The sequence below is a fragment of the Ornithodoros turicata genome, chromosome 6 (assembly GCF_037126465.1).
Source record: "Ornithodoros turicata isolate Travis chromosome 6, ASM3712646v1, whole genome shotgun sequence".
Lineage (NCBI taxonomy): Eukaryota > Metazoa > Arthropoda > Arachnida > Ixodida > Argasidae > Ornithodoros > Ornithodoros turicata.
In genome coordinates this window covers 52,228,216-52,372,394 of record NC_088206.1, presented here as the reverse complement: position 1 = coordinate 52,372,394, position 144,179 = coordinate 52,228,216, and the positions used below count along the sequence as shown (strand labels likewise).

General features: G+C 47.0%; 6 protein-coding genes across 10 annotated transcripts in view; 2 read left to right on the top strand and 4 right to left on the bottom strand.

Annotated features, from left to right (window-relative positions):
- Nucleotides 1–3,258: 3,258 nt before the first annotated feature.
- Nucleotides 3,259–24,512, bottom strand: LOC135398034 (calpain-A-like). Of its 5 annotated transcripts, none has more exons than XM_064629480.1 (18): nt 24,355–24,512; nt 11,442–11,618; nt 11,321–11,390; nt 10,623–10,875; nt 9,107–9,275; nt 8,874–9,031; nt 8,705–8,782; nt 6,981–7,156; nt 6,751–6,920; nt 4,598–4,812; nt 4,479–4,521; nt 4,273–4,423; nt 4,149–4,207; nt 4,009–4,077; nt 3,739–3,817; nt 3,557–3,673; nt 3,429–3,499; nt 3,259–3,371 (listed from the first exon to the last, which is right to left on the bottom strand). In XM_064629480.1, the coding sequence occupies exons 1-18, from the start codon at nt 24,433–24,435 to the stop codon at nt 3,345–3,347; spliced, it is 2,163 nt and encodes a 720-aa protein (XP_064485550.1). In that variant the 5' UTR covers nt 24,436–24,512; the 3' UTR covers nt 3,259–3,344. The 5 variants fall into 5 exon arrangements, with proteins under 5 accessions (XP_064485550.1, XP_064485551.1, XP_064485554.1 ...); XM_064629481.1 differs by having other exon boundaries at nt 4,149–4,204; XM_064629484.1 differs by having other exon boundaries at nt 3,429–3,487; nt 4,149–4,222; nt 24,355–24,510.
- On the top strand, nt 16,918–17,394 carry LOC135397454 (uncharacterized). The gene has a single exon (XM_064629058.1). It carries the CDS (start codon nt 16,918–16,920, stop codon nt 17,392–17,394), a length of 477 nt encoding a protein of 158 aa, XP_064485128.1.
- A 33,330-nt stretch (nt 24,513–57,842) lies between the features above and the next one.
- LOC135398033 (calpain-B-like) lies at nt 57,843–101,932 on the top strand. The gene is made up of 19 exons (XM_064629479.1): nt 57,843–57,860; nt 67,839–68,018; nt 68,128–68,212; nt 70,546–70,801; nt 86,676–86,844; nt 86,927–86,992; nt 87,406–87,506; nt 88,568–88,648; nt 90,361–90,536; nt 91,930–92,096; nt 93,730–93,959; nt 97,073–97,115; nt 97,192–97,318; nt 100,084–100,142; nt 100,256–100,324; nt 101,255–101,330; nt 101,403–101,519; nt 101,616–101,668; nt 101,759–101,932. The coding sequence occupies exons 3-19, from the start codon at nt 68,149–68,151 to the stop codon at nt 101,783–101,785; spliced, it is 1,881 nt and encodes a 626-aa protein (XP_064485549.1). The 5' UTR covers nt 57,843–57,860; nt 67,839–68,018; nt 68,128–68,148; the 3' UTR covers nt 101,786–101,932.
- A 7,868-nt stretch (nt 101,933–109,800) lies between these two features.
- On the bottom strand, nt 109,801–110,586 carry LOC135398626 (uncharacterized). Its single transcript, XM_064630012.1, has one exon. It carries the CDS (start codon nt 110,584–110,586, stop codon nt 109,801–109,803), a length of 786 nt encoding a protein of 261 aa, XP_064486082.1.
- A 148-nt stretch (nt 110,587–110,734) lies between these two features.
- Nucleotides 110,735–111,454, bottom strand: LOC135398625 (uncharacterized). The gene has a single exon (XM_064630011.1). The coding sequence runs from the start codon at nt 111,452–111,454 to the stop codon at nt 110,735–110,737; it is 720 nt and encodes a 239-aa protein (XP_064486081.1).
- Nucleotides 111,455–142,966: 31,512 nt separating this feature from the next.
- LOC135398032 (uncharacterized) overlaps nt 142,967–144,179 on the bottom strand; it is a 4,850-nt gene continuing 3,637 nt past the window's right edge. The window contains exon 1 of the mRNA XM_064629477.1: nt 142,967–144,179. This exon is cut by the window's right edge and continues 3,637 nt beyond it. Within this exon, the coding sequence (XP_064485547.1) occupies nt 143,004–144,179 (1,176 nt within the window). The 3' untranslated portion in view covers nt 142,967–143,003.

Sequence of the window (144,179 nt, the reverse complement as noted above, 5' to 3'; positions counted from 1 at the left end):
AAGGGCGTGCGTTGGACAGAGTGAGCCTGGTGCTCGGACTGACTGTAGATATCAAACTCTTGGCTGTTTGTTTAGTGGTTCGATGTGGTGGTGATGGAAACGCGGGAACCGGAAGAGAATGGGCTTCGTTTGCTAGGCGGTCAGCATACTCATTGTCGGGAATTCTAACGTAGGAAGGAATCTATTGCAGAATTATGTCTTTACTAGCCCGTCTCAGGTTCGAGAGGGCTCTGCGGGTGCAGCGATCAGTGGTCTAAGTCTCTGATCTGGTGCAACGTGCTCGATGAGTCCGTAAGTATAACTGCCTTTGCACAGTCGATGTATTTCAGTGCTGCTGCTGTGTGTAGGATTGCGCATAATTCGGCCGTGGGGAATAATAGGGTGTGAATCGCCCACCCCATCACCATCCAATGTATGTATGTGCATGTGTGCGTGTGTGTATGTATACTATATATGTGTATGTGTATATGTGTGTGTATGTATACTATATATGTGTATGTATGTGTGTGTGTGTGTGCATGTGTGTGCGTGTGTGTGTGTACATGTGTGCGTGTGTATGCGTGCGTGTGTGTGCGTGTGTGCGTGTGTGTGCGTGCGTGTATGCGCGTATGCGTGTGTGCATGCGTGTGTGTATGCGTGTGTGTATGCGTGTGTGTATACGTGTGTGTGTATGCATGTGTGTGTATGCATGTGTGTGTATGCATGTGTGTGCGTGTGTGCGTGTGTGTGTGTGTGTGTGTGTGTGCGTGTGTGTGTGCGCGTGTGTGTGTGCGTGCGTGTGTGTGTGCGTGCGTGTGTGTGTGCGTGTGTGTGTGTGCGTGTGTGTGTGTGTGCGTGTGTGTGTGTGTGCGCGTGTGTGTGTGTGTGTGTGTGCGTGTGTGTGTGTGTGTGTGTGTGTGTGCGTGTGTGCGTTGCTGATGCCTATCTCGGTGGACAACTCTGGGATACTCCCTCCATAGGGGTGGGGTTTGAATCAGTGATGGAGCCGGAGTGATCGCGACTTTTTCGCTCGAGCATTTTGATAGGCTATCGATGTAGCTGAAAACAGATGACGCATTGTAGATTCTGTCAATTATGGGGAGTGCCATTCTTTCTGCGTGCAGACTCAGTGGTATCTCGGCGGCCTCGACGAAGGTAGATTCTATTTCGGAATATTTTGGGAGACCCAGTGCGATTCTGATGCCTGCACGATATCCCGTCGATGTCCCGCGATGTGCACTTTTGCCAGTCAATAAATAATGTTGGTTGTTGCATAATTCTGTTTGGAAATCACGACTGCCTAATTGCACACTATACTATACTGCTATCTATATTACACTATACCGCTCTCGGACTCAACTAAAAGCTTACCTCGTCACATGCATGTCAAGGCTTTCCACTTGTTACGGGAACAACGTAGGCATAGCGTCAGGTTTTAGCCGCCGTCGTTTGGGAGCGAACCCGAGGTGAACCTGCATGATGTCTGTCTACAGATAAGCTTCGTCAGAGAAATGTGAAGAACATATGTGCGGACCACGACGTTCTTTCTCCATAACAGGATATCTGCTGGCGATGGCCGCCTCCCATTTTCGTTTTGCGTCAATGTCCCTCGGTCGGTGAAACGTTAGTTCCGGGTTGGCCGCGGACGAATTCTTGCAGCCTGGAACATAGCATCGCGTTCCTGTACTCGTCAACATGGTACAATGTCTCTCGGGAGAAAGAATCACAGCAAAACACTTGAAATATGGACGTACTTCACGAAGTCGAAGCAGACGGTCGCGGACACAACCCTCGACGGAGAAGCTCGGGGACCGACTGCACTCTGATTCGTCCGTTGTGTCATGGTCTGAACCACGTCACAACGTTGTCCTTGTTGCTGCGACGCTCGCCGCCGTAGAGGCCGCGCGAACTTTAAAATATGATTGTGGAATAACTAAACAATTATAAGGAGAAAAAATTCCCCAAATAGGTTGTCGGAGGACGCGGAACATCATGGTAACAGTTTCATGCCCACCTTCCCGGATCTGACCGTCCCTTTAATGTGCGGTAACCTACCTCATTGCATGTGAGTTGGTATCAGTAATATGAAGATGTGTGATCTTGCTTATTATCACGAGCAGCCAATATTGCGAGGGAGCAGGTGCAGATCCGACGGCAAGATTGCAAGAACGAAGCCGAAGTACTCATCTAAACGGAACGCCTATAGCTCTTGCAACGTCTGTGGTCGCCGGCCACCTGTCAACACCGCGCACCATTGAGCGTTAGCGTACTGGAGCGAGTACTTCGAATATAACATTAAAGTAAGACTGTATTCATAACTAACAGTAACAATTTTCATTATACTTAGCCTAAGGGTCATTGGCAATGCCAATGAGCCGCAAGACAGAAAACATTTATTACAAACTTGTACACAACAGATGTACTAAGTTATTACGCTCTTGAGAGGAACTGTCGGATGCGTTTGAAAACTCGTTCAGAATTTGAAGATGTCAGTTCTGTGGGATGGTGTTAAATATGTCTGGGTACATTTTTTTAATATATTAACCAGAAGTGGTGTATATTCGTGGTTCTATATACAGGGGTAAATAACTTCTCGGTTATCTAGTACACACAATAGTTTTACGTCCTGAACTCGAATAGTGACACGTAATTACTGCAAAACCATTGACCTCCTGAATGGGGGCCCTCCGTGCAGAGACACGGCACAGACAGATAAGTCTTCGCAGGCACGAGAAAACTGGTGAACTGACGAAGGAGTGCAGTTGAGGTCATCGGCGACAATTCCACAAGTTTGCCATCACAGAGTCCTGTGCTGGTCGGGTTTGACTTGTCTACCGAAAATGGCGGTGGAAGCTTCAACGAAGAAAGCGTTCGTGGGGCTTGACTAATTCAATAATGAATGATTCGCCAGGTCTCTAAACCACGAGCGGCGTATTCTCAGATAATGCAAAAAGGGTGGGGGGTCAAAAAGTGATGGCGAGGACTAGACTCAGAAAATCCCAGTGCTTAGGGCCGCTTTACACTATGGGAACGTGCTAGAAAGGAGAAGAAAGTTTCGAAACTGCTTTGATTTCTCCTTTCACTGCCGTTTGCCCACGAGGTGCCTAGGCCTGCGAAAACGAAGCGTGAAGGAGTGCCCCCCCCCCACCCCTCCTTCCTCATGACAGTAACCTCCCTGGATGTAACGCGTTAGGAGCATTGGGATTTCCGGAAATACTATTTTCCGTGAGTTTCATTAGCGTGCAGGAGCAAACTTGTTGAGCGAGACAGAGAAGGAAATTTTTTTCTGGGCTAAAATATGTACTTTATTGTCTAAAATGGCATTGTGTATGGAGAGGTGGTCGCCACCATCTTGATGGCCAGCCTCAGCAGTACATCGTGAACGCCAGCCACTGTCAAGGAAAAAAAGCACGTCAGTTAGAAGCAATCGACACGCTGCTGCTAATCACCTCATCAGTGGTGAACACAGCCTTCCCGATGTTGCAACGATCCTTGGTCTTGAAAATCTCTGAAACGCAAACTGTCGAAGTCAAATCTCGTGGAAACGAATGCACACAATAAACAAAGCGTTTCTCACCAATCATGGCTCGAAGTTTTATGACGCATGCTAGAAAATCATTGAGCGTCATCTGGTGCTTCTTGGTTCCATATCTCAGGACGAGAGATTGCAGTATAGGATTGCTGATCGTGTAACCTGCATTGTAGTAACAGTCAGCGTTTAATCACGTGCGCTTCCATAAATACGTTAGTAAGTTTCACCTGCTGACAAGAGGGCTTCGCGTAGCTCGTACGTGCCAAGGCTTCCAGAGGAGTCTTTGTCGTATTTGTTGAATGCTTGCTGCAAAGATGACAGGGCGGGCCCAATTTGGAAATAGATAATGCAATTAAAATTCTGACCGTAGCAACACGAAAAAATACAACAGCCTTTTCAGTGTGCCTACGCGCAGACTTTCATTTTAGTACCAGGTAGCTTTATCCAGTTAGCCTGCCTCTGTACGCTATTTTACGAGAGAGTACGGCATGACTTACCGTCCAGGTCCTTATTAGTTTCCAGAAAGATGTAAACTCCTTCAGGTCGAGACTGCCAGAACGATTGTGCTGCGAGGGAAGGGTCAAGAAAAACTGAAGATACTCGAATTCGGCAGATGCAGAAGTAGGATAAAGGATACATCTGAAAGAGCCACCATGCTTCGACACAGTTCCAGGGGAAACTCATCGCAGCTGCCTTCTGGAACAGATGCCTCTGCGATAAAGCAGTTTTAGAAAGAAAAAAACTGGATAGGGAAGACTGACCCGTTTTGAACACCGCGGTGAACAGCTGTTGTAACTCGTATGCGTCTACTTGCGAATTTTCACCAGCAACATCAGCTAAGAGCTCATGTAGTCGTCGATAGCTTTCGAAGCTGCAGCCATCAACATACGTTTCCACCTCTTGACGTAGCAACTAATACGAGGCCCAGTAAGTACAGATCCACAAAATTGTTGGAAAATATACTCACGACAACTTCTGACTCCACGAATGCGAACTTTTGGTCGTACTCACTGAGAAACAAAAGCAAGCAAATGGCAGTCTTCGCATACCGCAACTAAATGCGTCTGCGGAACACGACGAACGTACCTGACAGTGGTGTATTTCTCGGTGAAAATTCGCAGGAGAAATTCGGCATGATCGTCGTATTCGTAAGTGGAAGGAACAATGCAGTAGGTTCCAGGCTGAATACTGACGCGTTTAGTTACTTGCCGATAGTTGATAAATTGCGAGTGAGTGATGTAACGGTTCTTTCGAAAGAAAGACATGTCCAATGGCACTGAACAGTCATCCGGATCGTCCATCTGGAACAGAAGCAACCCCATAGGTAAAGGCTTAACACTGAAAGACAACGTCACTTTCGACCAGTATGTGGCGCCAGAACAGCATTGTACGGTTCAGCCTCAAATTATAGACATGGATATCCTCAGGGTTTACGACCCCAGGTCTTCAACCCTATCGAGCTAACTAGGGAGAAGTGAAGACTCAAAAACTGTACGTTGGTCGTGAAATAGCAAGATGGCGTAAAGTTTCACCTACATGCTGAGGGAAAAAAAAGAGCAGAATCTTCTACTCATTTCGGTAAAGCTGCAACTGCAAGGACATTTCTAGTGAAATAACTACTGGGTATAACTACAGAGTAGAAACTCGCCCTCCCAGCTTAAGTAGAAAATTCTATTTTTTTCTTCGAGCGTAGACTAAATAAGGCAAGATCGTTAATCTGCTGCTGGCGGTGGTAATGGTACTGGCGAAAGGGCTCTCCGTTGCCAGCCTCACAGATGTGGGCAACGTCACTGCTGCCGCCCAGGGCAGAGTTCTAAGGGAAGTGTGCCGACATATGTCTGAAAGAGTGGGGGGAAATCCAGGAAAAAAAAAACCCAGATAGCACAGCCGGCACCGGAATTCGAACCCGGGTAACTCCCAGTCACGACGTGACATGGCAACCAGGCTAACCACCGAGCTACGAGAGCCCGTACCTTTAATCTGCGTGATGCGTAGTCGTTGAGTATGCACCAATCACAGCAGTGTCCAAGGAGACGAGCAGTCATGAGTAGTCAAAGTTCCATGTTGGAAATAATGTGCGGCCATTCGGAGAAGTTATCTTCACGTGGAAAAGGGATATTCAGGAACTCGGTCTAAGAGTTGGTCGGACAGACCTAAAAGAGCTTCAAGTGCTGTATCCGCACCTAAATCTTTGGCACAATTAATGCAACAAGTTAAAGGGATAGTTGGCTCCCTAAGCACCGATTCATTTATTTCTTGTAGTTGGTAGTGCATTTCTAACTGTATCGGGCCCGCGCATTGGTTTCCGGCAGCTCTAGCGCCATGATTTATTGTGAGCATCTGAGAGCAACGAGGTCCACGCAAGTAGGCTTTCCCCGCGGAGAATTACGTACGCGCGGCGTCAGTTTGACAACAATGACTTTAAGGCGCTCGTTTCCCTGGCAGATACGAGACTTCCTATTGCCAACCCTGAAGCACCGTCACGAAATGTCACGGGAGCCGATCACAGCTCCGAAGTTGCACGGCCGTCACCCACAGGAAAATACTGACAACTCTGAAAACAGTTTTCGAACGAGGGGATTGACGAGGAGTTCTTTATTAGGAACTAATTGGACAAGTCAAGCACTTCTTTAAAGTTTAGTTAGGGAGAGAACTATCCCTGTAAATTGACATGCTGAGAGTTGCAGATATTCACTGTGCAAATTACATTTACTTTTTGGCAATGTGTCTAGTAGCTGAAGAGCTCGTTGGCTATAAATGTGCATTTTTGAAGAACGAAAGAACCGACAACACGGAGACAGTGTAGTCTGCCCTCGTTTCATTCTCTAGTCCGTAAAGGAATGCCTGCATTATGTTTGATTCACGCTGCAATTTCTCTCCGTTGCGGAGTACACTATACTGATCACGAGTTGTAATGAGATTCTCGTACGACAGGTCTTCTTGACACAGAAAACTGCCCAATATAGCCCCCACTACACGACTCCATTCTTTGTAAGTCTGCTTATCTCCACTCTCGAGTAGTCTTCTCCCGTTGGTCAGCTGCGTAGCCAGAGTTAATTTGCACCGCGAAGAGTTTGGCCGAACCAAACCCATGCCATAGGTATCATTTTCGGTTCACCGTACCTAGTTGCCATGACAACCGTGCCGCGCCGCATCCGTAACGCGTGAAAATGCAACAGTGTGAAACACATTGTTGACTACGTTGATGCTCGAGCTGTTGTACTAAGTTTTGTACCAACCTTATAGATTACGAAGCCCACTTTTGTGTAAATGTTGTTCACGTCTTGGGCTTGATAGCGGCGATTCCTCTGCATCAGGGAGATGAGGACACTGCATTCTTCATGACCAGCATCCGGATGTTTCAGAGCCATCAGGTACTGGGGGTTCGTGCAGAACAAGTCCATGGATTCTGCAAAAGGGGAAGGACTCTTTGTAGTAATTGAAGATGCTAACGTGTAAATCGACTGACTGATGTAGTTTGGGCATCCCCCGGCGGTAGCACCCGGTATCCAAGCTCCTTCGAAAGCGGACACGTCCCATCCTTTCCCAGAGGTGTCAGTTAGGTCCTCGTTTGTTAGAGTATCGGGAGCCACGTAACAGATGTCCAAGAAGTGGAAATGTTCCATAAAATCCTCCTTGCACATCCTTTATAAAAGAAAAAGCATTAAACAATGGTTCAGTGACCACATGGATTAAGTTTTTGTAAGAGATATGCAGATCTTGGTTCCACAAATGGGGGCGGGCTACTCCAGCCTTCTTGTACCGAGTGCAAGTTTGCTTAGGTACGCAGTCTTCCGTGAGGTATGTTAAACACTGTGCCCAGACTTCGGCGCACGTTAAACCCTGAGGTGAGCAAAACAATTCCAGACCTACCACGGACAGCCTTGTCATAGTTATCTCGCGACGTATAGGGCCACGAATTAACACCTCATTTGTAACGCTAAATAGCACAGGCACGGGATCGATTGGGATGCGCGTTCGTCATCCAGCCATCACAAGTCGAAAATTAGGAGATTAGTAGTTCGTTGCTGCGGAGTCACAGTATAGCGATGCGGTCCATTTTGTGCTGACGCCATGTTTCAAAACCTTTTGTCCGCTTCCATGTCCCGGAAAAAGAAAGACCTCCAGATTCTGACCCGATGTCTGACCTGGAGCTGCCACCACTCATTTGTGGAACAAGTTGAGCAATTGATATAAGCCCTGCTGTCATCAAAGTCAGAGCTGGTCTCATTTTCCAGGTTTGAAGTGTGCACGGAATTTGGGTCGATGTGAGGGCCTCAGAGCGCCCATTCATGCAGTGGCTTCATTACGAGACGCCTTGACATAGAAACTACTATTTGATACAGTTCATCCCTTTATCAGAGCTTGAGCCCGCTCAGAAAGACTTCAACATATAAGTTAATTTTCATGTGAGGAAAAGTTTTAAAAAATTCGATTTTGCCCCCACGTTGGAGACGGCGCCACCGCTCCATTGGGGTCCGCGTATAGGACCGGCGAAAATTCAGTGCGGCTACAGATCAAGTCCAAATTTCGATTTCTCTTCTGTGCATAGTTTAAGGGACTATCCACGACAGGCAAGATTTGAGAGGAAAGTTTTTTTTTTATATAGACTCTAAAATTCGGCATTTTTTGGAGGTATGGTGCTACTTAGTGGTATTGATCACGTTTCTGATAGAGCAGAGCAAAAAAATTATATAGCATTTGATAGCCCAATGAATGACAAATTAAATGGCATAAAGCTCAATCTTATCCGTCTTGTAAGCCGTCCCGAAAGTTTGTGAATACGGTGGTTTCTGCCGCTTTGAGTCAACTTTGATATATCTTTCAGACAAAGAAAAACAGACACAGCCAGCGCCGTCAACGCAGGAGCTTCTTGTGTCCGAGGTGATCTAAATCAAGAGCAAAAGATCACTACAATGCGACAAGAAATAGTCACAAATACACAATAGACTCAATTTCCCCTGTCCTATTTCCCGAACCGCGCAGAGCAGAGCATTCGGAAAGCATTTATATCTCCTAACTCAGAGATGGTTTCAACGTCTTTTTTTAGTTCATTCGAGACAAATGTACCGGCTTGTTCGATATGAGATGGAACTAGCTTACGGAAGGCTTATTAGGCAAGGCTGGATCTACAGCTAGTGTAGACTGGATGTACCCATGTATTTAACAGATAATTGTGAAAGTTATCCTCACCAGAATTCTCCATCTGCTTCAAATCTCAATCCCATAGATTCCTTTTCCGATGTAGGAACGCTTTGCCACTCCGGAGATCTGGGATAGATATCCAGAAGACATTTGAACAAGGAGAACTTATGCTTATGTTACAGAAAATTAAGAACACTGTACGGCTTGGAAAACTTACTGGTCACTCCAACGTCCGTTCCACTTGTAGTCGTATCCCCAGGGATTCCGCAACCGTACAAGTTCAATGCCAATTTTGATGACGCGAACAGACGTAATGCTGTATGAATGGCCGGAAATAAGATTGGTGTCCAGCCTTTCTTCCGGCACTTTCGAGTTCTGAAACCAATAGCGCATTGAAACCATTAGTCGAAGGGACAACTAAAATCTGAGCACACCCTCAACCCACCGCACCTTGATGGAAGCACTCATGAGGGATCTTCGCTCGTGCGCCTTTAGCATGAGTGAGAAGAGGTCTTTGGGAGGATCAGCCAAAACGATACGTTCTGAAAGGCCTCCGGTCAGGTCTTCCATGCCCTCCGACGGAATACCGCTGGTAAGGGCCCCGTAGCTGCCGTTAAGTCTGAAACAGTCAGTGGGTTAATGCAAAGGCAGATTACCAGTACTATAGTTAAATTATTGGTCGAGGCGGTAAGAGAAAGTGAGAGGAAGAACGTGCGGAGTTGCTGAAAATGGTTAGGGACAAAACTAGGTGCACCAAGGATGTCGAGTGGGAAGACAGAACTCAAGACTAGGTTGAACGCTCGCCATACTACGAAAAATTTTTGTCGAGACTAACAGCGATCCAGCGCCTGACTATGCACTTACACGGTTCGCGATCCCACGCATTTGAAAGGTTGGTAGTTTTCCCCATTCTGGTGCTTACTACGACATGACCGTACGAGAGTTGAGATACACTCCAATGTTCCCCACGAAGTTACATCCGGTACTAGTCAAGAGCTCGTGCAGTGACTTGAGGCAGCCGTCAACTGATGCAGTGATCGTCATACACTTTTAAAGGGGCAAGGATGTGTCGGACCTGTCGAAATACTTCATTCAACAAATAGCTCATCAAGACTACATTACATGTGGTTGCTAAACGGCATCTGATCACTCTGCAATCCAATTTAGAAATGTGCGTTGAAAAAAAACGCGGAAAGTGGACGAAACCCGGAAGCAACTCCGAAGGCGCAGCTGGTTTGTTGTGCGGTGACGTCGAGGCAAGACGAACCAATTTCCCTAGAATTTGTGCTACTAACGCGGCGAGGCGCTGACCACACATGGTCAGGCACGTCAGCCGATGTGGATGACATCAAGGTCACTCTCTCTGTGATTAGATTTTCAGAAACCCTCGTGCACACTACCGGTTTGATACGCTCACTGTTCTGTATAACGTTGCTCTCCTCAGTGGCATAGCCAGACATCCAAGGTGGGGTGGGGGGGCTCTATACGAAAACCCGCCCCACTCCCCCCCCCCCCCCCCGCTGATCCTAGGTGCGACAACACAATACGTATGCACACCGCAGCATGCGGCTGAAAAAAAAAGAAAATTGATTTGGACACTCACTATACGATTATACTGTGATGTCAGATGAGGTGGTGTCACGAGATTGGAAGGATTTTGAAAAGTTCGTACTTTGCAAACCATTCAAGTGTGCCGCTTAGATAAATGCCATGAACTGTAAGAACTTTTGCGATCGTCACACTGATCCCCCCCCCATATATTTTCTCGGATTTGCACAATTTGCGTGGGTCGGTCAGTGGCAGGTAGGGGGGGCTCGCCCCCCCTCTAGCCTCCCCACCACCCGTGGCTACGCCACTGGCTCTCCTAAGCCTTATTTCAAAACACAAATATCGATAGAGAATGCACTGTTCCCTTAAGTTAGCAGTCGCACCACGCGAGCTGCAAACAGGACATCCGAGTGCGTACTTTGCGTAGGCTTTCTCCAGAAGCGCACTCCAAAACTCGTTCTCATGTCTTGATCGAATGAAGCAGAGTTTGCCGTCCGTTCTGCAGGGCAGTCTGTCGTCCACGACAACGTCAAGCCATCGGTTGTCCTTCCATAAACGGAAATGGAATATGCCAGCGTAGTTCTCTTGGAATGACTGTTCAGGGACGACACGGTTGAAGAGTTCTTTCCTGAGGGTCAGGCAGGCTATGGAAGCCACCATCCAACAGTTACCTGGCAACGAACATTGTTTAAATTTAAACTTGTGCATCCAGAAAGGGAAATAAATATGTAGGTATCGTAGAGGCAACAAGTAGCATATTGAAATTGAAAGACACAGTCATGAAATCGCAGAGAGAGCCAATACCAAGCGCGTGGATAAGTTCGAAGGTCTTGCTTGATCAACACAATTGCAATAATTTAGGCCTGTGCAGTGTGACTAAACTCAACCATCCATTTTAAAGTAATGTAGATGGCTTCGTGGTAGCGGAACGTATTGGGTCAATGCACATTTCAGTTCCAATACATTCCAGGACACAGTCCTTTTCTGTGTTTGCTCATGGAAGCAAGGATAGAGCGAATCTATTAGAATGCTAATCGATGCCGGCGTGTCTGAAATCCGTACAGCAACCGTTATATTTGAATCCTACCATGTGCCGGCTTTGGGGTCTCAACTCACCAAGCTCGCCTTGTAGAACATCGAAGCGAGACGCGCCGTGCACGAAGAACTCTGGCTTCTCACAAATATCCTGCAAACAAATATCTGATGCATTACAACCGTACCTGTGGGCACAACGTACGTTAGGACGTAGCCATTGAACGTTTCTTTGTCCTGTAGAGCCCCAGGCTGACCACCCGTTGCAAGGAAATTCGGGGTCTTCAAAAAGTTTGCCGCTCTTCAGACACTCCCTATGGAGTTCGTGGAAGTCTTGAATTTGCCCAGTCTCGGTCTTGTATCCTGAACCCCGTTCTCCGAGCTGCATGAGACGAGCAAGAATGAAGTATGGGAAAAGGTGAGCGCAGGTAAGCAAATTCGTACTAAGCTGCTACAACAGCGTGTATCACGGTGCACGTACACTAATAATGGTACCGTGATGTTACACGTAAGCTTTGTCTGCGCAGTGTGGCGACATGTTGCACGTGACGCAGGGTAGGACTGCGGATAATTTGGACCACCTCGGGTTCTTTTGATGTGCGCCGGAAATCTTCGACACACAGTGCTGGAAGCAATGTTTACCTCCCCCCCTCCATTGCTACCGCGCTCGGCTGGGATCGAACCCGCGATCTTGAGCTCAGCAAGCCAGCACGGTGCACCTACAGCACAGGCGCAAAACAAGCGTTACTGCAGCCAGGACCATGAATCTGCTGCCTTGGTTGTGAGGAGTTCCCAAACGATTCGGTATTTGACACATCCCATTACGCTCTTTTCTGTATAACAACCGCACGCATTGCGAGGGTAGGGGAAGTTGGGCAGAAGAACGTTCTGCCTGCCTAGACAGATACAGGTCCCGACAAAAGTTTACGGAACACGCGAGCGGTGTTTTTTCTCCTCGGTACGACACCCTAGCGGCAAGCGGAAGCTGGCGAAATCAGGCCAGTTCACTGCTTCAGAGGGGTGGACGACTGCGCGCTTAGCGACACACAGCGGTAGTCTCGGTATGATTACTGTTGTATGTGCCCGCGAAGTGAGTTGGACTTAACTGTAGCGCTCGTCAACAACTCGTGACTCACGTCAGTTGTTTATCAATCAATCATCAATGTCAGCGTCCATTGTTTATCAGCTCGTCACGCGTTGTCCATAATAAAGCAACTGTTTACCAGATACCTTTCTCTTGTCTACGGCTCTAGGACATTTCGGTACAGGACGTTTCGGTACAGGACATTTCGGTACACGGACATTACGGTACACGGACATTACGGTACACGGACATTTCGGTACACGGACATTACGGTACACGGACATTTCGGTACACGGACATTTCGGTACACGGACATTTCGGTACACGGACATTTCGGTGCACGGACATTTCGGTACAAGGACGTTTCGCTAGGGCTGTCCACACGATGTCACGTCGCTTCCGTGGTAGTAATAAACTGATGACATGCTATCGCCTCTTCGGACGTTTCGGTACAAGTCGCCGACAACATTCAGGCGCTTCCGTGGTAGCAATAAATTGATTAGATGCTATCGCCTCTTCGGACGTCTCGGTACAAGTCCCCGGCAACATTCAGACATACTACGCTTGTCAATGTTATTGATCCGTCAGGAACGTATCTGATATTAGATGAACGGATGTTTTTGTACCATTGTTACAGTTCGCGTTTTCTTGGAGGAATCGCTGCATGCTGTGGTCACGGGCTGGCCAAAGTGTGCTGGCTCATGAGGGCAGATAAGTTCAATGACAAAAAGAAAAGGAGAAAGAGAAGGTGGAAATATCAGCCACTACAAACGGCTTGCTGTTACCAAGAAAAGGAAAGAAACGAGAGGGAAATGAAGCGAAAGAGAAAAAATACAAATAAACAGAAAGAAATGCAGCAAGACAGACGAGTTTATTCAATCAATACACCACACTTTTTCTGCCATTACACAGCAATTTACTTTGCGAGAACATTTATCCGCAAAATGTTTTAGTGTGAGAACTCCGAATGGTAAATAATAATTGTACTGTGATGTTACACGTAAGGTAAATAATAATTGTACTGTGATGTTACACGTAAGGTAAGGGATCGATGCTGCGATCAGAGAACTCCGAGACAAAGAAAAATCAGCAGGTAAATATACGTGTAATGTGCCGCCATTCTACCCAGGCAGACAGCTCGTTTACCCAACGTATAGAGCGGACAGTTCATGAACAATGGACATTCAAGTGGACAATCTCATTAATTATCGTCCGCGCTATATCACATGGTTTTAACAAATCAGATTCAAACAAACTTTACTTTCTAGAAATCAACTTCAATAAATCTAGTCTCTAGTTATGTGATATAGGTTACATACAGGTCAGGTTTCTATTCAAATGTTCTAGGTGGACGGTTCTCCTGGAACAGTCCAATAGGTCAGTGCACCTGGGTTATCCCAGAAGGGTGCTTTGAGGGAGGTAGTTCGGACACGGGTTAGAAGGAGAATGTCCTTTTGAGTCACATCGAGAAGAATAAAGGGAGAAGGAAGGATCGAGAACGTGTAGTTTCGATAACCAGCCTTTCACAGTTCACACTCGTATCCCAAGACGTCCTAGGGGCGAAGTTGCCTGCCGCTCACAGAGCGTACGCGTAGCTCTAGCTGGATTCGACGATGGCTCTGTACGTCCGTAGCAACCGCAGCGGAAGAAAGCTGGTATATAACGGCTCGAGTACGACAAGCAGAAAATTTACGGAGACAAGGTATGTATAACCATCCACGAATGCGTTCATCATTATCGGTTTACTTATTGTTGTGCTCTTCGTATGACCACATGGCTTGGTTCTGTTCATCAGTGTGTTATAAATTAATATTTGTTCGGTTATATTTTAGACCTATTGGCAATGTAGCCTGAAAGGCCAGTGCCAAGCAAGGGCCCACACCGTCAACGACGAGGTGGTCCATACTGTGAACGAACATACTCACGGAGCGGACAACCTGAGGTTGGAAGCTGTCTTCGCTTATTCGGCTATGAAGGAGAAAACACGCACCACGGAAGAGCCAAACCAGAGTATCATCAGCGCAATGGCAAATGAGACCACATTTGATGCTCTCCATTACCTGCCCTCGAGGGACACCATGAAACGGACGCTTCGGTATGTCTTCTGATATTCACTGGGACAAAATCCCCGATCACATTGTTTGTGTCATTAAAATAGCGATTCCCTATTCTTGACCTTTTGCGAAAGACGACCAAACCAAATTTCACACCTCTGCAAATATGACTGGGGGATTTGTTTATTACGAAAATATCACTGCATGTACATTCTCTTATGTCTTATAAACCTGAGACCCTTTGCCATACTAGAATCCAACTTTTTTAATTTGGACCCCTACCAATATCCAATATATTTAAAGAAAATGCTTCAGGACTCCGATATTTCGAACACCGTCGAACACATTTTCGAACGCAACCAAGCAGGCGGGGCTAAAGCGGCATTTTACTTCTTTTTCTTCTGTATATCTGTTGCGATGCTATGCATAGTTTTTGTTGGGTCTGCGGTTATCAGCGGACGACTTCAAATTTATGTAAAAAAAAACAGTGAGGTTCGCTTGGCAATTTTCAAGGTTCGATTGCAAAAAAAAAAAGAAGAAGAAGAAGAAGAATAGATTTCCTTCCTTTAAAAACTGTCCAGAGTATCCCTAAATGACGCCAAAAGTTTGGGGCGCGGACAAAAGCTCACCATTTCGTCCACCACTACATACACATTGCTTTTTTGTTTATTACTTTTTCTCACACAGTCCTAGTCCACATGTACAACCAGTAAAGTGGTCGTTTCCTCTAACGCCTGTTGAGTCTACACAATTTTTCCTTGAGGATGGCCACGTATTTTCAAGGCCTAAAGAACGATATAATATTACTGTGGCAAAAAGACACCACATAACTCCACTCAGAGCCCTCCACTCCAGTGACCCAGAACAAAGAAAGCTTCTAGCAGGTCCCTGCTCGGCGAGTTCAGAATTCGGCATCACCATGTCAGGGCACACATTATAGAACCCTGACGGGCCAAGGATTAGTACACACGGGGCAAGATCTCTAAATGGGGACTTCAAAGAAGGGCCTTTGTCCGGGTCAAGTCCAAGGGACTCAGGAAATTTCCACTGAACAAGCAAGATAATGGAAAGACGAGACACAGAGAGTCGAGAGGGAGATCCAAAATATGTAATTGAGTATTGAGTACAAAATACCACAAAATGTATTTTAAATAGAGTACAAATACACAAAACAGAAAGTATTGAGTAGAGTACCAAAATACCGCAAATTGTATTTAAAATACAGTATTTTAAATACAATACTCCAAATACGTACAAGTCTGCCTGTTGCCCATGTCACTATACAGGGTGTTCGAAATTAAGCTTTCACTAGCACTTTATAAATTGGCGAACAAAAGAAAACTGGTGCTACTAAAACTGGTTTTCTGTTCCTTGAGTAAGAAACAGGTGCTACATAATTAGCAGCACTGTTTTTTTACACAAGTAGCGTAAAGTTATCATCCGGTTTCCTGTCATCGCTGTGTTTGCGTAGCGCTCGTGAAAGCTTAATTTTGAACACCCTGTATGATAGAAAGTAAGACTAATAATTCCGCAGCGTAACGCAACATGGTTAATGAAGTGGTGAGCTTTTACGGGTGAGCTTTTGTCCGCGAGCCCAAAAGTTCCCAGAACGTAACTGCCGAAAGTCCCACAATCCTGCGGCGAGTACATCGCCAGTTTTATCACTTTAGGTGAAACACTCTGTATAAGATAATAATAACAATTGGTGACTTTACGTCGCGAGATCCTGTATAAAAGCTACTTCATATATGCATGACGTGCGACTTTATGTATGGCACTTCGAAATGAGAGTGTTGTTTGGTAGCACCATTGCGCCAATTTAGTGCAAGTAAGGTGCGTTCGTATTTTTCGTCACAGAGAAAATGAGCATTATGGCATTATTGCCTACCCCTGTCTCTTCTTTTTTTCTCTTAAGCGCACCGCGTGAATTTGGATCGTGCGCTCCTGTGTACGTGTTCTTATATGTAAGATTGTCATTTCGTGTTTGCAGGAGGAACAGGGCCCGTGAGCAGAGACCACATGTCCTCCCAACAAGCTTAAACGAATTGACAATTCCGGCGGAGTATGCCATGAAAAATGACGGAACTCAGTTCCTGCTTTATGACTCTGGTTTGGGACACACCGAAAGAGTTATAATATTTGGAAGCCCAGCGATGCTGTCTGCACTACGATCCTCGGACTTCTGGCTGGCAGATGGGACTTTCAAAGTTGCCCCACAGCTCTTTTTCCAGTTATACTCCGTCCACTGCAGGGTCAACGGTTCTGTTCTTCCGGCAGTTTATGCACTAATGACACATAAGGCCACGACAGCGTATATCACACTACTGACAGCACTGAAGAACGAGTGCGGGCACGAAAACCAACCGGACGTTGTAGTGCTGGACTTTGAGCAAGCGGCCATCAATGCCTTCCAGCATGTGTTCCCTAACACTGTCGTGCGTGGATGCTTCTTCCACTTATCTCAGTGCATATACAGGAAAGTCCAAAATGTTGGCCTGCAAGAACTGTACGCAGCTGACCCGGACATCAGCCTAAAAGTCAAAATGATTGCTGCTCTAGCTTTGGTGCCGGAGGACGACGTCGCCCTAGCATTCGATGCTCTGGAAGAGAATATTCCGCAAAATCTCCTTCCTGTCCTAGATTACTTCGAGGATAACTTCATCGGCCGAAGGACCGGACAAGGCAGACGAGACCCACGGTTCCCCATAGCGATATGGAACCACCATCAATCGGCTCTGAGCTGCGACCCGAAGACGACTAACAGCCTGGAAGGCTGGCATCGCGGTTTCCAGACGCATGTTCAGTGCTCCCACCCGACTATCTGGAAGTTCCTCGGCGTTCTCCACAAGGAAGACGCAATGAATTTACATCGGTTGGAACTCCTGGTAATGGGCCACCGCGAACGACAGCCACAAAAATACAGAGACTGTGCACAAAGACTGAAGACGCTGGCTGCGAACTACGACCAGACGCAGCTGTTTCGTTATCTGAAAGGAGTTGCCTACAATATCACCGTATAACTTCAACTTTTATTAAATTGTGTTTTGTTTAGCATATCAAAAACCTGCTTGCCATATATGTGGTCCAGTGACTGCTTTGAACAAGTCGCTGTTTCACTGCCTGCAGCACTCGTCTGCAGCATTTTCCTTGCATTGGGCAAAAAAGAAAGCGAAAACAACGTGAGCGGGGCCACTGTAAAAAAATGGGAGATGAATAATTTAAACCTCACGTCCGCGTTGAAGATTTCGAGGAAAGGGTGTGGACATAAACAAAGGATCGCCTGCTGTTCTGAAATTTTATTTTATTTTTGTCATCAAAAGCTTTTGTGAAGAAGTCGACTGATAAATTATGATCAATTAGTTATTCGAATTAGAAAAAAAAAAGTGGGATTTGCACCAGGCCATGCGAAAACCGCATCCAAGTACGGCTCGCGTAGCTTGATCATTAATTCTGTACCGCTTGAAAAAACACACTCTATAGTGGTGTCATCACACAGATGCTGCTCACGATTATATACAAATGCATTATTCATCAGTATCCCAGTATTATTATCAGTAACTGGCAATATTGTTGAGTATATATACAGGGTGTCTTTTTTTGGGCGATACAGATTTTTCATCGAAAATCTACAAGGGCTACAGACATGCTGTTTCCACTTCTATCATCTCTGGGCCGGCGGACGTTCTTGGCCATATAATGCTCAACCGTCAAATCACTAATTACCTAAAAATCGTTAATTAACTTTCTAATTATAAAAGCTACGAGGTTGTCCCAATGAGGACATCGGTTCCTTTCGGTGACCTGATATCGTAGACGTTTTCAGAACAAAAATCCGTTCGGTAGATCGTCCGCAAAAAATTCGTGAAGGAACACCATTTTTTTATGAAAGATGAAAGTCAGCTAGCCTACAGCTAGCTAACCTTTTCATCTTTCATCGTTAATTTCTTAGGCAAATTGAGGCTTTGTATGTATTTGTCCCTTCTATGTTGTTCCAGCCTCAGAACATCAGTTCTTTCATGTTCATGACCATTTTTTTTTCGTTATTTTGTTCATTGCGCATCTTCGGAGACCCGTCTTTCCTTCACCCCCAATGTGAGAGGGGGAAAGAGCACACTGTCGCCTCTGGTGTCCTGGAAAAAGATTAACGGAAAATGCAGCCCAAGATAAGGGCAGTTCCGATAGCGTCGCCCCATACATGTGTTTTTCTTTTGTTTCCGCAAGTTAAAGCTCATCTTCTAGGCATGAGGCGGCACTGTGACGGCATCTTCGAAGCATGAGGCTCCTTCACCATCTCACATTGAGGGTGAAGTAAAAGACGCGTCTCGTAAGGTGCGCAATGAAAGAAATAAAGAAAAAATGGTGTTCCTTCACGAATTTTTTGCGGACGATCTGCCGAACAGATTTTTGTTCTGAAAAAGCTTTTATAATGAAAAAGTTAATTAACGATTTTTACGTATAATTAGTGATTTGACGGTTGAGCAACATATGGCCAAGAACGTCCGCCGGCCGAGAGATGATAGAAGTGAAAACAGCATGTCCCTAGCCCTTATAGTTTTTTAATAAAAAAATTGTATCGCCTGAATAAAGACACCCTGTATATAAAATATTGGCTCCTAAGAGGCGATAGCATCTTATTAATTTATCACTACAACGGAACCGACGTGACAACGTGTGGACAGTACTAGCGAAACGTCCTTGTACCGAAATGTCCGTGCACCGAAATGTCAGTGTAGCGAAATGTCCGTGTACCGAAATGTCCGTGTACCGTAATGTCCGTGTACCGTAATGTCCGTGTACCGAAATGTCCGTGCACCGAAATGTCCGTACCGAAACGTCCTGTACCGAAACGTCCTGTACCGAAACGTCCTGTACCGAAACGTCCTGTACCGAAACGTCCTGTACCGAAATGTCCGCATACCCTTGTCTACATATCATGGCTTTCCAATAAAAGCAATACACCGTAAAGTGTTGCCACTATGATTCATCCTTGTTATCACGATGATAGCGGCGAGCCCCCCGTCTCAACAATCGATGAATCACGTGTTGTTGGCGAGCACAACAGTAAAATACAACTCACTTTGCGGGCACATACAACAGTAGTCATACCGAAACTACCGCTGTGTGTCGCTAAGAGCACAGTCGTCCACCCCACTGATCTCTATGTATAAAGGCTGGATCGCGCATGGGAGAGGGGCTCGTGTGGGAGAGGCACGCATTCGGGCCGCCATGTTGGGAGGCCCTAAAGCGCTTTGTGCGCCCATAGAAAACAATGGGAGGCAACAGAGATTGTGAGTATTTATTGCGCTGCAGGCGTTGATCGTTGTTTGTCGTTATACAATTTTGTAAGGTGCCAGTATACTGATGTATCCTAACAGTGTTTCACAGGTGTCCTGCCGTTCGATTCTTAATTACGTTATGTTTTGCATTCCGAAACTAGACCGTCACTGCAGTGTAGCGCTGGGGATTGTACTACAGCACGTTTCCCAGCCAATATTTCAATAAGAAACGATGTGAGATTAACAACAACCATGTATATGATCTCCCGTGCTGCGTTCTGGATTAAAATTGTTCCACAAAGAACGGTCCCAGAAAGGATATACCCGCATGGTAGAAAAAATCGCCCCGTAGAATCACAGCCGTTGTTTCAGACAGGCGTATGCGTTTAGTGTGATTTATATCAAGCAAGAAAGAGTCTTTTAGTGAACGACAGTGGTGTCTTCGACGTAATGCCTCGCAAATATGAACACCGAAGCATCTTAAACAATTACTTCACGCAATTAGATCACGCTTAGGCCAGTTAATCTAGGTATTGATGTAAACTTAATCAAGTTACTTAGTAAGTGGTAACACCACCTTGAGACACAAGACTTATCTCCTTTTGAAGTACCGCACTTTTTTTTTCTTCCTTCACTTGCTCTGATTATTTGCAGGTGAAATTGAATGTCCTTCACGCGTACTCACATGCTTTTGCTGAATAGAACTGCAGCGTGAACAAAGCTGCGTAGGGACGAGGGCCTGCCATCCACTGCTGACTTTGTCATGCTTGTTATGTGGAGCACGTTGCAAAAAATGCAGCTGCACATCTGAAACTCCAATCATTATCATCATCATCTAAAAGGGAGTGTGGTAGCAGTGCCGTGAAACCAGGCATGATTTCTGAAGATCTTCTGTGACACTTTCCGCAGTTTGCATACTTTTCTGCAGCGTCAGTCTCTCTCATAGGAGTTACTTTGCATTAACAGTGACTGCCATCTTACATTTTAATGTGTGAGGGCTCTCTTGCACTACACATGTACGGTTTCCAAACTGCAACATGACGATTTAGAGCTTGAAACGGGAGCCCTGGTGTACCCTGTCTATGAAATGATACCAACTGAATCATGTCAAACGTGATGTTTAATGGAAGATGGCTTTCTTGGTTGTGCATTCTGCGTGACAAAGATGTAACACGATATGCTTTTGTAAAGAAGATAAGTGATGTTATGCTCTATGAATAAAGAGAATATACATTTTTCAAGTTCAACATTTATTCTGGCATATATCAAGCATCACAATGAATGTGCAGGGAAGTGACAAAACAATACATTTATTGTTTTGTGACCTCCCTGCAATGACAATATATATCTCAGGAATGACAATGTACAGGTACACTATGCAAATTTGTTGCACCCAATTTTCATACATGCTGAATTTAAAATTTTTGTTTTGCTGCCTATGTGTTCAGTATATTACAAACTGCTTAATGCAAACAACACTTTGTTAATTTCAAGCTTTTTGCTCCCATCTAAAATATTCCTACCCTGAAGGAACTGCCACTTCGACACCATAAAATATTCAGTAGGTTTCACTCTGGCAGGCCCTGCCACTGCAAATTTCCTGAATTGAAATCCTTCAAACTGTGTCATAATCTTAAATACGTCAGTATTTCTGCAAGTAGTTGACATGCTGGAGGACACTCCTCCTGCAGCTAAGGCAACTACAGAGAGTTCCAAGAGGCCGAAGGTAAACCTACAGCTGCATGAGTGTGATCAAAAGTAGTGCATTCTCAAGAAATAATTTTCTTCTTATAGCATATATGTGCATGCCTAGTAACTAAAAACAATGATCACAGTTCCACAACGAGTTTTAATTCCTGAGGGTGTATACTGTAGAGGTGGGTTAGATCTACAACAGTTTATACAAGGTATTATATACTATGAATACCTTTAAAAATCTCATGTGACACATATGCTTTTACTTTTTGGAGGTGCTGCGGTGATCGAACTTTGTGGGCACTGCTCAGGTTTTGCACCCATTTCTTGCGTATGTCGAGGCAGCTGTGAAGGACAGAACATTGGTTAGGACGCAACTAGTTAAAAATAAATATGTTGTTTAGTAAGAGCATTGCATAAATGTTGAAAACATCAGTTAAAAACAGGGTTTACAATTCCAATATATTTTAAAAATTTCAACGTTTAAACGCTGTTCTAAAAAGAATTATAGCTTCATCACCAAGACACAATGCTGGGTGAAGGGGCCTAAGGTGTATATAAAACACTCTCAAGTGATGTGTTTCATGATGTGAACATGTAAAGAGAATGTGCAAAATTGAGAGAGGCTCACCACAGTGCGTGCACTGGGGTGGTTCCTCCCCGTAAAGTTGGAACCCGTGAATGAGGAACATGATACTTATCTGTAGGCTCGATCGCATCAGACGATGACACAGACGATCCTCTGGGTAGCCCCCGTGAGGAAACCTGTATTGAGAGACCACACTGCTACAAATAACACGACAAGCTGCAAATTATTATTATCGCAACAAGCTAACAACATAGCTCAGACACAAAGGCGGTATCCAAGTCACACCACAAGGATTCTTCGTCACAAATCAAACCAAGGCACAAAACAATACCAATACATGAAAAAAGGTGACCCTCTTGGTCTTATTACGACGTAATACTGAACTTATACGCGAAGGTGGTTCAAAGAAATGACTGCGCACTTGCTTCCGTAGAGAACACGAGGTACCGTGCTAGCAATGCATGCAGAAAAGCGCTCGAGTGCTCGCACATATTGATGACACCACTATCAGTGTAGCGTAACATGTTCTCTCCAGCATATTATGCAGTCAAACTGTATTTGCCGGCTGGTAAAATGCAAGTGTGTTCGATTGAACCTCGGAAGAGCGATCAAACAACTTGCACCCAGTGCTGGTTTTGGGCAAAAAAACACTTCATAATTGTCAAATAAATGTACAGAATGGACGCCTATTTATTCCTTGATAAAGAATGACTCACCTGTATAAATTTAGGCCCTGTAACCTTGCCAGTACGGTTGGTACGACCGTAATTGCAAGAAGTTGCCATGATCGCTGCGGCGACTGTTTTGGGTACAGTAAGATGGCGGCCGGTTGCCGCACGCTCGCGCTCCCTATCCGCGATCCAGCCTTTTACAATCGAGATCAGTGGTCCACCCCTCTGAGGCAGTGAACTGGCCTGATTTCGCCAGCTTCCGCTTGCCGCTAGGGTGTCGTACCGAGGAGAAAATACACCGCTCGCGTGTTTCGTAAACTTTTGTCGGGACCTGTACATTGCAGTTCTCTAGTTTGTCAACTCCATGATAGGCAAGATTGGGATCTTATAGGAGTAAGCTCACAAATCGATACGCTGTAGCCGGCAAACTTGTAATCGTGACAACATTCTAAGCAAGTCAAATACATATTCCGTAAATTACGGAAGCACAGCCCAACAGTTCTTTGAGGGCAGCCAGCGAGGAGGTCACTGCAGCTGGTTCAACCAATTTCACGAATTCCGTGTACGATAAAGTCGTGATGGCCTCCATATGCGATAAAATGTCTGCCACTGACGTAGTTGTGGAACTCCGGATTACTAGCAAAAACAGTGGTTGCGAAAGATGCAGTCTACACTGTGAACCACAATTTTTTTTCCGCCTTTGCAATCAGGTTTCTTCCCGACGAAAGCACTACTACTAGTAACTATCCTAGCCAGATGAAAAATTGAAGCTTCTAAAATATCGTTCGCCTAGTTTGGGCAATTGACACCACGTGGACAACTATAGAGATCATATGGGTAAACGAGTCCCATCAGGGATAACACGAACTTCCTTTTCTGAAATACCGAACTCCCAAGTATTACTGAGCAGGCCGCGTAGTGCCGAAGCATAGTCAAACAAACAAAAAAGTACTAATACAGTTGTTCTAGTCGAATATTGCAAGGTCATTGATGCGGACACCAAGTTCTCAGGGAAGAACACTGGATAGCTTACCGCATCATCTGCCGATATTTTCGCTTCCTCACTTTATTCTGGCACACTCTACGACTGGAACTCAATTATGTTTCTTTCATCTTACTTAACATTCGATGTTTTTTTTGCGCAATAACATCAGAACTTAATGTTTAAGCACTCAACTTTAAGCGTTATGGAGTAGACTGAACACCCTCTGATTTTTCTTCGGATATAGATTCTATTTCTTAGAAAGGACATAAGTTGACAAGGGACAAGTACGGTTCTCGTAGTTACTCCCACGATACTATACGAAAGACAGACTTACAACGACATGACCACAACCACAAAAACACCGGAACATCATGTCCCGAAAGTTTCGTAATTGACGAACACAGCAGTGTATTCGCAACTTAATAAATTTAGCAAGACTAAGATCGCTGTACTGGCAACGTTTGCGTACAAGAAGCTATTAAAGGTTCCGTCAATCACGCATGATGTTTTTACTACGCAATTACAGTTTACCAGACTACCGAGGCTTGTTTAAAAATCTTGCACCTCTCCAGCAAGTAGGCCGCCCTTCTTCAAACGTCACACTAAATAGCTTTTCGCTGCTTTAGAGCGTCATAACACAAAATATTTCAGTTTTGTCCGTTGCTCGGAGCGTGAACAGCGCAACAAATCAGGATATCCAGAAAAGAAAAAACAAGGCATCGCTGTCAGTTTGTGACCTACGATGCAACACGTATAGCACCTACCTTGTACAACTTCGAGCACGTATCCGAGGTGTCCCAAGGCAAGGGTCTCGACCAGGCAGCGGTGCCCTCGTCAACTCCCATGATGTATGTGCACTTGCTCGATGGAAACCGTAGAAACGGCGAGCAGACGCGTAACAGATATTTAAGGGCGTCAGAACAACGCCACGGAAAAGAGGGAGCGCGTGTTGTCCCCAAATATTTCCATATATGGTAGCATTTTTGGCTCCTACCCTACCCGTGCTCCTGCAAGCGATCCCCGGTATCCTGGGTGCGGTCGAAATGGCGATAACGAATGATAAGCGATATCAATAAACCAGAAGACATATGTTTTATGAATTCTTCTGTTGCTTTATGAAAAGTACGCGTGGGCGAGTGAAAATTGTTGAAGAGCACGTTCAGCTAAAATCAAGGCCACCGTGATAAGTGGCTCGTAAAAGTTTGCAGTCTTTTACGTTCTTACATGTACCAAGGTATATCCAAACAGGTAGCGTAACTCGCATAGGCCCTGCGTCTTCAGAATGACGCCATGATAGAGACTGTCAGCGCCATCCAACCGCTGCGCGGACTACTACGATTGTAAATAAATGATGTTAGAAATGACATCAACGGTATCAATAATAAGCACTGCATAATTAGCCATGGCACGCTTACATTCGCGCACTTCGTTTGCGTTGTATTTCCTTTCCTTTCTCCTGACCGAACCATACTAATCACCCAGGGCAACAATACCAGAGAACAGAGAAAAATATATCATATCAGGCTTAATGACACATATCAATTCGAAATGCATACAGTTATCACACATTTTGAAAACTCTAAACAGAAGGGCATCGTGATGACCACACAGAAATTAGGAAGGTTGACTTAAGGTCCATTTCTCACGTAGAGCTATATGTACACTTAGTGATTAGACTTTTGCATTTCTTCAATAAGTGGCCATAATGAGTCCATTGCAAAAAACAAAAACAAAAAACATGACATTGTTGGTGCACAGCTGATTCCTGCTAGCACTCACGCCATCAGAGGCGGTGGCGCCATGACGAAATCTTTTTTTTTTTTTTGGCGGGGCCAGCAACAGTGGATGCATTGTATTCATCTGTTCACACGTGTTAATCTTGGTCTACAGCTCCGAGATATGAACGTTGCTTCCTGTTTAACCCAAAAGGTGTACGCACTCCGTATTACAATGCGCGAACACACGGCACGGATACAGAGATGCACTGATAAATAAGCCATCCATGACACATGCGTAGGGGAGCAGGATACGGAAACACTCGGATGGTAGATGATTTCCAATATGTGCACGAGTGGGGCAACAGACAGTTTTTCTACATTGAAATTATGAATAACCTATTACTGCACACACACGCCATGACGATGTTGTAAGGTTTATTTATTTATACATTATTATTATTTTTTGCTTGTTTACGATCGTATCTCTGCCATCTCTGCTACCAACACCACTGACCTCTATGTATAAAGGCTGGATAGCGGATGGGTGAGGGTATCGCGGGAAAGGGTACGCCAACCGGCCGCCATATTGCGGTGCTCAAACGAGCCATTACAGCCCATTGGAATGCATGTAAGCTGTGACAAGTGCTGTTTGCTGTTTGTGAGCGCTTCCCTTGCTGCTTCGCTAAAATTTTGCCACGGATCGCTGCAGAAATCCCTCGTGATTGGATTCCTTACGTTTTTGTGTGAAAGCCCGTCAGATACATGTTATTTCCTGTCTATTTTGCACTCGTGTGAGGTCGTGTCGTTCCAATTTTGTACTTTGAACTTCGATTATGTGATTTGCTGGTTTTGTGTGGTGTTGTATTTGTTGTGTTACGTTTCCTTTGTCGTCTGTCAGCGTGTGCAGCGTGCTGCTTCTCGTGTTTCTCCCATTTCCTTTCTCCTCGTGGGTGTGGAATGCCAGGGACCAGTATTCTCAGAATTGACTCTCGGCATTCAGCAATGAAGGCACGTTTGTTTATGTATCCACCTTAATATGCTTGGGTATAAACATTTTGCTTTGCACAGGAAGTTTAGATATGGCTAGTTATGACACGAAATGCCGAACGGCACTAAAGCACTTCTAAAGGACTAGAATGATATCAAGTATGTGGTATAAAGGCTATATGACAGTAAAAACATATCGACTAGAAATATGTGCACTGGGGAGGTAAATGGCGGTAAAGACAGTTCAAAATGACTAGAGGTAGAGTGAATAGGTCATAAAAAGGCTAAGTAGCAAGATCTTGTGGTGAAAGCTCCAACATCAAAGTATCACAAGTCCAGTTGCAACAGCAATTTTGAAGCAGTCAACCAGGTAAGTGGGCAGACTGCATTACTGGTTGCTGAATATGATCAACCTTGACAATTTCTTTCGCAGATGAGGCCTGGCTGTCACCTTCTCTGTATATTCCTTGGCAAGGTGGTACAGTCCGATACTGCTGTAGCACTGGGAAACATCTTTGATCAGACAGATCACATTCTTTTCATTTGAGCTGCATTCAAACATATGTTGTCGCAAATGTAAGCAGGGACAATAAAGAGTAGACATTAGAGGTTGAAAAATTATTTATTGTCTCTAAGTAAAGTAAACATGCTGGAACGCACCAAAGAGACATGTGGCTGGTGTGTTTGTATGTCCCACTAATACGAGTTTGTGTTTCGAATCGGACCCAAGAATTCGGGACCGACAGTTCTGATGCCTTCTACAAACTGAACCTTTATTCCTCTCTCTCGCGCTCCTCCTCTTCGTCCACAGCTGAGCCTAAGAGCCCTCTCCGCCTCCTCTTTCTTCCACATCCTCCCGGGCCACGGGTGGTGCGATATCCCCTTCCAAGCGGTGCAGCAACTGCACGGGACGGTGAAGAATGGTCTTGTTGGCCAGCATGACCGCACAGGCACGAACGACACCGTCGCGTCCGGGAATGGTCTGAGTTACGCGGCCGAGCTTCCAGAGTAGCGGCGGTCCTCTTTCGTGGATGACGACCACGTCTCCGACCCTGAGTTGACTCTCCGGGTCCCGTCTCGCCATATGCGCGGATCTCAGCTGGAAGAGGTATTCCTTGCGCCACCTGCTCCAGAACTGCTGGCGAAGACTATCCTGTGCTTTCAGGTAGTGCTTGAGTCTCCCTGCGTCCAACGGCTGTGCAACTTCGCCCGGTGTTGGTGTGGCAGTCAAGCGCTTCCCTACCAGGAAGTCTGCAGGAGTCAAAGGGTGCAGGGCGGCGTGGTCGGGCTCCACATACGTCAGCGGCCGGCAATTCACTATGCATTCTACTTCGCATAAGGCCGTTGTAAGATCTTCAAATGGCGTCTTCCTAAGCAACGCCTGAGGGAGCCCTTCACGCATCTGACCATCCTTTCCCACCATCCGCCCCACCAGGGTCGAACACCATGCGGACCTTGGTCGTGATGGCCTCCGTTGGTATATCCGCATGGTGGTGCAGGTAGTAGACGTCCCCGGCGGGGTCTGGGCCAGATACTGGTTCGGCATGCCCTTCGACGAAGTATTCGCGCATTGTGGCGTGGTACTGCTTGAGAACATCGGGTGCCGTTCGGAACCGCCGGAGTTGAGCGTTGAGTCTCGTCTCGGCGGTTACCCGATTGTGTGCCTCTGGTGGTAGCCCAGGCGCCTGGATCATGAGGGGAACCTCGTACCGATCTGTCTGCCACTTGATGTTCTCTTGAAACATTTGGAGGTCTGCCGCTCCGGTGGGAGCAGCTACGTCAGAATCCGTGATACTTAATGCATCTAGTCGCCACAGGTTGGTCAGCTCATGCTCGGGCGCGTCGTTCATGCAGCACAAAGGTGACGTGGTGGCGGGATAGTCTGGTAGCGAGGAACGCAGTGGGGCATCACCTTGGACGATCCACGCAAATACCGTTTCGACGGCTGTGATATTGTTGGGAAGGCGCTCTATTCTGCCAGACACAAATCGCCAGTAGTATTCCGCGCCTACCAGCACGTCGACGTTCTGCGATAGACAAGTCGTTGTGACCGGAGAGAGACCACGATCATGTAGCATTTGCAAGATCCGGGCATCCACAGGTGGGCTGAGCGACCTGCAGATCTGTGGGATAGCGATGGCCTCTACTTCCAACGACTGATGTAAGCCATCGATACGCAGGGACACCTTCTGGTATGCGCGATGCGTGGACGGTTGCGTGGAGCCAAACGCAAAGATCGACATGTTTTCGGATGCCAATCCCGGGCATCGAAGCCGCTGAGCGAGTTCCTCGGTGATGAATGTTCTCTGACTTCCGTTGTCGAGAAGAATACGTACGGACGCGGATCCGCCAGGGCCGGCAACCTGAACCACAGCGGTCTGCAGAAATGTGACAGTAGACGAGGTTGACGCGGTGGTGGCTTGGATTTCAGGTGTCTGCGCTGGCGATGATGAAGCCGATCCAACGATCCCGGCGGTGCGCTCTCGCGCTTCGCGTTTCGGTTGTATGTCGCAGAGCACAGTCAGATGTTGTCCGTGGCATCTGGTACACGTGAGACTAGCTGAAGAGCGACACTGACGGGCCAAGTGGTTCCGCTTGGCACAGCGGAAGCATCGACGCGCTGACGTGAGGCTTCTCCGTTTTCCCTCGGGTGTGAGCGGCGTTGGACAAGTCGCCGTGCGGTGATCGCTCGCACGGCAAAGGGCACACGAAGGGAGATCGAACGGCGGTGCAGGTGGAGCTCCATCAGGGCGTGTGGAGTCTGTGCGCACACCAGCTGGCAGCGCTGCGGCCGAAGGAAAGGGGGCTGGCGCTTCGTCTTCCGCGTGGACCGGAGGCGTATGCCGATGCCGGTGAAGAGCGACTTCTTCCCTTGCTTCCACTTGAATGCGTAGGAAATCCATCAGTGCACGAACCTCCGCGGCAGTGGGCGATATGCGAGTAGACTCTGTGGAGGGGGCTGTCCCGCTCTCGCTAGGAGAGACCAATTCCTTCCTTCTCTGCCGAAACTGCACGAAGAGATCGGGTGGAAGGCAGCGAGTAACAACCCTATAGAGCACGACATCATAGCCAGACTGCGGAATCTCCAGTGATTCCAGGGCCCTCGTGTGGCGCGAGACTTCGTCGAACAAGTGACGTAGCTGGGTCACGTCCCCAGAACCTTGCACTGCGCGGAGCGACAACAGCTTATCGATGTGCTCGGATGCAAGGAGATCGGTTCGTCCGAACCGCTCCTTCAGGGCGTCAACAGATATCTGGTAATTAGCTCCACTAAGGCTGATCCCATCAATGGCGCGCTAGGCCTCATCGGTAACGTAACACAGGAGATACTTAAACTTCTCTACTGTAGCTAGCGCACCGTTGTCGTGGATCGTTGCCTGGAAGTGTTCCCAGAACCTGGCCCAGTCTTGCAACTTCCCTCCGAACTTTGGAATTTGCAGCTTCGGCAAGGAAACAGAACGGCTGGTTGATCGCCCAGTGCGGCATACGGCGCAACTGGCGATGTGAGCTCTCCTGCCGTTCGAAGGACCCGCCTCGCGCGCGTGATGGCGGCTTCGAGCTGCTGCTCGCATTCCAGGATGCCTTGGACTTCCTGGTCATACTGATCTTCGCCGGTCAGCGCCAGGATCTGACTGTCTAAGTCTTGCAGCGCAGCCTTCCTCGCCACTAAATACTCGACGCCGACTTCAACATCTTCGAGGGAAACCTCCCCTGTCCGGGGTTCACGTAGTCGATTGACGGTGCGAGTGACTGCTGCTCGGGTCCCGGCTCGTGACCGCTTCAGGCCGTCTAACAGGTCAACGGGCATCGAGAAGGGTCGTCGTTCCCGGGTTTCGGCACCAAAATGGTTCGAATCGGACCCAAGAATTCGTGACCGACAGTTCTGATGCCTTCTACAAACTGAACCTTTATTGCTCTCTCTCGCGCTCCTCCTCTTCGTCCACAGCTGAGCCTAAGAGCCCTCTCCGCCTCCTCTTTCTTCCACAGTTTGTACGTTAGGCAAACTTTTTATGCAATACTTTTCTCTTACATGCTTTTGCCCATGTTAGTACTGTCCTATCCAATATGGAGTGGCTTTTAACTGCATATGAATGCGTAATTCAGGAGTGCTCTCATATATTGGACTAGTTGCAGCTTTAAGGTGCCCTTCATGCAGTACTGATTCCAATCATCAACCATCGCTTGAAACTCTTAACTAGGGAACATGATTCATAGAGGCTAGATTTTCATGCAAATACACACTTTCAACCAGAGTTCGAGGCAACTCGTTACTGTAACTAAGTTCCTTTTTTTGGTAACTTATAACTTAACTCGCTACTTTTGTGCAGTGGTAACTTTCAGAGGAACTCGTTTCTTTTTCAGGTAACTTTGCCAAAGTAACTTAAGCTAAGTTCCAAGTTATTTTTAATTTGCTTGTCACTCACGTCCACCTGTTTTCTTGCTTTCACTCCGGTTCTGCAATGGCATTTTATGTCATAAAACGTGATGTTCAGTCAATGACAGTATTCTGTTCAGGAAGTAAGAACTGCTGCTATTGAAATGAAGCTGAACCATTGTGTGCCCACAGCGAATAAGATGCAAAGTGTTCGCATTGTTGGACATAAACGAAAACTCAACGCAGGCAACTCAGGGTCGAACTCAACTGCTTACACGCGCTGTGCCTGTGTAGTGCTATTTTGTGTCCGAAGCAACTTGGTAGTAACTCGTTCTTTTTTTTAAGTAACTCCGTAACTGCGAGTTACGTTTCAGGCTCAATAACTTCGTTATTAACTTAGTTACATTTTTCACACGGTAACTTGGTAAGGAGTTCCTTTTGACGGGTAACTTCTCGATCTATGCATTCAACTCCGCATGCTTTTTGTACACTGCATAAAGTGAGATGCTTTTGCCCCAGTGAATTTGTTGCATGTTTTAAATGCATGCAAGTGAATTTCTAGAGGAGCATATTTTGAGCAAGATTAATAAATTTTTCATGCATGTGTGTTCAACCAGCTTTTAGTGCATATAAATCTGGCCTCTACATATAACGTATGCACTATTACTTTCTGCAGGTGTTCTGGGAAGTCGAACTTGTTGGGCACAGCGTCAGGTCTCAGTCGAACGATTTGCCCCGTTCTGTCGAAGCACCTGTCTTTAAAATGTTTGCTGCAGACCAGTGATGTCCTCGACGGCGTCCAGTCCTTTCGCCTGACATTCACCACACACTTTTTTTAAATGTTGTTTGCGGCTGTGAGGGAACCTGCATTGAACAATTTATGCCATTAATTACAGCAGGGATGACAAGACTGATCCAAGCAAGCAATCGTCGATACCGTGACCAACGAACTGAGCCGTAGGTCCCACACCTGACAAGCGCACTTCAACGCCTGCTTCCTGCCGAGACCATACCCGTGAACTGCAGGAAGTCTGGACCATCACAATAACTCTATCCAAATAAAGTACTGCTTAAAGTTTAACGTTTAGATCTTGAGATACGAGTCACAAAGCGTCGCGCACATGCTTCAACAGCAACATTTTGTCGCCCCGGTCGTGGACTAATAAATCATATTTATTTGTAAAACTAAGTCACTTACTTGTGAAATATCGTCCCCGGTGCCTTGCCAGTACGGGCAGCACACCAATAACCACAGCAGGCGGGCAAGACACCACAAAAATGTTACGCAAAGGCGCATGCAGAATATGCAGCTGAGTCGCGGACGGCAATGTTTTGAGCTTCGCAAGATGGCGGCCGGTGACCGTACCGGTTGCACCCTCAATCCGCTATCCAGTCTATTACTATAGAGATCAGTGACGGTTTTTCGAAGCTTCGAACTTCTTCCCTGAAGGCATGGCCGGCTTCCGTCAAGGCAGGTCGGCGATAGACAACGTCATCGACATTGTCTCTAGTGTACAACAAGCGCGATCGGAAGAGAAGCTCACAGCAGCGGTCTTCCTCGACGTCAAAAGAGCATATGACAACGTGGTGCACAGCACTGTCATTGCGACGCTCCAAGAGGCTGGTATTGGGGGCCGCCCACTCGCATGGATTCGGGACTTCCTCGTTGATCGCACCTTGTTTGTGCGCACCTCTGAAAGGGAGACCGCACACTAGAGAGTTCTGCGAGGTGTCCCGCAAGGGAGTGTGTTGAGCCCACTGCTGTTCAACGTCATCATGGCCACTTTACCTGCTCAATTAAGTGAACATGTCAACATCACAATATACGCCGACGACCTCTGCATCTGGGCCTCCTCCACCCGTCGGGATGTAATCCAGCGTCGCTTGCAAGGTGCTTTAGACACTATCGTGCCTTACCTCTCCGACAGTGGTCTTTCTATCTCACCTAGCAAGACTGTTGCCATGGCATTCACCCGCCGATCCTTCCGCAAATTCCCCCTCCGCGTTGACGGCCAACAGCTCGCCTTCGTACGTCATCACAAATACCTGGGCATAACCATTGACAGGGAGCTGACTTGGTCCAAGCACGTCAAGGCCCTGTCTACCGCGGCAACTACCATCGCGAACGTCCTCCGCCGCATCTCTGGTTCGTCCTGGGGCCCATAATTCCCTGACCTTCGCCAGGTGCATAGCTCACTCGTCTTAGGTCTCCTGCGTTACAGCTTACCGGTATTGCACGGTCTAAGTTCAACAACACAGCGCGTACTTTTGAACATCCAGGCGCGAAGCCTTCGAGTGTGCCTTGGTGTCCCCAAAACGACCGACACCTTCCTGGTCTTGGCTGAGGCGAAGGAGACGCCAGCCCACGTCCTACGCTACATGGAGACCCTGCGCTCTTGTGCGCGGTACCGCACACGACATGCTGCCCACTACCTACGGGACATTCACCTACTGTATGAAAGCTCAGCTTTCGGGGCTGCTGTTTGCAGACTGGCACAGTCTCTTCCGCCCCCTCCGTTGCGCCTGCTATACGCTCCACCTTTGTGGACCCTCGAGCTGCCTCCGACGGACCTGCATATTCCCGACATGTCCCGCAAAAACGACACTCCTGTCCTCGCTGCGCGCCAGTTTGCTCTTGAACATTTGAACTCGGTCCACGGTCAGCGTAAAGCAATTTTCACAGATGGCTTGGTTGTGTACGGCGCGTCGTCTGCAGCTTTCTACATACCTCACAGCGACACTACGCAGACTTTCAAGCTGCCGCATGAAACTTCATCCACCGAAGCGGAACTGACAGCCATCTATGAAGCGCTCAACGCCATATCCGGTTCACAGGCCGACTCGTGGTCCATCTTCACGGACAGCAAGTCAGCATTGGAGACCTTGGCGTCGTACCGGTGCAGTGCTATTTGCGATCTCCGCACGCTTGTAATCGCCAGATACAACGAGCTCCTGGCTTCCGGCCACAGCGTACGGCTCCAGTGGGTACCCAGTCACGTCGGGTTGCCCGGAAATACCCGTGCCGACATTGCTGCGAAACGTGCCCATACCACGGCTGCCTTGAGTCTCAGCATCCCGCTTTCAATATCTGCCTGCCTGCTCCAAATACGTCGCTTGAGCTCTCGCTGTGTTCAAGATTTCATAGAACGTGCCATCTCGCCCAATACATTTCTGCACTCCATCGACCCAAAAATGCAATACGTTCCTCCCCCAAACATCACGAGGAGGGAGGCGTCCGTTACCCACCGTCTGCGGTTAAGGCCGAATCACCCAACCCGCTCATGTCATCTCCTCGCGATGGATGGCGCCACGCACTGTTGAGTCACGTGATATTTCTGGACCAAAATCGGAAATGACGAATGCACGGGCGTTTGCGTGTCTATGGTTGCGTTCGTTTATTCCACTCGAACAACTCGAGAGCCGAGAGAGTAGACTCTTGGGGGGCGAAAATGCCGGGGCGCGGCTCTCGCGACGTCGCCCACGTGACACTAACTCCCGTTCTAAAATTCGAGGATTCAACACTAGAGGTGCTCAAGAGTCGACTCGCAGCGACTCTCCTTTCGAGGTGGGTCGCTAGAGTCGATGACGTATGATGGCTCTCATACGTCACGACTCCGACTCGCGGGTCGCGCGAGTTTAATAAACGAACACACCCTATACGTTGTCTGACTTTGGGTACTGACGGCACGAGGAGCCCGCTGGCTGCTTCTTCTTCTTTTCAGGGTGTAGAGAAGAAAGAGATCAATAGTAAACACCTTGTAAAGGAAATTGTGTACACGAAAAGACATATATTACTCTTTGGAATGTGCGCCATTTATCTGTTTATATCAGAAAATCGCTTTGGAAGAATGATTCAGAGAGTTTGCATTCTACATGTTGACGAAACCCACACGGTCTTTTTCTTCCGTCGTTACGACACAATGGCTGTACTAGCTTATCATGACCTGTACTATGGTGAACTATAGTTCACCATACCTGTCCTTCCGACGAGTTATTTTTCTTTCGTTCGAACATATTAATTGCGCGCCCGCGGCAGCCATGATGGCTTTTAAGGAACCCTACCCACTGCTTCGAAATGTGTGGCGTAATGCACTTGTGTATGATGCCGAAAATAAAAGCTGTCGAAATATAAGTGTATTCATCGTAACCTGTTGTAATGTTTCTTTCCTCAAATTAAAGGGCGAGCGACTACACCTGATTATTCTCTTTATCAAATTGCGGAGATGACACGTTCGCGAGTCCCACTGTTTACTGCGCATGATTTCTCACCACGCTACAATGTCTAAGCGTTCCTCTTGCCCACCACCACCGATAACTGAAGCGGATTGCAGTAAAGAGCGCCCCATTTTCTCTTTTTTTCATTTCTGATTAGTCGGCATCAGACGAGGCCAAGGCAGCCAAGGCTTCTAACGATCAACTAAGTAGCCAACACTTTCTAGCATTTTCTTTCTTCTGTTTTGTGAACTGTTTCGAAATTATCTGCGCACACACATACACAATACCTGTCATGCTCCGGCAACCAAAATGATCATTAAAAAAAGAAAAAAAAACACAGCTTAGTGGCGGATTGCCTATAAAATGTCACACAGTTATCATTGTCTACTGCCATGCAAGAAATATTGCAAAGAAATTGTTCTCGACACGCTGACTTGGACGTGGATCAGCTAAAACACATGTTACATCCAAGCCAAGCAGAGTCAAGGCTGTCACTCTTGCAGCGCATTCTTCAAATAATGAAATCCTGCTTCGTACATTCCGTAGTTCGGTATGCCATCACCTTACAACCTGCGACGGAGTAGTAAGGACAAACGTGGACAACAGCTACAGCAGGTCCTGAAGGACACTCATTTCCACAGCATCTTCTCTCAATTTCATATGCCTTGTTACACGGGGATCGATTATTTCTGGCATCAGGTAATGTAGCTAGAACTTTTTGAGCTGGGGCAACAGGCATTCCCACAACGATGGGTCTTTTTTTATTGTAAGTACCTGCGTGTCCGTGGGTGACCAGATCCCAAGCTTACAATAACTTCTCTTAGTTATATTTAATTGCGCTTGAATCTGATAAAAGTATTTATGTGATCGCGGCAGGTACAGTGAACCTTCTTTGGAAACTTTGACGCCAATGGCATGTCTCTTAGCAGTTTCCACGATGGACGGGTAGTTTTGAGCACTTGCAGGGCATTTGATCTCAAGGATGCCATCGTCATCAATAAGGCGATCGGGGCTCGTGGCCACGTACGGCGTGTCAGGATTCACAAAAAGACCACAGCGCACACAGGCTGGATTTCTGGCTTGGAATACCGAAGCTGCCTCATTCTCGTGGTCCATACCGTATTGGCAATCCCTGCTCTGGAATGACCTGGGACACAATATCTGCTTCACAATTGACGAGTAGTTGAAAGTCGCTCGATGCGGCCGACATATGCTGTAAATCGAGGTGGAAGGTATCCTCTGCTTTCTTTCTGCACGCCAAAGTGAGCACTGACTTTGTTCCAGCGTAGATTCCTGGAGGGTGTTCGCTTCGTGGGCTGTAAGTTTTATTTTGTCAGCTAGCTCTTTAGCTTTCTGCAGAAAGATGGTGTTCTCGAGGTCCGGCTTTTGTGAATCTGGCTCATAGTCCTTGTCGCCGGCGACGCTTGCAAATTTTAGCATCCTGCAGGGATTGTCACGACGCACCGCTTTTCTGCATGCCTTGCGTTCGTCTCGTCTCTTTCTTCTATTATCTTGATCAACGAAGACGTCGGCCTCTTCCCGGATGACTTCTGCAGGTAGAATGCGTGCCACTTTGCGCCTCTCATGTTGTATGCGATGGCTGCAAGGCGACACCTATTTCCATACCCCCTGCCTTTCGCAAAGTCCACACGCTGTCCGCCTACTGTACGAGCAACCATGCTCATGTATGTCTCAGCCTCATTGCTTGTTGCGTCCAGAAGGAGCATGTCACTCCTGTCAGCGAGTATATCAATGGCCTTTTGAATTTCAACCATCATGCCGGATCGTATTAGAAGCCTGCCCTTTTCGGTCCGTCGTTCGTGTTCAACCGCATCACCTCTCTTGACGGGACAATGCTCAGAGGGACAGAGGGACGCTGTGGATGCCGAAAACATGATACGGGCCGTTTTTCAGTTGGTGACGTAGCTTCCGTATCGCTTCAGGCGTCACAGCGTGGGTGTTTTGGGCGTGTCGTCTAACCGTGGACCTCGCGAGACCCTTTAGGATTCGGATATTCGCTGACGACAAAATCTTCCTGGCTTCCCTTCCACCTGGTGATGTGAATGCTTTGGTGCCTTTTGCAGCGATGTACAGTCTTTTAGTGTAATTTTTCACCAGGTGATTCACGCATTCAACTTTCTTTACCAATCGACCGTATGAAACTTGTGTTTGAACAGCAACGAAAACGCTGCTATCTCCATCGCCAATTAGTGTCGTATATCTGATTCCGTACATTCGTTCACTTTCTTGGAAACCCTGGACGATAATGTCGCGCTCAATTGAGGTCGAAGATGAAGCCCAGTTGCGTGCACAGGTGTGTGGAAAAGGATCTTTCCCTTCAGCCTCCGCACGTCGATAAAGAGTGCACTACTTGTTCCTGACGCCAATGTACAGTATCTTTCGTGAATATTTGCCGACGATAACCGCGACACCGCTGTTTGCATTGTAGCTGTGCCCAAAAGACCTCTTACTCCATCCTCCGTCCACTATGACCGGAATCTGCCAAAAGCCGTCAGGATCAGGACATTCTTTACGTCGCTTCGCCAATTCGATTTCCTCTTGAGCGGCAGCCTTCATAGAGTCCAACGTTGCAGCGTGCAAACTCTCGCCAATTTTGTCCTCGCACTTCTGATACAATTTGTAAGAAAGGAAGGGAAGGCCAACTGACGCTGTAAGTTCTCGGGCTTGCGTGAACCCAATTCCGACCGCGAGACATCCTCGAACAATATTAGCATTGATGCTGTTTTTCGAATCCAGTGGAGGTTGTGTGCGCACAAAATGGCTAAAGGTGCAGAGAGGTGATTTGGTGCAGCGATATTCCAATGTGACACTCAGCCCCACTCTAACTTCTTTGTATAGAACCGGAGCTGGCCACAAAACATGCATTCTTGTGAATGAGTAACAGCAGCTTTTCCGTATTCCTCAATCACTTGTTGAAAGTTGATGACTAGGGTGGCTCGTTCACCGTCTGCGGTTTCTGACACCATCGACTGGCTTGTGTTGACAGGGGTTTCTGGAAAGTCGCACGCAGAGGTTGCGGACAACGATGCCGGTTGTCGTCGTTTCCCGATCTGCCGTGAACACTCGGCGCGGATGCTGGTAGTTCCAGATCACTTCTCTGCGACTGCTGCCGGTTATCACTGCCTGCGTCGTTGTTATCGCAGACGTGATGTGGCATGAAAGTACATTCCTGTGGCTTTCCCGTGTTTGGACGTTTTGGGGTAGACACCCATTGTGCTTCAGTGTCCATCACGTCCGCATCAAATGCACAGGACTGATCCCTAGAGGTGAAATTACAAACAAAGACCTGTAAGCGTATGTGAGAGTAGGTGACGCTCACGCGTTTCCTCTAATAAAGTAAGGAATAGTATACCCAACGTGGGTCAGCAACAACGCGCTGCAAGCGCAAATGCTGCATTTGGTCATTACTCACTTTCCAAGCTAAAAAGGAAAAAGGAAGTGAACCTTTATTTTATTTTATATTTATTTATTTTTTTATTTTTTTTGCGGTGCATCTCGTGCTTTACTTACGAACAAGTTTTGCACTCCTTTGAGGATGTTTCCACTTTAGGGATTGGACAGCTATAAATTATGTCATGCGACGCCTACCTGTCAGAGTTTTCCGCCAATGATGTGGCAACAAGCCGCATCCTCTTACGAGCTGTGCCAATGCTCCTTGCTCTTTTCGTTCGCTTCCGTGCCTTTGATGGACGTTTTCTTGACCTAGTCATTTGTGGATAGGCGGATCGTACGCAACTGGGGAACTTTGGGGAACTGGAAAACTTGCTAGCACCAACAACGGCAACTTTTTTATTTAGTTGAGACACTATACGATCCCTAATACGTTTCGTGAGCCAAAGGTTCAACTAACTCTTTCAGTCACGATCCCTTGAGTGACATAGAGGATATGTTTGCAAAGAAAAACAAAGTCGGAATTTGTAATGTAGTTTGGTTATCGGACAGTTAGCCCTGCACGCGCTTGCTCGCGCACCTTCTCCCGTCCCCTCTCTCAGCTAGGTGCGAAAGCCGAGGTCCCTCTCCCAAAGCGGAAGCTGGATGTGGTGGCAGCACAGTGCAGCCCCGGCGAGCAGACGACAAACAGCCAAATTTATGTCCACTTTACCGCGGAAACTTGAGTGCCTTGACACGAAACTTCAATTGAATGGTGATCAGAATCAACATTTGCACTGCTGGACACCATTCTGAAAAGGAAAATTTTCTTCACCGACGTTATACCGACCGTTTTCATGCTAGTCCCATAGGGCTCAATGTATTTGTTTCCAAGGAAGCAAAAAAATGTATAAATTCAACCGTGTGCAGAAGATGAATTAAAAAGGTGTCAATACCTACATGGTCTCTTCCATTATTTTGTGCCCGGACTTTGGCTACCTAAGAGCCGTGGTTTGCGAGATGAAGTGGCCACCGTGATACCCATAGAGATTACATTGGGGTGATTCCGCCTCCAACTGAGCACGCTTGGCACCCCTACATGTGCAGCCTGCTCTACCGAGGGCAACACTTCCCACCTACTCGTACACGAGATAAAACAACATGCTTCGAAATTTATTAAGAGTAATATTATTACGAAACTATTTTGCATCCTGAATTGCAAACTTGAATTATTGCAAATTTGCATGGAATTGCATCCTTAATTTCGTTGATGACTCAAAGAAACTATGGGACAAGATACATATCTTGCTTCGAATATGGGTAATTCCATTTTAAATCGACCAAGGTCCGCCGATGACATTTTTTGATTTCAATGAGAAAATATATGTTGGAAAGGACCTCAAGTGAGGACGAAAGCAGGTTCCCGGAGCTTCTTACAATCAACCAGTCCACAGATGGATACGGGGTAAGGTGGCGCCGTCTTCGCGACGTGATTTTTTCCGCGACTTTGCAGCCTTACTGATGCTACTTCATTCGCGTCACAGCCCTCACCGCTATCACACGTAAAGTATGGGAACTCTAGTATACCTGCACGATGCGAAAACGATGTCACTTTAAACGGACGCTGAAGAAAAAATGCTAAAGTCAACACATATGACAAAAATTGCACATTTTTCAGTGCTCATAGCTCCTCGACGGCAGGTCAGATTCCCGTAAATGAAGTGCGGTTTTAATTTGCAATGTTTCCTTTATCGTTCAATATATAGAAAACCATTCTAACCCGCTTTGTTGCCGAAAGAGATGTCAGTAAAGTAAGGTGAGAGCAGAAAATTGGCCATGTTTGGTATGGCATACCCCAGCCGCTGCAATACTTATTCCAATAATTTTGCAGTTACTTAAAGGCCAGTGTGTCCCCTAAATCCAGCTGTAAAAATATGTTGCGCCAATTTAAAAGGGTGAACGCAGCGAATTATTTTCTGTGCCCATGTCTCGCCGTTGCGACCTTGCACCCCGACTCCACTTTCGAGTGGCACGGCATCGCGCGTTTCCCATTTCACAATGCCTTCGGTCTCCCTGATGTTGCACTGATTCCCGCCGCTGGCACTTATTTGTGAATTGTCCACGTCGGCATTCTTATTTGCGTGCAAACCTTTCATATGCCGTTGCGAGACCAACAGATGACGTCTGTCTATTATGCCGAAGATACTGAGAGTGGAGTACTGACTGGCGATATGTAGCTGGGTATAGCAACAACATTTGAAACAGTTTTGTCGATACTGCACAGTATGTGCGCTAAAACAAATATGTACTGGGAAGTGCTATACCAAGTGGCTCATTGCTTACAGCAGTTATTACAGCTCTTTATTACAGCCGCAAGAAGAAGTAACAAAAAGCTGTCATTGGCTTAACTTACATTACATTAACTTACGTTAAGCATTAACTTACATTACATAGGTAGCATATGCATCCCCTGAGCCCTGACATTATTTGGTCAATTACACAGGATTTGGTCAATAAGAGGAAGGTTGCACCACGCCAGACCAGGCGAACCCTTGTCGGTAGAATGCGCCCCTCATTATTTTTTATTAATATATGTCACAAACAGATGTCACGATAATTTCCATCGGAGAAAGGCATGGTACCTATGCAATGTGGCCTGACAGTTTTTGTTACTTCTTTGTGCGGCTGCAATGAAGACGGCACCTCCAGCAATCAGTCACTGGTAGCGCTTCCCAGTTCAAAATTTAATTTTAAAAAAATAACACCTTGTGCGGTAATGACAAAAGTTGCTGCTATACTCAGCTACCTCAGTTAGTACTCCACTCTCAGTCGCTGCGGCATAATAGACAGACGGCATTGATGTTGGTCTCGCAACGGCATATAAAAGGGTTGCTCGTAATTAAGAATGCCGACGTGAGCATGTCCACAAACAAGTGCCAGCAGCGGGAATCAATGCAACATCAGGAAGACCGAAGGCAAGTGCAATTTGAAACGCGACGGCGTGCCACTCGAAAGTGGTGTCTGAGTGCAAGGCCCCAACGGCGAAACCTGGGCACAGAGAAAAATTCCCTGCGTTCACCCTACTAAAATAGTGAAACATATTTTTGCAACTGGATTTACGGCATGCGTTGGCCTTCCAGTAACCGCAAATTCATTGGAATAAGTATTGCAGTGGCTGACGTATGCCATGCCAAACATCGGCAATATTCTGCTCTCACCTAACTTTTCTAACATCTCTTTCGGCAACGAAACAGGTTGGCATGACTTTCTCTATATTGAACGATAGAGGAAAGATTGCACATTAAAAGCATGCTTCATTTACGGACATCTGACTTGCCGTCGACGAGCTATGAGTGCTAAAAAATGTACTATTTTTGTCATGTCTGCTGACTTTGGCATTTTTTCTTCAGCGTCCCTTTAAAGTGACACCAATTTTACTCCGTAGAGGTATAGCAGAGTGCCCAGACTTTATGTGTGCTGGTTATGTGCGCTTGCTATACAGGGTGTCCCAGAAAACGAGTCATTGAATTATAATTTAAAAAAAACTACACCACCTAGGGTCATGCGGTCAATGGCATTTGTTCTTGCTTGGTTTTTGCCACCTTCTCATGTAAATGTCGTGTAACGTAAGTTTAATCATGTAAATTTTTGCTAGCTTAAGTCGGAAATTTGCCTAGTAAAGGTCACTTTTTTACCCCACCAATGTGAAGAGCGTGTCTAATTTACTCAAATTAATGATAATTAACAGGGATATTCAGGAGCTATCCCATTGGAAAAAAATAGTCGAACATCATGCTCTACGGAGGTCGCACAGAATCGCGCACGATGAATTTTTCAGCGCAATCTTTGTCAGTCCGACGACAGGAGTTGGAAACCCAGCCCTCCCCGACATCGCAGAAAGAGATAAAACAGGCTTATATAATAATAAAACTATACAATAAAACTTATCACGTCCGACTTTCGCTGGGATAATACTTTCCCTCTCGCAATTTTAGGAACTGTTACTTTTATTACTATCACTCTGTGGGCTGGCTTCGGAACCTCCTTTCGTCGCACTGAGAGCGACTGCGCTCAAAAAGTCATCGAGCGCTATGGTCCGGTGCTCCGAAAACCATGATATGAATATTTTTTTCCGATGGGATAGCTAGTGAATATCACTGTGAATTATCATGAATTTGAATGAATTCGGCACGCTCTTCATATTGGTGGGGTAAAAAAGTGACCTTTACTTGGCAAATTTCCCACTTAAGCTCGGAAAAATTTGCATAATTAAACTTACGTTACACGAGATTCACATTAGGAGGTGGCAAAAACTTAATAAGAACAAATGCTGTTTACCGCATGATTCTAGGTAGCGTAATTTTTTTATTATAATTCAATAACACGTTTTCTGGGACACCCTGTATGTGCTAGCTATGACGCGAATGAAATAGCATGAGTAAGGCTGCAGAGTCGTGAGAAAAAATCACGTCGCGAAGACGGCGCCACTTTACCCCCTCTCCATCTGTGGACTGGTTGATCCTAGGAAGCTCCGGGAACCTGCTTTCGTCTTCACTTAAGGTCATTTCCAACATATATTTTTTTCACTGAAATCAAAAAATGTCATCGGCGGACCTTGATTTAAAATTGAATTACCCATATGCGGAGCAATATAAACACGCATCCCATCTCGTCAATCGACCCGAAGAACGGCTTCGTTAGTGATCCTGCTGAAGTAGCAAAGATGTTCAACACGTGTTTCACAAATATATACGGTATATCTAAACTGGTAGCGTAAACAAGCGAAAATACCAAATCAGACCCATCGGCAAAGCCACCAGCAAGAGGCGCGAGCGATCCTGGGTGTTCACAGTAGAGGTACGGTCGTAAACACAAAAGCTTTACAACATGGGCGTGGCTTGTGTACTAATAGGTTATTCATAATTTCAATGTAGAAAAAACTTTCGGTTGCCCTGCCCGTGCACATATACGAAATCTTCTACCACCCGAGTACATTTCCGTGTCCTGCTCCTTTTGCGCATGCGTCACAGTGGGCGTGTTTATCCGTGGATCTCTGTATCCGTGCATTGTGTCCGTGCATTGTAATACTGAGTTGGTGCACTTTTTGGGTTAAACAGGAAACGGCGTTTACATCTCTGAGCTGTAGACCAAGAACCACTTGTGTGAACAGATAAATACAATGCATCCCCTGTTGCTGGCCCCGCCAATGGCCCCTTTCGTCATGGGACGAGCGGCCATGATAGCGTGAGTGTTAGCAGGAATCAGCTGTGCACCAACCATGCCATGTTTCGTTGCAATTTACCTATAATTGCCACTCACTGAATAAATGCAAACGTCTATTCACTACGTGTACGTGTAGCTCTATAGGAGAATAATGGAACTTAAGTGAATCTTCCTAATTTCTGTGTAATCATCACGATGCCCTTCAGTCTGGAATTGTATAAATCTGTGATAACTCTATGTATTTCGAATTGATATGCTTAATTAAACCTGATGTGATTTATTTTTCTGTATTCTCGTCTGGTGTTGTTTCTTGGGTGAGGGAAAGGGTATAAACGCAAACAAAGTGCGCGAATGTAAACGTGCCATGGCTAATTATGCACTATTTATTATTCATAGTGCTGACGTCATCCCTGACGTTATTTATTTATGTTTTAATTGGAGACTGACAGACTAGCGACTGTTCAGGATGAACTAAGCAGGTTTAATGAGAAAGGAAGGAATGTGTGCGTGAGCGCGTGCAATAGTGCGCATGCTCCTTGAAAGGTGCGTCGGTTGTCGGCTTTTTCCAACACCCCCTCTCGACAATCAGCCCTTAACGACGCTCATACGGTCCCTGAGCCCCTCGAACCGTGGTTTCGGAAGAGGTTTGGTAAAGATGTCCGCGACCATGTCGCTACTTTGACAGTACTGGAGTTTGACAACCTTTTTCTCAACTAAGTCTCTCAGGTGGTGGTGCCGTACGTCGGTGTGCTTGGTCCGCGCGCTGACGCCCTCACTGATGGAGAGCTTGACGCAGCCTTGGTTGTCTTCATACATACAGGTCGGCTCTACGTCCCTATAACCGAAGTCAGTTAGCAGCTGTCGAAGCCACAGCACCTACTGTGAAGCGTGTGCGGCCGACACGCATTCTGCTTCCGTGGAGGAAAGAGCTACCGAAGTCTGTTTATTGCTGGACCAAGACATAGGACTAGTCCCCAGCCTTACAAAGTACCCACCGGTTGACTTACTGTCGGTGACGTCTCCTGCCCAGTCGGCATCTGCGTAACAGACAAGCCTTGCTTTCAACTCCCCTGAGAGCCGCAACTTGTAATCGACGGTTTGCTTAAGGTATCGAAATACCTTCTTGACTGCAGTCCAGTCACAGTGACGTGTGTGGCTAACACGCCGGCAAAGGTAACCCACGGCGCAGGCTATGTCCGGGCGTGTTGTCGTGCTCAGGTATAGCAGCTCTCCGACCGCTTGACGATAGTGGTCGTTATCTGGTAGCAGCTGATCACCCAAGAGCTTCGGGTAGTCTGTATTTATGGGAATGGCGCTCCCCTTGGCGTCATCAAGCCGGTGCTTTGCCAATAGTGTGGTGATTTTATTGCGCTGATGAAGGAGAAAGCAATCATCACGTGGTCTCTCGATTTCAATCCCTAGGTAATGACTGACGGAGCCAAGATCCTTCAATTCGAAGTGCTTGTTTAATCTTTTCCAGGTGTCGGTAATGACCGAATTAGCTGGATGACAAATCAGCATGTCGTCCACATATAGGAGAACATACAAGAGCTTCTCGTCAATCCTTTGAGAATACAGGCAGGGGTCGGCGTCACTGCGTTTGAATCCCTCCTCCAGAGGCACCTGGTTGGCCTTTATGTTCCAGGCTCTAGCTGCCTGCTTCAGTCCGTACAGCGATTTTTTTAATCTGCAAACTAGATGCTCCTCGCCTGCTGTAACAAACCCTTCAGGTTGCTTCATATATATATGCTCCTCTATGTCACCGTTCAGGAATGCAGTCTTGACATCGAAATGTCGAACGATTAGCCTTTCCGCTGCCGCTATGGTCAAGAGGACACGCAGTGTCGTCAGTTTCGCTACTGGGGCAAACGTAGCATCATAGTCTTCCCCGTATTTCTGAGAGAAGCCTTGAGCGACCAACCTCGCTTTGTACAGTTCCACGTTCCCCTGTTTATCCCGTTTAGTCTTAAAGACCCACTTGCAGCCGAATGGATGCTTCCCTGATGGTAACGGCACGAGATCCCAGGTGTTGAGCTGATGCAGCGAGTCAATTTCCTCCTTCGCTGCTACTAACCATTTCGCCTTTTCGCACTCCGGCAATTTCTGCATCTCCCTCCAGTTAGCTGGATCACTGTCGAGTTCAGTCTGCTTAGTACTGTAGGCAAGGCGTACAGGCGGCGCCCCTTTATTGGATCTCGTCGACCTCCTGGGTATATCCACGGCGTGACCTTGGCCGACAGGCACTTGGACATCGGGCTTCTCCCGTGCCTGATCACCACTGATAACAACTTCGGCAGTCTTAACTCCATTAAGCGGTGTGCCAACACTTGGCGGTGCATACGTTGTCGGACACGCGTCCACCATAATGTCATTTTTTTCAACTCGCGATTTGACAGATCTGCGGTAGGTTCGTCTGAGGTGCGTCGGTGTGTAGGTGCTAGCAGTGATCCAGATTCGCGACAGAACCTTTCCATGACAGGGCCTTCATCAAAGACGACGCTCCGGGCTGTCTTAACCATATTTGTGCCGGCTATCAGTATCCTGTACCCCTTCTGTGTATCACTGTAGCCGACCAGTGTCCCTTCTGTAGTATGGGCATCCCACTTGTCGCGGTGCTCCTTTGGGACGTGCACGAGAGCCCTACTCCCAAAGATCCTCAAATGACCCAGGCTTGGCTTCCTACCATTCCATAACTCATATGGCGTCCTGTCTACTGCTCGACCTGGGACCCTGTTCTGAAGGTAGCATGCCGTGAGAACAGCTTCACCCCAGTACGTCTTCAGCAAAGCCGCTCCGAACAGCATACTTCTAGCACTTTCGCAGAGCGTGCGATTCTTTCTCTCTGCGACGCCATTCTGTTGCGGACTGTATGGCACTGATGACAAGTACGATACCCGTCTGCCGGAGAATTTCCCGTGTCCGACCCCCAGTGTACTCCGTACCGTTGTCAGCGCGCAGGATCTTTGGATATCCGCCAAATTTGTTGGAAACGTACGCCAGGTACTCCTCCACCTTCCCAGGAACTTCATCCTTAGACCTGAGCAAGTACACCAAGGTGTACCTAGTGAAGTCGTCTGTGAAGGTGATGAAATACTTGCTCTTGCTTGGTGTCATCACAGACATTGGTCCGCAGACGTCCGTATGAACTAAGTCTAGGGGATGTTCTGACCTCGACGAAGTCTGTTGAGGAAATGATGCACGCTTCATCTTTCCTTTTATGCAGCTGGCACACTGTAGCAGTTCCTTGCACTGCTTCACTACAATTCCATCCGCTAAGCGTTCCTTTTGTAGCCTCTGTACTGCCGCCTGGTTGCGGTGTCTGAGGCGGTGATGCCACACGTGAATGCAGTCATGGTGGCTGTGATGACTCGAACCTCTCGTAGTGCGGGCTGCTCCCGGATCGGCTATCACAAGCTTATAAAGGTCTGTAGAGCGAGAAATGAGGCGACCAGGCTCTACTGAGGTTGATGGGTTTAATGACGGTTAATGGCGATGAACCGAAAACGAAAGCTCGGGTCACGCGCAGTGCTGCGCGTAACCGATGGCGGTGCTGGTGATGATTATGACGCTGCTGCTACAGGGCTCCCCCCCGTGGCGGATGACAAGGCTGGCGAGGAGGGCCGAGGTTGGCGGAAAGGTCGGGCGGCGAGGCGAAGGAGTGCAGGAGCCGGACCCGAGGCGGCGGGCGGCTCGTAGTGTGCGAGCTGCGGCGCCCAATGGACTCGACGTGAAGGGGGAGGAATGCTGGAGACAGGAGCTGAGCACGGACGTAGGGAGGGCGGGTCGGGCGATACCAGAGGTGCCGACTCCAGGAATGCGGGCTTGAGCCTGTCGATGGCCACAGTGTCAGGTCCCCGCGGAAGATCGAGGCGAAAAAACTTCGCGGCTCGCGAGATGACCTTGTAGGGGCCGTCATAGGGAGGCTGCAAGCTGGAGCGCACAGAGTCCCGGCGGACGAAGACGTGGGTGGCTTGATTAAGGTCGGGGCTCACGAACACGCGTGTTGCGGGACCGGAGCGGGTAGGCGTGGGCTTGAGGTCCCGGAAGAGCTGGCGGAGACGGTCGATGTAGGAGGAAGGGTCGTGCACGAGCGGGGCCGAGGGGGTGAAGAATGATCCGGGAAGGCGGAGCGGGCAGCCGTAGACCATGTGGGCCGCGCTGCAGTCATCCTGGCGGATCGCGGCGCGAAGGCCAAGCAGGACGAAGGATAGACGCTCGGGCCAAGTTGTGTCGCCGTGGTCAGTGGCGCGGAGGGACGCCTTGAGCTGCCGATGAAGGCGCTCGACCAGGCCGTTGGCAGCCGGATGGTAGGCCGTGGTTCGGATGTGATGGGTTCCGAGGGCGCTGCACAGGTGACGGAAGAGGGCCGATTCAAACTGGCGTCCTCTGTCCGTGGTTACAGTGGACGGGACGCCGAATCGGGAAACCCAGGAGAAGAGGAATGCGTGGGCCACCGTCTCTGCCGTGATGTCAGGGATCGGCGTTACCTCCGGCCAGCGGGTAAAGCGGTCGATGCACGAGAGCAGGCAGCGGTAGCCTTTGGCCGGAGGAAGCGGGCCGACCAAGTCGATGTGGACCTGGTCGAAACGTGCATCTGGCGGAAGGAACCGCGATGGAGGCGAGATGGTGTGGCGGTAGATTTTGGACCGCTGGCAGGCTAGGCAGGCCCGCGCCCAGTCACGGACATCGGCATTCATGCGAGGCCATATGTAGCGCTCTGCGACGATCTTTTGCGTGCCGCGCACGCCAGGGTGGGACAGCGAGTGGAGGGCGTTGAAAACATGCCGGCGGAAGGCCAGGGGAACGAAAGGGCGCGGGGTACCAGTAGAGGTGTCGCACCATAGACTTGCCGTCGAACCGGGGAGCGAGATCTCCCGAAAAGTGGTGGATGAGGCGGGGGATGAACGAAGGGCGGCGAGATCTTGATCAGCGTGTTGCGCCTGGGCGATGCCGTCCAAATCGACCGCGGGGGGCGGATGGAGAGCATTGACGTCCGGCCGCGAGAGTGCGTCGGCAGCGGCATTGTCTTCGCCTGCGACGTGTCGCACATCGGTCGTGAACTCCAAGAGGTAGCACATGTGGCGGGTTTCACGAGGCGAGTGGTTGAGGGAGGGCGATCGCAGGGCGAACATGAGAGGCTTGTGGTCGGTGTACAGCACAAACGGGCGGCCCTCGAGAAAATGGCGGTAGTGTCTGCATGCCAGGTAGGCGGCGAGGAGCTCACGCCCGAAGGTGCTGTAGCGTGTTTCTGCTGGCGAGAGGCGCTGGGAAAAGAAACCGAGAGGTTTCCAGTGGCCATCCTGACGCTGCTGCAAGACTGCGCCGACAGCAGCAGTGGAGGCGTCGACGAACAACGCTGTCTCGGCGTCAGGACGAGGATGGTGGAGCAGCACAGCATCTGCCAGGGCCTGCTTGACCTCTTCGAACGCGCGTTCTGCTGCCGGTGTCCACTCCAGAGGGGCAGCACGGGCCTCTTTCGGATGGTCAGCGCCGAGAGCTGCGTAGAGAGGCTGGAGCAAGGCAGCACAGCGAGGCACAAAACGTCGGTAGAAAGTCACGAGGCCGAGGAATGAACGAAGTCCTTTGCGAGAAGTGGGGGCAGGAAAGTCTCGGATGGCCTGGACCTTGGATGCGAGTGGCCGGATGCCTTGCGGGGTGATGGTGTGTCCCAGGAAGGTAAGGGTGGTAACGCCAAACTCGCACTTCGCGGCATTGATGGAGACTCCGTAGTCCTCCAGGCGCGAGAACAGGGCGCGCAGATGGGCGCGATGAGCCTCCGGAGATGGACTTGCGACGAGGATGTCATCCATGTATGCGAATGCGAAGTCCAGGCCGCGGAGCACTTCGTTGATGAATCGTTGGAATGTCTGCGCAGCATTACGCAGGCCAAAGGGCATCCGCACGTATTCAAAGAGGCCAAAAGGGGTGGTTATAGCAGTCTTGGGGATGTCAGGGGGATGGACGGGAATTTGGTGATAGGCTTTGATGAGGTCTATCTTGGAGAAGATGGTCGCTCCGTCAAGATTCGCGGTGAAGTCCTGAATATGGGGAAGCGGGTATCTGTCCGGTACCGTGACGATGTTGAGTGCACGGTAGTCCCCACATGGGCGCCAATCACCAGGTGTTGCTTTGGGCACCATGTGGAGAGCGGAAGACCACGGGCTGGAGGAAGGCCGAATGATCCCCAGTTCGAGCATGTGCTCAAATTCCCTCTTGGCAATGACGAGGCGCTCTGGAGCCAGCCGTCTGGGGCGAGCGAAGACAGGGGGGCCCCGTGTCACGATGTGGTGAGTGACGCTGTGTCGAGGTGGGCAAGAGGCGTGCGATTGGCGCAGGACAGCGGGGAACTCCGTGACAATGTCGGCGAAAGCAGTGGGCAACGGTAGCCGTATGGTGGGACTAATGGCGGCTATATGCGCTGGAGCTCCATAAACGTGCAAAGAAGTAGTGTTGTCGACGAGGCGCTGGCGTCTAATATCCACAAGAAGGTCGAAATGGTGGAGGAAGTCGGCGCCAAGGATTGCGAAGGGGAGGTCGGCGATGGTAAAAACCCAACGAAATACTCTGCGCAGGCCGAGGTCGAGGGTGACGGAGCGTTGACCGTAAGTTGAGATGGTGGACTTGTTGACGGCCTGCAAAGCCAAGTCTGGTTGTCGGTGTCGTTTTTCTGCGGGGGTTGGTGGAACGACGCTCACGTCAGCCCCGGTATCCACCAGGAAGCGACAGCCGGACACGCGGTCCGTGATCCGGAAGAGCCGGCTGTTGTCGCCCCCAGCCATGCCAGCCGTTAATGGTTGGGGGGAGCGTTTCCCGGCCACGAGCATGGGGCCTGGCAGTTCCTTGCGGCATCGCCGAATTTTCGATGATACCAGCAGAAGTGGTGCTGAGAGGGCGAAGGAGACCGTTGACGGGATGGCGAGCAGCGACGGCAAAACGGGCGCCGAGGGGAACGTGGTCGCTGCGGGGGAATGGCGTCCACCCGGTTCACCAGGGCCGCCACCGTAGTCTGGAGTTGCTGGAGCGACGTGCTGATGGCATTGATTGCAACGTCCACCGGTGGAGGGGAGGTGCGGGGGGCCAGGGCGGCAACGGCTCCTGGAGATGGAAGGCCAGCAAAATCCATAATACGGTCCGCCATCTTCGCCAAGTCATCCAGGCGGGAATTTTCGCCGGCGGCCAGGATCATGCGTACGTTGTGGGGCAAACGTTGTAGGAAGAGCTCGCGTAGTAGTGAGTCGTCCGTGGTAGGGTTGCCCGCGAGGTCGCGCATGCGGCGTAGGAGCTGTGTGGGCCGTCGATCGCCGAGCTCTTCCCTGTTCAGAAGCTGCTGCAATCGCCGCTCCTCCGAAGCAGACGTGCGGCGAATTAACTCGTCCCTTAAGGTGTCGTAGGGTAACTCGGGGTGAGGGTGGATTATTAGGTCACGGACTTCCGCCGCAGCTTCGGGAGGAAGGTTTGCGATGGCATAGCCAAACCTTGAGGCTTGAGAAGTGACGCGGCGTCCGTCGAAGAGAACCTCCGCCTGCGCAAACCACAGCTGAGGGTCGGAGATGGAGAAAGGCGGCAGGCGGAGCGGTGCCACAGAAGCCTCGAGCGGTGGAAGTGGCGGTGGCCGGCTGGGAGGCGAAGAGCTGGTGGAGTGCTGGTCACCGTTCATGATGGTGGAACGCTAAGACATCACGTCCGGGTCACCAGTTGTAGAGCGAGAAATGAGGCGACCAGGCTCTACTGAGGTTGATGGGTTTAATGACGGTTAATGGCGATGAACCGAAAACGAAAGCTCGGGTCACGCGCAGTGCTGCGCGTAACCGATGGCGGTGCTGGTGATGATTATGACGCTGCTGCTACAGGTCTTTGTGAGCCTCACCTCTAGCGAGTACGCGGTCATCTCTTGTAACGACGCAGTGGTCCTCTCGAAAGGTCACAACGTTCCCCTGCTGAGTTATCTTGTTGACCGAAAGTAGGTTGCTCTCCAATGACGGAACGTAGAGAACCCTCTGTACTCGTACTTTCTGAATCAGTGAATCATTAATTCTGCAGTACAGTATGCCGTCTCCCACACCTTGAGCCAGGACTTGTTGTCCGTTCGCCACAGTGATAACTTCTGACTTCTCTTCGTAGCTGTTCTAAAAAAAATCCCTGTCGTTGCACATATGGCTCGTCGCTCCAGAGTCAATGTACCAGGCCCCTGAGAGACTCCCAGCAAGAAAGGCGGCTTCTCAAGAGGACGAGTGAGTCGACGCAGCTTTCCTGGCACGCCGTTTAGCGCCAATTCTGCGTGAGCGTTTCCTTTCTGCATTCCTGGCTGGGCAATCCCGTCTGAAGTGGCCCGGCTTTTTACAGTAGAAGCACTCCCCCGAATCAGCCGCACTCGAACGGATCCCTCTTTCCTTGGCTTGTGAACGAAGTGCTGATTCAGACTCGCTTGTGGCAGCTATTAGCTCTCTCTTCCTCTTGTACTCGTCCATCAGCTTGCCCTTGACATATTCCAGCGTGAGGTCTTTTTCCGAGCGAGCATCCAGGGCCGTGACCAGGGTTTCGTAGCTGTCTGGAAGTCCACTGAGAAGTAGTGCGGCAACTTAAAAGTCCGTCGGTTCTTGATCAATGCTCCTCAAGCGTTGAACCAATTCCAAAACGCGCCTAATATACGCTTGCATGTCTTCGTCTCTCTCCATCTTCGACTGGTACAACTTTCGCAAAAGGTAGGGGTTGTTGCTCAAGTTGGCCCGTTCGTGCACCTTACGGAGCTCTTCCCACATAGACTTTGATGACGAACAATTGCAAATATGCACAATCTGGGTGTCGTCCACGCAGAGAGATATGGTGCTCTGGGCCTTGCGGTCCCCCGCGCTCCAAGCTTCCGGCGGGTTGTCTGGCGTGTCGTCATAAACATAGGTCCAAGTTTCCTCACGTATCAGTAACATCCTCATCTTGAATTTCCATGACTGATAGTTCCCATCAGTCAGCCGAGCTATGGCAAACTTGTTCGCTCCATCCATCTTCAGGCTGTCCCAAAAGTCCTCCACGCTGACTTCTTAGTGACACAGTGAAATCCACAGCTGTCCTGGGCCCATAACCTGTTGTAATTGGAGACTGACAGACTAGCGACTGTTCAGGATGAACTAAGCAGGTTTAATGAGAAAGGAACGAATGTGTGCGTGAGCGCATGCACTAGTGCGCATGCTCCTTAAAAGGTGCGTCGGTTGTCGGCTTTTTCCAACAATTTACAATCGTAGTAGTCCGCTCAACGAATGGATGGCGCTGACCGTCTCTATCATGGCGTCATTCTGAAGACACAGGGGCCTATGGGAGTTGCGCTACCTGTTTAGATATACCTTGAATATTCCATCCCACGTACAACCAATAGCTGTTCTTGTCTTCCGCTGCCATCAGAACGTTCTTTCTCTCTCCTACTAATCACGAAATCGAAGTTGTCTCAACAATGTGCTCAATGAAACCTCGCGAATCTGCTGGTCATGATAACATATCTGCTGCCTTTTTAAAGCGGCCCTGCAATCACCTAGCTACTCACACAGCTTATCTTGCTAACGAAATATTTCAGGAAGGCGTGTTTCCCGATGCATTAAAACTTGCCAAAGCAATAGTTTTCAAAAAGGCAACCGCGCAGAAACTTGCAATTAGAGACCAATATTGCTCTCACTTTATGAGTAAAGTTTTCGAAAAACTTCTTCTGACACGTCTAGATGAATTTTTTCAATCATCACAACCTTCTGACTGGTACGCAATTTGGTTTTCATCAAGGGAAATATATTGACCACTTTACTGCGTACAAGCAAGAGGCGCCATCTGCGCATGCGCTGGGTTGGTGTGGGCAAAACACACTGAACGCAGCGTGCGGATGCTTTCCGCAAGTGCGACATCAGCCGTGATGCACTGCTACACCGCTCTCGACTGTCTCCTTCGACAATCCCCGAATAATTTAGAGCTCCGAAGGAATCAGGCGAGTGTCGCTACAAAAACAAGTTGTTTATGAGCATAACGATCCCTTTGCGCTGGACATCGACAACTGCACAGCTCAGCCACAAAACATTCCGCCGAGCGCAATCGCATTGTATGTAATTATCTACGATGATGTTATCTACTATGTTTTCGACGAGTCACTTCACTGCTGATATTGTGCAAGCATAGATCGTACCTTCGGGGGAATCATATACCTTTGGTAGTGCATCTGGGAGAGGGAAACGAGGGGGAAATCTTCCTCCCTCATGTAAAGTCCTCATAGTATATCCCTCCAGAAATATTTTTGTCTGGCTACGCTGCTGACTGCATGGAAGCATACAATTATTTCACCTTAGCCGAGGCGCTTCTGAAAACCGCGCTTTTTGCTAGTTTGCTACCATCCACAAATTCATGTTAGCGTTATTTATTTGTACACAGCTATAGTGAGGGAATCTTTTCGTTTAACTACAGCGATCAAATGATTTCTTCGTTCTGCGTTGCGCGGAAACTAATAAAAAGTGATTTCGCCACTCTTTCCCCATCGGGTAGTGTACCCGAAGGATACACGGCTTTGCGGCATGTTCAGATCCCTCCAATTGATTGCTCTTTTGCCCACCTCACGACGTAAACTCCCAATTACATATATGATGTTTTGCCCACACCAAGCAGACGACCTGCTGACGGCAGTGCCACCGCTAGAGTATGACGTCAGGCGTCCAAACTGGTTCATACCACACTTGCATTAGCAACTGCATCAGGAAAAATCAAACAAAATGTCGATTACAAGCTTCTTACAATAAAAATCTGCGTTGATGTCTTGAAAGCATTCGATCTAACAAATTATAGCATACTCTTACGGAAAATGGAGCGATACGGCATCAGAAGACACCCTCGCAATCGTTTTTATAGCTACCGTACAGGCAGAAAGCAATATGTACGTGTAGATGGGGCTGCCTCACAAATCCTTGGCATTAATACCGCTGTTCCACAAGGTGCAATTCTAGGGCCGCTAATGTCCCTTCTTTATGCAGATGGTCTGCCTGACTTCCTTTCTGAATTTTGTATTGTATATATCGAGACTGTAATATCTTTATTGGTGCAGAATGTATCTCCCCAGTTGAAAATCACAAGGTGGAACTGTAGAGGGGAGGTATTCCTCTACATCCGTCCTGAACGGCGATGATGGAATGTCCCAGCGGCCAGATGGACGTGGCCTCACGCTAGGACGGTGCTGGTAGAACTGTCTGGTAGGCCCAATGGCGCGCACAGCAGAAGTACGTCTTCATCGTCGTCCACAGACCGCTACATCACTCCCCTCTCCGCGAGCCGCGAGCGTCTTCCGGAAGCGTTGCCGAGCTGACTCATGTGCGGCGTGAGGGCGTTCGGCGTGAGGACAGCGACGTACCGATACCGGCAGTGGAGCGTGTTGCTCACTGAAGGGTCGCTGGTGATGCCCGGGGGGGGGGGGACATCGCGAAGTACGAGAAGATTGGGGGACCACGGCGTACCGTTACCGGTACGGGGCGTTGAAGCCGAAGGGTGCCGGGTCAGAACTACCTACTACGAGCCCCTGTGGAGAGACGTGCTCGGTGACTCACGATAGACGCTCTTCCACTCCCTCATCCACCAATGAATTACGTCCTTACACTAACGATTTACACCAATGGATTACGTCCTTTTGCGCTTCACTGCAACCAACCACGACAAAGTATGTAAACCGGAACCAATTAATTACAACAATGACCCGCTTCGGTGACAGATTTATCTCCATAAGGCGTCCACTGAAGGTCCCAAAAGGCGTAGTACCCATTTTAATGCCGACAGCGCCCTGCTTTAGAAGTTATGTTTTCTACGAAACTCATTTAAATTTTTAGTTAAATAATGAGCGCATCCCACTCACTCAGACGGTGCGCGGTTTGTAGGTGGTACCGGACAGATACTTGTAAAACAGAAAGTTCGTTGATTGGTGCACCCGTTCGAGAAAAATTATGCCCGGGGATTTAACTGAAACACCGGAATACTTGCAAAAGAAAATTTAGGACCGTATTGCAATTTATTGTCCCGCTACAGGAGGGTAAGAAACGAGAAATGCATGTGTGTCAATCCGATGGAGAGTCAGATCAGGCCCCTTTCCTACACACGCATACAAAATTTCAGTCCCGTTTGCGGACGCTGTGCGTTTGTGTCAGTTTTTGAAGATCTGCTGAGCCCCTACATCTTTCGATGACGCCAGGAGTGGGTGACGTAATCACAAGCCCACAAACTGCAATAATGTCATGTTCTGGAGAGGGCACTCGTCCCCTAGCAACGACACCGGCGTCCGGGAAGGGTCACATGACGCTGATCGAAAGAGGGAGAAATGGGACAGATGTCTTCTCCCTCCTTGTGTTTTCTGGAAGGTCGGAGCGGTCGGGGGATGTAGCGTGGGGCTCTGCTAACGGAGTGCAAAGCGTGAGCCCACGGAAGACGCGAAGGTCAACAACGTTGCCAGATGAGGGCCGTGCGCTCCGTCGGAACCTAACATGACGTCACAGTTCTCAAAAATAAAAATTAATTTTCTCTATGTTTTGCGTCACGTGGGGCCAAAATGGCCTGCATGAATGTAAGACGAGACCAGAAGATTTCAGTAACATAACCTTGGTAGGATTCTGAAGACACGAGATTTAGTCCGTAGTGGCACTTTAAGAAAGTATAATTCATTATTTTTCATCCATACCAGAAACTTATCGACGACTCCAGTGGGAAACTTTTCTTTAGTATCTACTGTCTGATCAGAGTAATTTGCGCCGAGAAGTTTGGGAGTCGCCCCCTGGCGTTCACTGAACAAACCGTGTCGTGGGAATGTCCCCGTGCAGATTGCACTGCATATCAAGTCATTGCACATGCAAGAGGCTGTCCCAGCGTTGATATTTCCTGGTGATTAATGACGAAAACGACATATGTGTTCCAAGTAAATAGCATTTCATTCCAACATGTCAGTTGTTACTGTAAGTAACAGAAACGAAACCGAAGCGAGGATGCCCACCAAGATGCGGCACTGTGGCGTCCCTGGTGAGGGTCTCGCCCACGGGCAGTCTTCGACGACCTTGAAAAACGCGCGTAGTGCCAGCAAGCGTGCAATGTGTCAACATCTGAAAGGGCATTGTGTTCATCCACCCGCTAGCCTGCATCTACGCCATTTTGTTAGGGCATTGAATCCAATGCTGCAGTATTGACACTATACACGATTGCTTTGGCTTCAACGGTCGTCGAAGGCTGCCCATGTAACAGGGGTATTCGCCTCGAGATCGAACTGTAGAAGGCGCTGCGATCGAACTGACGAGATCGAAGGCGCTGCGGCGGAGCGCTAATGCGGACACGGCATGATCCAGTGCAGTAGGCGCAGGCTTTTTGCAGGCAGGTATCGCAGTGTTTCTGGATGAAATGCCGCTATCAGTGCCTAACATATTGCGGATGTGCTCAGATACACTACTTAGCTGATATGGTGTGAAAGTTGATAAAGAGTGATGCACTGCGAAACGCTGAAGTCGCGAAGTTGTGAAAAGAATATCTCCTGTGCGCGTTGGAAAAGAAACACTGCCATACCATTCCTGTGTTCAAGGCGAGATTTTGTTTCTATCTTTTGCTGCTCTCACTCGAATATTGATTCGTCGCCTGTGTAGCTGTCTTTCCCTCGTCCTTTTTATCTTATACCGTGAAAACAATAATAAAAAAATAACCCTCAAATTGCCGTCTCCCCTGGTCTTGCTAATCTAAATGTGTGCGAGAGTGCAACTTAAGGGCAGAATAGTCCAATAAGTATTAAAGCCGTTCGCTATAATTTTGTGTCTCGTGTGGTTATTCAGGTCGTACGAGTCTGGGAGAGGTTCGAGGTTTGATTCTTCTCCTGTGCAGGTAAAGCAACCAGACAGTCATTCCGCTGACGTCACACTCTAGCGATGGTGCTGCAGTCAGCAGAGCGTACTGCTTGGTGTGGGCAAACCAGCTGCCGTTTTCAATTCACCTCTCCAACTAGCTGCTCGCGACCTAGCGGACCCCAGCAGAACTCAATGAATGATAGTAACAGCAGAAGACAGGCAAGTTTCGAGCTCAAACGAAACTGCCTCTAAATCCCTTCGCGTTCGATGGAGTTTCCCGGATTGCAGAACTCAAACAGCAACAGCACTGCTCAAGTCCGCAGTGTCGGCCCAGGACGCAAATTCCCCCAGGGCGTAAGTCGTGACGTTGCCCACCTCTGTGAGGCCGACAACGGTGAGTCCTTTCACCAGTAACACCGCCACGACAGCAGTGCAAAAATACGGCGGGCGAAGAAGAATATGCTATGTCCAGAAGGAGAAGAGGAAAACGTAGCTATTACAGGAGCGGCGTGAACGAAAACAACCAAGACAGCAGAAACGACACGGTAGTTATGTTCTTTGTACAATTTTTGAAGCGTGCCTCGTGGAAGAAGGCATGAATCAGCAGTCACTTTTTCTCCCCATCTTCAAGACGACTGGAGCGCGTCTCGTACTAGTTGGAGAGGCGAATAGACCACCGGCTACTTGCAAACAGTATATGTTACAATGCCAGATGTATCGACCCGTCGTTGGCAAAATAAAGCCACCTGCGTTGGCAGCCGCCTATCACATGAGTTGTTTTGGTGAATGTTTCCGATGGATTTCCGCGAGGGAGATACGAAGAAAAACTTCATGTGTCAGGCAGATACTACCCTGCACTCCGCTTCACCGCATAGCACGCTGTGCGCCAACCATTGCCACGAATGATAGAGTTATCGCTTCTGATTCCAGGAGAGAGGGCGCCGTACACCTTTTTGTGTCCATTTGGATATATGATAATTGACACAATAAGGCTTACGCCTCGCTCTCTCCTCGAATCAGAAGCGATAACTCTATCATTCAGGGCGCTAGGGTTGCGGAGTTGCCAACCCGGAGTTGGAATGATTCCGGCATCATTCCAGATTTATCAGAGCCCGGAATGGAATTGGAATGGAATGGCCGAAACTGTCCTGCGAATGGAATAGGAATGGAATTAGGCATTTTTTTCGCAGGCGGAATGGAATTGGGATAGAATGATCTGGGTGTCACGCGGTCAAGGGCGATGGTTTGATTTTAAGAAAAAATAAAATGGAGATTTTGGCTTCACTAGTGTGAGGCCCGCAACCCCACATCACTTGCAGCAGTTGCTTTAGTGGAAAACTCCTTTAATGATGATGGGCGAAATAACCTTGTCTTTGTGCTTTTTCCGTGGTGGGTAATGTCAATCTCCTCTATAGCACTGCTGGACTAGCTAGTATGGTTACCGGTCCTAATTCTTTTATTGGTGGAATGAAAGGAATCGAATGGGGTTGCAAAGCCATTCCAAGAGTGGAAATTGACCATACGTTTTCGTTTCGAGGAATTGAAAGGAATGGAATTATCACAAATCTTCTTTCCTCGGAATGGAATTGGAATGAAGTCGGTGATCCCATTCCGCAACCCTGGTTGGCGCACAGCGTGCAATGCGGTGAAGTTCTGTTTTAGAGTGTGACCACACCTCACAAAACGCGAAAACCACGAAGTTACACGACGGCAGCAATCAAAGCATGCTGGCGGGCAGTATCAGCCCTATCAGCCTATCAGCCGACGCATGTTTTCCGCTTCTTGCCTACCACAGCGAAATATAACCTCGAAGCGGTCTTCTCGTGACGTCACATGTTTGTACGCAACCCTATGGAAAAGGGGTGGCGAAATAACTTTTCACCAGTCGTTTGATCGCTGCAGTTGAACGGAACGGAACGGAACGATTCCCTGATCGCCTCTATGAGATGCCCTCATGATACCTGCATACAAAAAAAAAGGCACTAACACGAATCGGTGCACAGCAGCAAATTAGTCTGTCTTCAGAAACGCCCCGATCCAGTGATTTATGCAGACCCCCCTAACAACCCCCCCAAAATTTCCCGAACCCCCCCCCCCCAACACTTTCCCCGCTGCTCCCTCTCCAAGGGGTAAAAAAAAAAGTAGCTATACGACGCTCTCTATGTTTTCTTAATATTTCCGAGTAGAAGGTGAAATAAACTCCGAAAGGTGAAAGAAACTGCAGCTGGTGGTGCTTCGTGGTGTTTTTGGACTCAGCTCCGAGTTTTTATGTTCAGTGAGACGCTTTGTAACTTATTTTCTTGTTTTCTTCAGCCTATGTAGAATGCGCCGCGATGGCCATCGGAGGGGAAATTTTTCAGAGCTGCAGGCAAAAGCTCAGGCTCAGGCCTCGATGTGCTCTGGGAAAATATGCTTAAGCACATGAGATGTACTATTTACCACGGGAGACCACACCGCGCGTCACCACCAACCACCATAACCCGAGACCGAGTATCGGAAGCAATACTTTTTGTCCTGACACGTGTCCTCGTCGAACACATGCAATTCATGGGCATAAGCGCGTCGCCAGTTTCGACAGCCCATCGTTTCTTAAACGCGCGGAGAAAAACAGAACGCTACTCTTGGAGGAGTAGACGCCGCGCCGCGTCTCTTCGACGAGCATCTTAGAAGGAAAGGTGTGCATTGGTGGCAGTGGCTTCGCTCTGCTGCAGATAAAATGAAACGAGCTCACGGCCAAGGATCCATTGAGGCTTGGTGTAAGAAACAGGTCCAACAAGAGAAAGAGGAAAGGGAGCGAAAAGGGTGTCGAGCACGGTAAGTATTACAATGACTCCCTTTGCGCTAGTTCGCCTGAGCGAGTGATGTCCGCTGCCTGTTTGATTGTTTAACGAGGACAACGAGTCCTAAGGCGCATTCGAATTACTAATCACTGATAGATCGAGAAGTCAGGCGACAATACGAGTACGTCCTAGGGTAACTTTGCGCTTAGGTCGTCAACGCTATGGAGGGCACTCTGATTTCAAGTCAAACCTGTAAGCAACTACTCGCTTTCTCTGTGCCATACCATGGGACCAAGAAAATCCCTGTAAGAGGCCTGCTGATGCATCCGCTGCCTGTGCCGACTTACAACAGTCATCTGCATCTGGAGAACGACTTGAAACACAAGGAACACAGCTACCATCTGCCCAGGAAGTCGCGACCTGCCAAGGCAACACCCGAAAACCATCTCTGTTCGAGAGACACAGGTGGATGGAAATGACTCCCCAGGGGTTCAGGTGCAAGGTGTGTCTTTAAAATGCGGCGAAGAGGTAAGGACCATGGGTAACAGAGCTGGTTCCCTTGGCGTCATCAAGGAAACGGACTGACAAAACTCTGAAGCATGAAACAGCTGGGTACATTTGATGGCATTGTCAGCTATGGCGTCTCGATCTCAAGCTCCTGGCGTGCAGACGCAGCTGATCATACAGGCGAACAAGCAGGAATATTTGCAAACTGATGTGCTAAAGAGTTTGTTTTCCGTCAGAAATCCCGCATACCACTTCAAACTGACTATACCTTGTGGCATCGGCTGCATCAGTGGACAAATCAAATGTACTTGCAAGTGCTGTGAGAAACATTCCGCGGAACGCTCATCGGGTGTCATCGACGAGCATACTGGATTTCTTCGTGCCTTCGGCGAAGCTGTTGCCGAGAGGCAACGTCGTCGCGAGCGGGTTTGAGCGTTCGCTACAAGGACATTTCTTCTCGCATTATAGTAATTTCTTGAGTAATTGTAAGTACTTCTATAGTAATTGGCTTTAGACCACTTAGGGCACAATAGGATCCTTCGTTGGCAGTGCTGTACCGGTTTTTGTTTGTCTGCAAAAAAATATCAAAGTTGACTCAAAGTGCCGAAAAACACCATATTCACTGCAGCTTTGCGGACGATATACAAAACGGATAAGACTGAGCTTTATCCCATTTAATTTGTCATTCATAGCGCTATCGAATGATGTATAATTTGTTTCTCTACTCTGTAACGAACGTAAGCGATACCTCTTTTAGGAGCACCATACCACCGAAAAATGACGAATTTCGGAAGCCTTTATCTAAAAAACCCCACCAAAAACTTGCCTCGAAAATTTTATATGTTGTAGGTAGTTCCTTAGATTATGCACGGAAGCAAAATCAAAATTCGGACTTGATCGGTAGGCGCACTGTGAATTTTTTATCAGCCCTATACGCGGAGCGCATTCAAGCCATGGCACCGTGTTGCAAATCGAATTTTCCAAAGGGACTTTCAACTTCTGTCTTCATATAAAAAGTAATTGCTGTCATTTGAAACTATTTTGAGGTTTCAAGGTTTCCTTTTCAACGTTCTGAGCGATTGCGTTCATAACGTTTCGGACTTATCTCTAGCTACGCTGCTCGGCCCCACAAAATACAGTCAGGTGACAAAGGCACTTGCCCAGTTTCTGCGGTCCTGTGGCCTTCTGGGTGAACTGTGATCAGCTTCATGTTTGCTTTCCTCTTTGTTCTTTTGTTTTTCTTTTTGTTTATTTGTTTTCCTTTTCCTTTGTTTTTCTTTTTGTTTGCCTTTATTTTCCCCCTTTTTTCCTGGGAATAGCAAGCCGCCATACCGGTGGCTAATCTTTCCCTCTTATTTTTTTATATATAATAAACATATCCCCCCCCCCCCCCCAAGATTGTGGAGCAACCAGATGTGCTCGCATTTTTTTGCGGGATGTCACACATGCATTGCAAGTGCTGGGAGCCCGGGAAAAACAGAATGATTTTACATATTTGTAAGAGGCATATCTGTTCAGGGTTATTCTAAACAAGCACATTTACTGTACGCATTATGGCAGGAGGGACGCAGTGACTTCCAGTATTCTTTGAAACATTTCCTTTCCTACGGCCCCATGACCTCGCACGGGGGAAATTGCACTGAGGAAAATGTTGTTGTGTAGTGTCATACGCACACACTCAAGGCTAATTCATGGTGCCTTTTGTGAACCTTGCCGAAACAGCCCGACTGGCGCCGCTGTCCAATGTGTTATTCGGTTCGACATGCTGCGACCATGGGAAGGTCCTGATCGCATTTACTCCCTGAAGACACCTTGCGCAAAGTTTCGCCTACACACAGAAGACGCTTCACTCACTTCTCGACTGCAGAAGTGCATGAAGTGCCCTTATACAGAGTGTGTGACGACATCTGCACTACTGTAGTGTGTCGTCCTGGTATCACACCTACCTCGATGGCGTCTTCGTTGTACAGTGTTGATCGTGTGGATTTCGCTGACTGCCGCCTCATACACAAGAAAAAAGTGCTATAGACAAAGAATTTTCGCTTTGCTTCGGAGATCGGCGTAGCTGCCATAAAGACTGTGGTTCCAGCAGATCGAGCCGAAGGCGTAACAGAAATGGGCCAGCTATGCATAAGCTGCTTCAAGTACTTCACAGCAAAGGTGGCTGAATCACAACACGCAGCAATGTTGCCCACATTTGAAAGAAAATCTGACAACAACCTGCCACCAAAGTAACATTAAGGAAAGTGGCTTCCACAACGGCCTAAAGCAGTTCATGACACGAGCACACTCATCCACCCGGGATGCTCTGCATAACTTACGTTACCTTCTTGCCTTCGTCACCTTGTCTTCTTCGCTGTCAAGTTCTTATTATTCTGTGTACTGTAAATATGCTTCGATATGATCACCGTGGACAAATATACCTCTTATAAAGGCGCAAAAGTATTCTAAAGCATTCTGTTCTTCACCTGCTCCCAGCACTTGCAATGCATGTGTGTCATCCCGCAAAAAATGTGAGTACATATGGTTGCTCCACAATCTACATTCAGCGATTACAACACTATTATGAACGCAAGCGCTCAGAACGGTTTCAAATGATAGCAATTACATTTTATGTGAAGACAGAAGTTGAAAGTCCCTTTGGAAAATTCGATTTTGCAACACGCAAGTCACGGTGCACGGCTTGAATGCGCTCCGCGTATAGGGCTGTCAAAAAAATTCGCAGTGCGCCCACCGATAAAGTCCGATATTCGATTTTTCTTCTGTGCATAGTCTAAGGAACTACCTACAACATATAAAATTTTCGAGGCAAGTTTTTGGTGGGTTTTTTTAGATAAAGGCTTCCGAAAATTCGTCATTTGTTGGTGGTATGGTGTTACTGAAAGAGGCATCGCTTACGTTTCTGACAGAGTGGAGCAACAAATTATACATCATTCGATAGCCACACGAATGACAAATTAAACGGCATAAAGCTCAATCTTATCTGTTTTGTACATCGTCCGCAAAGTTGCAGTGAATATGGTGCTTTTCGGCACTTTGAATCAACTTTGATATTTTTTGTAGACGGACACAGCAACAAAAACAAAACAAAAACGGACACAGCACTGCCAACGCAGGATCCTATTGTGCCCTAAGTGGTCTAAAGCCAGATCAAGAAATTTCTATAATGCGACAAGAAATAGCCTTGTAGCGAACGCTCAAACCCACGCGCGACGACATCGTCTTATGAGAGGCAGTTTATTCCTCCTCTCCTACTTCCCGAACCGCGCAGCGCAGAGAATTCGGAAATCGTTTATTTCTCCTAATTCACCGATGGCTTCAACATATATTTTTTTTTTCGTTCATCCGAGACATCAAGTGTACCGGATTGTTCGATTTGAGATGGAACTAGCCAAACCGCATTTCGACGTGGAAGCCCTATTCCGTTCTCGCGGATGAGTGTACCGATATTAACGGACGTCAGATACTAAACGTTTGAGTGCGGTGCCTCACCTCCGCGAGTGGCCAATTTCGAGTTGAGGAACATTTTGTATCTGCGACCCTTGAGGCAACGAATGCAGAAACAATTAGCTCTGTCTGGACCCTCGCAACATTTCCTCAGCTTCGTTCGATAGGGGAGCAAAGTTTAGTGGGGCTACTAACGGAGTTCAGGCACGACTTCACGGAGTTCAGGCAATGCCTGCTCACCAGATTTAGCCTTCGTGCACTGCAGAAGTCACGTACTGCAACTCGCTCTTATGCACAGCTGCTGGAAAAGTCCCGAAATTAAGCCCGTGCTTAGTGCAGTCGGAAAGCTCTACAGCCTGTTTTGGGGAAGCATAAAAGGCTGCCTGTTCTCAAGAAGACAGAAAAAGCGCTTGACGGCATGTAGCACAAGCTAGTCCAGCCGGGGGAAACACCATGGCTCTCCTACCACGGCAGTATTAAAGTATATAGTGGTCCAGCATTATACCGCCATTTGTACTTCCCTTCAAAATATTTATGTGGAAGCTGGGGACCACTCCTCTGATGCTGGCGGCCGTCTTCTTGTGTTCCGAAAGGTCTCCACAATCTTCATTCTAGTCTTGCTCGCATTGCTACTTTTCCGACTGGCCATCCTCAGTAGGACACTGCAGTCATCCAAGGGGAATATCTCAGAGGCCACGAATGCGATAAATGCCGTGATCGAAGAACTGGAAGATATCAACATTCGGTGATTTGAGACGTGAGGCGGACGACATTCTAAGCAAGGCAGAAGCCAGCGGGATTCATGTGGAGCACGACGTATCCGTTGAAAGCGCTCTCTTAAAGGTTGCGGAGGATTATAGAACAACGGTTACGGACAACGTGAAACTTAATTTCTCAGATAAGCGTCAAGAACTAGCGAAATTTCACACAATGCTGAAGAATAGAAGCGAAATGACGGATCTCACTGGCGTTACTGATCTGTGCAGAACAAGCAAGGATGAGATCCACAGAATTCAAAATATATAAACGGTATCCGGATGACATCGCCAGTCATGAGAGCCTCGTCACACTGGCGTGTTCAGAAGAGAGGCGAAAGATGTTTCCTGCCTTATGGGCAGCCGCCGAGAAGATTCTGCTCTTGCCAATAGGGACGGCCGGTGTTGAAAGGAGTTTCTCTGTAATGAACAGAATTTTGTCGCCCGAGTATTCTCGGCTTCTCCGTGAGCACGTGGAGGCCCTCATGAAGGTATCTGTTGAAGGGCCTACCATGCATCAGGAACGGCTCTGAAGAAGAGAAGAGCAACTATGAAGTCGTGATCTAGAAAGCCCTTGATATGTGGTTAAATACACCGCACAGAAACCTTCGAGAAGACGGAGAAGTAGTCCCGTTGAATGACAACCACTACGCCTATATTTCGCGTTGTCTTAGTTTCGTTGTCGTCTATACCTTATCATCGCCGCTTATTTGTGTTTGTCGCATAACTTTGCGATGTACGAAACTGAAAGTAGTATATTGCTCGTGTTCGACCGTAAATAAAGATTGTTCCAAATGTGTTGTGAATGTTGTCCGCACACCCACCACCCCACACACACTCGCAACAACCCCCCAGGCAAAGAATTCTGAACAAAACACTGCCCCGATCAAACAGCTCGCTAACCTGAACTAATTGTATGCTTCCGGTGACTACGCTTGTACAGTATCAGCAGTGAACTGGCTCGGCGAAAGTATTAGATAAACTACAATGCGATTGTGATCGCCGGCCGATGTCGCTTTTCTGGAAACCATTCGCACGCCGCGTTCAGTGTGGTTTGCCCACACCAACCTCGCGCATGCGCACATGTGTTGAAAAACGTCACGTCTAAAGCAAGGCGCCGTCGGTATTAAAAAGGGTACTACCCCTTTTGGAACCTTCAGTGGACACCATTTAGAGAAAAATCTGACATTGAAGCGGGTCATTTGGTGCAGTGCTTAATTGGTTTCGATTTACGTATTTTTGTCGCGGCTGGTCGTGGCGAAGCGCAAAAGGACGTGCCTTGAAACCGATTATCTCCCACCAATGAACGTGACAGTCGCCCGCAGGTGGTTGCGCATGCCCACACGCTTACTCGGAAAAGGGCCATAGTGATGTTTTCCACTCAAAGATGGCGGACGCACAGGCTGAGCATGCGCATACGCGTTGTCAGAAATGGTCCATTCCACTCTGGAATGGACATTTGTGATAAATCACTTCCTTTCAGTTCCTTCAGTTCATGAATGGAAAGGTGTGATCCAGTCCCACTCCTGGAATGGCTCGGCGACCCCATTGCATTCATTTTGTTCGACCAATAAGAAAAAGAAAATAAAACAAAGAAGAAGGATCGGCAGCTGACCGGCAACTTGGCAACCCTGGTGTGCAGTTATTGTTATATTTGCATACACCTGAGACTGAACAACAGGGCTCGCCCTAAGGGTCCCACACTCTGGTCAGTTTCCAACCCCATGTTCTTTACTTTAGATACCATATTCAGAGTTTCTCTGAACCTGTCTGTCCTTCCATATGTCGCATGTGTATGTCGCATTCCATATATACAGAGAGAGATACATGAGGTGCTGAAAAGAGCTTCCTGATAACCAACTTCGCTGCGCTGTCATAATGCGCGAAGCTATGGAGAATACTCGTTCTATGCCTGCTGAAGCTGCGTTGAGTTCTGGGTGACCGCTTAGAGCTTCCCTGTATTATTATTTTTGATATGAAGGAGAAAGGAAGCATGGCCCCCGATCCCAACTCGTCGTCATAATCCATAGCAAGGAAACAGGACTACAAGAGGGCGCGCACGACAAAGATGCCAGAGGCGCTTGCTTTTTAGAAATTCTTTCAGTGTCAACAACACAAGCTTGCGGAGGAACATAAAGGCAGGTGGCAGCCGAGACGAGGGTCTGAGTGGTGCGACAGAACACTGGGACCATATTCAACGGAGGGAAGGCATGATACCAAGCAGGGAAGAGGCCTTGTCACGAAGCTCAGCTTAACTGCGGCACACGCTGACACTGCATTTATCATTCCTTCCTTGGGAGATGAAGGAGCGTGACCAGTACAATGGTTGTGTGTGTGTGTGTGTGTGTGTGTATATGTGTGTGTGTGCGCGCGCTAGGTGGGGGGAGGTAGGGAATCTCAAGTCACAAAGTCAAACACCCTGCTGTTCCCGGTATTCACGAACTCGCACAGCGTTGATGGGTCGTTTCTTTCTTTTTTCTTTCATGGAATATCCTTGGGAAGAGGTTTCATGGTTTCATTTGCTCTTGGGGAGACTCTATTCAGGTAAAAGCCAGATGGGGATTTAAGGCGAACATCTCGGGCTTTTCTTCTGTATTATCAATATTGTTTGCACTACGTATTTACCCTACGCGTTTTCTACCTTATTTGAAAGGTGAGTTTGCGACCTCCAAAGCGAGGCGTTGATCCCAGTTCACACCAGTATTATTATGCTTCCATTCCTCAAAAAGAAGGAAGGGAAACGTATCCGATTGGACGAGGGCTCGTAACCAATAAGATAACGTCAGGCGGTACGGATGCCTCGTGAAACCTTCACGTGTGCTCAGAGGAGCACCAGTTGAGTTTACGGTTAGCCACCTCAAAACATCATGGGACTCGAGGAGTGTGACGTCATGCTGCCAGATTCGCTGGCATGGGATACGAATGACATTGCTCCAAAGCTGTTTAACGTATGTTCGCTTGAAGTATGAGAGCACACGCATGCAGTTACCTTTCATTTTATTTTTTTCCTCTCTCACGTTTTTCGAATGAGCAGGTCGGTGAAAGAGGGTCTGGCTACAGTACCAGGACCGGGGCTGTGCTCGACTTTTTATTACTGCGCAAAGAATTTTCACGGAAGGGATCGTTATTCCAAGACCCAGAATTTCCTTGCGAAAATTCTTCCATCTTTGGGAACTCGGAAGCGGAGTACAGCGTCAAGTGGCTACGGCCCAAGGTACATTGATATTTTGTCGTTTTATGGTTTTATAGTAAGTACTGCCGTTTGTTGATTCTTTTTGTTTTGTGTGGTTACTGACAACGTTCTACTCATCTGTTTTTCACAGGACATATGCAACAGAGCAGCCATGGGACCACCTAAACTTCTCGGGAAGGAAGTCTCGAGGGTCGACGTCGTACAAGGGCATATTGGTGAGCACTATTTCGATTAACCAACAATTCCACGTTGTGTCACAGTTGTTTCTAAAATATGTGAACCGCTTCAGGGAGGAGGGGGGGGGGGGGGACCACGGTAACCGCACTTCACCTACGAGATCACTACATTAGGAGGAACACAACTCTATGAGGGCTGATTTTATGATGCACGCAACAACATGAGGCATCCTGCACTCTAAGAAAAAAGGGTGTGAAAAGGTGGCAACTTCTATACAGGGTGTTCCAGAAAACGTGTCATTGAATTATAATAAAAAAACTACGCCACCTAGAATCATGCGGTCAACGGCATTTGTTCTTATTAGGTTTTTGCCACCTTGTAAAGTTAATGTCATGTACCCCAAGTTTAATTATGCAAATATTCGCGAACTGAACTCAGAAATTTGCCTAGGGAAGGTCACTTTTTTACCCCACCAATATGAAGAGCGTGCCGAATTCACTCAAATTCATGATAATTGGCAGTGATATTCACGAGCTATCCCATCGGAAAAAATAGCCGAATATCATGCTTTTCGCACCGGACCATAACGCGCGATGTCTTTCTGAGCGCAATCGCTCGCAGTCCGACGAAAGGAGGTTCCGAAGCCAGCCCACAGAGTGATAGTAGAAAAAGTAACAGTTCCTAAAATTGGAGAGGGAAAGCATTATCCCAGCGAAAGTCGGACGTGATAAGCCATGCCTGCGTTATCTCTTTCTGCGATGCCGGGGTGGGCTGGGTTTCCAACCTCCTTTCGTCGGACTGACACAGATTGCGCTGGAAAATTCATCGTGCGCTATTCTGTGCGACCTCCGTAGAGCATGATGTTCGGCTATTTTTTCCGATGGGATAGCTCCTGAATATCCCTGTGAATTATCATTAATTTGACTAAATTAGACACGCTCTTCACATTGGTGGGGTAAAAAAGTGACTTTTACTAGGCAAATTTCCGACTTAAGCTCGCAAAAATTTACATAATTAAACTTACGTCACACGACATTCACATGAGGAGGTGGCAAAAACCCAGTAAGAACAAATACCGTTGACCACATGACTCTAGGTGGTGTAGTTTTTTTATTATAATTCAATGACACGGTTTCTGAGACACCCTGTATAGTTACCACCTAGATCAACATAGCGTTTGACAAAGAGTGTAAAAGGGTGGTAAAAGCAATTATCATATATCCAAATTGCTGCAAAAAGGCGTGCGCCCCCCTCGCTCACCGAATCAGAAGTGGTAACCCTATCATTCGTTGCAGAGAATGAGGTAGCAGGTAGAACTTTGCAACCTTTTAGGCACAACATATGCGATAAATATTACCTCCTAAAGGTTTAACTGCTCCACCCTTTTTTCTGAGAGTGTGGTCCCGAATATGTCCAAAGTGCTGAAAGAGTGACGCGATACAACCAAGCTCAAGACCAGAATCAAACAGATTTTGTAGTGCCAAATGATTACGGAGCGCGCATTAACGTAACGGCTTTCTTCTCTTTGTGTATTGGAGGGGAACGGAGATAGCGAGGGGGGGGATAGCAGAGATATCTAGGGTATTGGATGTCTCTGCGTATTTAACGATGAGCGGAGCGTAAACTGCGGTACGCGCTCGTGCAGCCGAACTATAGGAAAGGATAAATATGGGTCGCGTACTCGCCATAATGACTGTATTGTTAGGGGCATATGTAAAGCGGAACATAGACTGTTGTATGCCTACAGAGGTAGATTGCTTTGCGTCTATACAGCCTACATCTACACGCGTCTCATCTACAATGTACGACGACTGCTGAGAAGTCTACCCACGAATGTGTTCAAGTGCATATGCCTTCTGTTATTGTGCCCAAACTCAGACTACCTCAGTACGACTCCTCATATCACTGCATATTTCGCGCTCCAGCTTCCCGTGCATGTTAATCTCCATGACAACGAGAGGTTCATAATGTGAACGCAAAAGCTTCGTTCAGGCTTTTGCAGCAAGAATATAAGCGTGTTACCGTTTCTGTTGGCGTGGAAATTCGAGATAGCTGCAGCTTATGGGCATTTTCCGATCACAGAAGGTGGTCTAAAGTGGCAATGATACACTTTGCTTTTATCAACGCACGCAACTGTGGAGCAGGACCAACTGGGTATGGATAGGTCACGTGAGTGATCCCGACGCTGTATTCCATAGACGAACAAAGTATGATAAGGCGAGCTTGCTGGTGTACAATAAAAAAAAAAAATCATTTCTTTGTCTTTGACAAGTAAGACAACTGAAAAGTCAAAACGCGAACGGGTTCGGCTTTTTGCTGGTACGTGGCCGATACCATCCATTGTATTATTATTATTTTTCAATGTGCGCAGGAGATTGTTGGATGGCTTCTTCGTTTGCCAGCCTTACCCTCAAAAAAGAGCTCTTTGATCTCGTGGTGCCAAAGGACCAGTCATTCGAAACGGACTATGCTGGGATTTTCCACTTTCGCATTTGGAAAGACAACCGCTGGCTAGATGTCGTCGTTGATGACTTTCTTCCAACCTCTGAAGAAGGTGCGCTCATCTATATGCGGTCAGCGGTAGGCAATATCTTCTGGAGCGCCTTGCTGGAGAAGGCCTACGCAAAGTGAGAAGCTCTCTTAGAACTATTTCCCTCACGCTGTCCTAAAATATGGGTGCTGCTGTACCGCAAACGTGACAATGTGGCTTATGTTGGTTCTTTTTGCTATTCCAATGCTGTGCATAGCAACGAGACAAAAATGGGAAGTAGAATTGCGAGACGCTGATAGATAATAGAGCCTGTCCCCGTCTAGGTAAACAAAAAAAATTGAACAGTAAGATTAGATGTCGGCAGCACAGTCAATAGTAATTTAGGATGGTAAACGCCGAATCAAAATACTGCAAGGAAAGGGTCCACCTGAAAAAGTCATGATTGATCGAATTACGTTGACGACTGTTAATGAACTTCTGCGCATGCTTAAATGTGAAGCTGCACGCACCTTTCTGTGACTGTTAGCATAAATGCAAAACTTTCCAAGAGGGTGTTTGTCTCCAATGTTAAGCAAATGAAGAGTCTTCATCAATCTGTACGTTCAACTTTGGACTACCGATCGCTTGCTATCGTTTTGCTAGCGAAACAAGCGACCTTGTTAGCAGTTTGCTGTGGTTCCATAATCACTGTCCCTCATGAGTTAGTTTTAGTACACCGGAAGACCTCTACACTCTTAAAAATGAAGTTCACCGCATAGCACGCTCCTAGCCAACCATCATCTCGAATGATATCGTTATCTTCCCTGATTTGTTGAAAACGGGAGGCCTACGCCTTTTCTGTGACACTTGTGCTGTTCATAATTGTCATAAAAAGGCGTACGCCTCCCGTTTTCAACAAATCAGGGCAGATAACGATATCATTCAAGATGACTGCTGGCTAGGAGCGTGCTATGCTGTGATGTTCATTTTTAAGAGTGTACGAAACGGTACGATAACAGAAGTTACCAAATCCAAGCTTAGTAATGTCAACTCAATGAATACGATGTCACCCGCTTCAAAGAAACAGAGCGATAGGCGATGCTTTCGGAACCGTTAACTTGAACATATTCCGATGGACTAAAACCCGCTATTAAAGGTCTACCGAAAAGCAGCAGACATACAAGTTGTGTTATGTTGACGGCGTAGTTTAACAGCTTTTTGCATAGAACAAGCACTACAAGTAACACGTGTGACAAGAAACGCTAATTATTTTAAATTTTTTAGTAACAACCTACATACAAGTGAAATATAGCTTGGAAAGCCTGGAATTAAAAACGAACTGTATTTTGGCTCGTGATTGGCCAGAGATCTCGAAAAAATTCGGGCCTTTTCGCAGCCCATGTGGGCTGTCTGGGGTTTTTCCTGGGTTTTCCTCAGACGCTTTCAGACATATGTCGGCACAGTTCCCTTAGAAGTCGGCCCAGGACGCACATTCCCCCAGGGCGTCAGTCGTGACGTTGCCCACATACGTGAGGCCGACAACGGCAAGCCCTATCGCCATCACCACCACCACCACCACCACCACCATGTGGGAAGACGTTACCGCGAGAGCTGTATCGTGCACGCGCAATAAGAGCGAGATGAAGCTCACGGTTGTATTCCGCATACACATCGAGACAAGTTTTTCTTCATATTCCTTATTTTTTTCTTAAACTTTTCCACACATACTGCTGTGAACTTCCTGGCCAACAATTGGCGGTGTTTCGTGCGTGCGGACGCCACGTCAGTGCGAAACCACATCCCATCGCAGACGTCACAAACATTGTCCAAAATTCGTTCTTCAAAACTGCTGTGCAAAATCCACGTCGGGAAGTGCAAACGCCGATGGATGCGCGCTCGTATCAGGTGCACACTTCTGGGATAATTTACGTATCTTAAAGTGCCACTCCGGACTCAGAAAGCAGCGTTTATCTCATTTAGTCCATGAAAAGAAGGAGCCTCAAGGATTCTATACGCGAAATTTCAATCCTGTTTACGAACGCTATGCATTTCTGTCGATTTTTGAAGATCTGCTGAGCCTCCACAACTTTCGATGACGCAACGAGCGAGTGACATAATCACACACCCACAAACGGCATTGGTGTCATGTTGTGGAGAAGGCACTCGTGTCCTAGCAACGACGCCGGCGTCCGGGGAGGCTCACGTCGTGGAGAAGTCGTGTGAGGCTGATCGAAAGATGGGAAAATTGGAAATATTAATGGCTTCTCCCTCCTTTGTGTTTTCTCCAAAGTCGGAGCGGTTGAATCGTACGTCACGTGGGGCTCCGCTACCGGAGTGCAAAAAGTGAGCCCCCAGAAGACTCGAAGGGCAACAACGTTGCCAGATGAGAGACGGCGCTCCGTCTGAGCATAACATGACGTCACAGTTCTCAAAAACAAAAAATTAATTTCTCTAGCTTTTGCGTCATGTAGAGCCAACATATTTCGCAGGAATGTAAAGTGAGACAAGAAGATTTCAGTAACATAACTTTGGTAGGATTCTGAAGATTCGAGATTTAGTCCGTAGTGGCACTTTAAGGCCTCGGTCCTACTCCGCTTGTGAAAACTACCACGTTTCAGGAAGGGATAACGGACGTACTTTCGTTATACCGTTTTCATTTTCGTTACTGCTATATTTTCGTTTCCGTTATCCGTCGCTGATGCCAGCTTTTAATTTTGTTTCCGTTACTGTTTCCGGTAATGGAACGGCTGTTACAGATCTGCGGGAGGACAGCCAGTCCGGCACTGTCAGCACTCTGTTTTGCCCAAGTGCTACTTCGGTGTCACACGTGCACATTACACAAGTAATCTTACGTCGTTGGGATGCGCACATCTTGCAAGATTTTTAAAGAAGTGTAGGAACATGTATTCAGTCAGTCTTCTGTCTTCAGTCACTCTGAGTTCAGCAACCCAAGATGGGCGTAACTTTCATCGAATGTCACATTCATATGCGGACGCTCCCAGAAGTAAACAATACTGCCATTGCCACGGTGAAATGAAGAATGCAAAAAAAAAAAAAAAATCATATGCTGTGATCCCTGCGCTATATGGTGGAGTAGAGTGCCTGGAGTCTATGTTGTTTAAGTCCTGATGTCATTTAGGTAGGTAATGTCACGAGTAGGTAAGCGCTGATACACCCTCGGTATTCAATATTGCCCTTTGTTTCTATGCTATCGTGTAGTATATAGAGCATTACAGGGAATGGATCATCAAAATACAAAAATAACATGAAAAGTCACTGAAATGTCATCGCACAACAGTAATAGCCATTACCGGACGATAGTTTTCGTTTCCGTTTCTGTTTCCGGTAATGGAGGACAGTGGTATGCGTTTCCGTTTCCGTTATCGTTACCATCTCCAATTCGGTAATATACCGTTTCTGTTTCCGTTACCATTACCGATACCCTTCCGTGCTATGTTTTGCCAAGAGGTTGCGCCGCTCCTATTTGTCTGACGTTGGAGGTATTGATATCATAGGAAAGCTTGCTTTTTTTTTTTTTTTCTATACTAATGCGCTACAGCGCTCTTTTGTTTATACATCGCCCAGCTGCTCTACTATAAAGCGAGGAGCATGACCATATTTCATTTTTTGCTCCTCTTCGTCAAGATTTTACGCGAAGAAAAAAGAAGATAGCGTCATGTAGTTTTTTTTTTTTTTTTTGCAGCGTGGTGTCCTGGGATATACAAAATGCACCACAGATATGTATTTGGTGTTGGTAATTTATAAACGCTCATTAGAAAAACTGAAAAATTTGATTTTTCAACTTGTCACTTCGCATTGTTCTATTGCTTGTCTGAAAGCAACATCCGCACTGAAGGGAGACAATTGTGCACTGAACAAATCTTAAAATTTTCACCGTAATCGGAGTGTATCGAGGGAAGCTGGAATGCCTGGAAGCTCACCCAACGCCCAGCGAAACCGAAACCGGTGGACTGTAGCAAGCGAGATTCACCGTATAAGTTGGTAACCGAGGTTTCTAAGTCCCAGCCTTCCCCGAGGGGTGTCGCAGGCAAATACCAAATGACCTTTACAGGAGAGTTCGCCGCAGGGTCCGATCCTTCAGAATAAAGGAGCGTACCCTGGATAGGCGGTGCCCTAGTTGAAACGCGCTGTACACGTTCCGCTTTTCTTTAGATTCATCGTTCCTTGGCTTTCTGAGGCCTATGTGTTTGTGTTCTAACCTATTCGTGTCCCTTCTCGGATGTCATTTGTTGGGCATTCCTTCCAGATCCCACATTATATATCAACACGGTGGGTCAGTAACCGCATTCTAAATGTGTGTGACAAAAAAACGTGGCAAACGTCCATTTCCGGCATTCACTTTGAGCGGATTCTGCCGTCCATTTTTTTTAATTGGAGTGTATAGATTTCATTAAGTTGAACTCTGGAACTTGCCGTCAGCCACTGTAACCGTTTGCCTTTTTTTTTTTTTCTTCAACCGTTCTTCTCTGCCGCGCGTGGGTGTGTTTTAACAGAATGCGAATGGCAGATACAAAAACTCGAAAATTCACGAACTGAAAGTTAGTAAACTCAGTTCATATAGCAAACAAAGTAGTCATAAATACAATTAAAGCTTGGTAGCTGCAGTGTACTAAGTAATCCACACCTACCTGTGGAAGAACGGCTGCCATGATCGTTATCAGTCATCGTGATAAACAAAAAGAAAGATTAGGAACCTTTGTCCACACTTCTGCGCTAAAACCAGTGCCGGAAAAATGCGGGAAAATTTCGAAATATATCATTGATTTTCATTTCTGCAATGCGCTTTGTGCCTATCGCTCTCCACAAAATCCGCAGTGCACTTTTGGCTTCGATAAAGAAAAAAAAAACATTAGCTTATCAATTATCAGCATATTTACTGGAATTAATACGAAATAAACTTGTAAGAGCAGATTGTGGCAAAGGTTCGGACCGGGAAGACTGCCGAGCGCATACATTTTCCAGCGTATATTTCGGAAAGGAGATAAAGGGCATGGTTACTCGTCCATCTCATAATCACAATATAATTGTTCTTGTTCGTATCTTGTGCATGTATCTTGTTCGTAAACGGTCTCTATTCGATGAATCGGATTCGATGGCAGTGTAAGTTCCAAAGGAGCAGAAACTGCAGGGGGACCCTCACTGGGAAATGGAAATCTCACGATGAGGTCTGGGGTATTTTAGAATAAGGCGAGCAACTGTTCGACTTCAGCATTTCACTGGTGAACAATTATTGTCCGGTGACGAAATGTCTGCACCCTCTAGGTTTATCCATGCATAGTTTGTCTAAATGCAACCAACCCGATAATGTTCCTGGCTCTAGCCACTTAGATGGTTGTTATAATAAATTTCAGGGAGATAAGATTCCACTATGGAAAATGAATGGCGAAGTTGCAAAATTTACGTGTACCTGAGAAGGCGGCTGCCTCATTTCCACAGTAACAGCAAAAGGGCAATGGTGCAGGCCAGCTGGTACATGATGAAAAAATGGAACCCGGGAAAGGGACAGAGGAGGGACGACACGACACGTTCTCGTTCATCAAGAACATATCGAAAACAAACGAAAACGTTCATCGAGAACATATCGTGTCGTCCCTCCTCTGTCCCTTTCTCGGGTTCCATTTTTTTCATCATTTCCGCAGCTCTAATTGTCTCCTTTTCGTGCCTTGATGTTTGGTGCGCGTTGGGAAAATAGTGTACACATACCGAGTGTCCCACTGAAATCTCCCGGCTGGATAATTCGTGAACAGGTGGCGCCATCGAAGAAATTTCTTTTTAGTAGAGATCCTTGGGACAACGACCATGAACTGAGTAGTGTGCGGCTCGTTTGCATACACTCACCAATTAAATAAACATGTTAACTCTTAACTTTTAATTCGCACGCTTACGGAACCTCTGTTTTACGCATCGGGACCTTCAGCGAAAAGTATTCCAAGAAAAAAAAAAGGCATCGACACTTAGTGATTTTTCCGAGTAAATAATTGGTTTCGGTTTACATAATTCTTGCTGTGCACCGATGCGCTCTTCGGATCAGCTATCCGGCTGTCAATTTCGTGTTCATCCGCTAGGTTCACGCACGGGGTCGACGGAAGATTAGGAACAGACGCAAGAGACGCTTTGGTATTCGTTCTCAAAGCGACCGGTAAACAGCACTGGCGGCTCTGTCGTTCTGTAGACGAGATAGCGTGCTCTTATCATGGATGATGACGAATGCGCCATGAGCGCTGTGAACTAGTGGAGTATACTCTTAATTAGCTGCACCCCATAGCATGCTCCTTGCCCTTGCCAACCATCATCCCGAATGACAACGCTCTTGCTCGATTTGTTGAATTCCCATTCCCATTTGTTGAAAACGGGAGGCGGCTTCTTTTTACCCTTATGTTCGGCATAATTGGTAAAAAAAAAAAAAAAAAAACGTGCGCCTTCCATTTTTCTCAAATCAAGCGAGGGAACATTGTCATTCGGGATGATAGTTGGCCAGAAGCGTGCTATGTGGTGTAGCTAATTTTTAAGAGTGTAATCCACTAGTTTAGTTCAGTTCTGCACTTCGAGCAGTACGGACGCAAACTTTTCTGCTCCTCCAAGGTCAGCACACCCGTATCTTGTATCTCACCTTTCTTCGCCACGTGCGTTGTCATGGTTATCGCCTTATCTACCCTTCCATCGGAGCCTTCCGACGCCGCTTTTGCTGTATCTGGCTCCTCAACGAATCTGCGCGGCCCGCCGCTGGGTTGGTTTGCCATGGAGGAAGCCGAAAATCTTCCCGTCAAGTCGACCAAGTCGACCAGTATTTCATCAGTGGGCGGAGAAGGTAGGCCTGTCTCCGAATGCCGAAAAAGACGTAAAGTAGAAGAAGATAACCACTCAGTTGTGTCTATAGAAACGCCTCGTGTAACAACAGTCTTGACCGTGATATCGTCCTTCCCAGTAATGAAGACTTAGATGACGACACTCCCTTCACTGTTGTTTCATACAAGAAGAACAGAAAAATGTGAATTCCCATCACCTTCCGGCCCACTAAGGAAGGCATGCAAGCCAACCCTAATGAGCTCGCACGCGTGATCCTAGCCACCACTCAGGGACGAATCAAGAGTCATCGCATTGGTAGGGACGGCAGTTTGACTGCCACCGAAGGCTCCCAACAAGCTGCATCATCTTTGCTCAAGTTGTCCTCTCTCAATGGTATTTCAGTTGTGCCTAAGATACCCCCCTTTCTACTCACGCAACGTAGGTAGGATCTCGGGAGTGCACAAACAATATTCAGAAGAGCAAATCCTTTCCTGCCTTGCCGCGGCTGGCGTCACTGCTGTTCGTCGGTATATAATACGCCGTCTAGGAGACGGATCTGTGGAAAAGCTACCCACAGACAGAGTCGTTCTACCTTTTCAGACCAATGTCGAGCTTCCGGACTCTGTGGATATCAGATTTAACAGTCACGAGGTAATCCAACACTTCGATGTAACACAGTGCTTTAAATGCCAACGTTTTGGGCACGTGGCGAAATACTGCCGGGGTCCCTCTCGTTGTCGCATCTGTTGCGGTCCCCATGATCGCAAGGATTACACCACTCAGAGACATCCGAGATGTGCTAATTGTTCAGGTAACCACACAGCAGCCCTCTCCGGGTGCCCGAGGCGACTAGCCGTTCTCGACGTCGTCAAATCGACATCCCTCTCAGGCAGGCCAACGCTTCAGGCACCGGCTTCGCCCCATCCGAAGCTGGTACACAGTGAGACTACTGAGAATCCTTCTCGTGTTCAACGGAAGCCTCCGAAAACGGGCAAAGCCTCCGATAAAGTCAAACTAACGGAGGTAAAGGTCACCTCTGACCCCATCCCAAGCCGCGACAGATTCCACTAACCTCCTCTACGTCATCCTACGCACAAGCACATGCGGTCCCAAGCAACTCTCATGCTGTGGCATCACCTCCCAAAAGAACACCTAAGCCCAACACTACGCAGGTCACCGCTGAACGTACTCTTCTGGTTCACGTTGTTCCAATTATCTTCGCTGCACTTCGGGCTATCGTCAAGGCACTCCCCAACACTGACTCCATCCCTGAAGTTCAAAAAGTTCTCGCCATCGAATCTGTAATCCTCAGTCACCTTCCCGACTTGCAACATGAGCTGTGAGACAAAGTGTCAAATTCTCCACGCCCTCCTTCTTGCAAACCTCCTCGTAAGCAACAACTCATCTCCAATGCATGTCTCCAAGCCTTATGCACCTCATTTACTTCAATGGAATGCTAGAAGCCTTGCCAACAAGCGTCATGACATCCGTGCTGAGGTTAGGAAGCAAACTTTCGAAGCTCTGCTAATTTCTGAAAGCCTTGCTGATGCTCATTTCCGCCTCTCCAACTACATTGGCTACCACTCTGCCACATCTCATCCTAATGGCCGCCCACGGGCCTACATCTTTGTTCATAAGAACGTCAATCACACCCGAATCGATCTGTCGCACATCTGCTCTTCTACTGCTGAATTTGTCGCCTGCAAACTCCCAGCAGCACGGAAAGTCACCACGATAGTTTCTATCTATCGACATGGCAATCAGCGATTCTGCGGGAATACTTTCTCCAATCTTCTGCAATCCTGTCCTTGCGCTATCATCATCGGAGGATACCTAAATGCAAAGCACAGTCTCTGGAGCAACGTCGTCGACTGTCATAATGGAAACAGCTTTGTTACTTGGTTAAATTCCACCAACTTGGCGATCCTAAATGATGGAAGCCCTACCTTCTTCAGAGCTCCAAATTACCACAGTGCTCTAGATATCACACTAGTGTCTCCCGGCTTACCTCTCATGTGGAAGATTCAACCCAACCCCTGGGGCTCGGATCACTTTCCCATCGTCACCTTCCCCCCACAGACAGCTTCTGTCACTCACCCGACTACTCTATTACAAACCTGGACATGTTCCGGACCCTTACCACCTCCGCGTACAATTCTTCCAACATTATAGATATAATTCTGAAAGCACCTGAAAGCTCAACGAAGACTATTGCTTTATCCCCTCTGCAGCCTCGACCAGACCTCGAGTTCCTCTCACTTTGACCCCGACGTCGCGCCCGTAGAAGGCCCGACGTCGCGCCTTCCGAAGAGCACAACGCACCGGTTCCACTAGTGACTGGGTACAATATAAGAAGTTGTCCGCCAGTTTTCGTCGTTACTCTTCGCATCTCAGGCGTGCACAATGGCATCGCTTCACTGCCTCACTTTCCCCTCATAGTCCTAACCAGAGTTCGAGGTAACTCGTTACTGTAACTAAGTTCCTTGTTTTGGTAACTTGTAACTTAACTCGGTACTTTTGCGCCGTGGTAACTTTAAGAGGAACTCGTTCCTTTTTCAGGGAACTTTGCCAAAGTAACTTATGTTAAGTTCCAAGTTACTTTTAACCCGCTTTCCACTCACGTTCACATATTTTCTGGCTTCCTCTCAGGTTCCTTCATGGCATTTTTTGCTATAAAACGTGATGTTCAATCAATAACAGTGTTTTATTCAGGAAGTAAGAACCGCTGCCTTTGAAATGAAGCTGAACCATTGATCGCCCACAGGGAGTAAGATGCAAAGCGTTCGAATAGACCTCTACCAGAGAAACGTCATCATGACATTGGTAGACAGACTGAAACCAAAACAAATCGGAAGGAGAGGGCTGGGTTCCACGAACGGGCATTTGTTCGCTGCCTCCCATTGAAAGAAAAGCAGGTCCCTTTGAGGGACCATATCGTAATCCCCTCAAGACCGTGGCTTTCGGGCGCGACCTTGTTCACCTCTAGCTTCGAGCGTAGTTCAATTCTACCAAATTTCTGGCGCTGTCCAACACTATAACGTCATTTGTTTACAAACAGGGAGAGGTCTATTGTTAGACATAAACGAAAACGATCTAAGCGTGTTGCACTTCTCCGCAGGCAACTCAAAGTCTAACTCAACTGCTCACGCGCGCTGCACTTGCGTAATGCTATTTTGTGTCCGAAGTAACTTGGAAGTAACTCGTTCTTTTTTTAAGTAACTCAGTAACTGCGAGTTACATTTCAGGCTGAAGAACTTCGTTATTAACTTAGTTACATTTTGCACATGGTAACTGAACTTGTAACGAGTTCCTTTTGACGGGTAACTTCTCAATCTATGGTCCTAACTCGTATGTCTGGGATATCATCCGCTCACTTGACGGCTCTTCCGCGCCCAGAAGACCTCCTGCTGGTGTAGCCTTGGCTTTAAACTGCAGCCTAGAGGACATTGCCAATAATTTCGCCGACTTGATTTCAACTGTGCCAGCCCCTGAATCCTTGCCAGTAAACACTACATGCTCACCTCCCGTTACATCACGTCCTGAAGATGACAACTTCACGTTAGCCGAATTAAGAGACGCTCTAAAGAAATGTAAACCCGGTAAATCTCGTGGACCCGATGGAGTCAGCTATCAGATGCTAAAAAACCTGGATCAACCTGCTCTCCTTGTGCTTCTGGGTCTATACAATTCTATCTGGAACTCTGGTTGCTTACCTCAAGATTGGAAGTGCGGAACGCTCATACCGATCCCCAAGCGTGGTAAACAAGCAATTGACCTCTCAAACTTCCGTCCCATAACGCTTACATCCTGTGTGTGCAAGATCATGGGAAGAATGGTTAAGTGGAGGCTAACCTGGGTGCTGCTTGAATATAGGAATCTCGTACCAGACCATATGTGCGCCTATCGTCGCCACCGGGGAGCGTCTGATACCCTCATCCAGCTTTCTGCCTGTCTCCAACAGGCTGTCTCCAAGGGCATCACTTCCCTCGTCAACTTTGTGGGTGTCAAACAAGCTTTTGACTCCATTTCTCATGAAGCCATCATCCTTCCTCTGAAGCAGGCAAAGATCACGGGGAAGCTTGGCAGTTTTATCGACGACTACCCCTGCAACAGAATAGTTGTTGTCTCCATTGAGGGTCACTCCAGCTCAGCAAGACTTCTAACAAGAGGTGTTCCTCAGGGTGGAGTTTTGTCCCCTGTCCTGTTCAATTTCGCGGTATCGGTTATCCACCTTGGAGCTCCCTCTACAAGATACCCCAGCAAGTATCTCATTTATGCCGATGACATATGCGTTCTGGTTCAAGGCAAATTCAAGAACCATCTTCACATGTCAGCTCAATCCACTCTAGACCATCTAGTTCAAACCCTTGCTGCCAAGGGCCTTCAACGCTCCCCTGCCAAAACCGTCTCTCTCACACGTCTCTCGTCTGCGCACCTCCAGGGCTACACATCCCGAACAGTTTCCCGCGCTAACCCTTGATGGTACAACTATTCCAAGAGTGAACAAAGCCCGCTATCTGGGTGTTACATTTGACACAAGGCTTTCATGGACTCTTCAAGTTGAAAACATGGTTGCAAGCAGTCAACGTCTCTTAAACATTTTGAAGCTTCTCTGCGGAAAATCTTGGGGTAACCATCCAAGGTCAATGCTCACCCTATACCGAGCCCTGGTCCTTAGCCGGCTCAGCTATTCCACCCCCATCATCAATCCGTCGCCCTCTGGCTAGCAGCGTCTGGAAAGGTTACATAGGTCCGGTGTACGTTTCGCACTGGGACTACCTGGCTCATCGGACGTCAAGGAGACCCTTCTGGAAGTGGGGGAATGGCCACTCAGCCTACATGCCGAGAAAGGAGTCTATGCTATCGTCTCAAGGCTTCATAAAGCCTCCTCTGGCACCTCCGCTATTTCTCAACTGAGCAAATGCTTTATAATACCTCTGTCGGAAAACTCTGCAGATCGTCCATGAGGAAGCACGGCAGAAATCTCGGCTGCATAAACGGATCCAGGTCACCGCCCTGGAGGGAATACGTCGCCATTACCTACTCCACTACACGTGGCCTCCACGGAGAAAACACTGTTGTGCCGTCGTAGCCAGCAGCAAAGCCCTCGATCATATTGAAGCCAACTTTCGCCATCACCTTCTCATTTATACTGATGGTTCAATTATCACTGGATCAGCTTCTTCTGCCTACTTCATCCTTTCCTCTAACACGCAGTGGTCTGTCAAGCTTGAACGGCGTTGTATCTCCTCATCCACTGCAGAGCTCTGCGCCATTCTACATGCTACCATCGCTGCTACCCTGTCCAACTCTAAGGAAGTCGTCGCTCTAACCGACTCTGCTGCTACCCTCTTTAAACTATCTGACCTGGATAATCAATCCACCCTGGTTATACGCTCACGACTTGCCACCCTGCTAGCTGAGGAAAATGGAACCAGAGTTACCCTCCAGTGGATACCCTCTCACGTTGGCTACCCTGGCTACCGTTGGCCCTCAGTGGATACCCTGATTTGTTGAAAACGGGAGGCGTATGCCTTTCTGTGACAATTATGAACAGCATAAGTGTCACAGAAAAGGCGTACGCCTCCCGTTTTCAACAAATCACGGCAGGTAACGATATCATTCGAGATAATGGTTGGCTAGGAGCGTGCCATGCGGTGAAGTTCGTTTTTAAGAGTGTACGCCAGCTGCCGTCGGGGGAGTAGAACAATGCTCTACATCTGCCGCTGGCCAGCGAGCTGTGCACGGCCTGGGACTCGCATTTCTCAACATGGCGTAGCCCATTGAGCTTTTCATCGAAACTGAGTGGAAAGGAATATCCGTGCCTATATAATAAACGACGGATGGACTAGAGAGGCAAGCAAAAGAACGAGAACAGCTGGGAAGACGTGCGACTTTCTTATTTAATTCGGTGTTCATGTTTGGGGGTACCAAACGTATTACAGTAATACAAACATAACAGTGCCAACGATGGGAACACGGATTGCCTTAGTCGGATTCCAGCACGCGGGTGCAGATATCTTTCTGTCTGGTGTCTGGTGAGCAATTGTCCGCGCCCCTACGCTGAAATATCGGTTGCCGTTTTGTAACATCGGGTTCCGTACCACTAGCAAAAGTATCCACACACCTACAAAGGGAGACAGCAGCCGAGTATAGGTATCATTCGTTATGGAAGTCGTTTCCTTCGAGATAGGGAAACCACTATTTCTTGTGGTCGGTTACGAGTAAAAAATGATTGGATTCGAGCAGCATGAGCACACGCTAGCAAATGCCTAGCTAAGACTATATTTTATTTCATAACTTAGAATATTTCATAACATTCAGAACCTAATTCCTTTTTAATATTATATATAGTCATATTACACTACGTGTAGTGTTGTAGATATTGACACTCGATAATTATTTACCAGACATTTGCTCACCAATCCAGAACTCTGACTGGACAGTTGCTCACCCCGTTCAATTCTAATATGAGCCCACCTTGACAGTTTCATAAGTATTTAATCATTTGCACTGTGTGGAACTGTGACTGATAATAAGCTTTGCATTTTCAAATCACGATTTTGTTTTGCGAACCTTGTAGAAACGAATACATCGTCCATAAGCTGCTAAAAAAACAGCTCCACGCCGAGTCTGGGAGGTGACGCTGGTTTGAATCCCCACACCCGTTGTGCTGTCAGTGTTTTTCCGGTTCTTTCGTATGGAGCTAGCGTGCGCCATCCCACATCATCATCATCCATTCATCTATGTTGCTGTAGTTGTTGTAGCGTGCGCCATATATCATCATATGTGCGCCACACATCATGAATTGATGTTCTAAACTCATCATGTCAACATAACGTTCTCTTTTTTGCTTTTTTGCTTATCGAAAAGGAAAAGAAATTAAAAACAACAGAGAAGAAAGTTACCATGATGGCAATTTATGTTCTGAGGCTGGAACACAGAAGAAAGAACAAACACATAAAGCCTCAAGTGCCTAAGAACAATGAATGAAGAAGGAGGGCACTTCTTTCTTCTGTGTTCTACACTCTTAAAAATGAACTTCACCGCATAGCACGCTCCTAGCCAACCATAATCTCGAATGATATCGTTATCTGCCCGTATTTGTTGAAAAGGGGAGGCGTACGCCTTTTTTGTGACACTTATGCTGCTCATAATTGTCACAAAAAAGGCGTACGCCTCCCGTTTTCAGCAAATTAGGGCAGATAACGATATCATTCGAGATGAGTCGAACCCACATCTTCTGGATCAATCTGGATCTGATGTTCTGAGCCTCAGAACATCAGTTCTCTCATGTGAGACGCTGTTTTGGAGATGTGGTCGATGTAAAGAGGGGTCCTTTTTTGTCCCATCTGTAACTTTCGCGAACAATGACTTCCAATTGCTGATTTCTGCTCTTCGGCTAATAGAATAGAATAGACGGTGGTGCGGTCATAATAAAATATGACCTCACCGTTATGATGATGTGTCATTGTCCTGTATTTCCAAGTGCACTACTCGTGGCTGACCGTTTCGGCTGGCCCAAACAAAACACAAAACTTAAACCCTCCATTAATTTTTTGATGTCCTCGACTTACCCATAGGGTGGGGTAAGTTGATGAAAATATGTAGCCTGTCATTTTTGGCTCGTACCAGATCAATATCTGGTTTAGCACCTCAATAATTTGTGGATCATCTTTCAAAGGTTTGGGGATTCAGTTAACGAATTATGACACAATTTAGGCAATTATTCTGACTGCTATTAATAAAAGAGCTCAACTGTCTTCAACATAGACCACCTTACCCTATACATATGAAGAAGAGGCGCATACGATGCTGGACGTCGTTGGCAGACACATGGAAAGAGAAAGAAATTTGCTGATGCATCGACGAACGACACAGTGTCAATCTCCGCCTTTGTCATGTAAGGGTCCAATACACACCACGCCGTCTGCCTATCACACTGGACGTCGTTCACGGCAAGCAAGCTGCATGGAGAGCTGAATGCCATTCGGTATATTGCCAATATAGCAAACTCGGCAGCTGGATAATTTTCAGCAACTCCTCAAAGCGCTTCGTTCAGTAAACGTCGTGCAATATAGCAGCCGCAAAAGGACGTAGCATGAGCCTGCAGGGGATCCCTGGACACATCGTTATTGGTGGGGACGATGCTGCTGACTGGTGAATGTTCCATGCTCATCAGCGCGATATCGTGCTTCGTTAATGTGCCAACCGTGTGCAACATCGTCCATTGGACAACGACAACAATGAATGATGACGGACGATGAGATGGGGTGTTTCAGCGCGGTGGTGCGGTACCCTACCGCATTGCACGTGGACCATTTTGTGAAGATGATGAAGGAAGGATGAAAGTACAAGGAAGAACTAAAGCGTCTGGAGCAATCCAGTGGACGACAGGAAGTCCATGAACAGGTGAAGAACCCAACGATGGAGCACATGATCTTCATAGGGGCCAATGAGTGCAGCTAAGGTGAGCGGTCTCTCGCTGATACGGGCAAGCACATCACACAGTCCATTGAGCGTATTTCGTGGAGACATAACTTTTTCTATGTATTTAAGACGCTTTCGTAGGAGCAATCGCTTTTCGGACAATGGACAGCGCAATAAGAAGCCAAGTCTAAAGAGGCCTGTGGGTTTCTGTCTCGTTCTTATTGACGGCACCGTATGGGTCGAATATCGTCAAACTTTGAGCAAGCAGTTTGCTTCCTGCAACAACGGAACATCTTCTTCTGAGAACAAGACAGCCTGAATGCTATCTCATTTCTCTGCACAAAGAGAAAGTAGCGGACGACCACACGAATCGTGCGAAAAGGCTGTTCGAGCCATCCTCGAGAGAGTGGCTGGGAAGGGGGCGTTCGTAACGTGAGAATGCTCAGAGCAAGCCTTTTGAGAGCCTCGCGAGGTCAACTGTTGCGTTGATTCTAAAGGTACTGAGAATGCCGTTGGATACAGCCAGTCCAGTCAGATGCAGCAGCCGGACTCGGACGACTGTTGAAATTGATATCTTCTCTTAAGGTCATAGAGGGGGAGACATCGTTTCAAGTTTTTACAAAAGACGCTTTTACAAATTTGCTGTGAAGCATCCTGTTATCACCATATATTTCTCCTACTACCATGATCATCACTATCATCATACAAAGATGTTTGACATCATCACATTGTTAACCACTTAATCACATAGTTTTCTTTAAATTTTTTTATTCCTCTGTAATTTGTTCTCCCAGGATTCATGGGTCCTACAAAGCTTTGAACGATGGAACGGGTGCCGAGGCTATGCTGGACCTCACGGGAGGCCTAACCCTGCGTATGAACCTTGCAAAACAACAAGATGGCATCTTTGATCTGATGCTGGAGGCGCAGCAGCATTCGTCCCTCATGACAGCTCAGATTTCGGTGAGGATAAATATCCTGTCAAGGAATACTTTTCTACGCGGTGAGGAATATTGTTTTCGCTCCTTTCATCCTTTTCAACTAGGCAGGTAGAAATCCAGGGCCCGGTCTTGTTGCTGGACACGCATACAGCATCACATCAGTGCGCCAAGTAAGTGCATACAAGTAATCCCACGTGACAAGTCCCCATAAACACCCCGCGCGTTACAGTTTGCTGTACACCTTGTTCCCTGAGCGGATTTTCTAAGGATTAGCAAATGTATAAATGCAAATGCACGTTTCGACGATATTAAGTATTTCTACTAATCTTGGTATCCTTAACCGCATACCGCTATCCCTACAATCCTATGGTATCCTAATTATGGTACAGTGGGTGTTATTTCCGTAAAATAGCGCGCGGCTTGAAACTGATGTATTGCAATTGAATGATAGCAGTTGAAGAAAAGGGACCATCAGTGGGATGCAACTGGGCGTTGTGAGTCTTGCCTTGTGTTTGTCCTTGTATGTTCAATTGCTCCATCTACTACAACGTTATGTTTTACAAGCGTTCGATATCCTTAATAGGTGTACTTGAACAAGAGGAACATGGTGCTGCCCATGGTGCGGCTGCGCAATCCTTACGGACCCGGGGACAACACGGAGTGGAAAGGAGCTTGGAGTGACAAGTGAGAATGATATTTCCCCTAAAGGACTGAATTTTGGTGACGGAATTATGTGTCGCAAACTAATTATATATGAGGGAGAGACCCGATACAAGCATCGGAACAGTTGCACGATGCTAAATATAGTGAAAAACAGTGCACATTGGTCAAGCGTTAATTTTGTGTATCTTTCGACTATAGGACCTGTCACTGCACAGGCATGCACACTGAACGTCGAAGTTGTGTAGAATCGAGATGGAGTACTGTGCGTAGGACACACACCTCTGCAACGAATTAATTGGTTAATCAGGTGCACTTTCAGCAGAGTACTGCACTGAATGCTCTATAGGCTTACCAACATAGTAGGAAGAAGAACAGTCTCGAAATATCGGCGGCTCTCGTCTTGAGGTTCCTCCCTTAACATAGCATACTTAAAGGCTAAGGGCAGCCGGTGCGCGCATTCTTGTAAGCTAATTTTCCGAGGAAATTCGCACTTACCAAAGGAGGTATATTTTGCGTGACGGTTCCTGAATGTAGTATATGTTCACGCAACGCGGTAAACAATGCATATGTTTCAAGAGCCTTAGTGCTCCTTGAAGACTTCTCTGCATGTGCCTTTATTCTTCCGAGTGCCTCTTAATTTAGCCACTAACCAAATAACCACCGCACGCCGATTGCTTCAATGAAATGCATGATTTCTTATGCTGCTCTTGAGCTTCTGGCTTTAATTCCGAGCTTCTTTCATATGCCAGTTGTAAAAAAACAGATTAAATGTCAACAAGCTCCGAATCAACGACTCAAACTTTCGTAGATTAGTCGAACTGACTAACTAGATGCCGGGCTACAGAACTGCCGAGACGTTTACCATATAGTGCATTTTCCGCAATGCGAGAATGTAGCCATTTGTAAGGCCTGGTGAATTTTAGTGTTGCTGTACTCCTTCACTTACTTGTTCAGACCAAATATGATTGGGGGCAGATTTACGCGTTAGGTGAGCCAGACTGAATCAGATTATTTCTACCTGAATTAGTGTAACAGTCAGGCATTCTTATGGAGTCTGTTCTGAACTATATTTATTCACGTAGTAGCATGGCTGAGTGGGGCCTTGTTTCTGAAGAAGAACGAAAAGCCATGGGACTGGTGTTCGACAGAGACGGCGAATTCTGGTACGTATTTCGTTATTCTTAAATTGCTGTCTATTCATGATTATGTCGCTTACACATGCGACCGTAAACCAACCCTGACCCCTGGCAGTGAAATGCACATATGTGCGCTGACCGTAGGCTCATTCATGTTTTTGTGAGCTATGACCAGCAAGTGGCCCACGGGAAACACATGACGCCTTTCAAGTCATTTCGATATGAATAGCGAGGAGCTTCAAAAGTACAGCGCAGTAGGAGCCACCTAGCATCGGCTGTGCCACGCATTATTGGTACGGCGTGAAGAATGTGCAAAGGGACTGGTCATTTGCAGCAACGCGACATCCACGGTTCAAAAGTATCCTACACTCTTAGAAATGAACTTCACCGCATAGCACGCTCCTAGGCAACCATAATCTCGAATGACATCGTTATCTGCCTTGATTTGTTGAAAACGATAGGCGTACGACTTTTCTGTGGCAATTATGAACAGCATAAGTGTCACAAAAAAGGTGTCCGCCTCACGTTTACAACAAATCAGTGCAGATAACGATATCATTCGAGATTGTGGTTGGCTGGGAGCGTGCTATGCGGTGAAGTTCATTTTTAAGCGAGCCTATCCCTATCCCCCCTCATTTTTAAGTATTAGCTTGAGGTATACGCGCCTATCTTTCGCTATTCACATACCACAGGTATGATATTCTCCCAAATCTAAATTGCGATATCTCAGTTGCAGTCCGGTTCAGCATTGCTCGGATGGACGCGAGTACTATTTGAACCGATGCTGCAAAAAAAGGCGTACGACCCCCTCTCCTCGAATCAGGAGCGATAGCCCTATCATTCGTGGCAACTATGTTGACACACAGCGTGCTATGCGGTGGAGTTCTGTTTTTAGAGTGTAGGGACAACTTGGTGCACACTCCGCAGAACTTCACCACCTAATACACTCTTAAAAATGAACTTCACCGCATAGCACGCTCCTAGCCAACCATAATATAGAATGATATGGTTATCGGCCCTGATTTGTTGAAAACGGGAGGCGTACGCCTTTTTGTTACACTTATGCTGTTCATAATTGTCACAAATAAGGCGTACGCCTCCCGTTTTCAACAAATCAGGGCCGATAACGATATCATTCAAGATGATGGTTGGCTAGGAGCGTGCTATGCGGTGAAGTTCATTTTTAAGAGTGTACGCTCATGGCAAACCATCGTTCTAAATGATACCATTATGTCTCCTGGTTTGTTGATAATTACGGCTGTGCAATAATCTAAAACATTTTGCAGCAATTCTCCAAACTGCGTCATGTATAGCTGATGTTGTCGTGCACGTTGCATGTTGTCTGCGATTATATCATTCCAGAATGGCGTACACCTCCTGTTTTGAACAAGCAAGGGGGAAAATGGTATCATTCTGAATGATAGGTGGCTCCGCACTGTGTTATGTGGTGAAGTTCTGGTTTAACAGTGCGACCTCTAGGCAGTGGTGGTCCGACCAGCTGAGTATTACAGCTAGCCTCCCTGAACTGATGAAGCCCCCTAATACCTCCCTCTCACGACCCTTTCGTTGACTAATTAAAACGCCCATTTTGCAGGCAAGACGCGTTTCACAAATATGAGATGTCAGAGTTCTGTGTTGCCAGTCTTCATGTGGGACTCGCGCTCATTGTATTCATTTAACTCTGTCTGAACAAGGGAATATCGAAAGGAACAACAAAAAACAGTGCTGTTTTCGTGCAGGATGTGGCTAGGGCACTTTCTAGAAAACTTCCAAGTTCTTCACGTTTGCTACGTTGACCCTGTGGCTTTCTACACGAAGGCGCGCCAGATAGCACCCGGACCATGTTGGCAAGTGATTGCGTTCGAAGGGGCGTGGATATCCGGAGTTACATCGGGAGGAAGATTCTTCGGGGAAGGTAACAGCAATTAAAGTCGTGACCAGATAAGGTTCATGAAGCCGTACCACTACTACTACGTAGTGAAATGTGAACTGCTGCTAATGTAGGGGAAAGGTTAAGGGTTTACAATAAATTTGAAGCTACTCTTGTAGACTCTTTAGCTTCAGCATTGCGGAAGTCGAGACGTTTCTTACTGACGTGAAGCGAACTCCTGCAAGCGAACACATCACCACCACCGCCAATGTTTCGGTCGAATGTACCCATTTCCTGAATAGCAGAATTTTACCACACAGTAGGTAGCGCCTAACAATAACACCAACAACAACAACATTATTTTAATGATGATCAGGGAGTTCCATCGCCAGGGTACTCTAGTGTTTCTCAACTGAGGTTCTGCAGCAACAACAACTACATGAATGACGGTGGGATGAGGCCGGGGTTCCGCAAGTCTTGTCCTCAGGTTCAGGACATTAGATTCAGGATTAAGGTTAACCAGGTTCAGGATCGAAGATCAGGTCCCCAGAACAGGGTACTGTTCAGCACCGCGAATGTCACTTGACACCCTTCCAAGGCTCGCTCGGACAGCCTCACACCGTGCTCGAGATTTGATCGATGGCATTGGGACTGACATCGAGATTGCAGGACCAGGTTGCCGTGGCTGAGGGTCAATTCAAAGAGTAGAGACAGCAGCTGTCGTCTTCATCGGTTGGGTCAGCGCGCAACTCAACACGACAAGTTCTCGGCACACGCTTTTGGTCTTCTTTTGTGTTTCGAAACCATTACAAGCACTTGGAAAGTCGGAGATACCTCCGAGATACTCGCCTGCAAACATAGGCTTATACGGACTTACAAGCATCAGTGGCGACCCACGCCGTGTTCTCTGTAGGGAAGTATTGTGAAACAGCTAAATGACCTCTCTCAATACTTAAAAAGCAGAAGAAGAGCTAAATGAATCCGGCAAACCTCAAGCCACATCTCGCGACGCAACAATAAACAATTCAAGAAATTGTAATTACACAATTAAATAATCAGTTAAGCAGAACAAAAGTTTGCTACCTGTACGACATATAGTTCGCCTCACCCATTTCTACACAGTTAGTCCAGTGTAGTAGGCTTCGTGAGGTCGTGCTGACACGCTGCTGACAAGCCTACCCCATTGCTGGCGGTAATGTGGTGATATAAAATAATCAGTCGCCTCACAGTGAGTACCGAAGTTCTACAGTGTCCAAAAAGTTAGGAGTGCTTTTAGGGCACAGCGTTGGTGGACAGGATTTGGCCATGGACCAAGCAACTTTGACATAGTGAGATGGCGAGAGTCTAGCTAGGCTGGCTGGCTAGGGTGTCCAAGCCGGAATCTGGTAAAGTAAATTGCAGAAGTGATATCCTAATACCCACTTTCATTGCATGCCAGGTGACCTCTATGAGTTCTGGAGGAACCCCCAGTACTTCGTTGAACTGAAACAAGCAGACAGTGTGGACGGAAAGTGCACACTCATCGTGTCGTTGTTGCAAAGACATCGGCGAGGAGAGGTTGAAAAGGAGAGGATGTTCTTGTTCACTGGGTTCGTCATATATAAGGTACGTGCTCGCAGGAACCATGTCATATTGATATACGGAATCGGAGAAAAAATTAGTGGTGCCACGAGGGATTACAAGCGTGTGCGTTTCACTACCGTTCGCGTCATGCAACAGCAGACTCGTTCGCCTTTGTGTTGTGCAACCCCATATCTTCTTGTTTGCTTGGTTACAAGGATACGGAAGTGTTGGCCGGCGATACATAAATCAGGGCTGGGCCAGACGTTGACGAAATACAGTTGCTTCATGTCTAGAACTGACATAATCTATTTACAAACTCACTTGTCAAATGAGGCCTTAAAGAAGTTGATGAGGCCTTAGGTTAGAGAAGCCTGCCAGCATGGCAACTGTCTGTCAACTGTCTGCGCCGGAAAAAGTGGGTTCGCAGTAGTTGCTTTTTTTGGCCGTGGTCTTTAATGAACAACAACAACAACAGCAGCAACTTTATTTTGTGGTTATGAATGGAGAGCTGCATCGCCGGGGAAAGTTGAATGGAGAGTTGCACCGATACTCTACACTCTTAAAAATGAACTTCACCTCATAGCACGCTCTTATGGAACCATCATCTCGAATGATATCGTTATCTGCCCTGATTTGTTGACAACGGCTGGCGTACGCCTTTTTTGTGACAATTACGCTGTCCATAATTGTCACGAAAAAGGCGTGCACCTCCCGTTTTCAACAAATCAGGGCAGGTAAAGATATCATTCGACATGACGGTTGGGCAAGACAGTTCTATGCGGTGAAGTTCATTTCTAAGAGTGTACCCCATTGCTGGTGTTAATGTGGAGTGATGGTAAACCAATGTTTGCTTCACACTCCGCGCGGTGAATGCATTAGCGGCCAGAATGCGTTACATGTGCTTACAGAGGTTTTGAGGCTCTGTTCAAAATCCCTTTAAGCCTCACAGCGCCCAGTTGCATATTTCATGAACTGTCATTCTTTAACGAACGACATCTGACCTCGGAAAATGAAATAAAGGTATCTGAGGAACAGTAGAACACCTTATACTGCCGATTCAGTCAAAATGACATCCTCGGTTTGCTTAAGCCAATCATTCGGCAGTAGCGGGATCTCAGTAAACCCTAAACCATGCATTAAAATATGGACGCGACAAATAAAGTTACATCCCATTACGCGCATGTGGTCACTTTCTACGGGGATATAACTGAAGATAGAGTTCACCATGCTCTTGTTTACCATGAAAGAATACACCTTGGAAATGTACAAAGAATATCTTGGGAATTAAATCGAATAAAAGAAATATCACTGATAATCATTATTCACGCTAGCCAAAGGTCCTTCTAAATGCGAAATACAAAAAAAGAAAAAAGAAACGACCACAGACATAAAATAACGGTCACAGACACGTGGATGACTCAAATGCAACCGCGGAGTTCAACTAGTCCGCAAAAACACGTATCTATACCGGAGCCAGGCGTCGTTTCACCGACGCTTCTGCTGACACAAACCACCAACAAAAGATAACAAATTTCCGAACTATCTGAAAACGTGCTAGTCCTCACCTTTCAGATTCTCTGAACTCATTCGCCTCTCTCACATGTTTCATGTTCGAGCCAATAAACCCTGGTAGGATTCGTGTAACAATGCATTAGCTTCTTATCTTTCTGTCCAGGTTGAGAACCCGGAGTCATGTGCAAAGCCTCTGGACAGGAAGTTCTTAGAGGCGAACCGGGAGCACATGACCACTGCTCAGGTATCTGATGGTTTCCTGAACACCCGAGAGGTAACCAAGCGCACAAGACTGTACCCGGGTACCTATTGCGTTATCCCGTTCTCTGCTAACACGTCGGACGAAGGCCGATTTCTGCTGAGGATCATCACCTCCAAGCATAACGTTGCATAGTAAGCACACGTGGTATTGAATAATTGTCAGCTGTATTTTTTTTTTTTTTCATGTCAAAAAGAGCAAGGTAGGTACGTAGCGGTCACGGGTAACTGCATGGATGGTAATTTTCAAAGTGGACTAGCTACTTCTTCTATTCCTTTGGACTTTCCTTCTCTTTCTGTCTCAGTGCACTCTAGGTCGTCTTCATGTTGGTCTGTAAAGAACTGCGTCTACATGGAACGATATGTCGACTGGGAGCCCCAGTCGTCTAATCGTGAAAGTTGAATGGCGAGGGTTTGCACGACAATCGACTGATAGCGAATTCAGCTGGTCCTTCGAGTGCAGGCCAGTGTAGTGCGACGGTGTAGGTCCTGTGCAGGAAAACCACGCCAGCAGATCATGCTTGATGGTGCCAGTATTGAGCAAAAACGCGAAACCGAAACCGCGTTCAACCATCGCTGCGCCGCGCTGGCAACACCGGCAACGGGAGGACTCAACCAATGCACAAGATAGAGTCCCGGCCGCAGGACAACAACTTTAATAACCACTTTAAACATAAAGTACATGCCAATGCCATAATTCACATACACAACCCGCATTCATAGCCACAAACCACATTCATACCTCATCGTCCGAGAAGCGCGGAAGTGTGTCCACGACGTATATTCCCCACCTTCGGACGCTTCGCCTGTGCACAAAAAAAATGTGTCGAATGCCTTAGCTAAAAGCGTGGTGTAACTACTGCTACTGCTTAAGCTGTGTGAACTCGACGAACTTAATTCACCCCAAGCATCCCACATCCGCAGTCCGCCGGTTCAATGACGGCCATGCTGAGGAAGTGTAAACAATGCAAAGGAGGGTGAGAAGCGAACTTGGGAGCCCGTGTTCCGGTCCACACCACTGATATTCTCTGTGTGGCCTGACCGGCACGGATTCGGTGCTCGCGAGCGCACGCTGCATGCACGCGAACGACCAGCGGAACATGTGGCATGTTGCTCAGAAACGACTATAGGAGAACATGCGCGCTCGATCCAGTGTAGCTTTTCGCGCACTAGAACGACCAACTGAATTCGCTACGAGACTCCCAAGGTCACAGAACGCTTGACTAGAACTTAGGGGAGGCTTCAGGATAAGTTGCCTGATTGGTTTCGGCCTACAACCTTCGTCTAAGCTACCTCATCCTATAACGACTTGTTTTCGCTGTGTCGACTTCTCTTCTAACTCTGTACACGCCGGTTTACATGCAGAGGAGAAATTGACTTCTCTCGTTCAGTCGACCTTTTTCGCCTTTATGTAAACGCGGATAATGTGCCATTTAGCCAACTACTACCCCTGGCACACGAGGACGTCCTGAACTCCTTTCCACAAACGGACACTTAACGGAAAGGCGTTGCGTGACGTGACACACATTCAAAGGAGAACCTCCTTTTACGAAGTGGTCCTTTTGGAAAGGTGAGACCGGCGATCTCCTTTTCATCTGGAATATGGCGTATGGCGTAGCCTCTAACGAAGTACGATACAACGACAGTACCATCGAACGAAGGCTAGACCGTGTTTTCATTTTTCAACTACTCGTATTCAGCGTCCATATTGTAGTTGCACTACGTATTTTTAATTCATTGGTCATATTGTTATGTTTACTGTTACTGTTGTCTAACTACCGGACTGTTATATCTTTGGGTATATGTTTCAAACGAAACACCAAAAAGGAGGTCGCTCTAGCCGCTGCTTTCGCGAAAGTGTCCTTTGCAACTGTAAAGGATCCCTAATGGAAAGCAGTTCAAACGTGACCGTGTGTCAGGAGCATAAGCAACGTACCGTTATCAGCCACAGTCATCATAACCAAAACTCAGTTTGATACCGATTAGACATGTTGACGTGTGACGCAAATAGCATTCCAACCCTTTCAACACGTTAGGTGACATGACGCATATGTATCCGCTTGTGAAAATATTTGAGATTGGAGTGTATTTGGGGAAGGAGAAATGCGACAGGAACCGGCAGGTCCGCGCTGGCGAATAACAACGAAAATACACTCAGCTATCAAACGCTATAGTATCTTGGGTAATTCTCCCGCGGTCTGGTTGTGCTCGGTCTGAAAGGCCTAAAAACGAAAGTAAGCAGGATCGCGTCAAGTGTCAATGTGCTAAGTAAACGGGGAACGTGACAGATTTCCGGATTGCAGTTGTCTGATAAGTAATGTTTTACGGGGAGATACCCATAAGTTATCAGTCTGACACAGAAGGAGGTCGCCGAGAAGACTGAGGCAATGTTACTGCTCACCGTTGTTCCGGTCAGCGTTCAAACACATTGAGAAACGATGCTCCAGTGCTCAGTGCTCGGGTCTTCTGGTGGGAGGGGGATTCGGACGAAGTCACTTTGTCAATTATCTGGTCACAACTTGGAAAGTGGACATCGGACAGTTCTTTTCTCTTTTCTTTTTTTATATCCTCGAAAAGAGGTGGGAGTCCGACAGGGCGGTATCTGGCGATATTTTATCAAAAGCTGGGCGCGGCCCTTCTCTCATCAAAGTAATCTACCTCAATTATAGATGAGGGCGGAACCTATGGCTAGAGCGTGTTCTGCTAGCTCTGCCCAACAGTTCGTGACGTATAGTAATCGCCGTCGATTACTTTTTGACGAGAATAGCCCCTAGTTGGCGCGCCGTAGAACCGGTTCGATTTTTGGCGCGGCCTAGCCGGAACTGAACCGGAACGATATCCAAGCAACCCGAGCCCGCACCCGAACAGAACCCGAATTTTAGCTTTTAGACACCCTGGTTTTATCATGTTTTGAAGTAAAACCTATTTTTAGGAATTTAGTGACATCCTCTTGTGAAACACCCTGTATATAAGCATATAAAAACAAACCTTCTTTGAACGTGCTATCATCATTTCGAACGTGGCCTCTAATAAAAATGTCACAACAGACAGACGTCTTAATATAATTGTAATAAAGACAAGTTAAAAGTACAGTTGCAACTATGTTGGGCTCGTCGACCATATTCAAATTATGCCGATAAACCCCACTTTATCTTCTTCCTCTTCTCAAGTGTGTGTAGCATACAGAAAGGTCAGAGATATCGTGTGTTTTTTTTTTCTTTTTCACTAACACACATTTTCAATCGCAGCTTGCACGACAATACCGAAGGCTTGCTGACATCATCAAATTATGTGAGTAGACGAAATGTGCTTGGTGTCTGAACGTCCACCACGTTCAGTACTGAGCAGCAATCCCGCTGTCATACAGGGTACTGTGGCGCTGGACGACCCAGAATGGAAACACGCAAGAGAAATGTTTGCCGCAACAGCAGGCAAGGATGCTGCTATCGGCGCTTTCCAAATGAGGGATATGCTTACGTCACTTCTCCAGAAGGGTGTGTCTTACTTGGAAGCGCTTAGGGTATTGTAGGAATATTCCATTAGGGAGCGTGATCTGCCTTGCCCACTAAACGAAATTTCGCAACGAGGAAACCTCCTACCACCATCTCTGGGAGAACCCTTCTTCTGGCCCTTCTATAGCAGACGAGGTTGACGAATCGACTTCGCCTTGTCGTCTCGCGACTTGTCGTTTAAGACATTTGAAACGGCAAAACAAGGTGTTATCGGGGCTATAGAACGTATTATCTTGCTGTACACTCTTAAAAATGAACTTCACCGCATAGCACGCTCTTAGCCAACCATTATCTCGAATGATATCGCTATGTGCCCTGATTTGTTCAAAGTGGTATGCGTACGCCTTTTCTGTGACACTTATGCGGATCATAATTGTCACAAAAATGGCGTACGGCTCCCGTTTTCAACAAATCAGGGCAGATAACGGTATCATTCGAGATGATGGTTGGCTAGGAGCGTGCTATGCGGTGAAGTTCATTTTTAAGAGTGTAGTTCAAAGCGAGGATAAGCTGCTTCCAGAATAGGATAAACCATCCCCACCCCATCTCGTTACGCACTACACTCGGACACTCCAATGTTAATAGCGCTAGCACTGGATTCACTATCCAGCGATGTGCTGATTGGTGGATTATTCCAAGGCTAGGACGATGAAACGAAACCGAAGCTCCGACAAGCCCCGCATTCTGGTGGGATATATGGCTCAGATTGAACAAATATATGTATATATATATACATACAGGGTGTCCCAGAAAACGTGTCATTGAATTATAATAAAAAAACTACACCACCTAGAGTCATGCGGTCAACTGTATTTGTTCTTACTGGGTTTTTGCCACCTCCTCATGTGAATGTCGTGTAACGTAAGTTTAATTATGTAAATTTTTGCGAGCCTAAGTCGGAAATTTGCCTAGGCAAGGTCACTTTTTTACCCCACCAATGTCAAGAGCGTGTCTAATTTACTCAAATAATGATAATTGACAGGGATATTCAGGAGCTATCCCATAGGAAAAAATAGCCGAACATCATGCTCTACGGAGGTCGCACAGAATAGCGCACGATGAATTTTTCAGCGCAATCTGTGTCAGTCCGACGAAAGGAGGTTGGAAACCCAGCCCACCCCGGCATCGCAGAAAGAGATAACGGAGGCATGGCTTATCACGTCCGACTTTCGCTGGGATAATGCTTTCCCTCCCCCAATTTTAGGAGCTGTTACTTTTTCTACTATCACCCTGTGGGCTGGCTTCGGAACCTCCTTTCGTCGGACTGCGAGCGATTGCGCTCAGAAAGACATCGCGCGTTATGGTCCGGTGCTCCGAGAAGCATGATATTCGGCTATTTTTTCCGATGAGACAGTTCGGGAATATTACTGTCAATTATCATGGATTTGAGTGAATTCGGCACGCTCTTCATATTGGTGGGGTAAAAAAGTGACCTTCCCTTGGCAAATTTCTGAGTTCACTTCGCAAATATTTGCATAATTAAACTTGGGGTACATGACATTAACTTTACAAGGTGGCAAAAACCTAATAAGAACAAATGCCGTTGACCGCATGATTCTAGGTGTCGTAGTTTTTTTATTATAATTCAATGACACGTTTTCTGGGACACCCTGTATAGTTGTGGAAGGAAAAAGACGCGGACAACAGATTTTAGGGAAGTTAGAAATACTAGTTCATTTAATGGACAGAAATTAAAAGTTGAATGAGAAACGGGGTCGACGTTTCGACAGTGGCACTGTCTTCGTCAAAAAAAAGTTTTTCCTTTTTTTTTTTTTTTTTTTTTTGTCCTGACGAAGACAGTGCCACTGTCCAAACGTCGACCCCGTTTTTCATTCAACTTTTAATTTCTGCCTATTAAATGTGAACTAGTGTTTCTAACTTCCCTAAAATCTGTTGCCCGCGTCTTTTTCCTTCCACAACTGTAAAACTTCGTGGCCGTTTGACTTTTGTACTTCCCTCGACCTATATATATATATATATATATATATATATATAGATAGGGGAGAAAAGACACCAGAGACTGAAGTAGGGAGTAGGGGAAGTTATTTATTAAGCTGGCATTTAAACTAAGGGTCTGGGGAAGTCTACGTTTCGGCGGAAGCTCCGCCTTCTTCGGGACTGTCCCGAAGTCAGTCAGTCCCGAAGAAGGCGGAGCTTCCGCCGAAACGTAGACTTCCCCAGACCCTTAGTTTAAATGCCAGCTTAATAAATAACTTCCCCTACTCCCTACTTCAGTCTCTGGTGTCTTTTCTCCCCTATCTATATTCAACATCCTGGTCGTTCGAACCTAAATTTTGTAGCGTATATATATATATATATATATAGATACTCATTGAACGATGCGACAGCACCAGAGGACACGTGTTTCGCCGTGTTTGCGGCTCATCGGCCCTGGGTAGCTGCGCATCGTTCGGGATTGGCAAACCAGGGGTCACTCAGCGAGCGATATACACCCCTGGTTTGTGACCCCTGGTTTGCCAATCCCGAACGATGCGCAGCTACCCAGGGCCGATGAGCCGCAAACACGGCGAAACACGTGTCCTCTGGTGCTGTCGCATCGTTCAATGAGTATCTGTTTCTCTACGTGCAGCCATAGAAGCCATTTTAATCTGTAAGTTTGAGTTTCAAACACGTCTAGCATCATTTACTTATTTTTTTTAAATGGCTTTTCCCCCTCTTTATATATATATATATATATATATATATATATATATATATTTTATTTATTTATTTTTTTTTTTTTTCAGAAGACAATCCTGAGGAACTATCGCTGGACGCCTGTCGCAGCCTGCTGGCGCTGCATGACGTATCCTTTCACACTAGTGGTTAAGTCTCTGTGAGCTGACACAATCAAGGGGCAGCTAAAATACGCCTGTACTCTAACCGCGAAAGCAAGGCATCCTTAATGCAGTTGGGCAGCATGATAACATCGGAAGAATTGACATCATCCAATTCAAGGCACTATGGGCCAATATACATGCGTGGAAAGTAAGTCTGCCTTCTCTTTATATTCCGAGGATGACTATTCCGAGGATTGCGTGCGACTCCTCGTTGCCCTGATACAAATCCGTTTTATGCATACGTCTGTTCTGCGTTTTGCGGACAATGTGAGGAATTTACACGTACTACTTGCATGTACTACAGACGAAATGCCTCAGGCCAGCTGACGCATACGTAACGTGGGTGAGTTAGGGAAATGGAAACTGATAAAGTATAAGGAAGCGAACAGTACACAGCACTCAAACCAGCAATGATGATACTCATTAATAATTGATTAATAACTAAATATTCTCAAGTACGAAAAAGAGGTAAGGGAAAGTTCAGTACACAGGACGCCATGTTGGGCGTAATGAGACCATCTCATCCGGAAAGGTGTGTATGAGAGTGCAACACGGTAATGTTCGACATGGTTTTACAGTCTACCTGGCCAGGTTTCATGTAATACATGAATATGGGCAGAAGAAATGAATATACATTCTTGCTTCATTGCTCGTTTGAGTCGTGTGTTGTCCTCTTCGTATCGTGTGTTCCTCAAACTCAAGGAAATGTTACCTATTTATATATATTTTTCGTTTCGCCCAAGCCAACGCGTTTTGAAGAAGGCTCTCTCTCTCGAGGTCTTCTTCTTTTGTGGGTGGACTCACCTTACGCGCAAATATACTCCCAATTATTCTTATCTTCTTTTTGCTTCTTCTTCTTCTTTGGCTTGGAATTGTTAGACTTGGAGATCTTGCGATTAGTATACTTTTATTCCTAACGACGATAAGGTCTCATGTGTGCAGAAATTATCGCTAACATCTAATGCGTCGTTCTGGTACTAGGTCACTACAACGGCTCGGACGGCACCTGTTGGGGCTCATAGCCAAATGATTGTAGCCCTCTAGAGATTTTCTCCATTGTTCACCTTGTCTGTTGTAGAAGTCCTTCCTGAAGCATTGCAAAAAGAATGATGGCCTGAATAGGGGTGACCTCCGGAACGCATTGCAATCAGTCGGTAATGCGTCGTTTGTTTGCAAGCATGGTGTCCAAACATTCATCTGCACTACAGCGTGTTAATTTAATACAGGGTGCTCCCTCAACTCTGCTGTGTTGAATGCAGTCGCTACCCGCTATGCCAACCAGGGTGGAAACCTAAGCTTCCAGGACTTCATTCACTCGGTCGCCAGACTGCATACCATGACGGGTAATATTCTCTACTGTGTTACTGTCTTCCAGATTATCATTTCCTTCTTGTTTGTGTTCTAAGTCACCGGTAACTTTTAAAATTTGGAACTCGCAGAGGTTTTCGAGATGAAAAGAACTGGTGACGCCCTTACTCTTACACTAAACGAGGTACACAAAGTGAAATTTCTTATCGTATCCTGATACGTTTTGATCACCACAATGTGTTATATAATTTCATTTCACTTTCTCTCGTTTCAGTGGCTGGAAAACACCATCTTCTGTTAAGCACTCATGCCTTATTTTTCTTTACACACATATTGTATCTGCTTCCTTTAATTTTTGTAAAAAAATATCACTCATATCTCGGTGTTCTACTGAGTAGCTGTAGCTGGTCCAAGGAACAACGAAATTAAATTATTCACGAATATGACAGCATGTCTTTGTTGTTGTTTTTTCGGCAGTAAAACAATTCCATGGAAAGCTGGTGAAGAGATGCTGCTGTAGCGTATCGCGTGTTATTAAGGCAGTGCACCAATTCGCACTACTAGGTACACAGAAGAATACGCAATATAAGCAAGAAGTACTCGTCCACCCCAACTCACACCGCAAACAGCATGATGTACTAGAAGTTGAGGAACCCAGCGCGAGCGGCTTGCAGACATGGAATTAATGCAGATCGTGAGTGCTACAGCACAGGGTGACCAGCCAAATAAACAAAAGACGCAGGAATTACTCGTGCACCCTTATTCACCCCGTAAACAGCACGAGACACTAGTTGAAGAGCCCAGGAGTGTCCTGCTAGGCGTGCAGCACTTTTGTGTTTCCCACACTCAAATGTAAAGCTTTCAGTAGCCTCCCCCTCAGATCACGTGTGACTTTCCACAATAGAAGCTCCAGCTCTGATTGCATTCAGAAAATATGCCATATACGTAGATGTACTAAGTTGTCACATGTCTCTCTTGAAACTGGGGTGCACGACGGAACCTGTGATGAGATTGTTGTTGATGACGATGATGATTCAGGTTTTCTTGGCGCATTGATGAGATTGTGGTGGGACACCTGTGTCGATCGCTGTGTCTTGTGCCGCTCGTATTCATATCACATCAGAGCCGTGTATAAAAAACAAGGAGTTTGGCCATTAATGGGACCTGTCTAAACCTTTAACTAAACCCACTTTTTGAGCTCTCTGGCCAATCACGAGCTCAAAATACGAGCCAAAAAGTTCGTGCAGTACGTTTACAAAACTTTTGTTTTACAAGGTTGGGGTACATCACTGTGGTCCCTTTCAAACTACTCTCCGCTAGATATGATGCACCTGTCCCACCTCTGTTGCCGTTGCTGCAAGTACCTTTGAAAGCTATCTTCTGTGAAGCACTTCAGCAGGGATGTCGTTTCTTTTTTTATTGTCGTCACACCTCCCAGGTGGCAACCTCGCTGCACCATTTTGCATTTTGGGAATAGGGAAAAGTAGATGGACGCTAAAGCAGGGCAGTAAGGTGAGTGCTCAAGCACGGTAATGGAGTTGCGAGTCAAAAACTCACGCTCAATTAGTGCATTGTGGGCGGGGATGTTGTCGTGGTGCAGAATCCATCGCCTACCCTCCCACAATCCCGGTCGCAAGCGCCGCACACGGTCTCTCAAACGCTTCAAAAGCTCCACATAGAAAGCTGCGTTCACAGCCTGGCCCTCAGGCGCGAATTCGTGGTGCGAAGTTCCACGGCAGTCAAGGAAAACTAGAAACATGACCTTGATCTTTGTTTTGTTTTTTCGTGATTTTTACGGCCTCGGCTCATCTTACTGTTTCCACTCTCTGCTCTAGGGACTTCAACTCGATGTCGTACTCGTAGATGCATGACTCGTCGCCTGTAACCACCGTATCCACGAAATCGACATTGTCCTCTAACGATCTCCAGTCCAAGCAACATTCCTTCCGTCGAAACTGCTGTTCTGGGGTAAGCAGTTTCGGCACAATCTTGGCGCATTTCGATTTCGGTGATTTTCCCAAACCACACTCCTCTCCTTTCATTCGGACAGTCAGTCGCCGGTCACTTAACATAAGAGAGCGCATGGACTCGATGTTTTCATTATCGGTTGAGGTGGAGGAGCATCCTGACCTTGAATCGTCTTTAGTGTCTTCACGGCCTCCTCGAAAACGCTCAACCCACTTGAAAGCCTTCCTTTCCTTTAGTGCACCCTCTCCGTATGCCTGCTGTAACATTTTATGAATTTCCGAGCCATTCCTGCCGAGGTTTACAAGAAACTTTATGTGAATACGTTGTTCGAGCTATTGGTCTATCTCAATTTTGACAATGAGCAAGAAACGTTTCCACAAAACGAGGATGCACAAAGCGAGGCATTCTCCTAGAGACGCTAGACAGCTAGCGAACGTCACACACATATAGTCCAATGTGGAAAGCCGGAGAAATGCGCCACCAGTTCACCTACTACCGCTCAGCATACCCGCTGCACGAACTTTCTGGACAGACATCGTAGACATCGTGTTTACTGCTCCCATATGGGAAAGGGCGCCAAGAGACACAGTCAAACAAAGACACACAACAAATCTCAATTTCTCAAAGCCGTGTCTCTCGGTGCCCTTCACCATGGCTTCATTTCCAGATTGCCTGCACCATCTCCCTTTTGTATCCAAGATGATTACACTTGTATTGACGGGTGCCACCATTTTCGGGAAACTGGATTGGATTGGATTTGCATTGAATAGGATATTCTCTGGAGACCTATCAGCATAGCGGATTTGGCGGCCAGTTTTCTACCATCTCGATGGAGAGGGGCATGTGGGGAAGACGCAGAACAGCAGAGGTGTTTGTGCAAGCAGAATTGACTGGCCGGCAGAGCCGCTTGTTGCAATAGATCACCTATTTTAATTAGGAAATACAACAAGATAGAATCAAGAACTGTTAAAGGAGTGTGTATGAATAAAAGTATGTTGTAAAATGCAAATTTTTAGGTATCCGTAGCTTTTTTCTTACCATTTGCTTGCGATCGCTCTCTTTACTTGGAATAACAGGGATGACGAAACATAATATTTTCACGTAAACATCGACACTGGAGCGTAACTCAAAGGTGATTTCCAAGGTAATTACAACGCAATATATACTTGCATGACAAAACTAAAGTACGGCGTGAAAATTTTTAACATAAAATTCTCGCTTCGCCGTTCCAAACTATGCTGCCATCTTCGGGAAAATTTTTGTGTTATGGCGGCCCGCATGGAAAACAGCAGCCAATGAAAAACGCTCAAGAGTACTTAAAAGGTCGAGCCTCTTTTTTAGGCTCCTCACAATGGCCAGAGTCTCTTTCAATCACGACACACTAGATTATAACGACGATATCATTCAAACCTCGTCTCAGCGCCGTATTTGGAAGCCATAGCGGTGCCGCTACTCATCGACCCAAGGTTATTGCTCCTTCAATTTCTACAGCACTTTGTAGCTCAGATTACCTTTGTATTTTGCAGTATTGCACATAGCGGCGCTACTAGTAGCGCCGCTACCGTATTCGCTACTTTATTCAATAACAGAGTAGCGATGCCGCTACATTTTATATTGGTAACGGGAAAACTATTCCGCTACAAATATGGGCAGCGGCTGACTCTTTCTCCGCTACCGCTACCGCTACTTTTCATAATATGGAGGACGTAGACAGTAAAAAAGGGAAATATAAATGCGAAGCACGATTCTTTTTCTTGTTATTCCTTTTAGTTGCTCGGGCAGACTGATGTGACGATCTTTCTCAATTTCACCATCAAGCAGTGGCGTCGGAATTATTTTTCCACTGGGGGAGCGAAAAAAAATGCTACCATAAACATCATCATCATCATCATAATCATTTATTTTCCTTCAGGGCTCATGCAGGCAATAGAGAGGTGGTACACAAATTGAAAACGTGCTCCAGGCAAATTACGACATCTGCATATTTGTACAGCAGACCTAAACCAAATGTCGCGATTATGAATGCTCTATCGGAAACTAATCTGCCCACAACCCTACTGACTCCGTACGACACAGGCGGGAAATCCTAAGCATCCACAGCTGGAAGGGGAGTCTACCTCTTTCGCGACATCGACAGCCGAGGGAAGATACAAGTCCTCACACAAGGCGAGGAGCGGTGCTAGAGAGGCAGAGTGACAAGAGGCCGAGACAGTTTCCAGAGATACAACCAACGACCCCCGGCAGTGACCCAGGACGCTGCTTATATAGGTCCAGAGCATGGTCCGGTACCACTGCGGAGGCTACACTTTATTCAAATAAATATATACAAAACAAACACTTGGGGAGTGAGTACGCGCCGTGCGTGAGCCGGGGAGTGAGTGCGCGCGATGTTTGTGAAACACAAACAGGTGTGCATCAATACTGCATAATATGAGGTACGAAGCTAGTTTCTGCCAGAGAACCAGTTGCAAAACTAGCGTGAGTGTATTGATATCATATTTGAACCTGTGTTTTGCAATTCTATTGTTCGGAGCTCATAAACAAAGCATCGTGAACAGGAATACGAAATAGGAATGCGTGAACAGAAGCAGGAATACGAAAATATATTAAACGCAGTGAAATATCGCGACAGGCATTGTACTCCAAATGTACCGCTGATTTTCCTTCAAGACACTTTTGCCGCAGGTGAAGCATATCTGGCAAGACGTAATTACCTTAGCTTCCGTTTACAGATTCCGTGTACGGCTTACACAGGTTGTCGTACGCGATGTATATAGTTCTTCGCATTGAATAGGTTACACTGCAGGTACGCTAGCCGCACAAAAATAAAGAAATAATAATACATTGCTCAGGAGTAAGTGCATGCCCAAGATGCTTAAATGAACTGTAAAGCGAAATTTGACCCCCCTAATTCCGTGTGCGACCTGGTAGTGCTTGCCTGTGAAATGCCTCACACAGAGCCTAAGCAGTCAAAGCGCGTTAATTATTACACAGCATAAATTAGAAAAATTAAATAGGACGGTAGGTTGCGACCCGCAACAGCTAAAAAAGTCAGAATGGGACTACTCCCGTCACGTGATACCGAAGTAATACACGATGAACTTATGACCGGCTACTAATCACCAATAAACACTACTTTTATAATCGCAAGAATTACTGGGACAATTCTTCAAAATATCGAAGAAACAGTATCCCAAAATGCTGTCAGCGCCCTCTGCTTGCTCTCCTCCCAACCATATCGCACGGCATGTAATGCGGTCCTCCACAGTAAATCGTTTACACCTTTTTTTAAGCTCATGCTTGTCCCATGGCGCACTCCTTTTTTTTACACCATGAGCTGTGGGTGTTTTCTGAAACACCCATTAATTAGATGTATTCCTCATAAAACACTCTTAAACTTTGTATTTAGAAAGGAGAACACCCTTAAAATGGGAGTGTTCTATTGAAAACACCCCTTAGAATGAAGCTCCCGCGGCAGCATGCCGAGCCATGCAGTCCGACGTTTTTGCTTGTACGGCAACAACCAGCCTGGGCACGGCGCAGTTCCAGCCACAGGCATTCATCATGGTCCTAGCTACACTGTGAGTGAGTTAGTGACTGAGTGAGTGAGCGATCGAGCAAAAAAAAAAAGAAAAGGAGAAAAGATGAAAGCAACACTGTGGGACAAGCGTAAGGGAAGAGGTGAAGATCGCAGCATCGTAATGCTGTCCGTGCTCGTGAAATGAAGAAAGTGAGCGGCGTTACGATGCTACGATCTTCAGACGATGCCAGTGTGGGTTGTCGCGACAGAGGGAAAAGGTGGGAGACAACCACACAGGTTGATGGTAGGCGAAGGAATCATTTATTGGCGTGAGCGCCAGATGGGGCGCGCGCGATGGCCGATAAACTTTGTCGTCGCGCACCACAACTATCCCCCCCCCCCTGAAAAAAGAAAAAAAAAGGTGATGGTGATCACCGAGGGTGCTTGAGGATGGGAGGCAGGTGGCGAATAGTGAGGGGCGGAAAGGAGTCGACGAGGACCGAAGGGATGAGTTTGCGAACCGTCAGCCCAGGTAACGGTCTTGGAAGGCGCTGGTGCAGCTGAAGGCGGCGCGGCGACATCATGCAGGTGACAGGAAATGGGAGAGCTCGCCTCTACGAACGCCGGCTTAATGCGGTCGATCGAAACGACCTCCGGGCGGCCGTTCAAGTTGATGGTGAAAGTCTTGTCACCGCGCTTGAGGACCTGATGCGGGCCAGAAAAGGGAGGTTGGAGGGACCGGCGGATCGAGCCCGTGCGGAGGAAGATGTGCGTGGCACTCGACAAGTCGGGGGAAACATAGGCAGGAGAAGTGGAAACGGCTCGTGTCGGAGTTGCTCGTAAGTCGGCGAAAAGCCTCTGAAGGTGCCGGGCGTATTCTGGAGGGGTCGTGCTGGAGGGTTCCGTTGGGGTGAAGAGGTCTGCGGGCAGGCGGAGGGGCGCTCCATAGACAAGCTCGGCCGACGAGCAGCCGAGGTCGGGTTTGAGGGCGGCCCGGATTCCCAGAAGGGCGAAAGGGAGGAACTCTCGCCAGCGATTGCGATCGCCGTGGGCCATTAAGGCTTGCTTCAGGTGCCTGTGAAACCGTTCAACTAGACCGTTGCAGGCAGGATGGTACGCAGTGGTTCGAAGTTGGGCGGTTCCTAGGAACTTCGTGAAGGCCCGGAAAAGGTGACTTTCGAACTGCGGGCCTCGGCCGGTGATGACTTCGTCAGGCACTCCGAAGCGCACTGCCCATGTGGCCATGAAGGTAGAAGCCACGGTTTGGGCGGTGGAGTCCTTCATGGGTGCGGCTTCAGGCCACCGTGAAAAACGGTCGACGCATGTCAACAAGTAGCGGTAGCCGTCTGAGTGAGGTAGAGGACCGACGATATCCAGATGGATTTTGGAGAAACGCCGCGAGGGTGGAAGAAACTTGCCCAAGGGTGAGGTGGTGTGGCGATGAGTCTTGCTCAGCTGGCAAGAAACGCATGACCATACCCAGTGGCGGAGATCCTGACGCGCACCAGGCCAGATGTAACGGTCAGTCACTAGCTTGATGGTAGCCCGAACTCCCGGATGGGCGAGGCCGTGGAGGTTGGTGAAGACACCGCGGCGCAGAGCGAGAGGGATAATAGGGCGCGGGGAAGGGGTTGTAGTGTCACAGAGCACCCGGACGCTGGTCCCAGGGAACATGATGTCGCGCGGCTGCAAAGCTGAAGAGGGAGATGAGCGCAGCCTTTGGATTTCGGGGTCAGCTTCCTGGGCCTTCGCGATGAGGTCGACGCTCAGGATAGGCGTGTCCGCCAGGGAATGGATGCGGCTGAGAGCGTCTGCTGCGGTATTGCAGGTCCCCTTGATGTGGCGTACATCCGTCGAAAATTCCGCGAGGTATGCCAAGTGGCGTATTTCCCGAGGGGAGTAGCTCCGTCCGGCGGCTCCGTCCGTGGCGAAGGCGCCAACGAGCGGCTTGTGGTCGGTCCATATTACGAACTCGCGTCCTTCGAGGAAGTGACGGAAGTACCGGACCGCAGAATATGCAGCTAGCAACTCTTTCCCGAACGCACTATAGCGTGACTCCGTGGACAACATCTTGCGGGAGAAGAAAGACACCGGCTGGCGCAGCCCGTCGACTGCCTGCTGAAGAACGGCGCCGACCGCCTGGTCGGACGCGTCTACGAAGAGAGAGAGAGAGGAGCGTTGGTGCCGTGGGTGAACAAGGAGCGTGGCATTGGCAATAGCGTGCCTGATGGCCATAAAAGCCGCTTGGTGACTGTCATTCCAGGGAATTGGTTGGGATGGAGAGCGTGGTGCTTTGAGGAGGAGTTCGAGGGGCCGGAGTAGAGACGCACAAGAGGGGACAAACCGGCCATAAAAGTTGACGAACCCCAGAAAACGACGGAGCCGGCGTAGTGACGTAGGGGCGGGGAAGTCCGTGATGGCCTTGACTTTTTGTGGAAGTGGGGATATGCCGTCTGCTGACACGCGGTGGCCTAAGAATTCCAAAGATGACTTACCGAATTCACATTTTTGAACGTTGATCACGACGCCGTGACTCTCGAGGCGGCCAAACACCTCGCGAAGATGTTGGTAATGCTGCTCTTCCGTTTCGCTGGTGATGAGAAGGTCGTCCATGTATGCGAAGACGAAAGGCAGGCCGCGCAGGATGGAATTGATGAAGCGTTGGAAGGTTTGTGCCGCGTTTCTCAAGCCAAACGGCATACGCAGAAATTCAAATAAGCCGAAAGGTGTAATGATAGCGGTTTTGTGGACATCCTCTTGGGCCACCGGAATCTGGTGGTATGCCTTTGTCAGGTCCACCTTACTGAACCATTTTGTGCCAGCAAGGTTCATGGTGAAGTCCGGAAGGTTCGGTAGGGGGTAGCGTCAGGTTTGGTTGCAAGATTTAAGGCGCGATAATCTCCACATGGGCGCCAGTCCCCGGTCTTCTTAGGGACCATGTGGAGTGGTGAAGCCCAATCACTGGAAGACGGCCGAGCGATCCCAATTTGCAACATGTGGTCGAACAGACTACGAGCGATTTTCCATTTCTCTGGGGTGAGTCGACGAGGCTTGAAATGAACCGGTGGACCCGACGTCTGGATGTAATGAACGACGTCATGACGTATGGGCTTGGTCCAGTCCGGAGGCAGCGATAGAGATGGGAACTCGCTGAGTACTACCGCGAAGGGAGAATGAAGGGCTGAGAGAGACGACGCTGGGAAGGTGATGCGCGGGGATGTACCAACGCCTTGGACGTGCAGCTTGGTCGTAGAGTCGATTAAAGACTTGCGGGCAACGCCGACCAACAGGCCAAAGTGCTGTAGAAGGTCTGCCCCAATGGTGGCTTGGTCGATTGCTGCTACCTTGAATATCCAAGGGAAAGGTAGCCGTAATCCGAGGTTCAAAGTGAGCGACCGTTCACCGTAGACAGGTATGCCCGTATTGTTAACGGTAGTTAGGTGGTAAATGGGGCTCCGTAGCTTCTCTGACCGCGTAGCTGGGATGATGTAATTTCGGCCCCAGTGTCTACGAGGAAACGGCGCTGGGACGTCCGGTCGAGCACGAAGAAAAGACGGCCTGGACTTCGCGGTGAGTGGGGGGCGCTCGCCGCCTCTAGCGCTCCCCGGGGTCATTTCCTGGCCAGGAGCAAGGGGGCGTGCAGTTGCGGGCCTGGGCGCCGAGAGACCAGTGGTGCCAGCAGAACGGGGATGGGTTCGGATGACGCTGGAATGCCGGCGATGGCGATCTTCTGCGCCTGCGGTTGGCGCGAGGCGAGAGTGTTCAGCGGTGAAATTGCGCGCGTGGCCCAGAGGAACGATTATGGAGGCTGACGGATGCCACGAGACTTCTCAGGCTCTGGATGTCGGCCCTTAGTAAGTCGAGGTCAGATTGGGGTGGCTCAGCTTGCCCCGGGACCGTAGAGCACGCGTTCCTATTCGGCGGAGAGAGCCCATGACTTGCCGGTGGGGCGAGGGCGCAAACGGAGGGTTGGGCGACCTCAATAATGTTGTCCGCGTGCAGGGCCAACTCACTGAGGGAGAGGGTCGAAGCGGTGGCCAAGATCATTTGTATCGCCGAAGACAGACGGTGGAGGAAAAGTTCCTTCAGAAAAGATTCGTCAAAGGTGGCTGCCCGATCGCCGAGGAGGCCCTGCAAGTGGCGCAGGAATTGGGACGGTCGTCTGTCCCCGAGATCCCCGCCCGACAACAGTTGTTGAAAACGTCGTCGTTCAGAGGCCGTAGTGCGTTTGATGATGGCTGCTTTTAAGGTGTCGTAAGGTGTTGTGCCCATCGGTGCGCACAGAATGTCGGCAACGTCGGAGGCGACCTCAGGTGGTAGAGAGGAGACGACATGCTGGTATCTAGTAGCCCGTGTTGTTATACCGGCGAGCTGGAACTGGCACTCGGCTTGGACAAACCAGATGGAAGGGTTCGCAGGCCAAAAGGGTGGTAGCCGAACTACGACGTGGTTAACGCGCGATGTGGCCGGTGACTCCTCCATGAGTGAAGCGAAGGGCGTTCGAATCACGTTCGGGTCACCAGTTGTGGGTTGTCGCGACAGAGGGAAAAGGTAGGAGACAACCACACAGGTTGATGGTAGGCGAAGGAATGATTTATTGCGTGAGCTCCAGATGGTGCGCGCGCGATGGCCGATAAACTTTGTCGTCGCGCACCACACCAGCAACGAGCCCAGGCACCCTCCGCAGCCTACACTGACGAACCTACATTGGTTGATCATATACTGATTGATCATATACTATACTGTTGATCATATACTACGTTGGTTGATCATATACTGAAATACAATTTGTTGGGCTACGTTCGTTAAGTGTAGTGTGGCTGAACTCGTCTGTAACGGTGTCAGGAATATGTCTTCGCAATTAACACATACGCCTGCAACCAGTCAAGTATATGAACTAACTTCCTGACATCCCTCCCTGCCAAATATTATGTTTTTAACTCAAGTTATCGTCTATAATGTGGTTACTTAATGTGAGGAACAGTCAAATCGATATAATTTCTCTTTCACGACTTAAAACACCATTTTCAGCACCATATTCCCAGAGCAAATAGGGTGTAAAAAGCGTATATAGAGCGTAAACACATTTTTCAACACCTCTTTTTCGACTCTTAATCATCGACATGAGATAAAATGTGGTGTATGTCGATGTTACACCTTTAATGATGCTCTTTTGACACCTTCTGCTTCAATCAGCGGGATAGAAAATGGTGTTTTTATAACATTACATCTGTTTTGAGCGAATACAGGTGCAAAATGATTTACTGTGATGCGAGGCTTGTGCACGCAAAAAAGTTCATTTCCTGCCGAAATTGAACAGAACTTCACCTGACAGCGATGCCACGTATCTACTGTAATGTTCGGGGATACACCAAGTGTGCTCTTTCGACAAGGGACGTTGTGTACCACAAGATTCCGACGGAAAATGCTCGGAAACGAAAGTTGTTGGTAAAGACTTTCGTGAGCCACGCCGTATTTGCTCAACCCATTTCTCTGACGAATCGTACGAAATGGTAGCAGCGGACAGTCGAAAACATCTCAAACGGACAGCAGTCCCGACAACAGTGTTTCTCCTTGTGACGTCTGACGATGCGAACTCCAGTGCACACGAGGTATGTTGGTTCACTTCAAATTCAGATCAATTTTTGTGACGCCTACACAAATGTACCAAACGGAATATCCCCCTTCCCCTGGGGAGCCCTGAGCGCTCGCAGGAGAATATAAGTCTCAAATAAATTGTGCGCTGTAGATACTTACCATATTCTTCATTTATATCAGCGACACAGGCTTCCATCGTGACTGACAAGAAGGTGAAACTCGGAAGTAAAAGCATGCAGAGCATGATTTACCGTCAACACGTCTCAACGTTTATCCAGTGATGAATTCAACACTTATTGTCCATACACCCTCGTGCTCAAAGGTGGTTCAAGTAGTTTTTACTTTAACATTTTAACTTCTGCATTCCTTGCAGATGCATGATACGACAGTATCTGCACCACTGGTGGAACCAGCTTTTGAGTCACTCTGGAAATCTGAAGAACAGTTTTGAATGGCGTGCTGATGGAAGTCTGCAGGTACTAAAAGCTCTTCTACTTTGCAGTGTTGTGCCCTCTGCTTCACCAGACCAGAAGAAGTACATCAAATGTACATCAAATTCAGAAGTTCCGGTGCATATCACAAAGTGGGCACAGATGTTCGCGTCACGCTTCTCACCACAAAAGCCGAGTGCCCAAGTGAACACAATTTATCTTAGAAACGTCAGCCAGAAGTGAACAATATGACTGCTGGGAACATCTTGCTGTCTGTCACAATCCAATCCTTTTCAATGGGACCAGTGCAGCCAAGGTGTGAATTCATAGCGCCTTATGTCTACACAGATTCAAATGACTCCTTGTAGTATTTGCTGTTGACCAGGTTCCCTGGTTACTCAAGCTGATTAATATTAAAGTCACTCAACAGACCTCACCTACAACACCTACCAGAAAGGTCGCAGGGCTGCCTTTCGTGACACAGGTATATAAGATTATCATAACTCACGTAAGAGACTGAAACATTCAAATAATCTTACAGAAACACAAGCTTTCGAATAGAGTCCGTCCTTCATTAGGTATGATACAGACACACATGGTACAGATATTTATACTGATGTACATTAGAGCAAGGGGACACAGAAGGTGGTGAGGAGGAAATTCAAATTCTTGTTAGAAAGTATTGAGGGCACGAAAAAATAATACAAAACAAGGCACACAAGCTCTGCGTAGTTGAATTTTCTGTTACCATAATTCTATCTGCAACAATGAAATAAAAGGTACATGTATGGTAAAAGGTAAAAAGAACAAGCCTGTAGTAACTTATAGTAAACAATTGCAATATGCAATTGCCATGCTTGGGAATGCTTAGTGGTCATGTAGTCCACAAGAGGATCTTGCAACAGAGAGTTAAGAAAAAGCTTGAAGCTGCGGTCAAGTCCCATGCATGTGCTGAGCTATACCCGTGGATTGAGCATGCTTGTGACCACCTTTACAGGTGTAGTTCCAATGAGGGAAATGCAGAGCTTCTGCTTAGCATGTGGAGAAGTATGAGCTTACGTATACAAATGAGCTGTCATTCAGGAAACGGTGTATACAAACTTCAAGATAACGTGTCTAGGTTTGACCCGGCACGCTTTCAACATCCATGACAGTCATGAAGGTCCATGTTTCGATATAAAGAGCATAGATAAGACACTTAGCCATGACCATATCTTATCTTTGCAGAGGATGTGGATCACCTCCTGAGTGAAACACCAACAACTTGCAAAGAGGCGAGCTACAGTGAAATAGTAGCGGTCTGCAAAAGGCCTGAGCCCGCACCAATGACTGCAATATGACTGGTATAAGGGAAAACATGGGAAATTTATAATAAGAAATTGAGAAAGGGGTTCCAAAAATGGATGTGCACAGAAAAGGTCTAAAATTGTTGTCAATGATAAGGATGCCTCTCAAGAGAAGCCTGTGTTGAAGACATTGGCATGTCCCCTCCTGAGGCCTTCTTATACTGATAAAGTCATGAATGCGAGATGTTTTATAGGCAAGGTGATAGAATATGTTCTTATAGAGCTTATGGACTGGAACGTGTTTGTGGCAGACACCTGTGCACTGAACAGAAAAAAGAAAAAGCATACATACATTGCGTTACTGGTTGGTGCGATGTAGCACTTCCAAATTGATATGGACACAGTATGGGGATGTTCTCCTTCCTTGTTTGTTTGTTTACTGCTATCGCTTGTAGGCTCATTCATAAACACAGTGATTAATAAAGCAACATTACAAGCTTTGATGTCTGTAGAATGTATGTTATTGTGTAATGGCTGTCTGTCTACTTCAGAAGGGTATATGACAGACCTCTATCGTGCATGAAAGGGATACTGTTGTGATCAAGCAGTGTTCCTGACCAAACCATCCAGTGTACTTCTGTCAAGATGGGAGGCATTCAATGCTACCTACAAGCACCTGAAAGAAAAGTGAGAGCTTCATCTAAGTGAAAGTGAATAAACCTACACATGGTCAGACAGCACCTACTGCATCACACGTCAAAAAGGGAAAAACGTTTGCATGCTTCAGTATGAAAGTTTTCCCTTATGGCATGTACAGCTTGCGCCAAAACTCCACGGAACAGGCGAGTGGCGTTTTTCTCCGCGCCGCTCCACCCTTGCGGTGGCCGGAAGTTGGCGGGAGCGGCCATGTCCATTCATTTTCAGGGGGCGCAGGGCAAAACTTGCCCTTCGAGATAGGAAAATAGACGAGTTCAGAAAATCCCAGTGCTCTTTGCGCACGCATTGCATCCTGGGCCTGCCTGCTGAGCGGGGGAACGAAGAATAATCCCTCATGGCGATTTCGGGTGATGCACCTGGTAATCCGAGCGAGAGCGCCCAGGTCCAGTGCACGCTCTACACGAGAGTCGCTCTGGGGCAGTCATCACCCGAATTTGTCGGACGCTCTACCGCTCTTCGACGAGGGTCGCTGCGCTCGCTAGCATTGTGCGTTCGTCGTGTTCGTGAACTTCCGGCAGCGTCGTTGGCGTCGTCGCGCACTTTCACCTGATCACAAGCATAGCTTGCGAGAAGCAGGTCACATCATCCTCTTTGTCATTCACATTATCGGTGTCAATTGAACTTTCATCGCTACTACTTTCGTAAAGATCCATGCCGTCAATGGTGAACGCGACAAAGAGACAGATGACAAGACATTTGACAGGCAGACAGCCGCAGGAGCGATACGTAGCAGACGACACTCGCGAGGCGCATATATGCGCATGCTCGCCGTCGAGAGCGGAAGAAGAGAGTTGAGGGCGGTTTTGGCTCGGCCTCTCGCAGCAAGAGCCAAAAAAGTGCTCTTGGGGCGAGCAAACTGCTCCGTAGTGCATCATCCGAACACGCGGCTCTTGCTCGGACCGCACCACCCGAATTTACCGCTCGGGTTCGGGGCAGAAAAAAGTGCCCCAAATGCACCACCCGAAATCGCCATCACATTTCGCTTTCGCTGACCTTGACACGTCGTGGACAATGGACCAGTACGGGAGAAACCGGAAGAGTTTGGAGGCCACCTGGTTCTTTGGTATTAGTAAACCCCCACAGTTCAAAGCGACTCTAAGCACTCTGAGATTTTCTGAACTCGTCTATTGGGCGCAGCGCTGTCGCATGCTGTCGTCTGCTTTGTCTGCTCACTGCGCATGCACCGTTGTGGTCACATGATGTGCAGAGGCCACGCGGGCAAGAGCGCGGTCGTCTGCTAGCAAAAGCATCCTCGAATTACGGCGGGGAAAAAGAAAGCGTGATCAGTTTTGACTTGTTACTTTGTTGTCATACCAATAACCGTTCTCATCGATTGCCTGCAACTTCTCATAACCCACGGACTTGTTCGCCTGTTTGTCAGAACTATGCATGACTGAAGACATTTCGTCAGTTTTGGTAGCTTGCTGTCGCTGCATATCCACATCAGGTGAGCGGACGTCAACCAGGCTGCCGAACTTGTGCGAATAATTATTTGACCAGAATTGCGCTTACGTGTTGTTAACTGGTTTTTGAAGGATGGCATCACGGCAGTCGAACAAAAAGTCCGGGAAAAATAGTCCCGGGAATGGCTGTCACGATGTCGACATATCGGAATATACAAAAGGAAGAGGGCGGCTTGGCATCAAAAGTAGTGTTGTCAGGAAATTCGGTTTACATAGAGAACAACGTGCTTTATGTATCTTTAGTGCACTATTATCGATTTAAGACATGATCTGCATGTGTTCATGGTCTGTCGTGGCTTTTAAACTTCTGGGGCATTTTCTTTTTAAATATTTTGCGCCCCATGTTCTAGTCGGTGCTGTACAGATATTCATTTTTTATTTCTTTTTTCAAGAATAGATGAAGAATTGCTTTGTCAGTTTGTAGTGAGTATTATCTCGAAGTGGGTATCTTCTAGGTACGGATATTATGCAATTGGAATTCCATTTGTTGAGGACATGCCGGTTGCATCGTTGGTGGAAGCATATGATTAGACGTTATTCCCCTTGTGTTCCAAACAGTTACCAAGTTATCATGTCCCGGTGTTCCTGTGTTCCCGTTTGGATAAAAACCCTGCACCTTCCCGTGGCTTTTCAAGTTTGCATAAATGGAACAAAAGCCTTCAAGCGTCAAATAAGCCGTTTTATCGCATCATGGCTGTCCCGTCAGTGATTTATTGTGATGAACTATGTTAAAAATAAACGAGCAAAAAATTGTTGATTATTAAAATTAAATTTATGACTATCGCATTTTACTTTAGCAATACTTTCCACAACAGTCTCTTCGACATACCTATGAAGCATAAGTGCATAACCCATGAAAGCACTGCTCTTACTGTTGAAAAGACGACCAGTTTATGGGTAGCGAGTCTAACAGCTTCTGGAGGGGCACCACGGTAATATTATATGGTTGTTTAGGCCTTGAAAATACGCGGCCATCACTCAGGAAACATTATGTAGGAGTACAAGGGGAATATCGTCTAATAAAATGCGTCCACCAAAGATATAACCGGCACGTCCTCAACAAATGGAATTCAAATTGCATAATATCCGTACCTTGAAGATGCCCTCTTCTGACTACAAAATTAAAAAGCAATTCTTCATCTATACTCTTGAAAAAAGAAAAAAATATCTGTCGTACAGCACCGACCAGAACATGGTGCGCAAAATATTAAAAAAGAAAATGTCCCAAAAGTTCAGCCACGACAGACCACGAACACATGCAGATCAGGTCTTAAACCTATAATAGTGCACAAAAAATGCATAAAGCAGGATCTTCTGTATGTAAACCGAATTTCTTGACAACACCACTTCTGATGCCAACCGCCCTCTTCCCTTTGTTATGTTATGATATGTCGACATTGTGACAGCCGTTCCCGGAACCATTTTTCCGGGACCCCTCAGCAACGTTTTGCACCAAAATGTCCGTGCACCGAAATGTCCGTGCTCCGAAATGTCCGTGCACCGAAACGTCCGTGAACCGAAATGTCCGCACCGAAATGTCCGGATCCCCTTGTATATGAGATAAGACTCCCTATCACGTCTGTCACGTGTGGATCTAAACCCTGTTTCTAGAATATATAGTTTAATGTTGCCAAAATTGTGACCAGGAATGTTCGGCGACTGCTTTTTGGGGTTTGTTGGTCGTGTCGGTTCTGTGTCCGGTAAGGCGGTTGTTCATTTGTTGGCCGGTTTCACTAATGTATTGCATAGAGCAGTCGCCGCATTCAATGCAGTATATGACATTGGAGCTTGTGCATGTCAACGCGTGGTTAATGAGGTGGGTGTAATTGCTCGGAGTGCTTTTGATGGAGTTAGCGTGTTGAACGCACTTGCATGTTCTGCAGCGCGGGAGGCTGCAGGGTCGTGTTCCTGTGTACGGGGTGCTCGTTTTGCTGATTTTGGCATTGACCAAGGAATCTGCTAGGTTTTTTGCGCGTCGGTATGTCACCTGTATTGGATGGGTGAATATATTGCTAAGTCGGTCACTGCTTTGTAGGAGGGGCTCGTGCTTCTGTAGAATGGCTTTGATGTTTGGTAGTGCGTTGGGATATCTTGTGATGAAGCTTATTTGGCACGCGTCAGGATTTTTTCGGTTTTCCAGAACCGCGTTTCGATCGAGTGTGAGTGTCTTGCGACGGAATTCGGTTAGGAGGGAGTCTGGATAGTCCCTCTGGGCAAGTGTACTGCAGAGTTCGTCAATCTTCTCAGCGTAATCTGTGTCGTTTGAACAAATTCTGCGCAGTCTTACACTCTGCCCATTACAGTGCCAACCTTACAGTGACGCGGGTGGTGACTCTTGAAGTGAAGGTATTGTTGTTTGTCAGTTGGCTTTTTGTACGGGGTTGTGGTGAGGTTGCCGTTGTCTAATGATATTGTGATGTCGACGAAGTTAATTAAGTGAGTTGACTGTTGTGATGTGAACTTTATGTTGCTATGCGCGGTGTTCAGTAGATCTATACAAACTTTTGAAATTCATGTTCCCCGTGTTCCCATATTATCAGTATATCATCGATGTATGGAAGGTACACAGTGGATTTTAATGAGAGGGCGCTGAGAACGTTGTTTTCTAAGAACCTCATGAAGATATTTGCGTATGTGGGTGCAACAGGTGTGCCCCTACTTGTACCGTGTACTTGTAGTTAGTATTCGCCATTGAACTCGAAGTAGTTCAATTTAAGGTCCAAGTCCATTAGAGCGAGTATGGTTTCCGTGTCTTTTCTGGTGTTTGTTGTAGAAAGGGTATTGCAGAGGGCTGTGATTCCGTCGTTGTGTGGAATGTTAGTATACAGTGATGTCACTTCCAGCGTGGCTAGTATTGTGTCCCTACCAAATGTACGAGTGTTGTTTATTCGCATCGAGATCAAACAGTGTCGCCACAGTGCGGCTGCTCCGTGAACTTCCCTTAGTGGGGATGCGCTGCTTGAGCCGGTGCTTGCGTTGTGGTCATCGTGCTCGAAAACGTGCTTGGAAGGCTCAGTTTCTGAACATTTGAGTTTTCCAAATCGCTTCAAAATGAGTGAAAATGACTTCGTGGTGAACTTTTTGAACTTGTCTACTTCCCAGCGCAAGCGTGCGTAGCAGGGAAGAAAACTAGAGAACGTGCATATGTTCCAGTATGGGGATTCCAGTCGGCCTTTGTCATTTTCGTCACTGCGGTTCTCCGTGTCAAACAAAGTATACCGAGAGCTAAGGTCAATGTTCAATGTCGTAACAGTTTGTTTTTTTGTCTTCTCATAAGTATAACGATGTCTCACTTATTTATAGAATGGTTTCTCTGCTAGCAGTTCGATCTTACTTCTTAATGCCCAGGTATGATATTCTACGCGCGCTAAACACAAGTTGTATCGAATGTATGAACATATGGAATGCGAGGAATATATGAATGCATGAATATATGTATGACATGGGTGTTTTTAAATGTGTAAGTTTCAAACTGCCATCTCATTTCATCTGACGTACCGCATGACAGGCTTGACTTTTGTCTTTCACATACGTGATATACCTGCCACTGGAACCAAAAACTTATTTTGTATGTAGTTATTACATAACCGGTAGCATCCCACACAAAGTCAACACCATCCACACAGGTGCGATCACCTCGTAACATACTTCAGCACCTTTTAACGAATGCCTACACAGGAGACGAATCAAATCTCGAACCTCTCTCAGACTCGCACGACGTGAAACCACCGCTGTTATACGACACAAAAATTAGAGCGAATGGCTTCAGTACCTATTGGACTATTCTGCCCTGATGCGGTGTTGCACACTTGTACATTTGGATTGCCAAGACCAGTGTAGACAGGAATTTTGAGTATTTTTTTATTTTGTTAAATTCTTGTTGTCTCGATCTAAGATAAGAATGAAGAGGAAAAGACAGCTCTATAGGTGCCCAACAAATATTCGAGTGAGAACAGCAAAAGACCAAAACAAAATCTGGCTTGCAACAAAGGAATGACTTGGCAATGTTTCCCTTCGAAAGCACGCAGGAGATTTTCTTTTGAGAACTTCGCGACTTCTATGTTTCGCAGTAGAGAAGTTTTTGTCAAGTTTCACACCTTTTGAGCGTTCTAAGCAGCGCATTTCAACATATCCGCAATATGTGAGGCACTGACAGCGGCATTTCATCCAGGAACACTGCGAAACCCGCGTAGAAAAGCCTGCGCCTGCCGTGCCGGATCGTATCCCCACTAGAGCTCCGCCACAGCGCCACCTACAGTTCGATCTCGAAGTGAATATCTCTGATTATTCTGAGGAGGTGGGGTGTGTCTTGTACAAGCGATGGCAGTGTTGTCGGAATATGGTTTAAATAGTGGTCCAGGAATTTCGAGAGTCTTTCTGGTGGTGTGTTGTTATTAGATACAATTGGCCTGGGATGTCAGCCGTATAGAGCTCGTTGGCGTGTACCTTGTGGATTTTAGGCAGTAAATAGAAACGACCTGCATCTGTGTTTGTTGGGGTGAGATATCTCAGGTCATCACGTGTGATGAGCTTTCGTTCGTGGAGGTCCTGTATGGTATGGGTTATTAGCGCCGTGTACTCCTTTGTTGGGTCATGGTCCAGTTTGAGGTAGCGTTGCGTGTTCTTGAGTTGCCTACGAGCTTCAGAAATATATTTATCTGTGGGCCAGATGACGATACTCCCACCCTTATCTGCGGGCTTGATTATGATATCATCTCTGTCAGCTAGCGCTTTGATGATGTCACGTTGTGTTTTAGTGAGGTTGTGACCACGCGAGGTTTCGGAAATACCGCGAAGGATGTCGTTGCTTACTTGTTTAATGTACAGGCCTAATGCGGGTTCTCGGCCGTGATTTGGTGTCCAGGTTGATGGTAGTCGGAGGTCGTTGTGTTTTTCTTGTGTTGCATCAACGAAGAATTCTCTAAGGCGTAGCCGTCTCGCAAAAGTCTGATATGTCTTTGTGGATTTCGTATTCGTTAACAGAATTGAGTGTAGGGCAGAATGTTAACCCTCTAGAGAGGACTTGTAGTTCGTCTCTGGTTAGTGAGCGTGATATATCTATTACGGTGCCTGCGCCAGCTTTTTCTCGGGGTGGCTCAGCGATGTTGCGGAGAGTTATGGTGCTGGAAATGATTTGTTCGGCTGCTGCGTGTGTATTGTTAGTGGGTCCGGTGTCCGTGTCGTTGTTGGAATTAGGTTTTCCGAGTTTTGAGTGTTCCTTGTTAGCTAGCTCGTGGTTGAGTTGTTGAATGTGTAGTTCGAGAGTGTTTGCCTCCGCGTCGGTGAGACTGATATTGTTTATATGGGCCTGGATCGTAGCGAGTTGCGCGTGGCACTGTTTCTTTAATATGTCCAGAAACGGGCTGCGTTGCTAAGGGCTGATGCCCACTCTAGCTCTAGTTCAGGTGTTAGTTTTCTTAATGCAGGAACTGTAGGGGTGAGGCCTTTAGGTACTGTGTTGTGAGCTAGGTGGTAGATGTAGATCCGTAGATGATGTAGGTATCGGCTACGTTTCTTCGTGAGTTTTCGCATTCCTAAAAAGTTAGTTGACTGCATGGTAGGCTGGTGATTAGATAGTCAACGGTGTTTTCTGCGTGATGTGGGTGTGCGTCGCGTCTATGGGGTCGGTGGCTGTGGGGTCAGTGGCTGTGGAGACTCGCTGTGTTCCTCTATGTCATCTGTCTGTGTTTGCGTGCTCGTGGTCTTCCGTGTCACACTTTGCGTGAACTTTGTGTGTGTGCGGGTTGTGTTTGAGTGTTGTCGTCTGCCGCGTGTGTATGCGTGGGTGCAGTGGTCGTTGTGGTCCCCTTTGATGCCATCGTGTGTTCTGGCGTGTGTGCGGTGCTGGCACTTAAAGTGTAATCTGGTTGAGGATGTTGTGTTTGAGCGTTTGTCAGTGCAGGACGGCATCTATGGACCATTAGGTGTTTGATGTTGTGTGCCATAGCTCGTACGCCTGCGTGGTTTGGGTGGATGCCGTCCCGAGCGAGATGTGCTTCAGCGTGGTATTCGAAAGCTGCGTGTGTGATAACCATAACGTTGGTGTGTGCCTGAGACATGTGGATGTGGTGGTTGTTGACAGCGTGCGCCTTCCTGTTGAACTCGTGTAGCCATGTGTCCTGGTATATGTATGCTCGGTGTTTGTTCTGTCTTTGGGGAAGTATCGTTGTCAGTACTATTTCAGCGCCTGGTCTGTTGTTTGTGATGAAGGAAACTAGTGCTTCGAATTCCTGGATGACATGTTGTGCTGTCGACCGTGCGAAGTCGTTGGTCCCTACGTGGAGCATGAAGTGCGTGATGTTCGGTGGGGCGGCGGTTACATGTGTCATAATATCTCGTATTCTTGCGCCGCTTGAGAAGTGCGTATGTGAGGTCCGTGCTCTCCGTGCGGGATGTGTTCGTGTATGTATACCCTGCCGCGCAAGCGCCTTGAAGGAAATTCAGCGGTATATTTGGAGTGCAATGCCTGTTGCGATATTTCACTGCGGTTGATGTATTTTCGTATTCCTGTTCCTGTTCACGCATTCCTATTTCGTATTCCTGTTCCCAATGCTTTGTTTATGAGCCCCGAACAACAGAGTTGCAAACACACAGTTTTAAATGTGATATCAATACACTCACACTAGTTTTGCAACTGGTTCTCTGGCAGAAACTAGCTTCGTAGCTCATATTATGCAGTACTGATGCACACCTGTTTGTGTTTCACAAATATGTGAGCTAAAATGTGACAAAATACACAGAATAACACAAATAATAATTTTCTTAGCTTATTCTCGATGACGAAATTAAGGAAGATTGTCACATCAGTAATTAAACTAAAGTAACTAACCATTAACGAGTAACCTAAAAGGAATAACAAGAAAAATAAATCCTGCTGATCATTTATCTCTCTCTTTTTCTCTGTTCACGTCCTCCATATTATAAAAAGTAGCGGAAGCGGAGAAAGAGTCCGCCGCTACCCATATTTGTAGCGGCAATACTTGTTCCGTTATCAATTTTAAAATGAAGCGGCGGACTCTTTCCCGTCGCTACTCTGTTACTGAAAAAAGTAGTAAGTACGGTGGCGCCGCTACGTACAACACTTCTTTAGACACATGATCGCATGTCGCATATGAGCGTAATGTTTTATTGTGCGTTTGCACGGCTGTTTTATGCCTGAAACCAAAAGAACATAATGAATAGCTAACAACAAAAAGCACGCCATGTCCGAAGCAGACGAATTTCTCGTAGCGAATGAGAGCACTTTTAAGAGGCCATACCAGTCGGGTAGCAACTCTGATTCACGATTTTCCCGATTCTAGATGGCGCCGCGCTCGCTGTCCTTATCACACCGTTCGCCTCCGACTCATGAAATAATCCCCATTGTGCATGGTTGACCTCGTGAGTTTAAGGCGGCCCGCGCCCTCTGCGCTGTTTGTCGAGTGGTAAAGTGTCGGACTTTGCCACGAAAGGTCCGCAGTTCGATTCAAGACATTCACGTCTTTTTGCTTGTCTCCTATTGCTATATGAGTACTATATTTTCATTTTTTTGTTCTTATATATTCATGGTACAATTATTGTTTTCACAAGTCACTACCGCCTGTACTGACTGATTATGGAATTTTTAGTTGCTCTTCGTATTGTTTTACTAGTGCATACTTACTGTATGCCGACGTACAAGTGTGATCGGATAGTACGGATGCCGGTATCTCGGAGGCTCTCAATTGGATCTACCAGCGGCTGTAAATTAGGCTATAAACATTGCCTACACACAGCGCTTACAATGCCAGCGGCAGCGGTCGTTTGATTGAGTTTTTTATTGCTTCGTTTGGAGCAGATGCATACTATAAACAAGACTGATCTAAAGTTTTATATGGCTGTTAATACAATATCTGTATTTTATACTATGGCGAAATTTCCTTCTTAGCATTTATACTTCGAGTGCCTTTCGTGCACATATCACTATCCCATTTCGGATCCCAGCAATGCCCAGAAGAAGCACAGACTATTGGCTGCTCCCAATTTGAAGACATTTTCTTCGGTATGTGTCCTACAGCTACGCGGGATACTTCCGTATTGTTCTATTCAATTCAATTCAATTTTATTCAATTTTATTTCCTTTCGGGTGGGAGAGAGTAAAAAGCCAGAAGGCTATGCTGTTCGTGAATGACCAATAAAACCTTTCTGCAAATGACCAGTGGTCTCCCCTCTTTAGCTGCAAAAAAAAAGCAAGAAACAAACAAAAAAGGAGAAGACACTGATTGCCTCATGCTCCGTATGTTCGAATCAAAAGTTACAGAAAAAGAGGTGCTAAGGACACGCTGCGAGCTTCGAACTCCCTTCGAAAAAACGTCTTTCGAACAGGCGGCGTCGATCAACCGGCTTTCGACCGAACGGCTTGCGACCAAGCGGTCTTCGATCAAACGCCTTCTCCAAACAGCTTAGGATTTCGGAATAACTCCTTGAACTCCATCTTTACGTATAAATATACAAGATAAAATGAAAGGAACTTGACGCGCGACGAGGTCTCGGAGCACGATTTCCGTCTCATAACGCTCTGATTATTACCCGGAAACTTCAGTACTATATTTTTAGACACTCCTTGGTTTTCACAGGGTACTTCACATTACACCAGACCTTTCGTTCAGCGTAGAGACTAGTTCAGCGGAGAATCCCCAGTGTCCCGGCGCTTTTCCTTATCTTCCGTAGAAGGCCTCCCTTTGTGCGCCGTGCAAAGACAGACGGGTACAGGTTTTGGGTCATCCAACGTGCAACTAGCAAGGATTGTCGAAAGATGGAAAATCCAGGGAACCGGTCTCGAAAAATTGGCCGTATCTCAAAATAACGTGATCGAAGTCCCCGTTGAAAAATAAACTACTGTAAATAAATGTTATCTGGCTATTTCTGCGTATGCATATATTATACACCGCCTTGGTTTATTCTGTATACTGGTGGCAGCACAGAAGCTTGTAGCAACATTGCGGCGCGCGTTATGCACCGGTGCGCGTTATACATAGACGTTTTTTCAAATTCGGCTCATTTTTAGGGGTGCGCGTAATACACGAGTGCGCGTTATACACAGGAAAATACGGTACTGTAAATAAATGTTATATGACTATTTCTGCGCGGAAAATGCCAAAGCTCACTAAGACTAACCTGAACATGAAAATGCAAACACCGAACTTTTACTAACCTAATAATCAACTAACTAACGTGCTGTTCCGTCGCGTCCGTTTCATTTATCTCCTATTTCTTAATTTTATTTATTTATTTATTTATGTATTTTTGGAATAGCAAGCCGACGTCCCGTTTGATTGACCTTTAGCCCGTTTTTTTTTGTTTGTTTCCTTTTGGTCTAATAAATATATCCCTCCTTCCCCCGTCGCTGTCGTTGGTTGTCGTTGGTTTTCCTTGCTTCGCGAACGTGAATTTGGGTTCCGGAAAAGACTGTTGCTCATTGCGTGGGCGGAAATTAGCAGCGGTCGCTTGATCGATTTTTCTTATTGGTTCACGTGGAGAGTTCATAAAAATAAATAAATAAAAAATAACAATAAATCGATCAAGAAAAGAAAGAAAGAGAAACAACAAATAAAGCTGCAGTTCTAATTGCCATTATTCTAAGAAACATTTATCTGTGTGTAATCCGCTTGCTGGCTGTTTCAACATTACGAACATTACAGGGCAGTCCTGTTGAACGTTACTGGAATGTTTGTGAAGTTGGCCTTCCACTAACCCTAAATACGAGAGATTCTCGTTAGCCTGATGAGACAGTTGACTGAGTAAGCACAAACCCGAAACGGCAAAATCGAGCAAATTGACGTTTCATGTCAAGCTAATAAACTAATCTCACTTCTCTATAAGCGCACCGAAAAAAGAAGAGGTTTATTGGTCTCGGTGGTCTCTTACGCGGGCCGCGACAACGCTGGCTCGTCTACCCAACGTCCCCCCCCCCCCTCCGACAATGCTGGCTGACGGTAATCCCTTTACGAGCAGCTAAGTAAGCTTTTATTCTGATCTCCAAGGCCATGCTCTAAGTCCGCTGTCCATGAAAGTAAAGAGGAGAGTGGGAGCACTACAGTGCGCGTGCGCGCAGCATGGTCGGCGGATGGATACGGTCAAAATGTTCCGCGCGGTTTTTCCTGTGCTACGGCTAGAGGGCGACACAGAATGACGCGGTTTACGGGGCTTTGAGACGGTATTTATCCGTACTCACTTTTCATGCTTTTTTATAAAAACGGAAAGTGGTAGACATATAAATTTGATGTCTATCGATTCCTGAAATAATTCCGGAGAAAGTAAATGGAAAGTTTTTTTTCGAAATGGCTATAGAAGTTCAATAAAACCTGTTCAGAGAGGGAGGAGAAAAATTGTGTATTTTTTTCGCATTTGTGACGTCGCCGTAAAATACATACGACATATATGAGAAATCCTTTATGATAAAAGCACCCGCGTCAAAATCTGCCCGGCGGTTACCGAGAAAAAGCATAAAAACTGTTCCATAGGAAATACATTGGGACGGAGAGCTGGTATGCCCTCTTAACGTTTGACGTCACAGTCAATGGGAAGTGGCTTGCTGCTCGAGCGCGCGACACACCCGCCACGGCAGCGACCTTATAAATTGAATTCCGCTCTAACGAAACATTGTTCAACTCAAATATTTTACGTGAATGATTTTTTCCACTGCTTCACAAATTAAAAACGGTTTTTAGCCAGTCAAATCTCCTTGACATGCTCCTTTAAGAGGGCATGCCAGCTCTCCGTCCCAATGTATTTCCTATGGAACAGTTTTTATGCTTTTTCGCGGTAACCATCGCGCAGATTTTGACGCGGGTGGTTTCATCATAAAGAGGAAGACGAGATGAAGATATTTACGCTACAGGATTTCTCATATATGTCGTATGTATTTTACGGCGACATCACGAATGCGAAAAAAATACACAATTTTTCTCCTCCCTCTTTGAACAGGTTTTATTAAACTTCTATAGCCATTTCGAAAACTTTCCATTTACTTTCTCTGGAATTATTTCAGGAATCGATAGACATCAAATTTATATGCCTACCACTTTCCGTTTTTATAAAAAAAGCATGAAACGTGGGTACAGATAAATACCGTCTCAAAGCCCCGTAAACCGCGTCATTCTGTGTCGCCCTCTAGCCGTAGCACAGGAAAAACCGCGCGGAACATTTTGATCGTATCCATCCGCCGACCATGCGGCGCGCACGCGCACTGTAGTGCTCCCTCTCTCCTCTTTACTTTCATGGACAGCGGACTTAGGGCATGGCCTTGGAGACCAGAACAAAAGCTTACTTAGCTGCTCGTAAAGGGATTATCGTCAGCCAGCATTGTCGGGGGAGGAACGTTGGGTAGACGAGCCAGCATTGTCGCGGCCCGTGTAAGAGACCACCGAGACCAATAAACCTCTTCTTTTTTCGGTGCGCTTACAGAGAAGTGAAATGAGTTTATTAGCTTGACATGAAACGTCAGTTTGCTCGATTTTGCCGTCTCGGGTTTGTGCTTACTCAGTCAACTGTCTCATAAGGCTAATGAGAATCTCTCGTATATACAGTTAGTGGAAGGCCGACTTCACAAACATTCCAGTAACGTTCAACAGGACTGCCCTGTAATGTTCGTAATGTTGAAACAGCCAGCAAGCGGATTACACACAGATAAATGTTTCTTAGGATAACGGTACTTAGAACTGCAGCTTTATTTGTTGTTTCTCTTTCTTTCTTTTATTGATCGATTTATTTTTATTTTTAGCTTTATTATTATTATTTTTTCATGAACGCTCCACGTGAACCAATAAGAGAAATCGATCAAGCGGCCGCTGCACAGTTATTTCCGCCCACGCAATGAGTAACAGTCTTTTCCGGAACCCAAATTCACGTTCGCGAAGCAAGGAAAACCAACGACAACCAACGACAGCGACGGGGGAGGGGGGATATATTTATTAGACGAAAAGGAAAAAAAATAAAAAATAACAGGCTAAAGGTCAGCCAGACGGGACGTCGGCTTGCTATTCCGGTAGTAAATAAATAAATAAAATTAAGAAATAGGAGATAAATGAAACGGACGCGACGGAACAGCACGTTAGTTAGCTGATTATTGGGTTAGTAAAAGTTCGGTGTTTGCATTTTCATGTTCAGGTTAGTCTAAGTGGGCTTTGGCAGTTTCCGCGCAGAAACAGACAGATAACATTTATTTACAGTTGTTTATTTTGCAACGGGGACTTCGATCACGTTATTGTGAGATACGGCCAATTTTTCGAGACCGGTTCCCTGGATTTTCCATCTTTCGACAATCCTTGCTAGTTGCACGTTGGATGACCCAAAACCTGTACTGGTCTGTCTTTGGACGGTGAACAAAGGGAGGCCTCCTGAGGAAGATAAGGAAAAGCTCCGGGTCACTGGGGATTCTCCGCTGAACTAGTGTCTACGCTGAACGAAAGGTCTGGTGTAATGTGAAGTACCCTGTGAAAACCAAGGAGTGTCTAAAAATATAGTACTGAAGTTTCCGGGTAATAATCAGAGCGTTATGACTATGAGACGGAAATCGTGCTCCGAGACCTCGTCGCGCGTGAAGTTCCTTTCATTTTATCTTGTCCATTTATACATAAAGATTGAGTTCAAGCAGTTATTCCGAAATCCTAAGCTGTTGGAGAAGGCGTTTGATCGAAGACCGCTTGGTCGCAAGCCGTTCGATCGACGCCGTTTGTTTGAAAGATGTTTTTTCGAAGGGAGTTCGAGGCTCGCAGCGTGTCCTTAGCACCTCTTTTTCTGTAACTTTTGATTCGAACATATGGAGCATGAAGCAATCAATGTCCTCTCCTTTTTTGTTTGTTTCTTGCTTTTTTTTCAGCCAAAGAGGGGAGACCACTGGTCACTTGCAGAAAGGTTTTATTGGTCATTCACGAACAGCACAGCCTTCTGGCTTTTTACTCTCTCCCATCCGAAAGGAAATAAAATGGAATAAAACTGAATTGAATTGAATAGAACAATGCGCATGCATCCCCTGTAGCTGTAGGACACATACCGAAGAAAATGTCTTCAAGTTGGGAGCAGCCAATAGTTTGTGCTTCTTCTGGGCACCCTTTTCATTGCTGGGATCCTAAATGGGATAGTGATATGTGCACGAAAGGCACTCGAAGTCTGAAGTCACAAAGTGGGTTGAGCTGTTTCCTCTCAGGACGCTGACTTCCCAAAGAGTATGGGAACGACTACTCGACACCTTTTGCCGGTTCGGGTTTCCCGCTCAGCTGATCACTGACAACGCAACCTACTTTACAAGTAAGGTGTTCTCAGATTCTTGCGCTGTCTTAGGCATTCAGCACAAGAAGACTTCCCCGTATCACCCTCAGGCTAATATTACCGACCGTGTTAATCGGAACCTGAAGATGATGTTGGTTGCTTTTACTAGTCAGCACCACCGTGATTGGGATCTTCGCCTGACTGAGCTGGCGTTCGCTACACGGACGACGGTCAACAGATCGACAGGCTTCACCCCGGCGTTCCTGAACTTGGGACGAGAGGCTCCTTTTCCAGTAGAGAATGCCCTGGGCCTCCGGGATGGCAGTACCCAGCCTCCTTATTCAAGGTCCTCCTCTGGAGGACCTCCAGAGCCGACTGGACGTCGCAGCTCGGACGCCTCGGGAGAGACTTGGGGGTGAAAAAGGAGAACGACGAGGCTGTGCGGTTGGGATCACGCCTGTGTGACTAACAAGGTATGAGATAAACCTTTGTTGTTTGAACCTTTTACTTGCTGTGTCTTCCTTGGTGACGGAACGGACGGGCTTTGCCCCCGAGAGTGGGAATAGGCTCCCACAAATGGCGCCCAGACGTGGGGCCCGAGCTCGTTAGTTCGATGACGTGGAGGACGTGGCACGTTCTATTTTTTTCGTTCCATTTTAGTGTGTCAAGTTTTGTTTCAGTGTGATACCGCCGGATTGTGGTACTTCAATTACTTCGTGTTCTTTCATTTTTTTTTTCTTTGTATCTCGCTTTGTTGGGGCAGCATTTTTGCTGCTCGTTTTGTTTGAGCATTCTAGTTGTGTCCGGTGTACGAGCCCTTACAGCTGATGGACCGTACGCCTCCACGCGGGTACAACCTCCGGAGCGGAGCGAAGGCCCCGGTACCCCAACGGTCCCACTCGGAGGAGCGACCGGTACACGTCGCCCCGGCGCTTACGGAGCCGAGAGGACCGGCCGACGATGAGAAGGCACCTGCCGTGCCTCCATCCCAAGGTACGTCGACTGCGGTATCTGCAGTACCGCAGTCAGACACCACAGCAACGGCAGAGCTTCTGTCACGTATGGCAGAGCTGTGCTCGTTGATGACGCGACGCCTTGATGCCGGTTTGGTTTCGCCGCCGCAGGCACAATTGCCCGTCCGACTGACAATCCCTGCTCCTACCTTTTCAGGGTACACCGATAGAAAGTCAGTCGCAGACTTCTTGGATGACCTTACCGCCTATCAGGCTGGTATGGGATTCTCAGACGAGGTCTTGATCCTACGCATCCTGCAGGTTGCTTTGGTAGGAGACGCCGCCCGCTGGCTTCGACTGCAGTCGAGGTTCACGTCCTTGCAGGACTTCAAGCAGCGGTTTAAAAATGAATTCCTTCCCCCGGATTACGAATATCGTATCCTGGAGGAGCTGCGCAAACGTACTCAGCATCCAGAGGAGACGTTGGCAGAATTCGTACGGGCCCTGCAAGAGCTGTACAGCAGAGCAGAACCAACTGCAACAGAGCAGAACCAACTGCAACAGAGCAGCAGCGAGTAGCACGGGCTATCCGTCAGTGCCACCCACGCTTCCGGCCCTACCTTCGAGCCCATCGCTTTGATAGTCTTGAAGCGTTGGCGCAGGAGGCTCATACCATACAGGGCGACCTCCTAGCCGAACTCGAATATCGGCCCCCGCCGCCGCCTGAATGGGCGTTAGAACCACGCTGTGCGTGGTCAGCGGGAGCAGCCTCGGTTGAACGCCTACCTGCAGTGGGACAGGATGAGCACCACCGCAATCCTTATGCGGAGCCAACCCGCCGAGCAATTGATCCCTTCCGTCATGGACAGAGGGCGATCCCCGCAGGAACGAGCCATGACAGACCCGTCCTGCCTAATTAGCGTGGTCAACCCGGCAATACAGCTGGCGAAACTACTGACAGGCAGCGGGAACGGCAGCGTCTGCCGCGCCCGCAGCCGCAAAGGTCCGTCGGCTGTTGGAATTGCGGCAGCCCCGAACATTTCCGTCGGGACTGTCCGCACCGAGGGCCGAATACCTGTAATGTGCCAACGGGAAACGGCCGCAGCCGACGTCCATGAACGCTTGCTTAACGACGTCGGCTATCTGCCGAGAGAGCGAACGAACGGTCGCTAGCAGCGGCCTTGATAATGCAAAAGCTGGCTCTGCAAGCAGCAAGACAACCAAGGGAGACGCATTAGCTCCTTTTGCTCTCTCTGTTCGGAATGGCATTCAGGACAGAGAACCAAATATCGCAGTTCGCATTTTGGGCAGAAATTACATCGCCCTTATCGATACGGGAGCTACACTCTCTCTCATCGGCGACTGTGTCTACGAGCACTGCCTGCAAGGACAAGTAGTTCTGCAGACTACTGAGGTCACCCTTCGTCTTGCTTCCAATGACGTCATTCCAGCACAATCTGCAGTTGTGCTCTGGCTCCGTTTCGATGGGAGACGGCGAAAGCAGCGCTTCGTCCGCCTTCCTGGCCTGGCAGTGCCCGTTATCCTGGGCAGGGATTTCATCATCCGGCACAAGTTGGCGCTGGACCTGCCCAATGGAGGATACGTATACCACGGCTCGACAGGGTCCTTTCCCTTCGCCACGGCAGCGGACGATTGCACGGCACAGCAAGCTGCAGCAGTCTCCACCGAACCGTCTGCACTCCCGACTGTCTGGGGTCATTCCATGGTCCTGAGGAGGAGCGCCGTCAGCTTCAACAAGTACTGCGGCAGTACGACGGTATCTTTACGGAAAACCCGGTAAGACGTCTCTGTTACAGCATAGCATAGACACGGGAAACGCTAGGCCCTGGCGTTGTAATCCAAGACCTTTGAGCGTACATAAGCGTGCTTTGTTAGACGCTGCTCTAGAAGAAATGCTCCAAACCGGTGCAGTTCAGAGATCCCAGAGCCCTTGGGCGTTTCCTGTCGTCCTGGCTCCGAAACGTGATGGTACGGCAAGGTTATGCGTCGACTATCGTCGACTTAACGCAGTAACTGTAAGGGACTCTTATCCCTTCCCGTCCATCGAATCAATCACGTATTCCCTGGACAACGCTGCGGTGTTTTCAACGCTTTATTGTAGCAGAGGCTTCTTGCAGATCCAAGTTGCCCCGGAGGATGTCCCGAAGACAGCCTTTACCTGTCATAGGGGTCTGTTCGAGTTCGTACGGATGCCTTTCGGTCTGTCTAACTCACCAGCCAGTTTCCAGCGGTTGATGGACACCGTATTAGGAGATGCGAAGTACAATTTCGCGATGGCGTACATGGATGATGTCATAGTGTTTTCCAGAAATTTTCAGGAACACTTGGAACACCTGTCAATCGTCCTTGCAAGGATGAAACAGACGGGGCTAACCATTAACCCCCGCAAGGTACAGCTGGCATCGCCTAGGATCAGCCTTCTCGGCTTCATGATGGACGGAGGCACCATCAGTCCTAGCGATGACAAGCTAAAGGCAATCATGGAGTTTCCGGTTCCCGGTAACGTAAAAGCCTTGCAGCGTTTTCTAGATATGGTTGGTTTTTACCGGCAATTCATTCCTAATTGTGCTGAGTTAGCGCAGCCGCTTAACCAGTTGTTGCGCAAAGACACACGCTGGCATTGGGGAGAACAGCAGGAACAATCCTTCCGAGCTCTATCTCATGCAATCGCTAATACGGCCCGGCTAGCTCAGTCAGTAGAGCACGAGACTCTTAATCTCGGGGTCGTGGGTTCGGGTCCCACGTTGGGCGCCATTTGTGGGAGCCTATTCCCACTCTCGGGGGCAAAGCCCGTCCGTTCCGTCACCAAGGAAGACACAGCAAGCAAAAGGTTCAAACAACAAAGGTTTCCCGTACGAAAATTCCAGATCGGCCGGACACGAGCCCGGATTCAGGCCAGATCGGGTCAGATCTGAAAGCGAGCATGGTATATCCGGTTTTATCTGGTTTTAACCGACAGGTGCCGGACGCAGATACGGAAACCAGTCTGTGTTAGTTCGGATTCATCAGTATTATCCGGACACCTGTCCAGATCAACTGGAACCAGATCCGACCAGACAAGGTCCGATCCGGATTGACGACCATATAAGGTCCGGACAGGCCGGATCCGGAACTCATCGGAATGATCGTGCCCTTTACGAGCATGTCCTGTGTGATGCAATTCACGTTGGACGAATCTTTCGTGATAATTAACCGTCGCAATGTCCGGTGCGAACGACTAGTGATCTAGAAAGAATAATGGAGAAGAGAGACAGGAGAGGAACTAGTTAAGGTCTCTCAGTCCCGGTCGTCAAACAGCAACGACAAATATCAGTGTACGACTGTTCACGTTTATTTTACATGCTAACCAGTAAAAGTGGAGTTCACTACAAATTCAGTTCTGTAAAGTTGGGCGATAAGCAGACACAGTCAAGGACCCTCACACATTTCTTTAGATCCTGCAGCAAAGCAATTATTTGCAATGCACAAGTTCTGGCCCTTAATGCACAAGTGTGTTAGTTTCATGTGTTAGCTGGTATGTCTTTCCAAATTAAATAATGAGGTATAAGAGAAAAGTACTGCGACCTACCACACAACTGCAATAACTATATAAGGCCAGATCTGGCCGCACACAGTGTGTCCTACTGAAATGCACAACGGTTTCAAAAAGTGGTACCACACTGCAAAAGTAGAAAACAACATACATATGCTGTTTTCTACCTTTGTGGTGTGATATCCACCTTCTTTACATCTTTGTGAATATTTTATGTGGGACACTGTTTGCAGTCAGATCTGGCCTGATATACAAGCAGATCTAGTCAGGCCAGATACCAGACAGATCAGGAATTGGAACATTTCCAGATCTGGCATATTAATCAGGCCAGATACCAGACAGATCAGGAATGGGGACATTTCCAGATCTGGCCTGACAAGAAAGCCAGATCTGGAAATGTCCCAATTCCTGATCAAAAACAGATCTGGAAATGTCCCAATTCCTGATCAAAAACAGATCTGGAAGTTGTGATCAGGTCAGATAAAAATCAGATCTGACTTTTTCGTAAGGGTTATCTCATACCTTGTTAGTCACACAGGCGTGATCAAAACCGCACAGCCTCGTCCAACCTAAGTCACGCGAACCACACGCGCCCGTGTCCCTATATCCCCCTCACCCGCCACGCCCCTCTCCTACGTCGCTCACACCTTCGCCACCTTGCGGCGAATAAACAAAACCGAAAAGAAAGAAGTGCCCACAATGCTAAGAAGGAAATTTCGCCATAGTATAAAATACAGATATTGTATTAACAGCCATATAAAACTTTAGTTCAATCTTGTTTACAGTATGCATCTGCTCCAAACGAAACAATAAAAAAATCAATCAAACGACCGCTGCCGTTTCGATCAAACGGTGTTTTATCAAATGAGTTTCGACCAAATGTCCCGCGTTCGATCAAACGGGTTTCGTTCTTGCGGAGACGATTTCTCCGGGGGACATTTTTTTCCGGGGAAGAAAATCTGGCATCTCGGGCGAGCTTTGATTATATGAAACGACTTCTCCGTGATCGTTCCTTCATTTGGCAACTAGCACTCATATTCATCTCTGGAAACCCCAATTTTGTAATTGCATTTGGGTTGCCCTTCAAGAATAGTGATTTTCTTAAAATACGCATAAATACGGCTCACATGGTGTCCAGTTCTTCAGCTTCTCCACGACCGAATTTCACGTTTTCAAGTTTAGATTGAATTAACTGAGACCTCAGCATTCAACACAACGAAATCTGGAGTAAAAATTTACGCTTCAGAAATTCTTCTAAAAAAAGAAAGGAATGCATATATTATCCTGTCCCACATAATAAGGAGGCCGAACTGTACTTTTTGGCCACACTCAAACAAGAACCTGTTATGTTGTCAGGTGACCATAGTTATTATTTTTCTCCAATGTGACCTTTTATTTTTTGTCGGATCGTTCCTCTTGGCGTTCAGGAAAAAAAAGAAAAGTCTGTGTAGGGAATATCGCGACTCCCGCTGGGAGGCCTTGCCGCTCGACCTTCCCATATCTTTTTTGGTTGGTTTCCGTGAGTCGACCCGAAGCCTTTATCGCCCTTCACCTCCTTTGTACGGTTTTGCAACCTGGTACACCAGAAGAAAAGGGGTGCCCTGTCACTGGGGTTGTCGACCGACATAATTTTTCTGAGCGGGTGTAAGGTAAAAAAAAAAGATGGGAGAACATGGAGGAAAGGAGCCTTTGTTACTGAAGTTTTCGGGTAATAATAAGAAGTCTGTTCTACGACGGAAATCTTGAAAAGTCTTTTGCACCAATGCCTTGTAAATGAATTCAGATATTTCATAATGCTTACTTACCAGAAATATACATATCAAAATGTCATTTTTGCATGAATAATAGAGTTATTATCAAGGTAAATTGCATGTTGTAAAAACATTTTTGGGACCCCTCATATAGGACCCCGGTTAGCGAATGCTGCCCTTCTAGACGCTGGCGGGTTAACTTTGTGGTGCATTTCTCACACACAAAATATGGACGCAGGCAATGCTATGTACCTCGTAACTTTAATGAGCTCCCCTTCGGCAGTTTTTCTTCGTAATCGAAGTACAAACTAAAAAAAGCGCTACGGCAACTTTATCATAGGATGTAGTACCTTTATATGTTCATATACTGTCAAACTGTATGCCGCTGGCTGCTTCAGGGCGAGTGCCACAAGCCTTTCGGCTTAGACGGGCCTGTTTTATTATAGTTGTAGTTTGCTTTCTTGGGTAAAATTATTATTATTATTATTATTACGTAAGCGAGTGCAAAAAAAAAAAAAAGGGGAATACTGTTTCGAGCACTAGATTCTCCAGAGTGGCATTGTAAGCGCTGTGTGTAGGCAATGTTTATAGCCTAATTTATAGTCGCTGGTAGATCCAATTGAGAGCCTCCGAGATACCGGCATCCGTACTATCCGATCACACTTGTACGTCGGCAACTCGATATACAGTAAGTATGCACTAGTAAAACAATACGAAGAGCAACTAAACATTCCATAATCAGTCAGTACAGGCGGTAGTGACTTGTGAAAACAGTAATTGTAGCATAAATATATAAGACAATAAAATTAAAATAAAGTACTCATGTAGCAATAAGAGACAAGCAAGACGACGTGAATGTCTCGAGTCGAACTGCTCACTTTTCGTGGCAAAGTCCGACACTTTACCACTCGACAAACAACGCAGAGGACGTGGGCCGCCTTAAGAGGGGATATCACCGAGGAGCCATCTCCGATTCACGACTTTGTCGCATGTAGATGGCGCCACAGAAACATCCGGGTCTCATCAAGGTGAAAGCTCTAATGAATACCCCTGTTACGAGTTTCTCCTCCGCGGGATTGTGTAGTTCCATAAACACGTGTGACCTCCTTGACTATTGAGGTGCAGGGATCTCCCGTCTTGTGTGGGTTGCCAAGGTCAACTGAGCTAAAGGAAAAAAGACAGGTCCGACCAAGGCGAATTCTTCTTCATTGTCTCTTTGTGGACAGCATCTCCTGACTTCTGGGGTTGATGTTATCTTAGCTTTCCTAAGCTTTCCATGTCTGAGTTCTTCGACACCAGCACGCAAAGTCGAAGTGTTACGTTTCGTTCGCCGCGCTTATTTCTTTAAAATTATATTGACCTGCTGATGTTTCTTTGGCTGGGAGTTGCAAAACATTTCGCAGATAGAAGCTAGGCTTTCGTAAAGCCAAGTGCTGTGTATTCACAGAAAAAAATGTGGTGCATTGATTGATTGACATTACCATATAGAATTTCTCCAATCTGCAAAACACACACGCAAGCGAACCTATGCTTGATTAACGATGAAAGGAGAAAGTCACTGAAAAGGTTAGCCAGCTGTAGGACTCGAACCCACATCTTAGTTCTTTCATGTCTATGCTTGATGTTTACGAGTCTCGGGATCCGGACGAAATGTCCCCGGACGAAATGGTCCCCGGACGAAATGTCCCCAGATGCCGTCCGGTTGCACAGCCGTTGGTACCTCAAATGTGACCAATGTTTTTCATGCTACCATGTGCAGGGTTGATTGATTTAAATCACCGATTTTAATCGCGATTTAAGTCATGAATATTAATCAAGATTTAAATCACCTCCCTTATGTTATGTTTGAATTCGAATAGTAACATAAAACTGGAGACGCTGGGGAAGATGAGACTGAGCCTGGAAATGAACCACAGCCTGAAATATATTATACTTCAGTGACTTTTAGCACAAACAGCGTCACGTGACCCCTTCAGTGGCTCTCTGGCACACTGGCAATCAATTTGGTTACACATGGCGGGTGGTCATTCTACGAGCGTAGAACTTTTCCAGTTATTTCTTTTTCCTATTACTATTCGGTGTAATTCATAATATATAGTTTTCAAATAGATCTCCATTTGCATTAGCTAGTAACTGTTAGCCGCACTGTTAGAAGTCTAGACGCCCTTCTTTGTATGTGCTCAAAAAGTGATTTCGCTACTACGAGGTGGCACACGGAAGCCATGAGGTGAAGCTCTGTCTTAGAAGACAAAAATCAACTCAGTGATTTAATCAATATTCATCATATTTAAATGAAAAAAATCTGAATAATTTGATTTTTTAATCCGCCGAACAAGAATGCAGTTGAGGACTGGCAGACGGCTGAGTGACGGCAGCTGGGGACATTTTGTCCGGGGACATTTTGTCCAGGGACGTTTCGTCCGGGGACATTTTGTCCGGGGACATTTGAACCCACAGAAGAAAAAGAAAAGGCCATGGCAGTAAAAGAGTCGCAGTCGGTAAATATGTGAGCGATATCGTTGGGTGAGCTCTTGTCCGATGAGCGATTGTCGGCGCCCTGGTGAACTTCATTCCGATAGAAGTTAATTCGCAGGGGCACTACATGCGAAACGAATTGTAAATAGCTGTATTCGAAACGAATATGCGAAATTTTTCTTCTTTTTTTGTTTGTTTGTTTGGTTTTTCAGCTGAAGAGGGGAGACCACTGGTTATTTTCATATCTTTGTCATTCACGAACAGCACAGCGGAATAGAACAGTGCGGAACAATCACGCATACCAGTAGGACACATATCGAAAAAAAAAAAAAAAGATCCCAAGCTGAGAGCAACCTCTACATTTTCTGGGCACCTTTTTCATTGGTAGGGAAAGATCTGAAATGGGATAGCGATATGTGCGCGTAAGCTACCCGAAATCTGCGGGTGCTACGAAGATAATTTCGCCATGGTACAACGAAAAATAATGACTTTTTCGATTTTCGGTTTCGGTGAATCTGCGTTTGATGAAACGTTCATTCGACGTTCATTCAGCCTTAGTTGGGCCGTTCTTCTTTTTTAGTGACTCTAGTTCTACTAGCAAGCGGAGGTCATTGTAATAACGTTCTGGAATCTCAGGGTCGCTCTCCCAAATCCCTTCCTACACCAGAGGTGTGGTACATGAAGCTTTTGGGGTTTAGTGAGTCATGGGGAAGTTCCACGCAATGTTCTCCCACAATCGGGTCAATGGCTTCCGAGGCCATAAATACAGTAGCCGTACAGATCTACCTCTTCCACGCGTTTGCGTTTTTTGCTGTTCTTCAGCTGTTCCGCTGTTCAACAGCTTTTTCTTTTCTTTCTTTTCTTCTTTTTCTTTTTTTTTTCTTGAGGCACACAAGGACGGGTATAATTTGCGTGAATGTAGAGTAACGACCGGAGTAACGCATTACTTTTCTACTCGTTACTCAATCACATTTGGAGTCGAGTAATTGGTAACGGTAATCAATTAGCTTTTGCGTAGAAGTAACGGTAACGGTAATCAATTACTTTTGTCGAGTAACGGGCACAAGACTGCTTGAGGGGCCATTTTTTGTCGACCATTTTTTTCTACACCCGTACGCATGGTATCCACCACATGCGAAATCATTATTCAGCATGAAACGGACGTAATCTTTAAATTTCCTTATCAACTTAGCTTATCTTGCTACAATTTACCTAGACGTTTCGTGTCCTCCGTTGCTTTCCATGCTGGAGCAGCGCTCACATTATTTTATGCCCTCTAGTCTAACGTGTGCAGCTTCGACATTATTGAAATGTTTCTCCCTGGTTTTCTTTTAAATAATCAATCAATCAATTATTGAAATGTGTTTGGAAGAAACATCGATGCGATTAGGAATTCGAACGTTGAATTGCATGTTTGATTCGGAATTCAAACAGAATATACGACTACTCGCTTCGGTTGACCTTTCCTTTTTTCCCTTTTTCTTTAATTCATCTTCATATCCCCCCCCCCCCCCCCCGTGTTTATTCACACTGTAGCAAAAAGCCGACGTCCAAAGTGAACAATCCCAGGCGCATCAATATTGGATGTCCCTCAGGGGACATTTTTTGTGTGCACATTTCTTCCAGCTGATAATTTTTTCAGTGGCATTTTGATTATTTGGGGGGGTGGGGGCATTTTTTCCTAAAACCCTGCACCGGAGCAACTAATAACAAAAGCAGTGCCGATTTTCATACTCAGTGCAATTAAAAACCTGTATGCTTTCAAAGACAGCACCATATAAAAGTAGGATACATGGTCCTTTCACCGAAAAATTGGCGGCCACTGTGCACAGAAAACAAACAAGGGTGATCGACATAGCTGCAGACTTGCCTGCCGGAAAACTTGCATTGCCATACCGATCAGGTCGGAAAAACCCTAGGCAGGGAACAGACTGGGAGATTGCGACACACATACTATCTCCAACAATCCCAAACAGCAGACGCTTTTGTCATTCCCTTATCTAATCTCCCATAAAGAGCTGTTTCAAAGACTTCATAAGAGGGAATGGAACCTTTCAGGAAAGGGAATCTAGGATAGGGTGTTGGATTTACGCTGCTGTGTGGCGGAGGGATTCTTTGTACCCCTTTAGCCCGCGATATGGCGCCACAAGAAGGCGCAAAATGCAGCGCGTTACCAACCTTCACATTTTATCATATATCGAGAGAACAGATAATCGGATGTGGATGATCCCCGTGTTAAAATGCTCTAGAAAGATTTTTGCTTTGCCGCTCCAGGAAAATTTCCGCATAGGTCTCTTAGTTTTTTTATCAGAGCGTGTCAAAGCTTGTGTATCCAATTTTGGTAATTTTTTGTACTTCAATAACGCGTTTAGAAAAATGCCTTGAGAAAAGCAATATTTTTCCTGAAGCGACAAAGCGCATTTCCGAATACTATCAAACAAGACCAGTCTCGTGAAAATCGGTTCAATATTTACCGAAAGAGACTGCAAAGTTTGTCCCATAGAAAATACATGGGGCCGCCGGAGGTGGTATCCCCTCTTAAACTCGCGAGATCAACCATGCACAATGGGGATTATTTCGGGAGTCGGAGGCGAACGGCGTGATAAGGACGGCGAGCGTGGCGCCATCTAGAATCAGGAAAATCGTGAATCGGAGTTGCTCCCCGACTGGTATGGCCTCTTAAGGCGTAGGCATTGGCCATAAGGCATGTTTCTTTTTTGGTTGTTTGAGTGGTAGGTTTTATAGCCCAGATATTGTTGCTTATCAGTAGGTTCCTTGTAGGGGACTACTTGTCGTAAGACTACCGGACTGAAAGGGGTTGGGACACTTTCATTGGTGTGGGTCTTAAAGAAAGCTGTTACATCCAGAAAGTTAACTGATGTTGTAGAATAATTTCAAGTGAATTTGATTATGTTGCGGGTGACACTGAAATGACCAAAAAACGATTGCAAAGACGGCTCACCACGACGCCAGAGGTCAATGTCAATCAAATCATCATCATCAATCAATCGAAGGAACAGGAGCGGTTTAAAGGGGAACGAATCCATTGCAAAAGTTTCAAAATGTCACCTAAAGAATTTGGCCCAGTTGTGCCGTGAATCTGGGTGAAATGTTGATTGGTAGAAGCAAAGTTGTTGCAATTTAGGACTAACTCTGAGAATAGGAATGACTGCCGAAACGGGAAGGATTTCAGGGGGATGAGTATTAAGAAAGGATCGAACTGCCGAAAGGCCCTCATTGTGGGGGATGTTTGTATATAACGAAACAACATCCATGGTAGCAAGGAAGATGTTAGTAAGTCTACCAAATTTATGCTGAATGGCCGTTAATTCTGGAAGAGAAATCATTCATATCTTTGACATAAGATGCAGTCACCTATGGAAGAAGTGGTGGAATATGCTTCAGCCAATGGTCATCAACTAAGGACAGTTTTTCCGTAGGGGTGTTAATACCGGAAATAACGGGTCTTCCGGGGTTGTTTTCTTTATGATAACAAGGTAACAATTGACCGATCTAGCACTGGGCGCAGAAATTTCTAAATGTAGGAAGGGATAAAGTTACTGTTGGCAAGTTCGCTGATATTGTTCTTAATATCACCACAAAACGGGGTAGTCGGATCGTGGTCGACGGTCGTGTAGAACGTCGAGTCGAGCTGTCTTTCTGCTTCTGCGATGTAAGGTGATGTTTTAAGTACTATTCACCCCCACCCTTGTCCACAGGTCTGATAATGATGTCTTTGCGCGTTTTAAGATACCGCAAGGCAGCTTTCTCCGAATTAGACAAATTGAACCTCTGTATGCAATAAGGGGATAAGTGGAAAAATCACAAACCGAGAAAAGGGGCCTGATCTGACGGCCGGTCCCACTGAAATGCATGCATTTCCCGTTTCTTTACCATCCTGTAGCGGGTCAATAAATAGCATTACGGTCCTAAATTTTCGTTGGCAGGTACATACTGGTATGTATATGTCATTACAACAAAAATAGTAAAAAGGGGATAAATCGACTTTTCCCTTATTGCATACAGAGGTTAAACTATTGGGGCTCATGTTCTTCGGTTTGGAAAGGTTGATATTGATGTGCTTGTACACAGTCTGTATGTAACTATCAATAAGAGGACTAGCTTTAGAGGAACCAGAGGTCCAGCAAGATGAAAGTTTGAAGGGTGAATGATCCCAGTTAGGTTTGTTACGAAAGCTTGTTATGAAGGCGTATCCTTCGGTCATGGTTATTCAAGTCGCTTAAAATGTCCAATTCATTTAAAAAATTTGTCGGCGCTGCAAAGCTCACACCCTGAGAAAGAACGGTAAAAAGGTTGAAACTAGCTCACCAATTCTTAACGCATCGCAAATATCACCGGTTAATACTGATAGTTTTTCAATTCCACTTTATGTATTATCTTCGGGCTTGACTCCCATTGTTCGCTGCATGTGACATCATAGTATTCACATTCGAAAGTACAGGTGGGCAGATTGCACAAATGAGTATTAGTCCCGCAAACATGGCTTTTTGCCCCAAAAGGAACCTGACAGCTTCGTGGGTGGTTGAAGAGGACATTTATTATCACTTAACGATGACTTAACGGGTATCTCTCCAGAGGGGACACTTTTTGGAAGGGTTCATTCGCGTACCAACAGTGCACCGGAACGCTTCCTGAAAGGGGCGATTGTTCCACAGCGGTACATTCACCTGCTGGGCTGTGGTAGCGGAGTCATTGCCTTCACGACAAGTCCCACGTGCGTAATACACGAAAAAGAGCTGGTCCACATCCAACTTTCGCAGCGTTGAGAACCTCCTCTTCCGTCCCCGCAGGAACAGTTCCATGGCAGGTTCCAGTGCCGCCGTTGACTCAAGAAAGGCCAAAGAATTCATTTTCTGGATTCCGTATCGCTCGATGCACACAAGAGCGCTCCCTAAGTACGAATGACCGAGGTCCGGCCACCAGCGTCGTTTCTCTGCTCGGCTCAATTGGACGTTGCGGAGTATGAGCCGCAGTAGGCACCGGAAGATCCGCGTTCCTGCGTACGGAAACTCGAAGCGCCCATGAAGGTTGAGAAGCGTTACATTGATCAGCAGCGGAGGAACGTAGATAGTGTCCAAGTCCGTGTGGCAGTCAAGGTCGAAAGCAGAGCCCAGCCATTGGTCGCCGGGATCTTCGCGCAGAGCACGATATAAGCTGTGGCTACGAATATTGTAAAATGATCGTAAACTTTTTCCTTTAAACACTTTCGGAAACGTGTTCACGTATTCCTGGAGCTTTCTCCTGTCAGTAAGCCATGACGGGTGGAAAAGGGCAATCCTGGTCTGGTTAAGAAGCTTCCACGCTTCTCTTCTGGACTCTTCACCCAAGATGCCCAGCTTGTCCAGCGATATTTCCAAGTGGAGAACGATGTCACGGAGCTCGGATATGTTGCTCCTACTCACGATCTGTACGACGCGCAAGAGAAGGAGAGGCATAGCGCGCTCCGTCACCCGCACGCACAACTTCCATCGAGGCAATGCTAGTAATGAGGCGCTGTACAGGTGCTGCACCAGGGCATCTGCCAAGGGCTTTCCTGAACTCGGTGAGAAAGCTGACATTTCTACCATAAGCCGTACTCCGAAATAATTCAATACAGTATGCGTCTCCGCCTTGCTCATGAGACTTAAAACTTCGTTAAAGTAGTCGGGACACAAGAGCAGGATGTCAGTGAACGTCCCCGCGTATAAGGGAGAACCACCCGTAGTGAATATCTCGGAGACGAACGCCATCAG

Bases quoted from the DNA above. Each gene is read 5' to 3' on its own strand.
- LOC135397454 (XM_064629058.1), top strand. From the start codon at position 16,918: ATGATTGCTGCTCTAGCTTTGGTGCCGGAGGACGACGTCGCCCTAGCA.
- LOC135398034 (XM_064629482.1), bottom strand. From the start codon at position 24,435: ATGGGAGTTGACGAGGGCACCGCTGCCTGGTCGAGACCCTTGCCTTGG. The intron at 9,276-10,622 runs GTACGCACTCGG...TGACTGTTTCAG, and splicing joins CTGGAGAAAGCCTACGCAAA to ACTTAACGGCAGCTACGGGG. The intron at 6,921-6,980 runs GTCAGTCGATTT...CCCCTTTTGCAG, and splicing joins GGGATGCCCAAACTACATCA to AATCCATGGACTTGTTCTGC.
- LOC135398033 (XM_064629479.1), top strand. From the start codon at position 68,149: ATGGGACCACCTAAACTTCTCGGGAAGGAAGTCTCGAGGGTCGACGTC. The intron at 92,097-93,729 runs GTACGTGCTCGC...CTTTCTGTCCAG, and splicing joins CTGGGTTCGTCATATATAAG to GTTGAGAACCCGGAGTCATG. The intron at 100,143-100,255 runs GTATCCTTTCAC...GCAGTTGGGCAG, and splicing joins GCCTGCTGGCGCTGCATGAC to CATGATAACATCGGAAGAAT.
- LOC135398626 (XM_064630012.1), bottom strand. From the start codon at position 110,586: ATGACCCCGGGGAGCGCTAGAGGCGGCGAGCGCCCCCCACTCACCGCG.
- LOC135398625 (XM_064630011.1), bottom strand. From the start codon at position 111,454: ATGGAGGAGTCACCGGCCACATCGCGCGTTAACCACGTCGTAGTTCGG.